Source organism: Leptidea sinapis, chromosome 13 (genome assembly GCF_905404315.1).
Source record: "Leptidea sinapis chromosome 13, ilLepSina1.1, whole genome shotgun sequence".
NCBI classification, from domain to species: Eukaryota; Metazoa; Arthropoda; class Insecta; order Lepidoptera; family Pieridae; genus Leptidea; species Leptidea sinapis.
In genome coordinates, this window is record NC_066277.1 from 6,723,526 (window position 1) to 6,867,704 (window position 144,179).

General features: G+C 34.4%; 1 protein-coding gene across 1 annotated transcript; it reads right to left on the reverse strand.

Moving 5' to 3' along the window:
* Positions 1-13,095: 13,095 nt before the first annotated feature.
* Positions 13,096-94,231, reverse strand: LOC126967522 (furin-like protease 2). The gene is made up of 12 exons (XM_050812026.1): positions 93,989-94,231; positions 46,880-46,984; positions 33,810-33,935; positions 25,948-26,082; positions 23,195-23,502; positions 21,363-23,126; positions 21,162-21,277; positions 20,713-20,830; positions 19,181-19,735; positions 18,272-18,369; positions 16,074-16,258; positions 13,096-15,020 (listed from the first exon to the last, which is right to left on the reverse strand). The coding sequence occupies exons 1-12, from the start codon at positions 94,127-94,129 to the stop codon at positions 14,862-14,864; spliced, it is 3,810 nt and encodes a 1,269-aa protein (XP_050667983.1). The 5' UTR covers positions 94,130-94,231; the 3' UTR covers positions 13,096-14,861.
* Between the last annotated feature and the right edge of the window lie 49,948 nt (positions 94,232-144,179).

A 144,179-nucleotide genomic window follows, 5' to 3' on the forward strand; every position in this document is an offset into this window, starting at 1 on the left:
GTACATCGTGTTACGTATTGTCAGCGAAAATGTAATCTGTTTTTATTGTCGCCTCGCTAATGGCGTCATTTTTAAGTGTCGGCTTGTATTATTATGTTCAGTAATGAATATTAAACAATAAATATAAGATCGTGTGGGAAGAGATATTGTAATTTCACAGAGCTTTTCATTTCTTGTGACAATTTTGTTTATAAATTATTTTCATGTTTAGCATCATTTTGTATTTACTTCTTACCTTATTTTACCAGCGGGAGGCTATTTTGCATAGTATACCACAAGGGCGCCGATTTCTGTCACCAAGTTTCATGTCTGAGGCATATTTATTCAAATGGGTTGATTGTATGATTATGTTATGAATGATGTCCTATTTTGAATCAAAATTATTTGAATTTGTAGCAAATTAGATTTAACATGTTATTCCTTTAGATGATATTTTGGTTTACAACATTCTCATCGGCGGGGCATGTCCAAGAACCGTTGATGCACCTAAAGAATTAGGACTTCTAATATGTACCGGTGTGCATACAATGTGCTGTTTTCTATGAAGAATAATTTCGTACGGTCCAATACATCAATCGCTGCCCAAAACATAACTGAGCTTACACCAAAAAGGGCTATTTCTGCAAAGCAAACTTCTGCGAAACGTTCAACTTGCCCTCGCAGTTATTGCCGACGTCGATCCTCACCATATATAGTTATATTCTGGCATTATCTAAGAATAATACTCTACCCCTGTGCCATACAATTTCGAAGCGAAGCTAAGTCTAGCCACTCTGAGCTCGCGGAGTAATTTAGAGCCACGGGCTGGACGGTGACTTCATATATTGGCAGCGAGAAGCCTCGTCCTAACAGTCCATAAGCTGGTTTGCACACCTCTCACTTCCTCTTGAATCTTCTTGAGGTTGTCGTAAGAAGATTTGCGATTATTTAATGCCTGATTCACCATGGAGCGGTCATCTCAAGCTTCTGTGCATGATTTTCTTCCTGACCCAGGCCTTCTATTGACAAAATCAGTCTCTTGATATCGTTGCTAAGTACTCTGGACAGTCGAACGACTCACATTTAGCCTCTTAGAGCACCGGAACCCCGGAGGTCGTGGGTTCGACTCCCGAATCGTTCAAAAAAATTTGTTTTTCAAATTTTATTTGTGTGTTATCGTTATATCAACCATTTAAGGGACCGCCAATAAACTGCAATTTTTGGTAAAGTCGTACTATAATTCAGAGCGGTCTGGATTCCAAGGAAAACGATCGGTTAACTATATCTCTGCACGGTTGGACCGCGGCGTTTATGTGTTTGGAAGGTCATTATTCTCCCTATGACAGGCTACTTGAAAAAGTCCAAAAAACTTTTCTCAGGTTTCTGTACCAACACAACTTTGGATACTAACCATTCATGTATCCTACAGCATTCCTCCTGGACAACCTCAGTTACAACTCGCTTAAAACAAGGAGAGCAAATTACCAATTAGTCGTGGTATTCAAAATAATCCGAGGCCTCATTGATGCTCCACATCTTCATGATGAGCTGGCCAGCCTCTATACCCCAGACAACTATTGTTAATCCTGGAGGCATAGTCTCCTTGCTGTTCCTTTCTGTCAGATGGTTACACGGGCCAGCTCCCCGTTCCGCGCAACCTCTCTGCCCTTATTGCGCTACTGGGAACCTTTCCTGACTTCGACTTGTTTGCGGATGGATGGAAAGAAGACTTGAATGTTTGCTTGAGGTTCATAGAGACACTTTGACTACATTTACAATGTTATGATTAGACTTTATTATAATTTTTCTGTTTTTAATTATTAATATTAAAAATCATTATTGTTTTAATTGCTAGAATTAATTAATAATCTACCAGAAAGAGAGACCTACCTAGATATATACTTACCTAGAAGTAAAGAGCATGTGGTTCATTTTCCCTCATTACTAGCTAGAATTACATTCTAAAAAAATATTAACTATGAATTGTTGATAATGGTTAACTGAGGTGTATATTTCATGATCTTATACTGGATGCACTGGAAAGGCCAGGTAATGAGGACCAAGACTAAGCAAGTTGCACGTCACTTACTTGAGTATCGAACTTCTTTCTTTTGTGAGGCGTACAGTGCGATGTTGTAAGGATAGACAATACTCGACATCTAGATCGGAGGCCGACTTGCAACCAGATTATTGTATAACAGTCCCTTGACGGAATTTCCAGGGCTATATGACATAGGTATTGGTATTGGTATATGTAATTATCTTAATATATTTAAATCCAGTGTGCTGATGTTTGTTTCCAGTGAACTCCAAAACTAATGAATGGATTTTAATAGGGATTACGTCATGGACACGGTTTAGTAAAAAAAGGAGGACTCCGCGCCGTGATATTAGAAAGTTACGAGGTATACCAGTTACACAATTTTTTAATAATCATATGTCCAAAAATACTTTTATATTATTGTTTTTACACCTTTTCCCAACGCAAGACGGCATTTTTAAATTATTTTATTGCGACGCAAACTAATCTGTCACAGACGATGGCAAATCTCATAATGGCGACCGATGGGCTTGAATTTGTGTAAGTGTATGCGTGGGGCTATTTATTTACACGTTTACCGGCTTGTTTTGGTGCCTCACTGTTATGTAAGGTGACACGATTCCTTATTTTATTTCTCGTCCGTGGTCATGGAGTGCAGTTTAGTCCAACTGTCCAGTAGTTAGTTTTATTTCCAATTTTCCAATAGAATTTTTCGACGCACGGTTTGTACAATTTCACTTTAACAACACAGAGCATATTGTACGAAATAATTCGTTATATCATGAAATATTATTGACAATTTCATAAAAAACCGTATTTTATTTATTATGTACTGAACAACGTCTGTCGGGTCTGCTAGTATAAATATATTATGGTTCTTATATAAAGTCAGTTTCTTGTTTCTAGACAACAGAGCAGCCGACGATTACTTCACATGAAGTCTCTTTAGTTTAGGCCATTGATATCTGTTTCTGTGTATCAAAAACTTTCTTTATATTTTTATATTTACTTAGTAGTTTTTTTTTATGGAATAGGAGGACAAACGAGCGTACGGGTCACCTAGTGTTAAGTGAGGTTTTTGAAGGTACCCATGTCGTATCGTCCCGGAAACACCGCACAAGGAAGCTCATTCCACAGCTTTGTAGTACGTGGAAAAAAGCTCCTTGAAAACGGCACTGTGGAGGACCGCCACACATCCAGATGGTGGGGATGATATCCTAACTTGTGGCGTGTCGTGCGAAGGTGGAATTCGGCGGCAGGAATCAGGTAAAACAGCTCTTCTGAACACTCCCCGTGATAAATGCGGTAACACAATGAAGCGACGTCTCTACGCAACGCCAAGTGATCCAGCCGTTCACAGAGCACTGCAATATAATAGCTACCGCTCAACAGTTCATCGGTGCAATCGTGTTTGTTAATTAAGTTTAGAAAGCCTGCGATACAAGTTGGTCTAGTGCGGAATCAATTGTAAATCTTTATATAGATTCTTTTCCTTTTTGTAAATAAAGATTTTTGTATTTGTAGTTGACTGCAGTAAAGTAGTTCTGTAAAGTATTAAGTTACTTACACATTTTACATTTTAATTAGACTTAATAGCATGTTTTGGCCCTTCATTATTCATTTAATACAACGAGCAACACCACAATATAAAACAGCAAATTAACACCACGGATTTATCGGAAGCAACGGTACTTTATTTGACATTCCCCAAATAAAGTATCGTTTATCATTCCGGCCATTTGTTCCTGTCCCATTCAGGGTTTACCTGTCAAATATTACGTCAAATGGACGATTTTTCATTGCGTTCCTTTAAGTTGTCAAGCGTTGCCACTTGTTGGATATCTATCTAGATTGATAGATATATAAATACAGATAATTTGACTTAAGTGTTTGACCAATTATTTCTTTAATGGAAGAGGAAGACAATTGAATTTTGGATAATCTCCTGCAACACCAAAGAAATCGCAGGAGCGTTGGCGTCCTATTTGGCAGGTGTACGCGCTCTTTTTGATGGTACCTATATCGCATCATAATGGGAACACCGCACATGGATGGGTTTACCAGTGGGAGGCTCCTTTGCACAGAATGTCGGCTAGATTATGAGAAATACAACAGCGTATTTCTGCCGTGAAGTAGTAATGTGTAAGCATTACTGTGTTTCGGTTTGAAGGGCGCCGTAGCTAGTGAAATTACTGGGCAAATGAGACATCTTATGTCTCAAGGTGATGCAGTTGTAGTGCCACTCAGGGTTTTTCAAGAATCCTAAGCGGCACTGCATTGTAATGGGCAGGGCGTATCAATTGTCATCAGCTGTGAGCGTCCTGCTCGTCTCGTCCCTTATTTTCAATAAAAAAATAGTTTTAAAAGTTACGTGACAGAAAGTCGACTGAACTGTGCAGGAATTCGACACATCCAGATAGTTTACCATTAGCTTTAGATGATTGTCATTAGTGAAAGTTTATTATGGCAGTCATTTTATAGAATAAGCAATAAACATAATAATATAGTTATTATAATGTTGCCCTACTTACATTACAATTTAGCTTAAACTGCTAGATGGATTAAACTAAGAATGTATTCATTAACACATTTCTTAATGTCTCGATTAAGGGGAAGTACCTTTTGTTCATGTGTCTCATATAATATCACTATTTTATATTGCATTACACTTATTCACTAATTCTAACTCAAATGGTTTTTTCGTTTTTTATGGCTCAACATTCACTTGATGATGAAGTCTATCAGCTTCAGCATATTTTTGGATAACTTTGTCAACGAACTCAATGTTAGGTGCCGATGGAGATCGCTGTTTCGAATGTGCCAACGTACGCAGGTAACTGCACGCACAATTTCCCTTAATACTTTATTCTGTAAGCGTTGTATGATTTTAATATTTGTTTGTTTGGTGCAACCCCACATGTGGATCCCACAAGTCCATACAGGCATTGGTACTTGCTTGTACAATAAAATTTTGTTTTTTGCTGACATCTTAAAGTATCTTCCTAGAAGCAAGTACATTATTATGAAATTAAGTTCTAATTGTTCTCTTATTTGTTTAATTCTCGTATGGTACTATTTTCTTATTAATAAAAACTGGCTTGTAGTCTGGTTTCTTATTACTAAATTTTACATAAATAGATTTACTTTCTAAACAATTTGTTATTTTATAAAGTGATAGCACTCACTTCTGGGATTAACATCAATTCCTGCCTTATCTACGGTAGCTGAAAAAATTATATAAATTATTAACATCTTATTTTGCAATTTGAAAAATTGAATAATTTTATCAAATTAATTTATTGCCATCGACCCTCGATAAATCAACGAAGTTTGAACGAAATCTGGCCGTTTAAAGTGAGTCAAAATCGCGCCCAACTGAGTCGGTTACAAACAAATATACATACAGGTGAAGCTAATAAAAAGCGTGAAAACAATCACTTTTCTTAGAAACTTGTTTTGGCTGGCTATATCACCGACCTGTATAATATTATATACTCTGACAAGCAATTTATCGCAGCGCATTAGAAAGTTACAGTTAAAGTATACCAGTTACACAATTTTTTAATAATCATATGTCAAAAAAAAACTTTTATATTATTGTTTTTACACCTTTTCCCAACGCACGACGGCATTTTTAAAATATTTTATTGCGACGCAAACTAGTCTGTCACAGACGATGGCAAATCTCATAATGGTGACCGATCGGCTTGTATTTGTGTAAGTGTATGCGTGGGGCTATTCATTTACACGTTTACCGGCTTGTTTTGGTGCCTCACTGTTATGTAAGGTGACACGATTCCTTATTTTATTACTCGTCCGTGGTCATGGAGTGCAGTTTAGACCAACTTGAGAGATAGGATATTTTTTAATTCGATTTGGGATAATTATTTTTATTTCCAATTTTCCAATAGAATTTTCGACGCACGGTTTGTACATTTTCACTATAACAACAGGGAGCATATTGTACGAAATAATTCGTTATGTCATGAAATATTATTGACAATTTCATAAAAAACCGTATTTTATGTATTATGTACTGAACAACGTCTCTCGGGTCAGCTAGTATAAATATATTATGGTTCTTATATATAGTCCTATCTTGTTTCTAGACAACAAAGCAGCCGACGATTACTTCACATGAGGTCTTTTTAGTTTAGGCCATTGATATCTGTTTCTGTGTATCAAAAACTTTCTTTATATTATACTTAGTAGTTTCATATTTTTTTTTTATGGAATAGGAGGACAAACGAGCGTACGGGTCACCTAGTGTTAAGTGAGGAATCACAAGAGCGTTGCCGGCCTTTAAAGAAGGTGTACGCGCTTTTTTTGAAGGTACCCATGTCGTATCGTCCCGGAAACACCGCACAAGGAAGCTCATTCCACAGCTTTGTAGTACGTGGAAAAAAGCTCCTTGAAAACCGCACTGTGGAGGACCGCCACACATCCAGATGGTGGGGATGATATCCTAACTTGTGGCGTGTCGTGCGAAGGTGGAATTCGGCGGCAGGAATCAGGTAAAACAGCTCTTCTGAACACTCCCCGTGATAAATGCGGTAACACAATGAAGCGACGTCTCTACGCAACGCCAAGTGATCCAGCCGTTCACAGAGCACTGCAATATAATAGCTACCGCTCAACAGTTCATCGGTGCAATCGTGTTTGTTAATTAAGTTTAGGAAGCCTGCGATACAAGTTGGTCTAGTGCGGAATCAATTGTAAATCTGTATATAGATTCTTTTCCTTTTTGTAAATAAAGATTTTTGTATTTGTATTTGTAGTTGACTGCAGTAAAGTAGTTATGTAAAGTATTAAGTTACTTACACATTTTACATTTTAATTAGACTTAATAGCATGTTTTGGTCCTTCATTATTCATTTAATACAACGAGCAACACCACAATATAAAACAGCAAATTAACACCACGGATTTATCGGAAGCAACGGTACTTTATTTGACATTCCCCAAATAAAGTATCGTTTATCATTCCGGCCATTTGTTCCTGTCCCATTCAGGGTTTACCTGTCAAATATTACGTCAAATGGACGATTTTTCATTGCGTTCCTTTAAGTTGTCAAGCGTTGCCACTTGTTGGATATCTATCTAGATTGATAGATAAATAAATACAGATAATTTGACTTAAGTGTTTGTCTAATTATTTCTTTAGTGGAAGAGGAAGACAATTGAATTTTGGATAATCTCCTGCAACACCAAAGAAATCGCAGTAGCGTTGGCGTCCTATTGGCAGGTGTACGCGCTCTTTTTGATGGTACCTATATCGCATCATAATGGGAACACCGCACATGGATGGGTTTACCAGTGGGAGGCTCCTTTGCACAGAATGTTGGCTAGATTATGAGAAATACAACGGCGTATTTCTGCCGTGAAGTAGTAATGTGTAAGCATTACTGTGTTTCGGTTTGAAGGGCGCCGTAGCTAGTGAAATTACTGGGCAAATGAGACTTAACATCTTATGTCTCAAGGTGATGCAGTTGTAGTGCCACTCAGGGTTTTTCAAGAATCCTAAGCGGCACTGCATTGTAATGGGCAGGGCGTATCAATTGTCATCAGCTGTGAGCGTCCTGCTCGTCTCGTCCCTTATTTTCAATAAAAAAATAGTTTTAAAAGTTACGTGACAGAAAGTCGACTGAACTGTGCAGGAATTCGACACATCCAGATAGTTTACCATTAGCTTTATAGATGATTGTCATTAGTGAAAGTTTATTATGGCAGTCATTTTATAGAATAAGCAATAAACATAATAATATAGTTATTATAATGTTGCCCTACTTACATTACAATTTAGCTTAAACTGCTAGATGGATTAAACTAAGAATGTATTCATTAACACATTTCTTAATGTCTCGATTAAGGGGAAGTACCTTTTGTTCATGTGTCTCATATAATATCACTATTTTATATTGCATTACACTTATTCACTAATTCTAACTCAAATGGTTTTTTCGTTTTTTATGGCTCAACATTCACTTGATGATGAAGTCTATCAGCTTCAGCATATTTTTGGATAACTTTGTCAACGAACTCAATGTTAGGTGCCGATGGAGATCGCTGTTTCGAATGTGCCAACGTACGCAGGTAACTGCACGCACAATTTCCCTTAATACTTTATTCTGTAAGCGTTGTATGATTTTAATATTTGTTTGTTTGGTGCAACCCCACATGTGGATCCCACAAGTCCATACAGGCATTGGTAATTGCTTGTACAATAAAATTTTGTTTTTTGCTGACATCTTAAAGTATCTTCCTAGAAGCAAGTACATTATTATGAAATTAAGTTCTAATTGTTCTCTTATTTGTTTAATTCTCGTATGGTACTATTTTCTTATTAATAAAAACTGGCTTGTAGTCTGGTTTCTTATTACTAAATTTTACATAAATAGATTTACTTTCTAAACAATTTGTTATTTTATAAAGTGATAGCACTCACTTCTGGGATTAAATACACAAATAAAATTTGAACCTGAGAGTTGACACATTAGATTAAATTAAATTTACTTTAAAATATAATTTAAATTCTAGTCTTTGAATAATATCATTTAAAAATAATAATTATAATTTAAATTGACCTAAGTGCTTAAATTATAGAGTTTATTAATGTTAAATCAATTATAATAATAACTAGAATTTTGTTAATAATAATGTTGCATGCTAGAAATGGCCGATAACACTGATACATTAAAACTATTTACAACCATTGTTACATATTTTCTAGCAAAATAAAGGATTTATTTATTTATTACTAGTTGACCCGACAGACGTTGTTCTGTATATAATAAATAAAATAATGTTTTTTTATGATTTTGTCAATAATATATCATAACATCAATAATTACTTCGTATAATATGCACCCTGCTGTCGTAATGAAATTGTTTCACAGCAGAACTGTCAAACCGTGCGTCAATAAATTCTCTCATAGAAATTATGTATGGACACATCAAAGGAAAAACAAATTTGTTGTTTTTATTTAATTCCGAGCATTTTCCTATTAATTCACCTTTTAAACCTTCTCTGGACTTCCACAAATAATTCAAGACCTAAATTTACCAAATCGGTCCAGCCGTTCTCGAGTTTTAGCGAGACTAACGAACAGCAATTCATTTTTATATATATAGATTTATTTATTGAACAAAACATACAAGATTTACCAACGAGAAATCACTGGAACTGTTGGCTTAGTGGAAAGATCGCTCGCACGGAACGCGAGAGGTCCGAGTACCGCATCGTTCATAAATTTTATTTTAAAATTTAATTTGTGTAATTAATCCCAGAAGTGAGAGTTATCACTTTAAAAATTAACAAATTGTTTAGATATGAAAGAGCAACACCTTAAGTAAATTTCCTAATATGCAAAATTAGGGTTGATCTGCATCATAAACTTTGTTTTCATATTTTATTAGCGAGGTTTACTTTCATTAAGTATTATTTATCATTTTTTAGTCCATTTAACTACTGTGTTTACCGCTATTTGAACTTTATCTGCTGCCTCTTTATGGTTAATACCCACGCCCTAAAAGAGGACAAATGTCACGAAAAAAAAACCTCGTTGAAAAGAAACTGATCATCGCCAACCATACTCTCTTGCTACAGGGATTTTTTATGAAGAGGAGGACAAACGAGCCTACCTGATATTAAGTGATCAGCGCCACCCACATCGCTTGCAACACCAAAGGGATCACAGGAGCGCTATCGGTCTTTGTTCCTTAAAGGTGGTAGAAGGTGTAACGGTTTTGAAGGGCGTTGCGGCTGTATGAGGTACCCATGTCGTATCATAATACATTGCGCAAGGAAATCCATTTCACATTTTTATTGTACTTAGGAAAAAATCACTAATCACTTCAGGTAATATTTATGTTTGTTGCGTTGCGAATTCGGTAGTATTAGTTAAGTCAAACAAGGACTGCAGAACGCTCACCTAACTCATTTTGGCCCTCAATCTAGTTTAACCCTTGACATACAAACATGAAAAATTTATGTGTGGGTTTTAGCAGGGCGTTGTGTGAAATACAATGAAAACAATTAAAAAACACGCTTTGGTCAAAAAGATAATGGTTGAAATTTAAAATGAACATCAATTCCTGCCTTATCTACGATAGCTGAAAAAATTATATAAATTATTAACATCTTATTTTGCAATTTGAAAAATTTAATAATTTTATCAAATTAATTTATTGCCATCGACCCTCGATAAATCAACGAAGTTTGAACGAAATCTGGCCGTTTAAAGTGAGTCAAAATCGCGCCCAACTGAGTCGGTTACAAACAAATATACATACAGGTGAAGCTAATAAAAAGCGTGAAAACAATCACTTTTCTTAGAAACTTGTTCTGGCTGGCTACGTCACCGACCTGTATAATATTATATACTCTGACAAGCAATTTATCGCAGCGCATACCCTCACTCCAAAGTGCCGTAGAGCACCACTTGACCATAAACCTGTGGATATCCATCAGATATCTTTCACAAAAATAATCCAAAGGAATTTAACACTATGGTAAAACCATCATGTAAAATTGAAATAGATTACATACATAGATATTCTCCAATATTTTGATTAACTTTCTCTTCTTCTTCTTCTCTTCTTCATAGGAAATAGAAGATTGTTACGTGACACCCGCATCGATGTTAAGGAAAATATGCAGATGGACTTATTTGCGGATGGATGGAAGGAAGTCTTGAATGTTTGCCCGGGGTTCAATGAGACATTTTGACTACATTTACAATGTTATTAATAGGAATTATTATACTCTTTATAATAATTTTATCTTATTATTACATTTATATATATTTTTTATAAAAAACAATATTACTAATATAAATATAAAAAATAGAGTCCCATCGGCGTTAGTTCACGATAATTCTGCCGGTGATTAGGGCGACAGACTGAGGAACTTCCGCACGATGCGTGCCGTTCCCAAAACAGCTGCTTTCTGTAACTGACCCTTTATCCAGTTATTAAGCGAGAGCCTCTTGAGATGATAGTCGGGGCTCTATGCTATAAGACCGTTTACGGAAATGACTATTGGGACAATTATTGTTGAACCAACATCCCACATGTCAGTAACCTCGTGTGCTAGGTATAGATACTTCGACAATTATTATTATCATTTTATTATTATTTTTCTGCTATTATTATTATTATTAAGAATTGTTTTATTTAACTTCTCCATTATGAAGTTTTTTAAGACGACGGTTGAGACGACTTTGATTTGTGTATTTTATCAACATTTGTTTAAATGTAAATTTTTCTTATTAGATTTGACATTGTTGAAATTTTATTGTTAATTGGATTTAATCTATATTATTTTCTGTGTGTTATAGGCCGTTCTTATTAACAATAAATAAATAAATGTGTAGGTGATAATTATAAATTCTTCTCAATTTAGTCTCTATATGTGTAAGTAACACATCAAGTTTTGAGTACTACGCTGCTCCTCTCGCTTGATATATGTCTTTTCATTGCCATTATCATGCACCAACTCGGGTCAAAGAGTGACTGACGATAATTATCAACAAAACAACAATTTTCTTAAGATTCAACTATTTCTAAAATACTTTTGTTTCGGATTATCTATTAGTGTTTTTTCCACAATGAATAAATATCCCAGTTTTTCCCCTTCTTATATAAAAAAAGCAGACTCATATGAGTCATCTTAATATCCTGTCCTGAGTGTAAGCAAACGAGGTCGGTGATCGACGCTATGATTGATAATAATTGCAACCAAAATATTTACAGACATAGAAAAACGTTTATAGGTGGCTTGCAAACACAAAGATGTGGAAGAACTATCCGAATGGTGCCTTTTTTATGGAAAAGGAAGACAAATGAGCGAACGAGTTACCTGGTGTTAAGTGATCACCGCCACCCACATTCACTTGCAACACCAGAGGAATCACAGGAGCATTGCCGGCCTTTAAGGAAGCTGTACGCGCTTTCTTTGAAGGTACCCATGTCGTATCGTCCCGGAAACACCGCACAAGGAAGCTCATACCACAGCTTTGTAGTATGTGGAAGAAAGCTCCCTGAAAACCGCACTGTGGAGGACTTGTGGGGTTGATATTTAATTTTTTATTTGTAAGCAGTTTTTAGGAAGGAACTTATGATAAGTTACAATAGATTTTTTGGATGATCATCATCACCCCCATCAAGTGTTTCATTATTTTACATAAATGGCCAACCAAGAAAACGAAACAAAACATTTTAACAGTTGAATTGAAAATATTGAACAGTGATTATTTTAATATTTAAATCGTTAACTTACGCCAATTTTTAATTTATTCTAAACTTAATAATTATATAGAAATAGAGTTCATTTGTAAATAAGTTGCTGCAAAATCGTTGTTAGTTTTACATTTAGTTACGATCAAGTTTCCACTAGCGTACAGTATATGAAAGTTCAGAAGTCGAAACGAATGCAAATAGACTATTTATTATATAAATTACACACTATGGTATTGGAAATAAAATTGATTTACAAATTGCTATTACGTTATTACTAATAAATTGAAAAGAATTCTTAAAATATCAGAATAATGAGTCGCGTCATTCGGGATACGCCCCAGTGCTCTTACTAGGGTTCGAATCACGCATCGTTCATAAATTTTGGAATAAATTTAATTTGAACATTAAATCCCCGAAGTAAGGCAGATCATTTAAAAATAACAAATTGTTTAATTTATCTTTATCTTTTTCGTCTGTTTAGATGACTCATAAATTTTACGAAAAATAAGAAAATTTGTATTTTTGTTAAGTTACGACATTTTCAGATATTGTAATTTCAGAAAATATTTACAATATATTTTCAAACTCAACTTTAATTTATTTTAATCTCCATTTATGATTATTATCATTAAAATATTTTAATTTATTTGTATTTTATATGAATATGAAAGTAACGAAGGTAAAATATCGGAGGGTATTCTGTCATTTATTATTTTATTATCCGAAAAGCAAAGTATCTATTTACGCCGTTAAAATAGATATAATAATGTATTTCTTTTACGCAAGGATTCGGGTATAATTAAACACACAAATTCGTAATAAAAACCATCCATTTATTAACATTATAACTATTTACATATATACATAACGATACTTACATAAAGTTTACATAATTGATTCAATTCTATATACAACGTGATACTAATACAATATGTTGATAGCGAAATAAACGGCAAGAGTTACATTCCAAAACTTATAATAATGTCTTAGTTTGTATTCTTGTTCAATGCAGAAATCGTAACAGTCAAAAGAGGCCTTATTAAATAAGATTACAATAACAAAAATAAAGACCGAAAGCAAAATCATGTTTTCGGATCAGGAAATTTGATTAGAGATCTCCGAAGTATGTTCAATATAAGAGATTCTTCTAGATTATAGTTATGCATTTTATAAGCCTACACTTTAATAGGTGATTTGCCTGTGGTGCCGTCGATTGAATTAATTTAAACTAAGTAAATAAACCGAGTCCAAAATGTAGTCGTAAACGAGCTTCTTAATATTTTGAATATTTTAAACTAGCACTAGATAACGCACATATTATTAAAAAAAAACAAATTGGTCACGAATACTTGGGCTAGTACAATCTAAGTCTATGGAAAATACCACGTGATTTTCACAAACAGATTCAGTACATTGGTGTTGATTTAATTAAAACCAGGAACGAGGCATACACAAGAATTTGATAATATCTTACGTATGAACGAATTAGCAAAATGCTTGCTATTAAACATTAACACGTATATGCTATCTTGCTGTAAAAATACAAAATAATAGATAATGTTAGTGCTATATATAAAAAAACAACTATTTTGTAGTTTATAATCGGAGTATTAATAATTCTTTTAACACACTATTCAAGATACACATAGATTTTACCTCCTCCATTTTGAAGTCGGTTAAAAATTAACGTAGGACTATGTCATTGGTCATGCTAACAGCTGTTATACTTACTTAAGTCAACTCGTTGCAAAAACGTAACCGTACATTTGTTTATGTAACCCCCCCAATGGGCAAGAGTTCCACGTGATCAGCCGCTCATGAACATCCACATTACCAAAGGTCAGAGATGCATTGCCGGCCTATAAGTTGGGAGTATTCTCTATCTTGAAGGTTCCTAAGCCGCATCAGTTCAGGAATTTGGCAGCCAGTAAGATAATTTATACGTCTAGATAGAGCCGATGAAGACAGACTAGGTTTATTAATTAAGTGTGCGTGGCAAGGTACGTTTTACACTCGCGATTTATAAGTCACTTTGTGTTAGTGTGCGTGAATTTTTACAAAATAGAGGTTAACTGTCAGCCAGCATTTCTTCAACGTTTTCACAGCTGTCACATCTAGCTGTCTATCTAATGATAAGACGTATAAATAATCTAAGGGTTGTGGTATGGTATCAACATGAATGTTGAATTCGGGTACTGATATCAAACTGAACATCTCTGAGCATCGCGGGGATATATTATCTCTACGCAACGCAAAAGAATTAAGCCGATCAAGGATGACTTGATAGTCGATGATTTGACCCTCTCTTCGTAGAATGTTGTTACAAATCTATAATTTCTTATAAAAAATGTATTAATATAAATGTCAAATTGGAGTAAATAAAAGTTTTATTTCATTTAGTACATTTTAAAACTCGCAACATCTTTATCTCAAATTATTGTTGAATTAGAAACTTAAATAATATATTTTCTAAAAACAAGTGCCTAACTACATTTTCAGATAATTTGTTTACCTTTTTGCAACAAGAATATTAACGTGAGTCTTCACTACAAATTGAACCTTCTATATATCAGTCTGTAGAGTAATATAAAACCTAATTGTGCTAAGTTGGTTCTTCAGCTTGACTATAATTGGTTTCGTTAACTTTTAATGTACTCGAATTAGCTAGATTGAGGGTAGTTGTAACATCTTCATCCATTGTCGTGAGTTGGGAGTACACTGTTTTCGGGTAAAGATGACTATTTCGCCTTTTAATTTTGAACTGAAAAGAATATTATATATTATACAATGAACATTATATTATATCTTACAAGTGGGCTCCTTTACACAAGATGCCGACTAGATTGATAGATAGAAGCAGTAATGTGTAAGCATTATTGTGTTTCGGTCTGAAGGTTGCCGTAGCTAGTGAAATTACTGGGCAAATGAGGCTTAACATCTTATTTCTCAAGGTGACGAACGCAAGAGTAGTGCGGCTTGAAATTTTGGATTTTTTCATAATCCTTAACGGCAGTGCATTGTAATGGGCAGGGCGTATCAATCACTATGCTATTATAGCTGAACGTCCTGCTCGTCCCTTACTGACATAAAATAAAAACATTTTATTTAGTTATTTTTATTGAAGAGGAGGACAAACGAGCGTAAGTGATAAGTGATCGCCACCACTCATATTCTTCTACAACACCAGAGGAATTATAGAAGTGTTTCGGGCCTTTAAGGAAGATGTGCGTGCTTTTTTAAAGGTATGTATACCCATATGTAGTGCCGACCTCGAAATATCGCATAACTTTGGCACCATTTATTCTCTCGGAGGCAGCACTACTACTATACCCATTCCATTCAACGATTTAGAAAAAAAAATCTATGAGTGTATTTGGCCTTTGTAATTAATTAAGAGAACTCATATTCTTACAATAAAGCAAACCTTCACCCTTATAATTATGTATTTAAAACTAAGTAGCACCTAACCTTTAATATTGTAGACGTAACATTTTACTTAAAGAAGAATTTATTTATCTGCAGGGATTTTTTTCTTGTGTAGCGGGTTCGATTCCCTGATCAATCAGACAATTATTTAAAAAATCTATGAACGCAGTTTAAATTGAAATAAAGTCTTCCTTCAGTAAAATGTTACGAATATAATATTTAAGGTACTTATTTAAGGAATTAGGAATGTTGATAAATTTGATGTAAGATTTGAACAAAGATACTACGATACGAAATAAAGATGTAACAAAAACCGTATCGCACCAACCGATAACTCACAAAAACCATAAAACAAAGCCCGTGAATTAGCGAAAAAATCTAAGCTTACCCTTATCACGAGGGCAAGAACGGCTACCGCGACCGTGGCTCCAACACTCCACATTATCAATAAATCACGATCCAAGATATTTGGCTGAGTTTTTGCGTCGTCTACAAAAAATGACACGGTCATGTGTGACCCAATGTTTTCCGCAATGCGACGCTTCCCCGCCGATGATCCGTTTAAACAGCCTCCTGGAAAAGATTACAGCTATATATTATGATGATAAGGTGTAACAGACACCTTACTACATATAGATCATAAGTTTTTTTTTATGACAGTAAGGGACGAGGCAAGCAGGACGTTCATCTGATGGTAATTGATACGCCATGTCCATTACAATGCAGTGCCGCCCAGGATTAATGACAAACCCAAAAATTCTGAGCGGCACTACAATTGCGCTCGTCATCTTGAGACAGAAGATGTATAGTCTCATTAGCCCAGTAATTTCACTAGCTACGGCGCCCTTCTGACTGAAACACAGTAATCTTACATCTTACTGCTTCACGGCAGAATAAGGCGCCGTTGTGGTACCCATAATCTAGCCGGCATCCCTGTGCAAAGGAGCCTCCCACTGGTAACCGTGTCAAGAGAGAGAATAATATAATGTAATGGATAATATGGTCTAATGAATGTTTTTTGTTACCATAGGGGATGAAAAAGTAGCACATTAATGAATTGTTTATGCAACCTTTGTGTTTCAAAAAAAATACTTTTAAAGGATTAAAACTTAGCCAATACCACCTCCGAGTCAATAAATAGTGCTAAACTTCATAATGACAACTAAGACAAAAATTATCTTGGACTCATTTCATCTGCAGTCCCCCTGAAAACGAGATCTGGGAAGGTCGTTGAAACGTCGAGTTAAGTAAAATAAAAATGTAACTTTTACGCAAAAATCTAATGCAAAAACAGAGATACAAACACGCGTTTTAATCCTCTAAAAGTGTTTTATTAAAATGTGTAACACTTGCGTTTATCATAGAAAATACAACATTTTGTGGTTATGAGCTGAAAATTTTCATCATTTCTATAGTGCTCATTGTAAATAGTGAACAAATGCATGAAGGTTTAAGAAATATTCGTGAAACTGTACTTATTATGTAGAGACAGAAATTAGGTTTCAAACAAGACATTAAGGACAAGGAAATTGATTAAAGTACATTGACAGCACAAAGTGTTAGGAATGTCGACCTAAGCGTATATTTTACGGCAAATTTGAAATGTCCTTAAAAGGCGACAGATCAAGTTTACCACTCATAGTAAAGCTTACATCATGCTGCGATTTTACACATAATATCACATGCCACGGAATTCCCGACAATTGTAGATAGGATATTTAACTTATTGGATACATTGCTTTGTTTGAAATGTTAAATAATTTTTTAGATTTTTGAAAAGTAGTTTGCCGCAAATACAGTTTTTTTGTAGTGAGTTTCTTTAGTACTAAATGGTAGTTAAATTAAAATTACGGAGCTTATTGAAAAGATAAATAACAGATAGGTTAAAATCTATATTTTTTGGAATAATATTACTAAAAAAACTCAACGCTGGCCTCATAATTCAATAGAATTATCTAGTTTACAAAATATCCCTATTGTATTCATTTAGTATTCAAATTGAGACAAACTAACAATTAAATATTGCAAAATCGTTGCTAAGGCGAATTATTGCGTTATGGTACACCATTTAATCACTACGTTACTATGGCAAGTTGAGAAAGATTTTTTCTCATATAAGTACACAGTTCAGTTTGTTTATTTTCCCTTTATGGCCTATTTTCAAAACAGTATCCAGTCCTGTGTATGCCAACGTAATAATTATACAAAATAATTAAGTAACATATTATAATAATCGCCTCAAATTCAAATATTTTATTCAAACTAGGATTTGAAATCACTTCTTCAAAAACTACCAGCCTTTCGAATAATCATGCCTCAGACCGCAGAAGAACGGGCGCAACAAACTCAGCGGCTTCCTTTTTTTCTTATAAAAAATATGTTTACAATGTCTAAATTAAGTTAAGTAACCCATACCACAAACGTTTTTTAACAATTCTTTTGAATTTCGTAATACATTTGCTTTGAACACTTCCTGGGATCTTGTTGTAAAATCATATACTTCGCCCCTCAAAAGACTTACTAACTCGTTGCAGTTTAATAAGATCTTATTCAAACATTTAAATATCGAAGTAAAATAATTCTCACCAATATCCCTACTGCAATGGCAACAGTCACTTGTTTGGTTGTCACTTAAGTAAATGGCGCTTGTCTCCGTACAACACGCCAAGCATTTGCGGTTAACTCTGCAGACAAAGGTAAATATTTCTTAATAAATCTTCACAAAACACAAAAGTTTAAATTTTATGTGACTGTTTAAGTTGGGAGCGGGACGTTAGTCGTTGGTAATGTTCGCAATTTGTTACTGTTTATAAAACTTGCTGAATTATGTCGTATGAATTGGCGTTATATAGGTAATATAGAATTTAAGTGTTTCTTTTATATTTAGGTCTTCATAAATAAAGCGATCGATAGATTCTTACGGCCGGCGGAAAACACTATCTACAGATAGAGATAAATTACTACCTACTACTGTCAGTAATTAGCTGTCAATAATATGAATCTGTCCCAATATAACCGATAAGACATTCTTATCGCCTTTTATTGGGACGCGTGAATTGCAATTTCCATACAAACTTCTATCGCTGGTAAGCTATTCGTCGTCCCATTGACAGACAGCATCTACGGATAAGGTGAGTTACCGTCGATAAGTTTATTGGGACAGAAAAGTCAACAACTGCTACGATTTTTATCTCAAGTAAGAGATAGATTGAATATTGGGAACGGCCGTTAATGTCTTATTATAGTACTATTAAAATAACTGTTAGTTTAAGTACTCTGAATTTTATTTTGTTGTCAGCTTGAATCCAAACTAGGATGCATTTATTAATTTTTACCAAACAATTTTAATAAAGCTTCTAAGTTATTAAATTTTTACCTCATATGAAATAATTTTTAACATTATTAATTGATTTGGGATATATCCAGTAGAAATTATATTCAAACAGCCTTAAGATAATTTCTACTTTAAACAGATTTAGGAAGTAAAAATCTTACCTATCTAAACGTAAAGGGTGCGCACAAGTGACACAACTGGTCAAACCAGATCCAGAACAAGATCTGCAGGAATCATGGCATGGACGGCACGTCCTCGTTCTGGGCTCGTAATACTGGGAACTAAGGCACTCAACACACAATCCACCTTCCAACGAGAAATGTGCCGGACAAGATGTACACCTCTGAGGACCAGCGCCATGGCAATCTTGACAGTAATGATGACAGCGGCGGCAGCTATCACCCCATGTGAAGAAGTTCTGAGGGCACTCAGGTCTGCATTCTCCAGCAGCTAATCTCCAATCTGGCGGACAAGATGCGCATTGATCTCTTCTCGGTCCTGTGCAAGTTTCACAGGATAAGTAGCATTTCGAGCACGTTCCTTCGTCTGGGTAATAACCAGGGGCACATGTGGTACGGCATGTTCCAGATTGTAACCTTAATGAACCTGCGCATGTTGTACAATTCAATCTGGATACACAGGTGGTGCATGTTTGCGGACACCGGGAGCAACTACCAGTTGTTTGGTAAAATCCTTGACCGCATTCTGCAACACATCTGGAACGAATGTTAGTTGTAGAACTCTTTAAATAAGAATGTATAATTACAATAAGAGAAAATATATAAGTGTATCTATGAAATAAAATCTAATTTGCTTCTCAAAAATCATCAATATTTTGCTCAAAATAGTGATTTTCATTGTGACCACAAATCGTAAGAGACACCGTTCAATTTTCTCCATTACAAGAGATTATAAACAGAACAGACCGCATAATAAAATAAGTTGGAGCCACGATGACACAGCTAATAGTTAAAAACCAAGAACATTTAGACAAATACAATAGAATAATGGTCATAATTCTATAAAAAGTTTAAGTGGATCTCCGGCTTAGATTAGAGACATTACTTTTACTTCAAAGTAAAATAAATAAGAATGATATTATAGGCTTAAATATCTGTTGTCAAAGCGGATAACGAATAATGTAATTAAATCAAGTTTATTATAATTGTAAGTCTTATATATTATACAAAAGTAAAATTTAAATTAATTTGGTAACTTGTGTATATTTCACAGTTTAATTCACTACCATTGCGAAAAAGAAGTTCAGTGGCGTTAGTGAAAGACATCATCTACATACATCAATAAAATTAGAATTGTTTGTAATATTGCAATTACCGTTTTTTACTACATGTATATAAATATATATACACCAAAATTACCTTTTTTTTACAATTTTTGTCTGTATGTCTGTTTGTTCCGGCTAATCTAATATTGGCTGGACCGATTTTTACGGGACTTTTTTTGGCAAGTAGCAGATGTAATAAAGAGTAACTTAGGCTACGTTTATTTCAGAAAAATTCTTTTATTTTAGGAAAATAAAGTAAGGTTGCAATGTAAGTTAAGGTAAATTATAGTCACGACAAATGTAATTATATATAGCAACGGAAATATTTTCGCAACAATTTATATAGGCATTTGATTTGCTTTATTGACATATTGTCTAATGTTTTGGGTAAGCCATTCGCACCCTTACCTTGATCCCTGCAATAACAACGGACTGGAACAAGATAAACAGTCCCACTCGTTTGGTCCGCTACATTTCTCGCAAGTAGAATGGCAATTTTTGCATCTCCCACCCTCGTAATATTCATCTGTGGAAAAAGCTCGTTGAATAAAATGTCGTAAAACCTTTTTATGGCCGTTAGGTTCACACTCGACTACCTATTTGAATATGTTACTGGATAGTTTGACCTGACCTTTTTTATTCACAATTTTGATATTTTTTTATAATTATATAAAATAAATAATTGTGGTCAGAAGTTAAAAAAGATATTTATTACCTAACAAAATATTAAATTATATAGATATGTAAAAACATCAATAGATAATCTATTTCCGAAATTATTTAAGTAAAGCATTTTATTATCTCGGCACTTTCCAATTAAAAAAAATAAACAAGTACAAGATATTGCAAATACTTACTCATATCACATTTATTATTCCCAAGTGGAATACATTTTCCAGTTTTAGTCAAAATCCAATCTGTTTTACAAATAGAGCAAACAGAATTAGAACAAACTGAACATCCGATTGGGCATCTAAAAGTAAAAACACATTACATATACTTTTAGCTCCTCATTAAAACGTACCAAATTTAATCACCATTAATAATGTTATACTTACGTTATACATTCCCGTCTCTGAGGATCAGCATAATATTCAGAAGGACATTTCGAAATACATAAACCATTGAATGCGTAATTGCCTATTGGGCACGAAACACATTGCGTTTCCCTTGGTCCACTACACGATTCACACGAATCGTGGCATTGCAAACAACCATAATCATCCTTCTGAAATGTGCCAGGTGGGCATGTAGCCAAACATGAACCGTTATACAAAACGTAGCTATGAGCGCATGATGAACACAAATTCGCTTTTTCTGAACACGTATCGCAGTGTTCGGCGCAAGGAAAGCACGCGTTCGCATCTGGGTCCTCGTAATACCCATCAGGGCATTGTTGCAAGCAAACGGCTAGATCAATCACTAAAAGATGAGCCGGTGCACACGTAAGGCAAGAATCTTGACCAGCCCCTGCGCAAGTTTCGCAGGATTCATGACAGGGCCAGCATACGCCACCTTGATTTACAAAACTTCTTGGAGGACATTTCGAAACACAAGAATTATCCAATCGATAATGCTTACAAGCTACACATTGCGTTGGCCCTTTTCCATAACAGCCCTGGGAATCACATTCAGGGTCACACATTCGCTGTACTTGTTTATCATTAGCATCTGCTAAAACATTTTTCCTTTGTGAAGAGGGTATGTTATTAGGATAACTGTGCTTATCTGATTTCCCGAGTTCAATTTCGTTAAGGAACTGCGAATATTCAGATGCGTCATATACATCGTTTATGTGATATGTTTTTTCTTTTATTTGATTCGGATGATTCGAATCGAAATAGCTTTTATTTCTCAATCTAACGGGATTCTTAGCAGTGCCATAGAAAATAAGCTGCCATTTCTTGAGTACTCCTGGTTGGGTTACATGATTATTGCCGGCGTTTATTATCTGTAGAATCCAACGCCCTTCAGCATTTTCTCCCCAAAAATGTACACTTAAAAAGGGCCAGTCGTCGAAGTTTGAGCTTGTCGCATCGTGTGTCCTTTCGAATAAAAGCGTTGATGTAGTGCCCATTGGTGACGTAAGCAAAATTCTTAAATTTCCTCGTGGGAAAAAGCTGAGTGACATTTTGCATTGAACGTGTTCCAAAAATCGGACCTCATTCATCGTACCGCTGCAGCCATTCACGTCCATATGCACAGATATAGTGTAACCGAAAGAAGTTTCAATTGATCTGTCCTCATTTATTTCCTGTGACTTACAAATGTGTTGCGGTGGCACATTAATCCATTGCTCCGCTAGAGAAACCATTTGACCTGCGTCCATTAAGCCGTAACCAAACTTATGACTCACTTTTCTTTTTACACCGTTGACTATCCACCCTTCCTCCTTCTCTAATGGTTGTGAGCGAGAGGTCATTATAATCAAATGTTGCACATCTCGCCATGTCAATAGAGTGTTAGCTTCGAGTGCTAAAGCACAAATTCCTGCAGCTAACGGAGCAGAAGCAGAGGTTCCTGTATGATCCACGGTACATATATGATCCAGTCGTAACTGAACGTCCATATCAACAGTGGCAACACTTTTATCTCTACCTGGAGTACCTGAACTATAAGTAGAAGCCAAAGTTGACGAGCACTCTTCCAAATACCAGGGCTTGTACCCTCCCTGAGTTGCGCTCGATATAGAAATTGTAAAAATACTATTAGCATAACCATCGCAATTGCACGAGTCGGTATGTCTTCCACCGTTGCCTGAAGCCCATATAAAAATAGAACCCTTACCGCCCCTACCATTTGTAACCCCGTTTATAAACGCTCTGGAACAAAAAAAGGTTTTTAATGAGCTCGCTTGAAGCAATCTATTTCAATGATAATTAGACAATACCTTCTCGCTAAGGGCCCTGGGCCGTCAACCGTTTTCCCGTCGTCTTCCGGTCCCCAGGAAGCGCTATAAATGTCAATGTGGTGAGTGTTGAAACTAAGAGCTTGAGCTTCCACTGCGTCATTAACTAGGCCGTCAAGCATTCGCACTCCTCCAATACTAGCATTGTATGCGATCCCCACGCCACAGTATCGATTATATGCCACGGCAGCCACTTCCCCAGCGCATCTTGTGCCATGTTTATTATCGCCATTGTCTTGCGGCGTGGGGTCCGTATCATTTCCATTTATGTCAGTTGAGGCGGCGGGATCCTAAAATATAGTTATTCTTAAAGTTTAGACTTTATAATACTTTTAATATAAAAGAAAATTGTAACTAATATTTTTATTGTAATTACAAAACAATTAAAGAAATATTAATCCTAAAATTGATGCACCTTAAGAAGGAGCTGAAATTTGTAGAAATTATTTGTTATTAAATGATTAAAAATACACTATTAATTTTTACAAAGAATAAATAAATTATGTTAATTATAAGCAATGGTTGTGAGGTCTAATTTAATACGAAATCCTGAAGCTATTAAAGTATTTTCTACTTTTTCTGGAGAAATTTCAAATAAAAATGCGCACAGAATTCTTCGTTAGAGTTCCAAGTCACCATATGCTGACTTTACACTTTATATGTAATATACATTTTGGAATGTAACGAAAATAGTGTCTGAATTTACATACGTTGTGGTACATACAATTTCAGGAGTCATATTCACTTTAAAAATTTCCCTGAATTTCAGGTCATTCGGTCAAATTCAAGACATGTAACCTCATCTGAAATTCTGGGACTTTTCCAGCACTCATTTTTGATATCTTTATATTATATTCTTTCTCTGAATATTATATGAGTTCAAGGTAAGACTTCTTTTTGTGCTTAGGTCCATTCGAAGAACAATGCTGACTTAAATAATTTATTTGCAAATTTATACAAGGTAAATCTTCTTTGCCTAAAAGAGATTATTATAATTTTGTCTCGATTTCACTTAAAAGGAATATTAATGTATTCCGAAACCCACGCTTTTTACACAATATTTGATTTATTTTATATTTGTACAAAATAAATATTTAAGATACTTATCTAAACATGAGTACGGTATTGAATTATTTATAAAATTAAACTGCTTTACAATACTCAAATAAATAAATGTATGATCCGTTTTATAAATTAATTTTACCCAAAAACTGATTGTTATGTGACTAAAAACAGGTGTCATTGTCATTTAAACCAACTTCAAAAAGGAGAAGGTTATCAATTCAATCTGTTTTTTATGTATGTACCGATTACTCTGAGATTTATGATCCGATTTATGTAATTCTTCTCTTGTTCGATGCGAAATAGATGTCATTTGGTCCCATAAAATTTTTACATACGGCCCAGTAGTTTTCACTTTATGAACATTTATATGAAAAATTTTGCCTACCTGGATGACATAATCGTTTTCTGTGTACGGCTTTTTTTTTTGGAGTTTTCATTCAGGTTGATTATATATTATTATTAACTGACACTAAAACGTAAAAAATAAAAAACTACGTTTAAAAAAACCGACTTCAAAAACTGAAAAGCATCAAATAACTAAAAATTTAATTTAATACACCTCTTATGCAAACCTTTACCTTTAATATTAATAAAATACTGTTATTTGTATGTTGTTATTATGTTTTGGAATAGTGTTCTTGAAGTCGGCTTTTTTCATAATTTTTTTTTAATAAATAACTTATTTTATATGAAAGTAACTTTACTTAGATTATATATCGTTACTTAGATTATATTATATCTTTATATATTTTAATTTTGTCAGACAAGTTTCTATAATTTACTAAGCGAAGACTATTTTCAATGTTTTACTCTCATATTATTGTTTTTCTCATAAAAGCTTTTTTGTCTCTATGTTAATGAATTTCCACAAAGCTGTGTCTAATTTTGTTGATTTTTTTTTCATCATTTTTGATAGTTTATTTGTAGTCATATAAGATGTTACAAATCAAAACAAAAGTTAGACATTCCTTGCCCGCATGCTGTGGCATACAAATAATTTGAATTTAATAGTAGCAAGTTGGCATAGAAAAATGAATGCACACAATGTAATATCATTAAATTAGTAAAAAAATAATTAAAATCGAATGAAACAATGTCTAGTAAATGATATTTTAGAATGTCAATTGAGTGAAGGATCTTCAAAGAAGTCTGTTTATTAAATCGTTTCTTTTTAAAACAAGTCAAATTAATTTCTGTGATATTGTTTGAAAGCTTGTTAAATAAACTCGGTGCCATTTCAAGAACACCATCTACATAGAAGCTGTGTTAATATATCCTTTTTATGTTAGTACTAGCTGACCCGGCAAACGTTGTTTTGCCATATAAAGTATAATTCACGCGATAGTTTTATAAGTAATAAAATATTGCCTATATTATAGCCTGTACATCATTTTGTTCTATTGTCAATAGTTTTTGCAGCGCACGCAAAAATAGGTTTTCGATTTTACATCTTGTGTTACAAAATAGCAATTTTATTACGGATCCCTAATTGTGAAAAACATATAGCCTTCCTCGATAAATGGACTACCCAACACTGAAAGAATCATTCAAATCGGACCAGTAGTACCAGAGATAAGCGCGTTCAAACAAACAAACAAACAAACACTGCAGCTTTATAATATTAGTATAGATAAAACAAGATGTTGCTATAAATAACGGATAATAGTTACATAATTCTGCGCCAAGTCTGGGTGATTGGGTTGTATCCCGTCATCCAATATTGTGATGACTACGCCCTTTCCGGTATATCCCTTGCGCCAGGCGTAGCCGACGTTCATGTCAAGACCATCTGCTGCCCCGCCGTTCTAGAACATTCCTTTATTATTATTACGGAGCTCGCTGTGGAGATATTAGATATTAGTATAGTTATATTATATTAGATTGTAGTATTAGGTAGGTGTAAACATGATTATGGATGTTTGTTTCCAAGTCATGGATGTTCATATTTATTTATTTCTTATTAACAAATAACATATTATAGGTAACACAATTATTGTGTACAATATTGTATATTTTTATTGAAAATAGCGCAAAAAAAAAGAATGCTGGGAGAGTTTCTTGCGCCGCTTCTTCTCTCTCAGAGCGCCATTTGTTTCCGAAGCGGTAGTAGTATCTAGTAGTATAAGAAATGACATCAAAAAGAATTCTAAAGGAATCAATTTTGAGAAAATAAATGCCTTTTTTTTTATTGTACATACATAAACTCATTTGAGTTTTACCGTGTACATTAAGGTCGTCGGAAGACAAAATATTATTTAAATTTAAAGTTTAATAATTAATTAACTACTTAAATTAAATTACTTATTTTTAAAGAAAAATGAAACAACTTAAAACTACATACAAATATTCATTATACAGAATAAAAACAAAACAAAACAAAGGCATAAACATTTAAGTGCTAAGCAATTTTATGAACAACATTACAAACTAAATAACTTACAAATACCCTCAATATTAACACTACAAGTATTGTTGCTTTATCTACAGAGTGATAATTTTATTTATAAACAATAGAGGACGAATATAAACAACGAGGAGAGTGATTTTTTTTTTATTTCTTTATTAGTTAAAACATTTGTTGAGTTTTGACAGAAAGTATTGATTTAATTTATATTTCAGGTTTTTTACTGTCAGGTCCTGCTTTACAACTTTGGGTAGTATGTATGTATTTATGTATGTTTAAGTAAGTCTATTGTATTAGAGATATTATTGTTTTGTGCCCACAGAGGTTATGCCTAATTTGGGGCAAATAATTTCTATAAAAGTGTGTCAATATTATTATTTATTGTGTTTTTCTCATATATACAAACAGTATTAAAATTATTACCGTAATGCAAATAGGATATATTTTACACTACATTTTTGCGCAAAAGTAATTTTTTTTTTAATAATTTATTTAATCCTAGGTTTCGTGATCCTTGTAGGACCATATTTTTAATCCCCTGTGTTAAAAAGATAATAATAAAAATTTAACACTCTACTTAACCAAATAAATACTAAATAAATAGTGACAAATAGGCCACGGTTATAAATTGTTTTCACAACGTTATCTTACTTAGTCGCTCCGTACGTATTATATTCATAGACAAGACAAAAAAATACATATCATTTATTATCATTTGTTTAAAATTCCTTGCTTCTGAATACAATTATTTGTATTATAAATTTATAAATACATATATTTAGAATTCAGCATACACTAATAAAGCTCTTAATTGATATATTTGTAGAATGTGTCTCGCTTACTAAATAGAGCTTGGACTGCGGTTAATATTTACATCTACGTGACTTCTAAACTGATTTTTTATTCCATTAAAATGGTATAAAAGTATAGTTTTAAACGTAGAACCAATAGTTATAAAAGCTAAAATTTATCTAAAGATTGTGTAAGAGGCAATCCGAAGTATTTTACAAAATCCTTTGATATAATTGTTTAAGTTCTACCATCATCCCAGAATAAAGTTTCTGTCGACAGAAGTCCACTCTTATTCAAAGCCAAATGTAGAGACGAAAAGAATTCATTTTATTTCAAAGATGTCCGCACTCCTAATGCCTTTCGTCTGCTTAGCCAAGGAATACTAAATATTACTAAGTTCGTTCACTTCTCCGTTGGATTAAAGCTGTTTGCAAACGAAGCTATTTTCATCCGCTCTTAAAAATAGTTTCATTTACTGTTAAAAGTTAAATTTTCTCTTAAGTGATTCCTTTTCAATTCACTTTAGTAATTTCTTCTATTGTGATTTTAAAATAGAGTTACTTACAGCTTTTAGTTCGGTCGGACCTTTTATATATCTCAGACAATTTTAGAAATTGATGAAGTCGTCAAAAAGTATTATAAATAAAAAAAATCTACGCACAAATATTGTAGGCTTTTCTTTATAATTTTTTTAACTATAATAATAATAATATTGACACACTTTTTACACAAATTATCTTGTCCCAAGTTAAGCATATATAGCCTGTGTTATGGGTTACAAGACAATGATATATTTAATACAATATACTAACTTAAACATACATAAATTCATATAAACATACATAAATACATTTAAACATCCATGACTCGGAAAAAAACATCCATATTCATCATATAAATGCTTGCACCTACCGGGATTCGAACCCGGGAGCTTTGTAGGTAGGATCGCTAACCACTCGGCTATACAGGTCGTCATATATTTAAGTTCCCTGAAAACTAAGTTTGCAATTAATTATAGAACATAGGACTGAAAATGTATCGATCTCAAAGTGTAAACTGCAAGGTTTATAACAAGCCTAAAATGTACAGTCGCATAGAACTGATTGTATCGTTTTATTACTGAGCTTCTTAGAGACTTTCTTTTCAACAATTCCCGGCTATGCTCACTTTGCTTTATGTTTGTTCTGAAATTATCGCAAATTTTAGTATTCAAGTCGACGTTTTGGTAACTTTTCACTTAGTACTTTTATTTTTATGCAATGGAGATAAAAAGTGAGAGTAATAGTTGAACTCTACTCAACTACAACACTTTATTAACACTTAATACGATATTTATTAAAAAGCTGCGTTTAATTCGAAGATTTTACACTAAGGTATTAGGATATTATGTTATACATGTATTATGTATTTTATATGGCTTGAAATTGTATTACATTTTAGTATCATCCTGCTTTTTAAAGTAAAAATTGTTTTTCTGAATTTTTACTAATTGAACTTTTAACAAATTGATAATTTGTAAACAATGTTAATGTTCACTAAGTTTGCATAATAGTATGTCAAATTATTACATAATGCATTAAATAAAATTTGAAAAACAAAATTTTATGAACGATGCGGGATTCGAACCCACGAACTCCGGCGTTCCGTGCCGGTGCTCTAAACCAACTGAGCTAACCGTTCGAGTACCGCCTCGTTATAAAATTCTGTTTACTTTGTTCAACTCTCAGGTTGTGGCTTCATCTGCAGGATCCACTTTACAGTTGATAACCTGCTCAACCCCAATATTTGCATATTAAGAAATTGATTCTATTCTATAGCTAAGTTGTCTATGGAAAAGTTTCTGGAAAACCACACTGTAGACAAACGCCCAACATCCAAATGGTGGGAATGATATCATTTATGGATGTCAAAAGTTATTTCATTTTATCATTAATTGACAAAAAAAAATCAATAAACTTATTGTCAATCTTTTAATGTCATCATCAATGCGATAGACATTGTCACGACTAAACCCATTAAAGTGAGTAGAAATAATGAAAAATTTATAATTATTTAAAAAGCCATGTTTTTATGTAAAAAGCTTACAATAATATTGTAAGTCTTTCAACAAGTTCAATGATGATAACTAAAAATAAGTTTATGTTTCAATGGAATCGCCGATAAATGATACTGAAATGAAACGGCTTTCCCGTTTACAAATTTACAGTTATTATTATTATTATTATTATTATTATTAACCGATATTGTTACAGAAATAGGTATTCAAATTCAAATATTTTTATTCAAAATAGGATTCAAAATCACTTATTGAATGTCAAAAACTACCACCCATTCAAAAAACACTGCTTCAGACCTGAGATAAAGGGGCTCAAGAAAGTCAGCGGGCTTTTTTTTATATGCAAAAAAATATGGATTTCAATGTGATATCGTACAATAAACATTTATTATTAAATAGCCTGATGGTATTCGCTTCATTTCCAGTCTGTGGTGTCATTTTATGCTATAGTAACCTTTCCCACACAAACGCTTATTAACAATTCTCTTAAATTTCGTAACACATTTGTTTTGTACATTTTCTGGGATCATATTGTAGAAGCATATACATCGCCCAATAACGGCCGTTTTCAATAACGTATCTCTAGCGACGGATACATTGCTGTCACCGTTTAATGACAAGATCTTATCTATCCATAGTTATATCCAATATAGTTTATAGTTCAATGCTTTATTTACGTAGCTCTAGTAAGTTAAACTAGGGATTGATAGGTTATTGAAAACGGCCGTAAAAGACTTACTAACTCGACTTTACTGAGTAGTAGCCATAACAAGTTTATCTAAAGTCAAAGTTAAAGTTTTTATTTGCATAAACATGATAGATTGATGTTTTTTTTTTATGGAATAGGAGGACAAACGAGCGTACGGGTCACCTGGTGTTAAGTGATCACCGCCGCCCACACTCTCCTGCAACACTAGAGGAATCACAAGAGCGTTGCCGGCCTTTAAGGAAGGTGTACGCGCTTTTCATGAAGGTACCCATGTCGTATCGTCCTGGAAACAGCGCACATTCTACACTAAGCTCATTCCACAGCTTCGTGGTACGAAGAAGAAAGCTCCTTGAAAACCGCACTGTGGAGGACCGCCACACATCCAGATGGTGGGAATGATATCGTAACTTGTGGCGAGTCGTGTGAAGGTGAAATTCGGCGGCAGGAATCAGGTTGAACAGCTCTTCGGAACACTCCCCGTGATAAATGCGGTAGAAGACACACAATGAAGCGACGTCTCTTCGCAACGCCAAGTGATCCAGCCGTTCACAGGGTACTGGGTCATATACCTATGATGTTACATAAATATTATAAAGTACATGTTTGCCACATTTATGACGTGCAAATTTTACTGAAATAATGTAGTTTTACAGCAAGGTGCTTGTAGTTTTGTTCCTCGTGTTCACATTATGAATGTCACAGTTATCATAAACTGTTTCACAAATTAATTCTAAATTTTAGCAAATTATAAAAATACATTACGTACCAAATATACATTACTTGAATACCAAGATTTACGCAGATACATTATGACGGAAAAGTCATTTTATTAATTTCTAATGCTTCATGAGAAGTATATGTTCCACACTGTATCATATGGGCAGTCAAAGTTACGATAGTTATAACTGTTTAAGCTATACATACCCTTTACTTAAAGATATAGTTTGACTAATAAAGACGTCTAGACATGTAATTATGTGGTTTGAAGATAATATTACTTTATGTTTTAGTTGGAGACAGTCGAGTTCAACACTCCAAACATCGCCAGAGTAAAAAATAAAGAATTAATTTAAGATCTGGTCAATGTTAAAAGTTAAATTAATAGTCATTGGTCCTTGAACATAGATTTTGCCAATTTGCGCTGTTTGGTGTCGAGACACTTGGCCCATGGGGCCAATGCATTGTGTCACTAGGACATGTTGAACTGCAACAGATTTTTACATTTACGTTGCAACACATTTTATATCACTTCTCACAATATTGTTTCTTTTATTGTCAATGATAGTTTAAAGTTAACTTATTGTTGAATAGTCATAAAACCAAATATATTAAATTCACCGCGCCTAAATGTAGATACGAATATTTTATTAAATGGAGAGGTGGTAAAACCAGTGGAATCTGCTGTATTTCTTGGCATTACTCTTGATTCCAAATTGCAGTGGGATATAGCCCCATATTGAAGGATTGGCGAATAGGCTTAGTTCTGCAGCATATGCGGTTAAGAAAATTAGACGGTTAACTGACATAGATACGGTGAGATTAGTATTCTTTAGTTATTTCCATAGTATTATGTCCTATGTTATATTGTTATGGGGCGGTGCGGCCGATATTAATACTATCTTTGTGCTGCAGAAGACGGCTATTCGCGCAATTTATAACCTAGGTCCTAAAGAATCATTAAGAGAGAAATGTAAAGAAATAAACATTTTGACTGTTGCTTCTCAATACATTTTTAATAATTTTCTGTATGTTCATAAGCACATTGAGGAGTTTTCAAGAAACTGTGACATTCATAATGTAAACACGAGGAACAAACATAAACTTGTTATGCCTACTACTCGGTTGGGTCGAGTTAGTAAATCTTTTGTTGGGCGATGTATATGCTTCTACAATATGATCCCAGAAAATGTACAAAACAAATGTATTACGAAATTTAAAAAATTGTTAAAAAACGTTTGTGTGGGAAAGGTTATTATAGCATAAACGATTTTCTTAATGACACCACGAACTGGGAATAAAGCGAACACCCACAGGCTCTTTAATTATAAATGTTTATTGTACGATATTACATTATAATCCATATTTTATATTTAAAAAAAGCCCGCTGAGTTTCTTGCGCCCATTCTTCTCAGGTCTGAGGCAGTCTCTTTTGAATGGGTGGTAGTTTTTAACGTTCAATAAGTGATTTTAAATCCTATTTTAAATAAAAATATTTGAATTTGAATTTGAAAGTCATCAGCAAATTCCAAGCACTTCGTAGGCCATGCCATGTTTAATAAGAGGAAATTTGATTTAGAAAACCTATATTAAAGCCTAATTTTAGTTTCACGCTATCATCTTAAAAAGTCACTTCGATCTAATGACAATTGTTGAAAAAAATATTACCAAAATAAATCTAGTTATCCTATTGACGAAATAACATTGTTCATAATAATGTTAATACTCAATAATAAAGCAATATAACTTAGGTATTCAAATGTCTTATTCACTTAAATATAATTGTTTTAAAACCTCATCAAAAATTACTTTTGTCCCCAACCTGCCCTTCGCAGTGTTAGCCCCGGTGGATACCGCGTCGATATACTAAAACGGAGGAAAGCGGTATAATCGGACACAAGATGCTACATGTTTTTAATTGTGCAATGTACTATCTGCGCGCCTCAATAGAGCTACTGGAAACCCATACGTTGGCAGCTATTTCAGTCAACGGTTTCTTGATACACTTTCTCGTAGTAATTTTTTAACTTCATATAATCATACTAATAATTATTGTAAATAATTGTTTTGTTTTGATGAAAAATAATATATTTTTTTTGTTAATTTATTTGATGCCGATGTTTACATAACTGCGTCCTGAGTATGTGTAAAATGGTAGACATTTTTTTGTAAAGGCTATGCTTTATGTATATATTATGTGAAACAATTTAAGGCGGGCGAGAACTTTATTTTGTGGGTACTGAATGAAACTGAGCGGTCACCATGGTCTTCACACTCGGCTCGACTTGACTCGACTAAGGGAGCACAGCTATAATTATCACTTATAATAATATATATTATAACAAAAATAAACAATTTCATTTTTGTTAAATTTATACATACGACATTAAATCTACGAATACGCCTTTAATTTATTAGTTTGAATGTTTATTACTCTTCGAGAATAAACTATTTGACTATGATATTTCGACGGTTGATGTCAATATTCGTTATGAGATCAATGATAGAATAGAATAGAAAAAACAACTGAATCATTTCAACTTCCCATACCCTCCAGTGCACAAGCGTACACGGCTAGCGTTTCTATGATAAACACATGCGTCTGACGTGGCAGCCGCCGGGTTTGGCGCCAAAACAGCGCAGCAGGTGCCTTCTGCGGGACTTGTTGGCATATCAGATGATTTGTTTACCTTGACTTAGTCATTGTCAAAGATGAAATTTGACAGCCAAATTTTATGGTTCGAATGACGTGGACACCATCTTGTAAAAACGATGTGTGTATCACACGATATAAAAATATAACTATGTGTTTTGTTCTATATTAAAAGAAATAAAATACAATTATGTAACTCACCAAATACCACTGTTCCTTGAACAGTGGGTCCGGGAAGGTGGGAAGATTGGACTGTCGCATGACGGGTCTGCTCGCATGATCCCTTTTCGTTCTTCGTAATTCCCGTTGCTGCATCACCCATCGCACCTGTAATATATATTCTGTCTACATTCTGGTTTAGGGTAATATTTTGCCGGAAAACACTAAGTTCCTAAGAATTAATAAATAAAACGCTTGTCTTGTAAAGATAATGACGATGTAAATGATAGGAGTCGAAGCGATCGCCTACAGCCTATTATATGAATAAAAGAGATTTTCCATTAACTATGGACAAAAGTACTGACTTTGACAACTTTTGTGTCCTGATGAAAACGCTTTTATTTAATAGCTATTCGAATAAATTACACATATTATCAACTTCAGTCAATGTTCACGTTAAGAGATATGGAACAGAATTAGTTTTTATTTTATGTGATTGAAGACTCATAGTAATATAGACTCTATGCAGGCGTATTCAAGACCTGTATTCACTTTTTGGACTGGAAAATAGCAGTTAAGCTTAGTTATAAATTATTAGAAAACAGAGCCATATAATATTGATTGAAGATAACATAAAACATAATTGCTAACGCCTGATACGTTATATATATATACGACATAATAGAACGTCATTGGTGAAACCGAATAACGTTTCCGAGTTGGAAGTCAGTTTAGTAAAGGGAAATGAAGTAAATTTTTTATTAATAACAACTTGGCCCTTATTTCCTTTAAAGAAAACTGAAAAACAGCAGATTATAATTATTTATAACTAACATAAAAACTTCTAATTATAATTTTTTGAATTCAAATTTGGAAAGCGCTTATTATGTGAGAAACTGTGATAATTTTCTGCCATTTTAAATATTTTTTGAGGTTAATTGAATCACAATTACAAAGTGTATGGAGCCGTCGGTTATTTTCAAGAAAATTCAAAAACTATGTATCAGTCATAAATGTTCCTGTTTTGTACTTGTACTATTTAATATTTTTTGAACGTACTATCGATGGATTTACTAACACATCCTGTGTCAAAGACCGTAAAGGTCGGAGAGGCTACGTGCTGTTAGGACTACCAATATTCGCCGAATTCGCCGCAATTCTATAAGTTAACAAAAAAAAATATTACGAGATAAAATATGAGACTCGCTAGAACTTTTTTGCATATCATTATGATAATTTTTGCAAAACAAAATTTTATGATCGATGCGGGACTCGCACCCACGACCTCCGGCGTTTCGTGCTGGTGTTCTAACGAACTGAGCTAACCGTTCGAGTGACGTATGGTCATAAAATTTTGTATGCTTTGTTCAACTCTAAGGTTGTGGCTTCATCCATGTGTATTACTCCTAGATGTGAGGGTTATCACTTTAAGAACATAACAATTTGATTATTATAATCGTCAGTGAAATCAAAATAAAAACAAGACGTGTCTGTCCTAAATCAATCACTACGAGTAAAATTAAAAAAGTGGATCGATCAAAATGCTCGCTGTCCCTTATAAAATATTTAAATTTGAAGAAAACAGTTGATCATTGGAATTTTATTACTTAAGCAATGGTGTTGGAGATACTTATCAAATCTGAATTGAATAAAATTGCCATTTAGACTTGTAGGAAGATTCTGACTATCATTAAGTGATTTAAATCATACAATGAAAAATAGTTGATCAATCTAATATTATTATTTACGGTTAACAAGGTGTTGGAGATACTTCTCAGGTCTAAATTGAAATAAAATATCCTTTTAGACTTGTAGGAAGATTCTGACTATCATAAAGTGATTTAAATCATACATTGAATAATAGTTGATCAATCTAATTTTATTATTTACGGTTAACAAGGTGTTGGAGATACTTCTCAAGTCTAAATTGAAATAAAATATCCTGTTAGACTTGTAGGAAAATTCTGCCTATCATTAAGTGATTTAAATCATACAATGAAAAATAGTTATTCAATCTAATATTATGATTTATGTTTAACAAGGTGTTGGAGATACTTCTCAAGTCTCAATTGGAATAAAATAGCCTTTTAGATTTGTAGGCAGATTCTGACGATCATTGATTTAAATCATACAATGAAAAATAGTTGATCAATCTAATATTATTATTTACTGTTAACAAGGTGTTGGAGATACTTCTCAATTCTAAATTGAAATAAAATAGCCTTTTAGACTTGTAGGCAGATTCTGACTATCATTGAGTGATTTAAATCATAGATTGAATAATAGTTGATCAATCTAATATTATTATTTCCGTTTAATAAGGTGTTGTTCTCAAGTCTAAATTGAAATAAAATATCCTCTTAGACTTGTAGGAAGATTCTGCCTATCATTAAGTGATTTAAAACACACATTGAATAAAAGTATTTGAATCTACTGTTATTATTCATCTTTAACAATACTGCTAGCGAATAATATTATTAGAAATGATATATTTATAATTTTGTTGGACATTCAAAATTATTACGTTAATACATTTTCAGTAGTATTTCTTTTGAATCTTTATCGTCAACGTATTTTTAACGGTATTAGCACAAAAACAACGTAATTAATGGTACTTACACTGTGTATTTTTCCACAGCAAAAATATTCATAAAAAGTAAATTAAGCTCGTTCTAACAAATAAGAAACAGATTTCAGTTGAGGTCGATCACATCAAAGAAAAAATCCTTAATTAGATTACTTTGGTTATTTTTTTCATAATTTTATTTAAAGAACTTTATATCAACTATTTTAATATTAACAATTTGTTATTTTTTAAAATGATAAGTGATCACTTCAGGGTTTAATTACACAAATAAAATTTGGAAAAAAAAATTAGTAGATCCTGTAGATGAAGTCATAACCTGAGAGTTAAACGAGTTTCGAGTTTTCGCGTCCGCATCGTTTATAAATTTTGTTTTCAAATTTAATTTGTGTAATTTTTAATATTAGTTAATTTGTTCACTATAAGATGTTCGTACACATTATGGTTATTATGAGATTCAGATTTTGAATTGTATAATTCCAAGTAATCAGTGCTGGTTATATAAGTCTGCCATTTAATATGTTCTCATTTGTATATTGATAAGGTATGAATTCTAGAAAAAAGCAAAAATGTACAAGGACTAACTCTTTCTGAGTTGTACATAGTCTGTGATATCGTGTTCTAATCACAACAATGGTGTGAATATTCATACTAACGGACATACAATTCCATGTTTCGTTTATCTTATATTATATTAAAATACCGAGATAGATTTACGCCCATTCTTACGAAGAAGTGGGGACAGCTTTTTATTCACAAATTAAAACAAATTTTCTTAAACTATAAGAATTAGTCACAGTAAAGGATTATTTAAAAATGTTCGAATATTCCATATAAATACAATTTTACAAAATACTAGCGGACCCAACAGACGTTGACCTGTACACACGTCTTAAATTTGAAAAATCTGTCCGGCCGTTTGCTGTAGTTCACTAATATACACATGAGCACGATAAATAAGTATATATTGACTGAATTGAGAATCTTTACCATTCTCAAATTCACTGGAATACACAAAAAATCATGAAAATCGGTCCAGCCGTTTAGGAGGAGATCACTGTCAACACAGGTACCTACAGAATAATTGTATATATATAAAGATTAAGATCAATGCTGTGTGCTTGATGGCTGGAGTTCGATTCCTAGACTTATATTATCATATTTGGTTGTCCTGCTAGAGATTATTACCAAATTTATCACGGGGTCCATACGACCACCGAATAATACGTCAAAATGCTTAATTCCACTCACATCATATGACGTCTGGCATTCTACAACCGCCTTTGCAAGATATTTCTTGCCTCGCACAGCCACTGTTTAGAATCAATTACCAGCTGTCATTTTCGCGAACCGATACGACTTATGGAACCTCAATAATAGAGCATTATTGAAGACTTGAAAGGCCCGCAACGCATCTCTTGATAACTGTTGCCCGTTTGCCCTCTCTTATTTAAAAAAAATAATACTTTTAGTCATTAAGTCAGTAATTAGTGCAACGGGTCAACAAAAGATGTCAAGTCATGATGGGAGGATATACCTATTATTTGTATATCGAGGCGAAATATTATTTTAATATAAACGTTAGCTATTTTAAGTATTAGAACAAAAACACTTTTGTACATGACTGTTTGTTGCCAGAATAAAATTAAATAAATAAAAATGATTAAAATTCATACACTTATTATGATATAATATGGTAAATGTTGTTCAAATGTGAATAATCTAGGAACCTTGTAGTATTTTAGCAAAAAATTCATGTTTCTGAATTCCATGCTGTAGATGTCAAGGACAGACAATTTGAAATTGTTTTACTCTCTAGAGACGTGCTTCTCTTTATTAATAATTTATGCTAGCTGCCTGCCCGGAAGGCATTAAGTATATTTCGTTGGCTATAAAATATATGTTACTTAATAAATTGAAATTCTTAGTAAGAACTTTACACAGTGTTTTTTGAAGTTATCATTTTCCTGAGAGTTAACTTCTTATTGTAAAATAATTGTAATAGTTCTGAATTTGAAATTTGTTTATATAGGTAATATAAATTGTAAATGAATATTGTATTTAACCACAAAAACGCTAGTGCTTTTATTCTGATAAATAAAGCAATTCGCGAGAAATTATTCCCTAACCATTGCAAAATATTCAAAAATGCACAACGTTAATGTTCAAGTTTTCACTTCTGCCGTCACTCCCGGAGAGCAAACCGTATTTTATTGGACAAGTGGTGGAAATATACACGATTTTATTATCATCAACAGTTAGTTTACTCTCTCTACAACTTCTTAAAACTTCAATTCAAATAAAACTAACGTTAAAGTTATATAAAATTCAAATGTAACTGCTGAGGTAGATAAAGTGCAAAGTGAAAAATTTATTTAAAAGCCACATTCACTCAAGTGTTTCGGCTTACCAATCGTATGGAATGCACATAAATATTCAATACCTAACGAATCAATAGGCATAAACTCGGATAGGATATAAAGATTGAGATCCACTATTACATATGCTAATATCGCTAGCAACCCACCCGCGTCTGTCATATTAACATAACATATTTTTACTTTTAGTTTGGAATATTTTTATTGAAAAGAGCGCAAAAAAAGAATGCTGGGAAAGTTTCTTGCGTCGCTTCTTCTCTCTCAGAGCGCCATTTGTTTCCGAAGCGGTAGTAGTATCTAGTAGTTATTAGAAATGACATCAAAAAGAATTCTAAAGGAATCAATTTTGAGAAAATAAATGGCAAAAAATGCCAGAATGTAGCGTTTTATTCACATAAATTTCTGAATATAATTTATGGGTTATAAATGAAAATACATCAATGTGTATTCTAGGTAAACACCACCTAACATATTTTCAATTCTATACTACAAATGAAATATTTTTCACTATGTTTAAGTAAAATTTCAATGTTTATTTATATTTCTAGTTTAATTTATGTTAAAAAATGCCTATTTTGCTCAAAATCATTGTGATTATGAAAATGGCTTCCGCCAGCATAAATTATCCTCCGTATTAAGTTTGCAATCAAAGTTATTAAATAGAGTTTATTTTCAATAAAAAGTTAACCAAACGTCGCACTCTGACAAAACATTAAAATTATACAAACAATTCAGTACAAAAGGTTAATAAATATACATAAAGCATAAAAATATATAATTTTGATATGTTTTACGTGCCCAAACACCAGCAAAAAAAAAGAAATCAAAAATATTTATCTACTTCAGTAATAAGAATTATTTACCACACAGACACACATACAACAAGTTTAGTTTTAAATAGCTATTTCTGTGTTAGGCTGAAGATCAACAATCTTGAAATCTGTAAAAGTAAACAGCTGAAATGAGAAAACAGTAATTTACCTATAACATCTAATATGTACAACGATCAAGAAATGTATATGCCACTTTCTCAAAATAATAGCCCCTCAGAAGACTACATATCTCCAGAATTGCATAATGAGCTAAGGAAATTGCTTTACTTACTGAAGATATTTTACATACTAAACTATAGAAATCCCACTAACAACTGAACAAACTAGAATAAATCGTTAACATTTTAACCGATGAAAACAAGAAATTAAAATCAAAGCTCGTCTCTTACAAAATTTAGCTTGAAAGGTTACGAGACGATAACAGCACAGTAACCCAGCAACATAAATGAATAGAACTTATCTGTACTAACATCGATGCGTCAAAGTGTACAGCAACAGCAGTGTGCGGTGGCAAAACATTGAATTATTAGCATCGTTTAAATTGACGGTGAGCAACTCAAAGCTGTAGTGAAGAAATTAGCTTTCAATGTAATTGAAGAAATAGACGACAAATTTGATCACGCAGAGTCACTACAGCAAAAGTCCCGTCTTCGTCCGCGGCCCGCCCTCGCTCCATCGTAGAGCGCTTTCGAGATCGGCAAACTAGAGATAAACTGACGGAAGCTGCCCGCCGTCAACGCAGTTTTAATACAACAGATATAGGGTTTGCAGGTGACTCTAAGCGTATTTACATTAATGAGCAACTTAATATTAATAACAAACAACTCCTAAAAGCAAAATAAATATAGCAGCTGCAACTAAATATATTATGTCTGGTTTAAAAACGGAAAGATGACAAGGCTCCGATAACATCATTCGAATTAGATTAAAAAACTAAAGATGTAATAATCTATTGATTCAACATACGTTTTTTGTCTTTGTTCAAGTTACTCATATAAGCTTATAATTATAACAGTATTGTTTGATATTATACCGTAATAGAAACCTAAAACTCATAAATAAACTTTTGGAATTGTCATACGCATATTATTATATGACTAACTCATTTAAATATTGTCATACCTCAATAATTATCAATACATTACATTAAAGTACACAAAAGCACTGAATTGTAGTATAATTTAAGTCACATTGTTTATTTATCACAGATATGTTGCAAGCACTACTCCCAATTGCTAGTAAATTACGAAATACTTCTATAGTCCTAACGGTAATAAACAATATCAATTAATATTAGTTTACTTCTGTTTTTACGGGTCTAGGTAAAGTAAATATAGGTATACTGCCAAAATGCTTGCGGCTTGCGTACAAAAAATACAAAGTTTTGTAACAACTTACTTTAAGTCTTACGATGCTATTCTCGTAACAGAAACCTGGCTTTGCGATGGAATACTTAACACGAAACTTTTGGTCACTTATACATATAACAGTTTTAGACGAGACTATCACTTAAACAGCTCTGCACTCGGCGGAATCTTAGCTTACCTTTACCTATGGCACTCATTTTTAATGATGGCTAATAAATTATGGATATTATTATAATTATCTTTATTAATACATTCTCTTAATTCTAGCCTTTTTTACACGCTTTTTATTAGCTTCACCTGTATGTATGTTTGTTTGTAACCGACTCATTTGGGCGCGATTTCGACCCACTTCAAACCGCCAGATTTCGTTCAAACTCTGTAGATTTATAAAGGACCGATGACAATACATAAAATTGATAAAACAATTCCATTTTTCAATTTGCAAAGAAAACAAAATAAGATTTTTGTTAATTTATATAATTTTCATCTATCGTTGGTAAGGCAGGAATTGGTGTTAATTTTAAATTGTAACCACCGATTTATCTAATATAAGGGAAATTTGGAAAGATAATTTTGTGCTTTTAGCGTATTATTAAGTTATTTTTAAACTTTTATAATATAATATTATTTACACAAATCCCCGATCTCATCATGTGCCTTACACCATGACTAGTCGGATAATCTCTTAGAGACCACAAATTTTCTCGTCAATGTATCATGATGGCTCGATGACTTTGTTACCAAATTTGAAAACACTACCATCTATATTCTTCCTACAAAATCATGATCGCTATTTTAATGGTATCGTTGCATTGTGAAAATATTTCCAACTTTCGTGTATTTTAATGCTTTTAGTGGAACAAAATCCTTACAGTTGTATTGACTTCAATTTACCAGTAAACGTTCAGTAGCGTACACTTTACTGCTGTAAGCTCCAAGGAAACTCTTACAACTTCTATAATTTTGTTACAGTTTTGAATCATTATATAGTGAAGTTTTTAACATACTGCTTAAAAAAATTGTTACAACTTAATTATTTTGTATTAAGCATTCAAATTTTTAACACTTTTTTTTATGAAAATAAGGAACGAGACGAGAAGGACGTTCAGCTGATGGTAATTCATACTCGGACCCATTACAATGCACTGCCATTCAGGATTCTTGAAAAACCCCAAAATTTTGAGGCACTACAATTGCGCTCGTCACCTTGTGACATAAAATGATGTTAAGTCCCATTTGCCCAATAATTTCACTAGATACGGCGCCCTTCAGATCGAAACAATAATGTTTACACATTACTGCTTCACGGCAGAAATAGGCCCCGTTGCGGTACCCATAATCAAGCCGCCATCTTGTGCAAAGCAGCCTCCCACTGGTAATTCTAGAAGCTTCATTTATTTTCCGCTGTCTTATATTTTTTCAAGATTGGAACTTAATTATAATCATATATATTTATTGGTTGGTTAGGATATGTTTTTAGGAAGTATTTTATTAGAAATTATTTTGAAGAACGTAAAATAATATTTATTTTTAGTACTAAAATTTCCTACAAATTTCATTTATTGCCTGGGCATATTTTACATGAAACATAAAGATTAACAACCAAATCTATATATATATAATACCAACCAAATATGATCCTATAAATTATAAAGAATTTCAACATTTATTTTTTATTAATATCATTGTCACCATTATAATCATTTATTTCATTAATCATTGTCATTAATTATCTTACTATAACCAAATCTTTATTTTGAATATAACTTAAACAAGACATTTAATTTGTAAAGAAACAATATTCAACAAATTATTCAATAACAATAATAGCATAATAACCATTTAATTCGGATTCATTCATGAGATTACATCCATATTTGTTAGTACAATTTGCAAACTTACAAAATAGTGTTAGTAATAACTTATTAAATCACATATTTAGAAAATAAATAAAATAAAATAACAGGCTGGTCCGGGTGGACGGGATGATGACAGTAAATTATTATACGACTGCGTGCAGCCGTATCCAACGATCTAGCATCGGGGAGTCCCACCGGTCCGACAGCGCACGCAGTATGCTGTTGGGACTGTCGCGCATGCGGCGGATGGTAGAAGCGCACCGCTTGCGCATGATGGCCGCAAAGCCATCTATGTGAGCTGCCGTGAACATAGCGAAGGTGCTGCAGTGGCGCGGCAGTCCCATCAGCACCCGGAACGCGTTATTATATTAAACACGCAGATCGCTGTATGTCCGCAGTGTGTAGTTAACCCATAGGCTGCAGGTGTAAAATGACTGACAGTACGTTTCAATATAGATCATTTAAATTATAAATTGAATGGGAGATCACTTATGAAAAATGCTGTTCAAAATCTATCGTAACAATGAATTTTAATAGCATCTCAAAACTGGTATGGTCATTAAGTTAAAATATAATTGAATCGAACCCTATCCTGAATACAAAAGGGTTAAAATTACATTGATCCAATTAAAATTAGAAGAGTTTTCCTAAGCCTGACTTAGTATGAAGAGGTATAGTCAATTCTTATGATATTATCGTATTAATTAAAGTCCTTTTTGAAGTTTATAATTATCTTTGAAGGCTCGTTTCCAATCAATATACCTTACGATTGAAATGTAATTGTCGATAGCTTCGTACTAACAATTTATATTTTATAATTCACAAAATATATGGGTTATCATAATAATATTATACAATATATTATATTATGTTATATTAAATTAGTCTTTATTTTCAAATCAAGTCCAATCAAAATGACTTTATTATGTAGGTCACGGAAATGACAATTATGAATTTAAAAAAATATATTTTCTTGTTGAATCTACTGCTATATCGTAAAGGATTTAGCTAATGAGAAGAAGTAGCAAGAAGCTCATTGCTATTCTTTTATATCATGATTTACATTTTCTTGGATTAACAAATCATGACGGTTATTGCTCAAATACCAAGCCCGTGAACGCTGGAGTGCCCCAAGGCTGTGTGCTATCTCCCGCGCTGTTTCTTCTGCATATAAATGATATGTTGGACACCTCCAACATACATTGCTATGCAGACGACTGCACTGGTGATATCGTATACACGGGCCATGCAGGTATCTCCCGGGAAATCGTCGACCAGTGCCGGGAGAAACTTGTGTCTTCTATCGAGTCCTCCCTCGAGAAGGTCGCGGAATGGGGTAAATTGAACCTTGTCCAATTTAACCCCCAGAAGACTCAAGTTTGCACGTTTACCACTAAAAAAAACCCTATTTGCCGTATCACCGTTCTTCGACAACACTTCCCTTAAAACCTCGCCGAGTATCGGAATACTGGGTCTCGAAATCTCGAGCGATTGCCAATTCCGTGGCCAACTGGAGGGCAAAGCCAAATTGGATTCGAAGAAGCTGGGGGTCATTAATAGAGCACGGCAATACTTCAAGCCGGCCCACATTCTAGCGCTCTGCAAAGCGCAGGTCCGGCCACACATGTAGTATATTGCTATCATCTCTGGTCTGGCGAACCCCAGTATCAGTTCGATCCATTTGACCGCGTGCAACGCAGAGCAGCTCGAATTGTCGGGAACCCAGCGCTCTGTGAACGGCTGTATCACTTGGCGTTGCGTAGAGACGTCCCTTCATTGTGTGTCTTCTACCGCATTTATCACGGGGAGTGTTCCGAAGAGCTGTTTAATCTGATTCCTGCCGCCGAATTCCACCTTTGCACGACACGTCACAAGTTAGAATATCATCCCCACCATCTGGAGGTGTGGCGGTTTTCCACAGTGCGTTTTTCAAGGAGCTTTCTTCCTCGAACTACAAAGCTGTGGAATGAGCTTCTTGTGCGGTGTTTCCGGGACGAAACGACATGGGTACTTTAAAAAAAAGCGAGTACACCTTCCTTAAAGGCCGGTAACGCTCTTGTGATTCCTCTAGTGTTGTGAGAATGTGGGCGGCGGTGATCACTTAACACCAGGTGAAAATACATAAGTTATTGAGTAGTAGCTGCATCATCCACACATAAGCGATTATGAATATATATATATATTTATCGATTAAGTTATTTTAAATACCACTACAGTAGTACGGTAGTAACCGTAATGTTTTTCATTACATATAAAACAATGAGCTCAATTCAAATCAGCCGATAGATTTGGATAGAAGGTTGTGGAAAGTTTTTAAATCAGATTTCTTAAATGTAATTTTTATGATACTATCTATAAGTGACTAGACGAGCGGAAGTTCACATGTAGTGCCGTTCAAGTGATAACACAAAATTGTGAGCAGCAATAATTGTGCACGTCACCTTGTATTGCAAATAACGTAATGTAAACACATATCTCTTATATACGATCGAAGAGTTTTGCTTCATGGCAAGAAAAGTGTCCAGCCGTTGCATGATTTCGTGTGCAAGTTAGCCTCGCACTTTTTATTTAAGAGAAATCAACTCTAAAAATATATAAATATAATAAACGTAAATCTACAAAAGAGTGTTTAAAATAACCGCGCTGTAATGGCGACGCTTGCAACAGATTTTAAAACCTGCTCTTGCAGCGATTATATAAAAACCACTTCTTTTTTTTATGGAATACGAGGACAAACGAGCGTACGGGTCACCTGGTGTTAAGTGATCACCGCCGCCCACATTCTCTTGCAACACCAGAGGAATCACAAGAGTGTTGCCGGCCTTTAAGGAAGGTGTACGCGCTATTTTTGAAGGAACCCATGTCGTATCGTCCCGGAAACACCGCATAAGGAAGCTCATTCCACAGATTAGTAGTACGAGGATGAAAGCTCCTTGAAAACCGCACTGTGGAGGACCGCCACACATCCAGATGGTGGGGATGATATCCTAATTTGTGGCGTGTCGTGCGAAGGTATGCGAAGTGGAAGTGTGAACTTCTTTGGTCTGATCAATAAATTGCCAGCAAATTCACAAGCTACGGAGACTTTCAAATCGAAACACAATAATGCTTGCACATTACCTACTGCTTGATGGTAGAAAACGGAGCCGCTATATTTCTTACCTAGCCGGCCTCTTGTGGAACAAAGCTTTTTTTATTTATTTATCTATTTATTTAAGATGTACCAACAATAACTCAACTTAAAATTAACAATTGATTTGCACTTACATACTAATTCTAGTTTGGTTATTCTAATTAGTGTACCTAATTCAACATTTTAATTATGAAATAATTAAGTAACTTAGTAATAAATCTCAATTCTAGAAACTATACAGGGTAAATAATTATAAAGTGGTAAGTGTGAAATTACAAAAGATAAAAATAAGAATTAATAAGTCATTAACAATCTAATACAAACTATTATCTACCGTGGTCGTTATTTTTTCTAAAACTTTATTTCTAAATGACTTAAACGTGTCGTGAAAAATGTCAACCTTTTGATCGTAGCTTTCTACTGGTCCACGCATCGTATCACAAATCCTTGAATCACGTTAAACTTATTTCGACGCCATTTATAAATAACTCGACCGACACGCCAATGTATTATAGAGCGAAAAGTACCAAGCGAAACATAATACAATCTAACAACATCTTTTGATTACATTTCGAGGCATTGGGAGTACAGATGTTTTTTCAAATTAGGATATTATCCCAAACATCTGGATGTGTGGCGGTCCTCCACAGTGCGGTTTTCAAGGAGCTTTCTTCCACGCACTACAAAGCTGTGGAATGAGCTTCCTTGTGCGGTGTTTCGGGGACGATACGACATAAAAAAAGCGCGTACACGTGCTTCGGTTGATACTTAATTACTACTATTTACAATACTCATTATACAGTCATAATAAGATAAGAATGAAAATATAAAGACAGTTGTATTCAAAAGAAAGAGTTTAACCTTCACTTTGGTACTTCCCCTTGATCATGTTAATAAATAGCTTGCAATTTAAAAGGTCTTCAATAATGAAGAAGAACAAGGTAACAATAAAACTCACCTGTGGATCGTTCTTCAATTGGTTAACATAACTTAAACTTGTATTGACAGATCTCTTGCTAACGTGAGGATGTGAAAACAAGTAGAAATGTTTCAAGTTCCCAATCTGTAACAAAAAAAAAAAAACTTTAATTACTTCAATAGTAAAGTCTTAGGGTTACTAGAATACTAGAAAAAAATCTTATCTAGCCACACCAGTGTAGCACCAAAACAAGCTGATTAACTTGTAAATACATAGCACGCACACACTTACACTACTACAGGCCGATATGCGGCCATTATGAGAATTGTCATCGTCTGTGACAGATCAGTTTGCGTCTCAATATAATATGTTAAAAATGTCGTCGTGCGTTGTGAAAAAGTGTAAAAATTATACTATATAAGTATTTGTGGCCATATATGATTATTAAAGGGAGAAAAAATTGTGTTACTATACCCCGTAACCGCACACACCGTACCACAAACCGTAGCATAACGGTGCTTCACTTCGCTAATATCGCGGCGCGGAGTCCTTCTTTTTTTACTCGTCCGCGTCTAGCTACTATAGTCCAGAGATGATGAAATAGTACGTAATAAGAGCCGGGACTGCTTAAGTAAAAATTGAATTTTAGTTAAGTATGAAACGTGCAGTAATATTTGACATAAGTTTGAAATAGGAATTACAATAAGGCGGCGAAGTAAAATCCAGTTAGGTTTGAAAGCGAACAGTTGCTTAAAACGTAGTGAATTTCGGCTATCTTCATTTTTGACAAGATTATATTCGTCATCGTGAAATCAAGTCCAAAAATTAAAAGACTTTTTCATGGTAGTTGGATTACAACGTTTGGCGGGTCAGTTAGTTAATATATATTCTGATAAAGACAAAACGTTAAACTATCTAATTATAAAAAAAATATGTGCTCTAAAAATTCAGTTCAGGCCATTGGATTCTTTATTTTGCCTCTTTTTTAATGGAAGAGGTCAAGCGTACGGGTCATCTGATTTTAAGTGATCACCGCCGCCCACATTCTCTTGCAATACCAGAGGAATCACTGGAGCGTTGTGAGCCTTAAACCTCTAACCACAGAATGAAGAATACTAGTCCTTTGCTAAGAAATACATAGTAAAAAATGCAATATACTTTTCGGTAACATTAAGTGCAAACATTATGTACTTAAGCAGGATCCATACAGGCTTTCTGATCGCCTAGTATGATTTTATTACATCATCCCATTCATATACTTGTTTGCTCACCCTAAATAACAAGCTTAAGGTTTTTTATTCATGATAATAAGGGACGAGACGAGCAGGACGTTCAGCTGATGGTAATTGATACGCCTTGCTCATTACAATACAGTGTCGCTCAGGATTCTTGAAAAACCCCAAAAAATATCTGAGCAGCACTACAACTGCGCTTATCAACTTCAGACATAAGATGTTAAGTCTCGTTTTACCAGTAATGTCGGCGCCCTTCAGACCGAAACACAGTAATGCATAGTCACCGTTGTGGTACCATAATCGAGCTGGCATCCTGTACAAAGGAGCTAGATACTGGTTGAACTTTAAACGCGTTGAATAAAAAAGTGACAAAAAATGCTCTAAATAAAAGACTGACAATATTTTTCACATTTAGAAGTCATTTCACCTTTAAACCATCCATCGTTTTGTTTCAGACATTTTAATTCAAGTTTCACTGTAAATAGACGGTTTTGGCACCGCTCGCGAGTATTTGGAATGAGTATTTATTAAAGTTAGCACACAAACTGCGACTTGAATTGTAAAAACTGTTAAAACAACTTATTGTTCGACAATTAACAGTGCACTTTATATTAGTGTTTTGTTTGGATTTGCTTTTATGTTGTTATCATTTTGTGATTTATATAACTAATTTTTGTTTGTCTTTGTACTTGTTTTTTTTTATAAGATCAGACAAACCAAACAGTTCGCAAAAATGTTCACGACATTTGGCGAACGACCTTCTCCAAGCTGATCATCGGATAATGTAACGGGATGGAAAATATCAATACTTGTAATTCCTGGACGGTTTATAGAAGCATAGGACCACAACCAAAGGTTGTTACCTTTGGTTGTGGTCCTATGCTTTGTAGTCTAAGCTTAACTTTGACGACCCCTATTGCCCAGTGGAAAGTCACTTACCTACTGAGCTAGAGGTCCCGGGTTCGAATCTCGGTAGGTGCAATCATTTATATGATGAATATGAATGTTTGTTTCCGAGACATGGATGTTTATTCGTATTTATGTATTTTTTTAATGGAATAGGAGGACAAACAAGCGTTCGGGTCATCTGTTGTTAAGTGATCACCGTCGCAATCTCTTGCATTACCAGAGGAATCACAGGAGTGTTGCCGGCCTTTAAAGAAGTTGTACGCGCATTTTTTGAAGGTCATCATGTCGTATCGTCCCGGAAACACCGCACAAGGAAGTTCATTCCACAGTTTAGTAGTACGTGGAAGAAAGCTCCTTGCAAACCGCACTGTGGAGGACCGCCACACATCCAGATGGTGGGGATGATATCCTAACTTGTGGCGTGTCGTGTGAAGGTGGAATTCGGCGGCAGGGATCAGGTTAAACAGCTCTTCGGAACACTCCCCGTGATAAATGCGGTAGAAGACACACAATGAAGCAACGTCTCTACGCAACGCCAAGTGATCCAGCCGTTCACAGAGCAACTGGGTCCCCGACAATTCGAGCTGCTCTGCGTTGCACGCGGTCTAATGGATCGAGCTGATACTGGGGTGCGCCAGACCAGAGATGACAGCAATACACCATGTGTGGCCCGACCTGCGCTTTGTAGAGCGCTAGTATGTGGGCCGGCTTTAAGGTATTGCCGTGCTCTGTTAATGACGCCCAGTTGCTTTGAAGCCAATTTGGCTTTGCCTTCCAGATGACCACGAAATTGGCAATCGCACGAGATTTCGAGACCCAGTATTCCGATACTAGGCGAGGCTTTGAGGGAAGTGTTGTCGAAGAGCAGTGATACGACAAATGGGGTTTTTCAGTGGTAAACGCGCAAATTTGAGTCTTCTGGGGGTTAAATTGAACAAGGTTCAATTTTCCCCATTCCGCGACCTTCTCAAGAGAGGACTCGATAGAAGACACAAGTCTCTCCCGGCACTGGTCGACGATTTCCCGAGAGAGACCTGCATGGCCCGTGTATATGGCATCACCAGTGCTGTTGTCTGCATAGCAATGAATGTTGGAGGTGTCCAACATATCATTGATATGCAGAAGAAACAGCGTGAGAGACAGCACACAGCCTTGGGGCACTCCAGAATTCACGAGCTTCGGGTTCGAGCAATATCCGTCGACAACGACCTGTATGCTACGCCCAGTGAAGAAGCTGGAGGTCCACTTGCACAAGCTCTCGGGAAGCCCAAATGATGGAAGTTTGGAGAGGAGCGTATTGTGCCATACACGATCAAAGGCCTTCGCTATATTCAGGCTAACTGCCAGGCCTTCCCCCTTGCTTTCAATAGCCGCAGCCCATCTATGTGTCAGGTATACCAGAAGATCACCTGCCGACCGACCATGGCGAAACCCGTATTGTCGGTCGTTGATTAACTGGTGACCCTCTAGGTATACCAAGAGCTGACGGCTAATAATGCTCTCCATGATTTTGGAGAGCAGGGAGGTAATAGCAATAGGCCTGTAGTTTGCCGGATCCGAATTGTCTCCTTTTTTTTTGGATCGGATGGACAAGGGCAGACTTTCATGAGTCAGCGACTACGCCTTTAGAATAAGAGTGCCGGAATAAACGCGTTAGCACCGGCGTCAACTCAGGGGCACACGTTCTAAGCACGATTGGAGAAATGCCATCCGGCCTGCTCGACTTCCTGACGTCCAACGAAAACAGAGGTCGCCTAACAGTTTTCTGTCTGAACTGTACTTCAGGCATAGAGCTCTGACACCGCGGGATGGTTGGCGGTGTTTTTCCGTTGTCGTCAAGAGTCGAGTTGGAGGCAAAAAGAGTGCACAAGAGAACGGCTTTCTCTTTTGCCGTATGGGACAGGGTGTCATTCCTCGTGTGCAACAGCGGCATGGACGGCTGGCTGAAGTTACCAAGAGCAGCTTTCGACAACGACCAGAACTTGCGTGTTCCGGTCGGGTAACTGGAAAGCTGCTCGCCGATTTTGACGACGTGTTTTGACTTTACACGGGCGATTTGCCGCTTAAAAAATCTGGAGGCACGGTTGTATTTCCTCTTAAGAACTGTGCAGTTCTTTGTGCCCAGCGCCGCAATCCAAGTTCGATAAGCCTGTTTTTTGCAGTCAGATGCTGCTTTAACTGACATATCGAACCAGGGCTGTGATCTGTCACCGATCGGTACTGTAGAGCTTGGTATAAAAATATCCATGCCCTGTAGTATCACATCGGCTACTGCAACGGCGCAGGTACTAGGATCATCCGAAGGGAAACAAACCTTGCCCCAAGGGTAGGATGCAAAAAAGGAACGCATCCTATCCCAATCTGCTGACTTGTAGTGCCAAACGCGGCGGGTCGCTGGTGGTCTGCGACGTTGGCGTCGGATAGGCACTACACTCCTGACCAGGCAATGGTCGGATGTTCCGAGAGGGGCGTTGACAGAGACCTGGTAACTATCGGGATGTGCAGTCAGTTGAAGATCTAATAAGGACGGCATGTGGCTATCCACATCCGGGAGTCACGTAGGCGAATCAACCAGTTGGGACAGACCATACGCCAATGCAAAATTATGCACAGATCGTCCTGCGTAGTCTGTAGTGCGTCATCCAAGCCATTCGGCATTGTGCCATTTGAAATCACCCAAGACTACGATTTCAGCGGAGGGGATCGGTGCAAGCACGTCGTCAATTGCCGCTTGAACGCAGCCCATGAGATGATCGGTTTCTGCGTTACTACTGTGGGACCTGTAGACACACGCATAGATACGGACGCGGTCCTCTAAATCTACGCGGAGCCAGAGAATGGACAGGTCCCTACCCTCAAAATTGCCGAGACGGCGACAGCAGATATCATCCCTAACGCACACACATACCCCGGCATGAAGCAAAAAATTGTGCTCAATTTTGTACCCGGGGTACGTTAAATATGACGAATCGCTAGGTCGAGATATCTGCGTCCCCGTAAGGAAACACAAGGCCGGCTGCGCCGTCTCAAAGTGGTGGTGGATGGCGTTTATATTGGAGTGAATTCCCCTGATATTGCAAAAGTCCACGTGGAGTGTGGAGCGGGGTGCCGTGGTGTTTCTGCCTCGTTTGTCCTTGGTCATGCGCGGTTCTGTGCCCTCCCCAGAATACGAAGGGCAGCCCGAGCTAGAGTGCCCGGGGAGGGATTCTCCGACTCTGGTAGAGCCGGTACCCTCCTGGGGTAAAATCTTTTTTTGATCCGCTGTCATATTCGGGTGGAGGGGGAGGGGGGAATGGCCACCGGTCCTCGACACTAACCTATGCGAAACATAGCGGCACTAGGCCGCTACTTCACGCCGGTATTTTGTGCGAGTGTGGTAATTAACCCGGACGAGTCTGGCCCGATCGTGCTGACGTCAAAAGACGGGAGCGTGACTCTCCCACTTCTAAAAAGCCCTTAGTCGCCTCTTACGACAACCATTGGCCTGGGACTGCCCTATTCTTTTTTCGCCCCGGGGAAAGTACAGGGCAATATATGTTTAAGTAAGTATATTGTATAAAATATATCGTTGCTATGCCCATAGTATAGGATATGGCTGGTTTGGGGCAAGATAATTTGTGTAAGAGTGTTTCAATATTATTATTATAACTAACGAAACGATGATACATTAGCCCGAAATGACTGAATTTTAAACAAACATAAATAAAAAAAGAGCAGAATTTTCTTTTTTAAGACTTTTTACCAAAAAGGGTTGTAAACCTCAAAAATAAAACGAAAATCATTGATCCGAATGTACAATATTTATACAAAACTCAACAATACACGCGAACACTATACATCATTGCACAAATTCGTGGCCGCCATTTCGCTCGCTTCAATGACTCGCTTCCGGAAGCTACGAAATATTTATAGAAAATTTTATTCAAAAATTCAATAACACCCGGACTATGGAGATATTTCATAATCCCTTGAATTGCACTAAATCTGTGAAGCTATTTTCCACATAGAAATATTTTTAAATGATATGTTGGCCTTGCAAGATACTCTCACTTCTTGGAATTTAATAAACGTATAGATTTGAGTTTCTTTTAGCTTCTTCTCAGTTGAGTCTCGATAGTGAAGCCATAGTTAAAAAAGCATTAAAGTTTGACGTTTCAAAGTTTACATTATTACAATGATACTATTGGAAAAATATTTTTTTGTTCTATTTTACTTAATAATATTTATATCGTATTAAATCCCGGTGAAAAAAATCAAGTCTAAAAATAAACTCTCAAGAATAAAAAGAATAATTTAATGCGGCTATTAACATTTTTCTTCGATAGTCTTATAAGTACAGCTTCAGGTTGCATTGAAGATATCTTTATCAATAGAATAGAATACAATAGAATAGGAACACTTTATTAGCAATAAAAACACACACCTTCAATTTACAGTATAAATCTTAAAATAATAAATTAAATGAAAGAAGTAACAAAATTTATAAAAAAAAATAACTGCGCGACGCGTGATTCCTTGCTAAAAGGAGCTGACTCAGTATATTGTTGTGTCAGTGCAGAAGACACCAACACAACACTGGTTTTCAGCAGCCCCTCGTAACATTTGGAGTAGACAGTTTTTGTAGTCTTCCCATTGTAATTTTTTTTTGTTAATGTTAATTAATCAACATGTTGTATATTTATCTGTATAATATATATAAGAGATTTCCACGTATATAGTCACTCATCACATCTCTGGAACCATAAGCCGTAGAGCCTTGAAATTTGGTAGGAATATTCCTTTCGCCGAGTAGAGGTCAGCTAAGATTTTTCGAAATTCCACCCGATTTTTTTTATTATGAACAGAACAACGTCTGTCGGGTCGGCTAGTATTGTTATAAAATATAATTACAAATAAATAATTATAATTAATATTAAATCATAAAAGGTGGCATAAGGTACTTTAGAATAAAAATGAGATATAAATAATATATCGGATATTATTATACGAATATTCATCTTATATCATATGTAGGTATGTATGTATGAAGTGTATAATATATTAGTATTCTATACATCCTTCCGAGCCTCGTAAAATAGTGTCTGAAACTTGTGAACTTGGGTAAAGGTTTATGAGACCCGTTTGTTATTCGTGTTGTTAAATTCTTATACAATGATTTTTGGACAAATCATTACATAAAATATTTTATTTTTATTATTAAGGAAGACACAACAGTCTTATATTAAAACTAAATATTAATAAATTAGAATTTAAAAGACCAATTACAGGTCATCGCTTGTAGAATTAAATTAAAGGAAGACAACTCATATTTATTGAAAACTAGCTGACCCGGCAAACGTTGTTTTGCCATATAAATTGTATTGATCTTTTCCTTGCTAGTCGATAAGAGATGGCGCTAGTTGTATTCTTAAGTAACAATCACACTTCTTTTATATTTTGTATAATGCACACTATAGTTTTATAAATTATAGCCTATGTGTTATTCTGGTGTGTAATCTATATTATTGTAAAGTTTTATGAAAATCTATTCAGTAGATTTTGCGTTAAAGAAGTTCAAACATACATCCAGACATACAAACTTTCACATTTATAATATTAGTAGGATGGTTAAGCTAGCGACTTGAGTACTAAAAATAAATAAACGAGTAAATTGCAAAATGCATAAAAAATATTTTTCGAACAATTTTAATTCTAGTACATATCTTACTTGCTCATGGCTAGTATAAAATATATCTATTAGAAAAATTAAGTTGCTCTGTAATATTTTTTGAAAAATTTCAAATGTATTTAATTAAGAAATAATAACTTCTTATGTAATAATTAAATTTGTTAAAAAGTTTTCAAAAAATTCTGACATTTACGACAGTCTCGAATAAACAATAACAACGTTATATTGACATGTGCTAATCTAACCTTCAATTTCTTATTATTAAGTTCTACTTCATTTACGCGTAAAGATAACATGCACACACTTTGTTATTAAATAAGATTAGTCCTGCTCGTCTCGTCCCTTATTTTCATTAAAAAATAGTACCTAGTCTTATCCATATCTGGATTGTAAAACTTAAACAGCTTTCCTGTTCCAGATCTTAATATATTAGATATTAATAGAGTTTCTTGCGCCGCTTCTTCTCTCTGAAAGTGCCATTTGTTTCCGAAGCGGCCTATCTAGTGTATTAGAAATGATATCAAAAAGAATTTTAAAGGAATCAATTTTGAGATTATTTAATATTATGTTTCTTTCTAGGATTAAACATACTGAATATCTCGAAAAAGCAAAAAACATTAGTAGGTTATAGATAAATCATGTTGGTACACCCCTCAAAAATCTCCAAGTTTTTGTGGATGTTGGTTTTCAATGTATCCAGTTTTTCATACCAAGTAATTATGCAAATCGTAATTACAAATTAAAACAAGGAATACATTGACACCAACTTATTCTAACTATTCCTATAGTTTGGAGCCATCATCTTTCCCCGAGGCAAACTATCTCTCCACAAAATTTCATTAAGATAGGGTCAGTATTTACCCGGGCATTAATTAAATTTCCGGTTAAACACCCAAAAACCCGTAAGTTTATTCAATTTCCTATAGCAATATGTAGAGTATCTTTGTACTAAATATACGAGGAAATTTGATTTCCTTGCTGGTTAGTTAAATGGAAAAATTAACTGAGAACTGGATTACTGGTATTACCAGTATTATCAGTTCCTTTAAATACGTGCTCCTGCAAAAGTGATGAAATTTTGGGTTAAATAAATAAATTTTAAAAAATATGACTTTCACGCGCCTTAAGTAAAAAATAAAGTTAAATTCGTGTTCCGTTTTTTTATTTATATGAAAATACTAAATGCACACATACATCGGCGTATACGTGGACAATGCGGCAAAGTGAAAAATAATATTATGGGATTTTATAACAAATACAGTATTATTTAGCTTAAATTAATTCGAATATTTGGATTCTAACAAAATGAAAATTGCCATTTTTTTCACCTTCATTCAGTGCCCTTTTTGGATTAAAAAAATAACACTCAGATAAAATTGAAAGAGAGAAAAGCATTGCAAAAGCAATTGTGGATTTCGCCGACTTAGCAAATCTACACATACAGAAGTGAGAACGTATTGAAACCACACAGCAGCATGGCAAACCGCAACCCGCCAAATGTTGGAATTAATTCCTTGCATTCAATTGTCAAAGATAGTTTTCGTCTTTGCTTGAATTTACATTTATATTCTATTGGATTTGTTGTTCAAATTATTGCTATCAATTGTGTCAATCTGTTTTTAAAGATAGAGTGTTGTTTTTGTTTTTTGAACGAAGTTCTTTTGAATAGCTTATAGTAGAAAAATGGGCATTGAACATCACGTAACAAAAAAGCATTATGCTCTCGAATTCAAGACATTCGGTTCCGTTGGTGTTGAACCGAATTTATAGATTTACATGCGTATGTTTCACATTTTTACTAATGTGTAAGCTGAATCGGTCTAGCAATGACTAGAAAGTGCAAGTTTTTTTTTGATCGAATCTGTGGGGAAATGGTTATAATTTCATTTACTTAATCTAATATATAAGAGAGATGTGGGTTCTCTTTTCATCTTCTACCACATTTATTACGGGGAGTGCTCAGAGGAGCTGTTTGGGTTGATTCCAGCGGCCGAATTACACCACTGGACATTACGTGCAAAGTACTACCCGCATCACGTAGACGTATGTCATTCCACAATCGCGCGTTTTGTTAGAAATTTCATGCCTCGCACAGCCACTTTGTGGAATCAATTACAACAATAACTATTCTGTATATAATTTAGGGTGTGTTGTGTGTGTGATTTATGATTTGATAAAAAATACAAAATTGATTACAATTTGTATATTATAGTTGTCATTTTATATTTAACTTTTCTGTAGTTATTATAATTTAAGTAAAATGGGGTTATTCGTTACTCAAGAAAAGAACAAAGTAATGAGATGGGTTTTCTACTTTTTCTAGCGGAACAAATTATTAGAAGCACTCGGTAGGAAAGTAACAATTTGCTTTATATTTCTTGGTAGTAACAGAATGATGTCATATTTAAAACACGATTCATTTAATAAGATAAAATTTGATTACACTATTTCACGCCCGCGAGTTTGTCCATTTAAAAGTAACTTCATTGTTTGTGAACCGATTGAACTGAAAATGCACAAACAGACAAACTTTATTTTATTTATTTTTATTTAATATTTTTAAGAAAGCCAACAGCTGGTTTTACATACATTAAAATAATTAACAAACATAATTCGTTCGAGCTAATAATAGGCTTCCACATGTACATAGGAACAAGTATAATATTATTAAATGTAACATATTAATTACAAACAAACAACACAAGTATAATTAAAAATTATTAAATAAAACTTCATAAAATTATTAAATAAAATCTTCTCGCACTCCTATCGCCAGTTGAGAGCATGATCAAAAAAGAGTAATTTCATTCCTAATGTTAATTTGTTAATCACTGCTAAATTGTCTTACCAAATGGGCTCTAATTGAATTAATACTGGAGTTAAAGAGATCAATATTATCCGTGTCACAAAAATGATTGAATGACTGCATAGCTCTTAAAATAAATGTGTTCCTTCTATAATTTGTGCGACAGAATGGTACAGCAAAGATATGCTGTTGTCTTAATATTCTACTAGGGGCTGCCAGACAGACTTTGGTCAGTAATATAGAACAGTCAATCATACTTCTTAGTATTTTGATTAAGGTGATTATATCAGAAATATCTCTACGAGCTTTAAGTGGTAGAAGGTGGAAGCGCTTGCAGCGTTCTTCATAGCTTACATTAGGTATTTTAAACTTAAAGCCTAGATATCGTGTAAACTTCCGCTGAACCCTTTCAATTCGATTAATGTGTTCAGCATACATTGGGTTCCAAATTTGTGAACCATATTCAAGATGGCTGCGAACGAAAGAACAGTAGAGAATTTTTAATGTTTTCATACTTTTGAAAGGTTTGGCTGTACGTATTATGAAACCTAGTGCTTTAGACGCTTTAATGATAGCCTGATCAATATGTGGTACGAAAGTTATTTTGCTATCATGGAAAACACCTAGATCATTTGTTTCGTTTACCACAGATAGAGGTTCCTGTTTTAAAATATACGTATGAGGGAAAGGGGTAGGCTTAGTAGTGTAATGCATGTAGAAACATTTGGATACATTTAGGTCTAATTTGTACACGGTACAATAGTCATCCAGTCTATACAAATCTTCTTGAATGCGTAATGCATCTGTATTATTATTTGCTATACCAAAAATTTTCATATCATCTGCAAACAAAAGGTAATTCGAATTTTTAATGAATCGTCCGATGTCATTTATGAAAATTATAAAAAGCAGAGGTCCTAGTAATGATCCTTGAGGGACCCCAGAGGGTATATTTTTCCAAGAACAGCAGTAGCCATTGAGAACAACAGCCTGTTTTCTATCAGAGAGATAAGATTTAAACCAATTGTATAAATCGTCACGGATACCAAGTGCTGTAAGCTTTTTGAGAAGAATACAATGGTCAATTCGGTCGAATGCTTTCGTATAGTCCATGTATATAACATCAACTTGATTACCCTGTACCATTTGTTCAGATATGTAGTCATTTAGCACTGCTAAGTTTGTGACGGTAGAGCGTGCTTTTAAAAATCCATGTTGACATTGATCAAAAGCCGAACTAAATGTTTTGTAAACTTGCGTGAACACAAGTCTCTCAAGAACTTTTGCAAATAAGCTAAGTTTGGATATTGGCCTGTAATTTTCTACATTTTCCCTTGAACCTTTTTTATGTATTGGAGAGACATAAGCAGTTTTCCATTTGAGGGGAACCAAACCTTCGTTGAAGGATCGCTTAAACAATAATGATATTGGTAATGACAGCTCAAAGGCACATGCCACGATAAATTCAGCTGGTAAATGGTCAGGTCCTGAAGATTTTTTCAGATCTAATGACTTAAGGAGTTCATATACTTGTTTGCAACTGACTTCTAGGTTCCCCAATTCAAAGGCCGGATTTGATGATGGTGGAGGCATTTGAGAGCTAGGCGATGAGCTGGATAAAAAAGTAGTATAAAAATAGTCTGAGAACAGCTCACTAATATCATCTCCTTTAGTACAACTTTTGTCTTCAAATGTCATTATGGATGGAATGGTACCACGCTTACGCCTATCTAGGACGTATGAAAACATTTTTTTGGGATTAGTACATATGGATTGCTCAATGTTGTTCATATAATTATCATAACATTCCCTTTCAGTTGCATCAACACGTCCACTGAGAACTCTGAAAGAGGCTTCGTCTGATTTGTTTCCATAGACTTTGAACTTTCTAAAGAATTTGAATTTTTCTTTAATCATTCTGATTAGAGATGAAGTATACCACGGGGGATATTTAACATTGCGCGACTTACATTTAGGGACAAACTCATCTCGCAATTTATATATTATTTTGTAAAAAGAGTCAAGTGCTTCATTAATGTCGCCTGAACAGACAATTTCCTCCCAGTCGACCTCTGACAATATTTTACGAATTTTGTCGTAGTTGGCACGCTTGAAACAGTAAAATTCTGTTTTTTGAGGTGATAAGGGCTTAAAATCCAGGGAAGGCACTACACATATAGCTTTGTGAGGCGAGTCCTCAGGTACAAGCGGAGTAGCACACTGGAATACTGATACAGAGTCATTTGAAAGTACGAGATCAAGTATACGGCCGATATTGTTTGTTACGTGATTATATTGTTTCAAACTACACATATTAATATTGTCAGCAAAATCGAAGTAAATCTGTTTGGTTAGATTATGCGGAATAAGTCCATCCTCAGAAGATGAAGAAACCCACTGAATTTCACTTAGATTGAAGTCACCTAGTACTAGAAATTTGTCATCTTTGTAGGTGTTAATAAGTGTGAGTAGCTGGTTTTGAAAGTTTGCTAACTGAACATTAAAGGAATTACCTTCCGCCTGATTACAGAGGTAGACTGAACATAAGTGAATGTGGGTGGCTGTGGTTGTTCGAGTACGAGGTATAAATAACGTAACCCACAGATCTTCAGCTGATGAACTCCAGCTCGGGTTGCCCCGGGCATGTATTGTGTTCTTAACAGCAATGAGTACACCTCCACCTTTTGTTTGACGAGTGAGATCGTAGTTACGGTCGTTTCGCCACACATTATACGTTTCATTAAAAAGTTCACTGTCACAAAACATATCGTTGAGCCAAGATTCAGTTAAGACGATAATATCATAATCGCTCATACAGACGTTGCGATAAAAAACATCCGTCTTTGTCCGCAGTCCTCGAACATTTTGGTAATATATTTTTAAGTTACCCATTTTAATAGTAAATTATAATAGCTGTATGACACAAACTCAAATAAGGTGTTAATATAACAGACTAATGCAATAAAAGGAAATACAAATAATTTACTATAATAATAACAAAACTGGTCACTGACAACTAGGTAAATAGCACGATCGTTAGTCTTGAATGGTAAGTTGTTAACAAAATAAAAAGTCATCGTTAAGTGTAATTTAAGTTCACTATCTGATTTATAATCTGACCGAGTGTTTACGACACACGAAAACTCACTCAATGAATATAATAGATATAAAAGTAAATTCAGATTTAAATTATATTTACGGATAAACATCACATACACAAAGAAGCACCCAGAAAATAAATTAAGAATTGTTTGTATTATTACGAAGTGATTAACAAATAAAGTGTCTATCGTTAGTGATTGAATAAAACTTCGATAGGAATGCGAGTAGTCATGAAGAAAAGAGTTACAATGTTGGTTATTGGTTACTATACACAGAATTAAATATACTAATTGATTTTTGATAAGTCTTTCTCTGATCTTATATGTAAAGGGGGAGAACTGTCGGTGAAACGCACCAGTATTTTGCCATGCTGTACCCAAATATACTTGTAGTTTTTTTCCTTTGCTAGTGCCTTGGTCTGTGAAAGGAGCTGTTTATTCCGAGCTGTAAGATGGTCGTTAGTAAAGATGTGCTCCTTTCCTTCGAATCCTACGTCCGATATATTAAGACCCTTATAGGCACGCCCGGCTGCAACGAAGTCTTCTTTAGCATATCGGTTTATGAAAGAAATAATAATTGGTTTGTTTTTGGTGTTGTTTCCCTTGCGTACTGGTACTCTGGTTATAAAGTTAACTTTTTCTTTGGACACTGGATACAATATTTTAGTGCCAATTTTTCCTAATAAATCATAAAGATTTTCGTTCGGCTTTTGTGGGACTCCTTTAATTTCCACATTATTGGTTCTTAGCCATTGCTCTTTGGAATTGAGATCTGTTTCCAATTGGAGAACCTTCTCCTTGAGGTCTTTGATCTCTGAATATCGGAGATAGATTTCTCAACGGTCATGATCCTGCACTCAAGCCTATTTACTTTCTCAGTGTTATCATGGACAGTTTTTTTAAAAACTTACATAAACTATATCTAGTTTTCGGTCTCTGTAATAAAAACGTGTTTAAATTGTATTTTTTACTTGCTGTGAAATCTTTGTCTATCTGTATATATGTATGAGCGAGAAAAAAGCAAAAACTACTAAAAACGTTTAAGTCAAAGTTTGCTTAAATATTAACAGGAGGTCTCTACAATCGGCCTTACAAATAAAATTGGCATAAAGTTATAACTAAGCATAAACCAAGAATATGTAAAATGTTTACAAATATACATTTTGCTTACGAATGGTTTGTTCGGACGTATAACGTTTTCCGCGTTTATTTGTAAGGCTGCATATTGTCGAGCCAAATACAGGCATACTGTTATTGCTGCTTTAGAGATTCCACGCGGACAACGTCCAGGAGAACAGCTTGTATTTTATGTACAGAAACAGCATGCATAAATATACATAAATAAATATATCAAAGTGTTGGCTTAAAATTTCAAAGTAACAGTTATAAACTAAATGCATATATAATATATAAGATGAAAATTTAGACGGTTAAACAAATTTTCGAGAGAACTGTAAAAATAAATATCCCATATCTCTATCGTTTATCGGACCGATATGAAAAGTTTTGTAGTATGGGAGAGGAAGATAAGCATACGGGTCACCAGATGTTAAGTCCATCGTCAAAAACCTCTTGTAACAGTAGAGGAATCACAGGTGCGTTGCCGAACCATTAGGAAGGCGTACGTACCTGTTAGCACGTAGTTAGCCGCTTTTGATGATGAAGATATCGATTAGATTAGTTCTGTTAAGAGCAGCGTAAGGTAGTGGACTATTGGTGATATGTTGCCCATATCCCTCCACAACAACATGGCAACAGTCTTAAAAGAAATATAACCTTAGCTAGACCATCTGCCATTCCGAGCACTTCTCGGGCCGCCATCGTATTCTAGAAGGTATTAAATAGTTGTTAAATATTTACTTATGTAATATTATGGTTCAATCATAAACTTACTATACTAGCATAATAGACGAACCCTATTTGAAAGTTACATAACTATCCTTACATAATAACCTAGGTGGGAGAAAGAGACAAAATAGATGAAGAACCTGAAACCGTTTTGAAACAATTTAGTGTCCATTAGTCTCCTGTCAAATTGCACCGCGATATAATTTTAGTGCCTTAATTAATTATATATTTATTTAACGTTATTGTTCTCTGTTTTAACGGGTTAAAAAAATTATGTGTTAGAAAATAAAATATTGTATACGTGAATATACGTGAAAATACTACACACTACACTAACTCACTAACACACCTGTAAAACTAGCACACATGAACATTTTAAATTTATTCTCGCCGTAATGAGGAGAGTATTTGTCTATTACGCGAGTATATTAAGTTTATGGTATCAATATACTTTTAGGAGCTCAAAAATGGTGTCTACATTTCTTTCACTCTCACAGAAGTCAAAACTTAATAATGGCGAGGTTTATAAAACATTTTTATTCATCTTCAATCTAAAAGTTTACAAATTAATATTTACAATACAAAATAGTATATAAATTATTCTGGTGAATGTTTCTCTGAGATTCGCATTCAGTCGACTTGAGCCTACTTTACTGAACGACCGTTAAATAGCCGATAATGACAGCTTAGTAACATTTAATACATACAAAATAACATCCACAGCGTGCTTCAAGAAGTTTTTACCATGAAAATAAATTTGTACGAATGAATTTTGCTAAGATTAAGCTTGAGGACAGTCAAGATAAATTTGAGTTTAAATGCATATTATATAATAGAGGAAGCAATGCACTCTCAAAGATAGTGCGTTGGTTTGAGACGAATAATCTGCACTTAAACAGTAAAAAAACAAAGTGTTTACGGTTCATTACACCAAACACAGCGGAGGTAAAAACCAACGTACTTATAAATGACCAGAGATTGGAACTTGTGGACACTACGGTCTTCTTGGGTATCACGTTAGATAAAAAGCTTCAGTGGGGTCCACATATTACCCATCTAGCAGATAGACTCAGCTCTGCGGCATATGCAGTTAGAAAGATTAGAGAGTACACGAATGTTGCGACCGCTAGTACTTTAGTTATTTTCACAGCATCATGACGTACGGTATATTACTATGGGGTCATGCTGCTGACATTGATATAGTGTTTGCACTGCAAAAGAGAGCTGTTCGTGCTATATATCAGCTTGGTTATAGACAGTCTCTCAAAGAAAAATTTAAAGAAATAAATATTATGACTGTTTATTGTCAGTACATTTATGAAAATTTAATTTAATTTTTGCTCTTAATAGTGATTTTCATTATTATAACACTAGAAATAAGGGATTGCTTGTAACTAATTCTAGTAGGCTTCATAAGATACATAATAGCTTTAAGGGTAAATGTATACACTTCTACAATAAAGTCCCAGCCACTGTTCAGGCATTATCTATAAATAAATTTAAATGTTTTATAAAAAAAATGGCTCGTAAATTCTAAAGGAATCAATTTTGAGAAAATAAATGCCTTTTTATGCCTTTTATACATAAAAAAGTCAAAGAATAACAAAAATGAACCGAGCTTTTGCCTGATTTGCTTTATCCAACACAAAAAATTATAAAAAGGCTTTCGTTAAAGTAATCTCTACAATAATTCCATCCCTTACTGCGATAAATGTTTGATATCCATTGTTTTCTTTTCCTCCTTCCGTAGCAACTGTGAATGTTGAAATAACAATGGATATTTTTATTGGACTGAAACCAATTCGGATTTAACGCTCGATAAATACGTATCTTATGATTGCCGTCTCCTAGAGACTTGTAGTTAATGAAGAATTCATTTGGCATTATGTTGAAGATGTAGAACACATCTTTTCTGTTACTTTGTATACGGTATGAATCAGCTTCGGTCTGTGGACTCTGAAAGTTGATAAGCATTTATGAGGGCTATGCAACTGAACATGGGCTGATTTATAATGTTAAAAAGTGCATGGTCTTTTAGGGAGGGCCTAGAAAAGTAAGAAAAGCTAAATGGAATACTGTTAGAAACGGTTGATCTGTTTAAATATCTTAGCCATTTAGTAACACCATCCTGAGGGATGACGCAGATGTTAAGCGGGAACGAAAGGCGATCCCGGTAAGAGCTAATATTGTGATCCGTAGTTTTCCAAGGTGCTCCTCAGATGTTAAGATTACTCTTTTTAGGGCCTACTGCACCTCATTCTACACCTGCAGCCTGTGGACTGACTATACGCAAAGATCGTACAGCGCCCTTTGGGTCCAGTAGAAACACTAGAAATAAGGGATTGCTTGTAACTTACTCTAGTATGCTTCATAAGATACATAATAGCTTTAAGGGTAAATGTATATATTTTATAATAAAGTCCCAGCCACTGTTAATAAAAAATGGCTCTGTCGTAAATCCTACTACTCCACAGCTCAATATCTAAGTGATCGGACAGCCTGTGACTAGATTATGATTATTTTATAGCAATAGCAATGACAGCACAATATTGTATATTTTAATTAAAAAGAGCGCAAAAAAAGAATGCTGGTAGAGTTTTTTGCGCCGCTTCTTCTCTCTCAGAGCGCCATTTGTTTCCGAAGCGGTAGTAGTATCTAGAATTATATAGCGGTAGTAGTATTAGAAATGACATCAAAAAGAATTCTAAAGGAATCAATTTTGAGAAAATAGAAGGCTTTTATGCCTCTCGCCGGGTTAACTAAAATAATAATAAAAATGTAAACATTTACGCAAAAATCTAATGTAAAAACACAGATACAATTACACGCGTTTTGATCTTTTAAAAGTGTTTTATTTAAATTAATGTCTTAATAAATTTGACTTTAAGATTTATTCTGAAAGCTTATTCAAGACTGAGAAACCTATAACTGATATTATCCTCCTTTTAATGATTCTTTCTTTATCTCTAAATTTGACCATACTACATTTTAACAATGAACTACTTAACGTCTCCAAGATATTTAGGTCAATAACAGAGAAATAAAATGACAAAAGCATACTTTTAAAAAGATGGAAAGAACGTCGTTATTTAAATATAAAATAATAAAATTCAATTTAATATAATAAGCATGGAAAGAAATCCAGTAATTTGATAAAGCAAAGTTTCAGTTCAGTTATACTCAACTCAATTTCGGTACCGTTACTCATTCTGGGGAAAATCGTCATGAATAATGTAAAAGGGAAGCCTTAAGAACGTTAAGTCTCAGAAAAACATTACAATTAAATTTCTATGAGTAGGTATCAAAGCTGTTTTCTGATACTGTTTGAAGAATGCCCAACAATGAATTAATTAAATTATGGTATCCGAATAGACTTTGTATTGTTAATATTTGATATTTACATTGCACCTTTGACGTTGTTCTATTTAATATATTTTTATTATGTACGTGGGTAACACTGAAAATGTTTAGAACTGGCCAGTTACAAACATTGCTAATGAAAACTTTTTTGAATTTCAATTTTAGAACTCTTTGGAAACCTAATGTAGTATATTGCATTCATTTGTCATTTGTTTCTGTGAATTGGCGGCAAATCTAAAACTCTTGTTACACGTGAAAATGAACCTAACGCGAGAAAATTTTCAGTTAATCATTTGTTATGACTTTCGTTGTGGGCTTACTCATCAACAAAGCTATAATAGGCTGCGATCAGCATTTCTGAATGAAGCCCTATCTCGTGCCACTATTTACAATTGGTGTAACGAGTTTAAGCGTGGACGTAGCAATCTCAATGATGATCCGCGTGAGGGACGTCCTTTTACAGCGACTACTGAAGATAACATCAGTGCTGTGCGATGCATGATAGCTTTACGAGCCCTGAAGATGTGGTGAAAGCGTACGAAAATGCCATAGAAGAGACCCTGAGGAAGATTGGGCCCACTGCTTTTCTCAGTGGTTCCATCGAATGCGACGATGTGTAGAGAGGAACGGAGATTACTTCGAAAAACAATAAAAGTATTGGCAACTTTCTGCATTAAGCCGTTTTTCATTTTCTTAACATTTTAGTGTTACCTAGGTATATTAATATTCAACAATATATTTATATCTCATTTGTAGTACCTAATGCCACCTTTATTCTATGTATTATATACAGTTACGTACAGATTTTACTAGAATTCAATATATTATATTATTATACAATTATTTATTTATATTTTATTACACTATAAATAAAAAATAATAATAAAATCAAGAAAATATATTATTCAGTCATTCCCTTTGATACTACACAAATTAATTACAATGGGAAGACTAAAGCAACTGTCCAACTTCAAATGTCTCGAGGGGCTGCTGAACTAACTAGTGTTGTGTTGATGTCTTCTGCACTGACCAACAATATACAGAGTCAGCTCCTTTTAGCAGGGAATCACACTTATCTTTATTTATTTATTTTTATTTATTTTTATTTGTAACGTTATTTAATTTTGTATTTTAATTAATATTGTAAATTGTTGTGTTTTTGTGTGAGAGGTTTTTTATTGCTAATAAAGTGTTTCTATTATATTTCTATTCTTATAATTATAATAAATCACTTATTGCAGGTAAACTAACATTAAATTTAAAGAATTCCGTACTTTCCATTGAAAAATGGAACGTTTTTAAGATTACTCGTATGTCAGTCTGTAACTACCAATGCAACGTTTTAGTTAAAATTGGATACTATTTTTAATTTTTTTGACCTTTGCACGATCATTGAATAAAAAAATCTCATATTACATGGAAGAAAAAAAGTATTGATATATTTAATAGAATGTATTTAATTAAATTGAAACATCTATAACAACACCTCAAAAGTTTTCGTGCATCTATCGCATGTTGCATTTCAGCCGGCCGCGCAGTAGGGCAGAAGTTGAATCATCAATTTCAACTAATGCCTGACTAAGGTTTTATAATAATAAGTTAAGCATAATATAATATATCAATTTGTGAGTTTTCTTTCGATTTTTATGCTGATATCAATATATATAATGTTAAATTTGAAAACAAAATGTAAATGATGCGACACTCGAACCTGCTACCTCTCGCGTTTCGTTCTAGCACTCTTCCACTGAGCCAACCGTTTGAGTGACGTACCGTTATAAATCTTGCACGTCGTGTTCAAGTCTCAGGTTGAGAGTTGTAAGGTTAAGGTGAGAAGTGAAGGTTCTCACATAAAAAAAAAACAAATATTATGATATCATTTTGTGAAAAAAATTTCCATTTGCATCTGGTTTCATAAAACGACACAATTGGGTTTTTGAAAAAAATTTTTTTTTGTGATAAATGGAAAGATTATATATTAGTTTTATAACAAAACTATTTTTTTTTCGAAAAAGTTCAAAAGTTATTTCAAAATAAAAAAAAATTTTTGAATCCAGTACCGAAGACACGCCGACAACTCCCCAACAAACCCGAGCGCGTGTGACGTCATAATGTTAGTTTTCACTCATTGCAGTTGATAGAAAAATAATAAATACAGTGTTTTGATCTATTTAATTTTGTTGTCATTATTAAATATTTAAATTTATATTAAAAATGTCGAACCTCAAAAGTTATCGTTCTTGTTTTGTACCATTATGTAAGAATACTACAAAGGCAACTCCTGATAAAATGTTTTTAAATGTTCCCCAAGATGACAAACGTCGAAATAAATGGTTTCAAGCAGTGCACCGTCATAATCCCCAAACAAAATCGAATTTTTAATAGTTAAAGTAACTGAATAAGCTTTACTCCGAACTCGGTGTTCTGGACATACCCGTCCTTTCACAATACAAATATTATTTTTACGACTTAGTTGAACATAACCTATAGCTTTGTCGCCGTAACTCTCACGCGATGCTCTGCAATTTATGAAATAAATAATTATATTTAATGTAATGGACAATAAATAATTAAATATTTTCATTTATTATATTATTTTTTAACAAACTTACCTTGATGCCTTGGCACCTCGAACTTCAGCAGAATTAAACCGAACGTCATTTTTTAAAAAATCGGTGATCATAAATATATCAACATCAGGAATATTATCAGACTTTGCCTTAATAAATCCTTTATCACACATAGCTAATCGAAACCAACTAACAACTCGTATGTTAGCAATAAATTTTTAATATTATTGTCTAGACACGTGTAATAGCCGTAAACGCTGTACTGTTATTAAATAGCTATAACATTATGACGTCACAACTATGGTGACCAATCATGGCGCATTTATAGTCACGTGATTTTTATTTAAATTTCATCAATTTTTAATTGTTTATAATTAATTGAAAAAAATTTTTTTTGAAGTTTTTTGCATTAAATATCAATATTATTAATAATAAAGTTTTAAAATACATAAAAAAAATCAATAATTTTTTTTTTTCAAAAACCCAATTGATTAATGCGTTTATATTATTGTGGTATTATTATAATATAATGCAGGTATTTTTTTATCTACTTCGTACTAGAGTACGTAGTAAAGTGGTGAGATGCAAACGTTACTTTTGATTGTATCTCGTTTGGTTGTTTGTAGCACGAGTTGGTGATCAACTCACTAAGGCTAGGTTGCAGCATATTAGCTCGCTGTATAGTTAAGGTTTAAGCATAAACTTAGTATATTTACCGTTATAGATTAACCCTGTGTGAAAATGAGATAACTATCCTTACATAAAAACCTAGGTGTGAAATAGAGACGGAATAGATGAAGACCAGGAAACCGTTTTGAAACTATGTAGTGGCCAATTAGTTACCTGTCAAATAGGACCGCGTTCTAATGTTAGTGTTTTTATCGTTATTGTTCTGTGTTTTAACGGTTTAATTAAAAAATACATTGGTGTCGTGTTCTGTATTAGATTGTGTTGGTACATAAAGGAATAATCCAACTAAAGAAACATTTAACAGGTAAATGCTGATTCTGCAGTACTACTTTCGTGATGTTTATTATCATAGAACATGTGCACTGAAATACTTAATATTGCATTTTATATACGCAGTAAAATTTATTTTCTTAAAAATATAATCGTTTTTGAAAATATGTGTTAGAAAATATAATATTTCGACTGAATATGAAGCCGTTTATCAATATTTGTCATAGGGATAGACCAAAAACAACTACACGCTTCACTAACACAACTGTAAAACTAGTACACATGAACATTTTAAATTTATTCTCGCCGTAATGAGGAGAGTGTTTGTCTATTACGCTAGTATAATAAGTTTATGGGCTTAAGTCAAATTTAACGTTATCATTAACGCTGACTTTAACACAATCGGAGTCTATTGCACCATCGTATTCCTTGGCACAGTTAAAGCTCTATCCCTACTCTGTGGTTAAAGTTAAAAGTGAAATATCACGTCTAAAATTTATTTGAAACCTTTGACAGGTGGCTGTTAAATATAACAATAACATTAAAGATTGGACAGTTACGGTTAATAGTTAAAGTTATGACGTCATCTAAAAAAAATTCAAACTGTCAAATGGTGCATTACATTTTTTGCCTAACCGGCACTTTAATATATTTGTTATTGCTAAAGTTAGTTGGTCCAACCCAGCCTAAGTCTATGCTAAGCGTTTGTAGCTTGCTAGCACACTGCAGCTGCTTGGCGACTTGGGCTAAGATCTGTAAACTTTGCTCAGACTTTACATACGTAAAACTTAGCAGAGTGTAGGCTTAGCATAATCTTTTATTTTCTTTTGATAGTCATCTGACAACTGAAATTATGCTGAGCTTATGTTAAGACAGCACAATGCAAAAGTACATATCAAAATTTATGATCGTTACGTCACTCGAACGGTTGGCTCAGTGGAAGAGCGCTCGCAAATTCAATCTATGTACATTTTCAGTGCTGCGGCGAACTTTAGCTTAAACTTTTAGTAAACGGGTTTCGGCATTGCTTTGGATAGCAGTTAAAAGAGATTTTTGCGTGATATTTTGCTTTTCCTTAAGAATTACATAATACTTGAACTGACATTACGAGACTGAACTGACATCTTAATTCAATTAACTGTTGATTAAAATAAAAAAATATTAATCTGTACAAATAATCACATGATAAGTAATTCTTTTTTGGTTTGCGTTTTAGTCTGCCTGGTAGAAGTAATAATATAACAATATTATGTGCTGTTTGAAATATTTATAGGAAAATTACGGGCAGTATTACGAAGAGGAGGATATGAACTACAGACTTCAAGTGACAGTCGCTGTCCCTGTCTTTGAAAGCACAACACTTGAGGTAAATACCTTTTCGGTTGATAATATGATGTAATGGAAGTACTTAATGAATTATTTCCATCAATTCCAAAAATATTTGAAACAAGGAATGCCCCGCGGTTTCACTCGCTTAAATACCGTGGTAGTGGAAAGTCTACTAAGTCGAACTCGTTTTATATGACTTAGTTATTATTTTATTATTGCATTATTTTCTTAAGATTGACATTTTTCAATTCGTTATATCTTTAAATGGAATGCCCGACTTTAATAATTAAAAAAGTATTTTACAGGTGATGCAAAATATCATTTAATAGGGATTACAACATAGGTATGAATAATATGGTTTGATTATTGTCGGCACTAATATAAGTTCATATGAACTTTTAAATTTTAAAAAAGTAGTTTTTGTGTTTCACACAAACAACACAACATTACAAACATACATACAAAAACACAAATTTTTCCGAAAATAAAAACCGAACACCTATTCAACTTCCTTAAAACGATTTTGTAGAAAATGAAATTAAAATGGATTTTCTTTACTTGTTTCAGAATATTACAATAAAATTGGATGAGGTAAATAACATTCTGACATTTGTACATGTTTAAATTTACATTATTAATATACATATCGCTCCGTTAAAACATTCATAACGATTGGGGCATATAATTAAAGGTACATAATATATTTAATAATATTAGAAATAACTAAGTATAATATGGAATTGATACAAAAACAATTGTTTCGCTAAATTAATACTGATTTGCAATAAGTAATTGGGCGAAAGTAATCTTCAAGGCTTATTGTCAAGAAGACAAGTGAGACAGTGCTATCAGAGGACATCAGGCACTTACTTTGTTTTCTTGTTCATTTCTTATTTTATTATATTAACCAACACTCACCACTGTCATTTAATACTTGCTCTCTTACTCTTACTCTCTTAGATTAAGGATTGGCCTCCGCTGCGCTTGAACTAGATACCGCAGGCGTAGTTGCAAAGTGCGGTAACTAATACTACGCCCAAGTGTGCGAACTCGAGGCAATCTCGAACAATGTGTGACGTTGACGTGCCACATATTCTGTTAAACTTTGCTAATGATTAAAACTAAAATGTCGGGTTGCGTAATAAAACTATGTAAAAATAATACTACAAGAAATAAGAAAGACACTGTGATCACATATCATCAGTAAGTATTTTGTATTTTATTAATTTCAATGTAAAATAACACGAAACGTATGTTACAAAGTTTGAACGATGCCAAGATGCCACGCAAACAAGCATCTAATAGTTGCCATAATAGAAAATTCACTATCCGTTCTTAGGTAGTGCGGAATCTAGTTGGAGCGCAGCGGAGACCAATCCTTAATCAAAGATTGACCTATTAGAAATATTAATGATTTTTAATGGTATCCAAAACAAATACCATAGCAATTATTATTTGATTTGGTCATTTAGTGAAAAATAATGTTAATGATTTTCATTATACACAGTGCCATTTACTCTAATATTATTTCTATTATTCTACATCTACTCGTATATGTCTAGATAATAGTATTATAATGCATAAATTAGTTTTGTTAAAACATCAGTTAGTGTTAGTTTTTTTTTAGGTAAACCACGATGACACACAGATAAATATACTACAATGGCGGATTAATATTACAGGAAAACCAAAGGAATTCTACAAGAACGGTAAGACTTTGTTTTTGTTAATATAGAGTAAAAGTTACCCGTGGGAGGCTCCTTTGCACAGGAAGCCGGCTAGATTATGGGTACCACAACAGCGCCTATTTCTACCGTGAAGCAGTAATGTGTAAACATTATTGTGTTTCGGTCTGAAGGGCGCCGTACCTAGTGAAATTACTGGTCAAATGAGACTTAACATCTTATGTCTCAAGGTGACGAGCGCAATTGTATTGTCGCTCAGAATTTTTGGGGTTTTTCAATAATCCTCATCGGCACTGCATTGTAATGGGCAGGGCGTATCAATTACTATCAGCTGAACGTCCTGCTCGTCTCGTCCCTTATTTTCATTTAAAAAAAAGTTGGTTCTTATGTTTGATAATTTTTATACAATTAATTCTTGCTAATTATTATCTCAGGATGGCTTCCTGTATGTAGTGGTGCTATTCAGGGGTGATCACTTGGTCCTCTGTTGTTCGCAACAATTATATAATGTCGATACTTACGTACAATATAGAATATATTCTACTTTGACTACGACATCACTAGATTATGCAATAGCACTACAAGAACACGTACACCAATTGAAAAATTACTATGACGATCATTAGATTGAGCTTAGACGTAAACCCATCGAGAAATAGTGAAATAACTTTATTATTTTAATGGAAGAGGTTAGGTCTGCCCATGTATCATGTAGGACGTTAAATGAAGAGTAAGAATATTAGTTATGATTTTATTTTCCAATATTAATATATTGTTTTAACAATAGGTTTATTTCTTTTGTTGCAGTATCCCGTTAACCGACTTCTGGGCGTGGCAGGAGTCGACATACCGTTAGATCATTTGAAACTTATTTTACCATATTATCTGGTAGGTGTGTTGGTTACTAACATATACAGCTCTTTATTCACGGGGTATACCCCTGTTCCATATGCCGTGAATACAGAAACCGTGAATATGAAATGGTAATTTATATGGGATTATTGGGGATATGTTCCTAGGTGACAAAATAATGAACAAATGTTTAGAGACTTTAAATAAAACAACTGCTTGACTGTGAGGAATATGTGGAAGATCTCATTTATTTGAAAGTTACATGATATATATACAAAATCCTTACTTAATTACAATTGTTCCTTAAAAAATTTTACAAGTTCAAACTGGTGTGTATTACTAGTACTAAAGCTTACATTTTAACCAATAGTAAAACGTTTCATTCAATAAGAATTGAGAATAATATTATGTGTTCTATCTCGCTCTAAAACTAATGCGCGGTTTGTGTAAACTCGCGTCGAACCTCGATCATACGATGCCAATGAGCATTCAGCACCTACTCTGTCGCTCATTGATTAAAATTGCATGAATAGCGATCGACCGTTTAAAACCTGCATATTTATTAAATGAAACTGAAGAAAACAATACATTACATTCATTACCTTTACTAGACTCTTTTCAGAACCAATCTTTCGGCATACGCTTATTACAGTTATTATGCACGATTAATATTTCTACGATCTATAATGCTACGAAGGTATTACGTTACAAGTTAGATATTAGACATTTGTATTAATTGATATTATTGGTTGTAAGTACAACTACAAATGTAATATAAAAATTCATTTTTTTGGAGATTTTTATCATATTGATTCATTATTATCTTCAGGCTAAGGTAATGGTCTAGAATTTTGAATTTTTTTTTTTCTTGCAATTGGTTGAAATAAGGTTTGTTTTACTTTTTTATTGGTCCAAGATAAGTTGAAATAGATAGTGTTAAATTTTTTCAATATGGATGTAGGTACAGGTTAGATCCGCGAATATAGAAATCTTTAGCCGCGAGTATAGGAATTGGATCTCATTTTTTTAATCCGCGTATGAAGGAAGCGCAAAGAAAGAACTTTTACTGTAATCAAATTACAAAGATAAAGAGCAGTACTGTAATAATACTCTCGTGAGCAGCACTGACTCATTGTCACGCTATCATAATTATATTTACAGCACAATGCTAGCTTGCCTATTTCCCAAAGACGTAGATCCCATGACAGGACAAGGGTAGGTAGGTAAAAGCAATTCTCAGTGATAGAAATGAGAAAAATATCTCTTGGAGTGAGTTTACAAACCAGTAGTGTACGCTTCGTAATTTTGACATACTTTTTATAAATCGTAGTGTTATGTTATTAGTAGTATCTCTAAATTTGAAACGTTAAATTATAAATGCTTTAATAAATGGCCTAGTTTCAAAGCCATTTATTTTCGAAACCTACACCTAATGGCTCTTACATGTTTTGTTATACCATTATGTAAGAATACTACAAAGGCAACTCCTGATAAAATGTTTTTAAATGTTCCCCAAGATGACAAACGTCGAAATAAATGGTTTCAAGCAGTGCACCGTCATAATCCCCAAACAAAATCGAATTTTTTTTGTTGTGAAGATCATTTCGATGTAAGTATTTCTTAATACCATTTTTATTAATTATTATTTATCTAAGTATATAAATCAAATAATTATTATATATTTAAGTAAAGTTCAGTAAATAAATTTTTTGGACATACCCGTCCTTTCACAATACAAATATTATTTTTACGACTTAGTTGAACATAACCTATAGCTTTGTCGCCGTAACTCTCACGCGATGCTCTGCAATTTATTAAATAAATAATTATATTTAATGTAATGGACAATAAATAATTAAATATTTTCATTTATTATATTATTTTTTAACAAACTTACCTTGATGCCTTGGCACCTCGAACTTCAGCAGAATTAAACCGAACGTCATTTTTTAAAAAATCGGTGATCATAAATATATCAACATCAGGAATATTATCAGACTTTGCCTTAATAAATCCTTTATCACACATAGCTAATCGAAACCAACTAACAACTCGTATTTTAGCAATAAATTTTTAATATTATTGTCTAGACACGTGTAATAGCCGTAAACGCTGTACTGTTATTAAATAGCTATAACATTATGACGTCACAACTATGGTGACCAATCATGGCGCGTTTATAGTCACGTGATTTTTATTTAAATTTCATCAATTTTTAATTGTTTATAATTAATTGAAAAAATTTTTTTTTGAAGTTTTTTGCATTAAATATCAATATTATTAATAACAAAGTTTTAAAATACATAAAAAAAATCAATAATTTTTTTTTTTCAAAAACCCAATTGCTTTTTTATGACTACTCTTTATATTTTCATAAATTGAAGACGAAAAGAATTACTATTATTACGTTGGTCACACTAAAAGTTTTACGTAACTTAAAAAACAACATGATATAATCAAAATATTATATTTATTGCTTAGTTTATTAGCTAGAAGTGCAAAACTTTTATGTATGTGTGCACAGTTACTGTACGACATAGCAGAACCCACTACTTAACATATTTCCCAATAATTGTCCTTCGCACCTCCAAAGGGATAACAATGGAACCAACAGTACATGATAATTAATTAAGAACTGAGATGAAATTCGAATTCGAACACAAATATGACAACGGGAAGGGAACAAAAGGTGCGCGTAATTAAATTCACGTTTCGGCGAATATGTTTCTTAAAAGCCATTGAGGCGTGGGTACTTACGATATGAATAGAGAATTATTGCTTGATTTCAGGCTGTGGTTAATTATACCTACTTATGATTTGATTTCACCAGTATGTGTTGCCAGTGATTATTTACGGTACGCAGACGTTGTCGCTAACTATGGGCCTTATGAGAAAGCTCATGGTCGCTCAGAGGGCAATGGAGAGGGTTATGCTCGGAGTTTTCCTTGCGAGATCGAATCAGAAATGAGAAGATCCGTACGAGAGGCAAGGCACATAGTTCGAAGGACAGATGGCCGTTGGGGCAGTAAAGTCCTCGAATGGCGACCACGTACCGGAAGACGCAGTGTTGGTAGGTCCCCACAAGATGGACCGACGATCTGGTCAAGATCGCCGGAATACGTTAGACGAGGGTAGCGCAGGACTGGTCGTCGTGGAGATCTTTTGCCATATAAAGTATAATTCACGCGATAGTTTTATAAGTTATAAAATATTGCCTATATTATAGCCTGTACATCATTTTATTCTATTGTCAATAGTTTTTGCAGCGCACGCAAAAATAGGTTTTCGATTTTACACCTTGTGTTACAAAATAGAAATTTTACTATGGATCCCTAATTTTGAAAAAAAAAACATAGCCTATAGCCTTCCTCGATAAATGGACTACCCAACACTGAAAGAATCATTCAAATCGGACCAGTAGATTAGCGCGTTCAAACAAACAAACAAACAAACACTGCAGCTTTATAATAGATTAGATTATAGTATAGATTAGTCTTGCCATAAATATTGTTACTTAAAAACTTTTTTTTATTCAGTTTTGAACGCGTTTATTTATGTGAATACACCCATATCCATTGAGTTATAGTCACGTCATTGTACACGTCTTAGAAAGGGTTCTAAATATTTCTACATAAGGAAGAAAACGCCCCTCTTGATCCGTTGGGGGCTTCTTTTTTTTAATTTATTTAATCATAAATATATACACAGTTGGTACTTAAATTTTACATCTCGCTAAACTGTTGCAACAGTTTGTTGGCAAGTTTACGCTCTTAGACTATATTATACTATTGTGCATCTATAATAAATTATACCTAATTTGTTCATTATATACACTGTAATAGTGTATATAATACACATATAACATTACACACATATCAATACTTAGTTATCAATTCATAATATTCCTAAAAATATATTAAAATCTTACCTGAATACATAATACTAAACTATACTACTTTAAATATTAAGGCTTATGTGGAGACATTAAGAAAGTGGCTCTTTTAATTTTTTCTTACGGCCATTTATATATTTAATTCTGTATCAATGAGATAAGCATTTTCTATAAATTATTTTGAAATTAAGCTACTTGGAATGTTGATTCAAAATCTTTTGACGGCTGACGGTGACTCTTTAGCCTTGAAGACCACATCCTAAGTTTTTTTCTATGACATTGAAGGAGACGAGCAGGACGTTCAGCTGATAGTAATTGATACGCCCTGCCCATTACAATGCAGTCCCACTCAGGATAATAAAACACAAAAATTCTGAGCGGCACAACAATTACGCTCGTCACCTTAAGACATACGATGTTAATTCCTTTTTTACCTAATTTCACTAGCTACGGTGCCATTCAGACTGAAACACAATAATGCTTAGACATTACTGCTTCATTTGGAATACTTTTATAGACAAAATCATATTATGATACTTCTGATTTTGCAAGAAGGGTAATCACCTAACATAAAGTGTTTGAAAGCAATCTGTCCTTATCAACATCATGATCATAGTCAGCATGTATTACTCCTCAGCAGTGGAGTGACACAGACCTCTACTAAGGCACACTAAGGGGACATTGAGTATTTAAGTTCTATAGAAATATTAAAAAAAATAACAAAAGAAGAATAAGCCTTGGTAAATTTTGAAAATATTCCATCATCAAACGAATAATACCGGCCTATTACCATGATTAGCGACCCAAATAACTTAGAAACCTCGTGCAAATCGCACCATTATGTCGCAAAAGCGCCAAGATTCCGGGTTAAATAAATCGAAATTAATAAATAAAATTGCGTGTGCATATTACAAGCATTACCCTCATGGTCGTCACAGAAAGCATTTACAATAATTATTCCCACGTATTTCAGCGGATATAGAAGTATATTCGTGACTTGGCTTAATATACCCTCATAGGACTTGTAAATAACGGTCTAAGCAATTGTAAGCAATTAGGGTGTTCCAATTTCTTTCGCAAATCCGCTTATATTGACGTGGTAATATTGTTTTGGAGGTTATTTTCTTTAAGACCCGAGTAAATCTACTACACACAGCCCTGGGATTACATTACGACCTTAACCTTGGCTTAGAAGGGTTGGATAATTAATAGCAATGTCTCGCGTACGCATAATACTCAACTTAACACAAGTCACTGAGACACAGAATTATGTAAATCTTTTGTAGCCTATAGAATATAAAATAATAAATCGCTTATTTCAATTGTGATTTATGATTATTTATACATATAAGTGATTTAGACCTTGCAACCAACACTTTAAATTTTTATCTCTTGAGGAACGCCGTTACGTATCGGATCAATCGGATAAACAGCAGGATGCTGTTTAAAATTCCAAGAGGCTTCATGGATTGCCCTTGCTTGCTTGCACAGATATCCTTGGTTATCCCCAGATCTAATTATAGCAATTATAAGCCCTTAGTAATGAATACCAGGACCAATTTGGGACAAAACGGCTTGTAGTCCAGGATGTGTCGCGGACACAACAACTGTTACTAGAATAGATATTTTTTCTGATTCTTTAACTAAATTTGAAAAGTAATTTGTATTCAAAATTTTCGTAATAATTAATAATTAGTCTACCATATTTTTATTAATATTTAATCCGTATCTATATCGAGCGATATTGTTTTAACGCAAGCTGTGTTTGGCTCTGCATCTCTATATCCACTAAGATTTTTCAAAACGCACACTCACACATACTCTGTCAGATCACTACTCAAATCATAAATAAATATTTTGTACGTGCTTAAACACATAGATAATGGTTATTTATAACATATTATATTAATTTTAGAAAGGAGTACTTTACTTCTATTAAATATTTTCAGAACTCATTTAAAAATTTAAATTGAAGCTCACTCATGAACCGGTTTTGTTACTTAATTGTATTTGTGTGTTCACTTGTTTTCCTGGATACAGGCATGCCTAGTGCGGAAAGCGCTGCTAATTTTGTATTTTTATGTATCCATTTTTGTCAATAAACATATTTTCTTTTTCTTTCTTTCTTCTTTTCTATTTATAATATGAATGTTAATTCTGGTCGTAACTATGATGTAAACCTGTTGGCGAACTAAAAACAAAATAACGACAGTGTTTTGGAGCTACACACAAAAATATTTCAAATACTTAATGATTTGTTCTGTCGTATAGCAGAACAGTATGGATGACTAAGTGAAATCCTTTATTGCACTAAAACAATTATGTTACAATTAGTACAGAGATATAATAGCACAATTAGGTGATCTCTTCCAGCTAACGTTAAGGTGTAGGAGATTTTATTTACATAAATAATAACTTAACCAGGCAAGGCAAAAGCAGGTGCGAATCGACAGCATCGGTAAATATTTGAACGTCGCCCGGGGGTGCAAATGCAAGGCTCATTGCCCGTTATTTGGCAGGCGTGGTTTGATACCTACCACGTACCAATGTGTTATTGATTTTTCAATACATTAATTAAAACAAAGTTTATCTCGTCACATTGTTAAAATTTAAGAACTGCCAATTGGTATTGACGACCTGTATAGCCGAGTGGTTAGCGATCCTACCTACTAAGCTAGAGGTCCCGGGTTCGAATCCCGGTAGGTGCAAGCATTTATATGATGAATATTGATGTTTGTTTCCGAGTCATGGATGTTTAAATGTATTTATGTATGTTTATATGAATATATGTATGTTTAAGTAAGTATATTGTATTAAATATATCATTGTCTTGTAACCCATAACACAGGCTATATATGCTTAACTTGGGGCAAGATAATTTGTGTAAAAAGTGTGTCAATATTATATTATATTATTATTATAATTGGTGAGTGGCCCTGACAACTAAGCTAGAGGTCCCGGGATCGAATCCCGGTAAGTGCAATTATTTATATGATGAATATGGATGTTTGTTTCCGAGTCATGGATGTTTTTATGTATGTTTAAGTAAGTATATTGTATTAAATATATCGTTGTCTTGTACCCAGAGTACAGGCTATGCCTAGTTTGGGGTAAAATAATTTGTGTAAAAAGTGTCTCAATATTATATTATAAAATTAATTTCCTACTAAGTAATAAAGATTCTAAGCACATAACATCGTAGAACAATTTAAGTTATAACCTAAAATTTAATTGCGACCGTCTGCGAAGTAAAGTCCATTCATAAAAGTTGAAAGGGTCACTGTTTTCATTTTTATTTCTTAAGGTTGTTTAAATGCTTCGGGCATTCTAACATCTCTACATCGGATACAAATATACAAGCATTTATTTAATTCCTATACAACTTTTAGAGAATATATATTTTTTTAAATATTTTAGTAACCTTTATTGAATTAGGCGTTAGTTTGCGGAAATCCATAATTATACAAATGATTTAAGTTTTCTTTAGTGTTAATTCCGCCAATATTTGTTTTTAAAACAATTCGACACGTGTTTCGCCGGGTACGAGACTCGACTCAAAGTCTAAAAACAAATATTGGCGGAATTAACACTAAAGAAAACTTAAATCATTTGTATATTTTAGTAACCCGTTAGTGCTTTTTTCTGTTTAAATATATTTGAAGTTTATAAAAAGAAATATGAATTTAGACTTCTTAGTACCGAATGCATTTTATCTCTTGTCAATTCTAATAACCCGATATATTGCTAGAATACTGGGTCTCATTAAGTTAGTTAATATTTGCTACCTGTCTTCAACCTTAGATCATTTCGATAATACTATTATTAATTTTATAAATGCCGTGCGGCATTTCTTTATAATAAAATAAACAAACAGTTACATATATATAATAGAAACGCCCATGAATGTAAAATTGTATTGATCGGCTGGATTAGTATTTAGATAGATTAGTGGTAGTCCACTAAAGTATGATAAAACTGAGTTGCTCTTACGACACATACGCTAAAACACACACACACAATAACACACACGTTTTATCATATTAGTACATAAAGTTCTCAATGTATGTTATCTTAAGGCTAAGAAAGAGCGGAGCCTCCTGGCACAAGCAAACTTTATATGCTTAAAAGGTGGTTCTTACCAAAATTTGCTATGAAGTATCTGTTAAAACCAATGTTTTTTTTTTATTATTTCTACATTTTTAATTTGTTCGTTAACTTAACCACTTAACCATCTTCTCAACACCCGTGAAATAATACCATGCTTTATATTACTGTTATAAAATTAACATTTAAAAAGTAAATGCATTACAAAGACATTACGCCCATAAACAATGGCTGTTAATTCCATCTGCCACAGTACAGACTTACTTGTCTGGTTTTTTCATCCATCCATCCAAGTATGGAAGGTTTGATGCTAGTAGAAGCTGGAAGTAGTAGCAAGAGCTACCTTTGTTAAGAAAAGGACTTTGTCAAGTGTACCAAGAACACATTTCTTTTAAACTTGACAAAGTCCTTTTATGACTACAATATTACACGCTTTTTATGAGCTTCACCTGTATGTATGTTTGTTTGTAACCGACTCATTTGTTTTTGACCCACTTTAAATGGCCAGATTTCTTTCAAACTTCGCAGATTTATAAAGGATCGATGACGGTACATTAATTTGATAAAATTATTCCATTTTACAATTTGCAAAATAAGATTTTTGTTAATTTATATAATTTTTTCTACTGTCGCCGATAAGACAAGAATTGATGTTCATTTTAAATTTCAACTTTCCTTTCAACTGAAGCCTTTTTTTTACTTTCACTATTTTTATTATTCATTACTTTGTCGGATTAGCAGTTGTAATTAATATAGCACCGATTCTTGTCTTGCCCAACACACAACAACGCGTTAAGACACATTGATTAAGAATTCTTAAATCTGATTAAAGGCCTGTGTTAATATTCTCCTCTTAAACTTATATGATTTTTTTTCATCAAGGGATGCCTGGCAAATTTAAATAAAATTTTAAAACAAAATTTTATGAACTGTGCGGGACTCGAACTCACGACCTGAGAGTTAAACAAAGCATACAAGATTTTATGACCATCCATCACTCGAACGTGTGGCTCAGTTGGAAGAGCACACGCATGGAACTTGAGAGGTCGTGGGTTCGAGTCCCGCATCGTTCATGAAATTTTGTTTTCAAATTTTATATATTAATCCTAGAAGTGAGGGTTATCACTTTAAAAACATAACAAATTGCTTAAACAAATATATGCATTAAATTATATTATTAAAGACTAATATATAAAATTCTCATGTCGCGGTGTTTGTGGTTAAACTCCTTCGAAACGGCTTGACCGATTCTCATGAAATTTTGAGTGCATATTGGGTAGGTCTGAGAATCTGACAACATCTATTTTTCATCCCCCTAAATGTTAAGGGTGGTTCACGCCAATTTTTTTTTAATTCTATTGATTTTTTTTTAATTTTTTTGGTTATGAGTCAGCATTAAAAAATACATTCAACTTCAAATTTTTACCTATCTACGATCAACAGTTACTTTTTTATCGCGGTTTTAATATCGGCAATACAACGTTTGCTGGGTCAGCTAGTGATATCCTATTAATCCTATTAATATTATAACTGTGAAAGTTTGTATGTCTGGATGTATGTTTGAACTTCTGTAACGCAAAAACAACAGATTGGATTTTGATGAAACTTTACAATAATATAGCTTACACACCAGAATAACATATAGGCATAATTTATGTGTGAATTATACAAAATATAAAAGAAGTGGTATTGTTACTAATGAATACAACTAGCGCCATCTCTTATCAACTAGCAAGCACAAGATTTATACAATTTATATGGCAAAGCAACGTTTGCCGGGTCAGCTAGTATAAAATAAAATTAAAAATTGCAAGCTAATTTCATCGTGAATTACTCGCAACATTATCATAGGCCCACAGCTGCACTCTAATGCATTAGCATCATACTTAAAAATAACCAGCAAAGTGAAAACTTTTCAAGTCTGTAATATATTAGCTCTCTGAAGGCTGGTAAGCTTGCCAAATGGCCTTTTAGGTCGAAAATACCGCGTTAAACGAAATAAGTGACGTATGTTTTTATTTAGTTTTGATTTATGTTAGGCTACTGCCAATTTTAGCCAGGGCTTGATAAATCATAATAAAATATACTTACTTCTTCGGCTTCATTCGCCTTAAATTTGAAACGAGCTTTCACGAGATTGTTTCAAATTTTCAGGATATATTAAGGTCCTGTTGTCCATTTATAAACCCTTTTATAAAATGTAGTTGAGATGTGAAAGCATTACAAACAGACACACAAACACATTTACTAAATTATAGTCAGATTTCGATATATAAAGTTCTCTTTTGCAATGTTTCTTTTTCTTTTTACGAGGCTCCTATCAAATATTAATAAATTGACGAATGTTATACTTAAGGATTATTCTAGTTCACAATCTATTATTTAGTACTTTGCAATCAAAATAGCTATCATCACCACTGAATGAATCAAATCAAATCAATTAGGTTAGTTATGAATGTAAAAAGTTTTTTCTTTTCACCATCTGCCACAACTTTCGAAAAGGTTGTACTTTAATGAGAAGAAGTAACAAGGATCTTACTGCCCACTGCCATTCTTTTAAAAGAACATTAATATCTCCGTCGTTTTATAAATTATTTGAAACACAATGTAAAGTGATTCAATAAGATATATACTCAATGTCTTACACAAAAATGTATAAAGATGAATGTTAATTAATATATATGTCGCAGGGATATGATATAAACAGTGATTTGGTCAAATCTCGGAGGGTGTTAAAATAACAACACGGTTTTATCATTTCTCGAAACAAATCTAGTGATTTGACCAAATGCCAGAGTTGGTTCCGTGAAATGACAAAAAGTATTTTCTTTGGTTTTTAAAGGGTTTATTTGGTAAGACTTAGACATAATTTGGTAAGAATTTAGTCTCGTGTCACAAGTGGAGGGGTTGAGAAGGGAAGGGGGAGGGAGGGAGATGTCCTCTGTCACTTTCTCCCCCCACTCCCATGAAAAGGTAACGCACCATTCTATTGAAAATCAAATTAATGTAACCTAACCTCAAAGCAGATAAAAATTTCTCTAAAGGCCAAGTAGTAGCCCATATTTAAAAAAAAAAACACCTTCGACCTAACCTGTCCGGGTCGGGGTATGACTCAAGTCTGAAGCTCACTTTGCTTGCTTTTACGTCCTAAGTTCTTCTAGTCACGTCACTTATTGTCATTTCACGGAACCAACCCTGGCATTTGATCAAATCATTAGATTTGTTTAGAGATATGATAAAATCGTGTTGTTCTATAAACATACTCCGTGATTTGATCAAATCACTTATGGAATTGACCAAATCTCTGTTATTTTCATTTCCCTGCGACATATATATACAAAAGAGCTATTGAGTACAGTAGATGTATTAATTCACACATCCTGTCAATTGATAAAGGAGATAATACCAACAAATCCTAAAACCAAAAGTATCAAGAGCTTTAATATTCAATATATCTATTGGCTTGAAAGAAAACTAGAAACTAAAGCTTAGATACGAATTATTAACGATTGAATATATTGATACGAATAGCGTGGGTTCGAATTTGAAGCATTTCGATTTAGGAATGCCTTGAAGCAATATTCTTTGTAAGGTTCGGTAAGTATTACGCTAATGTCCACTATGATCGAAAACTGAGACTGATTATTTAGTCTATCATTTTTCTTAACTATATTATTATATTTGCTGTGCCCGTGACATCAGCTCCATCTGTGTCCCTCACAAAAGCGTCACGCAAATGCACAAGTGCACCTCAACACACGAGCCTTGTCTTGCGACACGGTGCTCGACGATAATTACAAAATTGATGATGACAAAATTAAAAAAATAACTTAAATTTCGTCCCAATGAGTGGGTTTTAAGTGATGCGCTTACAAATTTAGTAAATTTGTAAGCGCATCACTTACACTAATTTGTAAAGCCAACCCACAAAATGAATAAAATTTCAAAAACTTAAATATTTCTTAAATCTGTTACTTCTTTCAATTTGCAAAAATCCATAATATGGAGATTCGTGAATTCTGCTATTTTTATTAAAGGCATATAAACTAGCTGTGCAAAACAGTAACCAAGTAAAATTGGGAATTCTATGCTGTAGTTATAAAATATAAACCTAAGCAGAACTGTCGAATAGCACTACCGATTTCCACTGTTTTATTTTTGTAATTTTCATGTTGTAAGCAGATAGTTCTGCTGTCATCCTGTCAAAAATGTGTCTATCTTCACGTCATTGTCTGGTCTGCTAGTGATGTTACCTGACCTTCTCTTTACATTGTCTTTCATAGTCTATAGATGCTTCAGTCATGCACCTGTTCGTCCATTCTTCTGTTCCTCGAGTTGTTAGCAACAGCCGTATACTGACTGAGCGGTCAGCTGCGCGAGAAAGCCGCGTGAGGCTTCGGTCGGTCAAGACGTGCCTCGCCCGAGGCAAACGCACGCGCTAATCCACCCGAGCGTGCCACGGCCCTAGCCGAACGTGGTCGGCTTTGGTCCATGCTCAAAAGCGCCTCAGTAAGCGCGCACTCAAGAGTCAAGACGTTGCGTTTTGACTCGCTTGTTCCACGAACTTTTGTTCCGTTCTAATAATAAGACTTCCCTCAATATTCTGCCCACAGAACGTAAAATGCCAAAGGCGGTCTCCACAACTCTTCTTGCTTGGACAGCCTGCAGTTTGTTTTCGTTTTCTTCGAAGTAGTTCTACGAAAAAGTACTACGCAGCGGTGGCTATAGCTTTCCGAAAGTACGGTCCCATGCAAAATTGACTATTATTAAAACCGAGTTAGGCACGTTTAGTCTCTGTTCGACTTCATGTTAAGCTGAGAGCTCGATGCTGGCTCAATCTTGCCGCGCGCGGCAGCCTCATGCAAAATATCTATAGACCAAGGCGGCCTCTTGCGGCAAACGATGCGCGGCAAACGGCTTGCTCGCGATGCTGTTTGCTCAGTCAGTACCCAGTTAACTAAGTTCCAATATTAAGTAAATTCCAACCGTTGTTTCCGCTTTAACAAAATAACAAAGTTCTTTGAGTATTATACTATCAGCTAAATCTTCTAAGTCAAAACCCGAATCATAAACTTAGACGTCTCCATTGAAGACATCTTGAAGGCTTTATGCGGATCAAAGCATTAGATTGATATTATAGATAATTAATTATTCTGTTTATGTATTCGATTTGAATATTAAATTAAACTCTCTCTCTCAGTTATGCGAATGTAAATTTATTCATCAAATTGCTTGATATTTTTGAGCGATTTAACGCCAGCGAATGATAAAGCGATGGATTAAGAGAAATAAAAAACGCTCAACTGCGTATTGGATTTATTTAAGAAGACAAGATGAATTAACCAAGACGACCCATATAGCCCAGTGGTTAGTGACCCTGCCTACTGAGCTAGACGTCCCGGGTTCAAATCCCGGTAGGTGCAAACATTTATATGATGAATATGGATGTTTGTTTCAGAGACATGGATGTTTATATGTATTTATGTGTGTTTATGTAAGTATATCCTATTAAATATGTTGTTGTCTTGTACCCAGTACCCATAGTACAGGCTATGCATAGTTTGGGGCAAGATAATTTGTGTAAAACTGTGTCAATATATTATTATTATCATATTAAAATAAAACTTGTGTTATATTTTTTTTTCTAAAGCGACAATAGAAAATATTACACTTGGACGAAATCTCAGTATTTTTAGTATTGCGGTTTATGAGAGCAGCCCTCTGGAGGAGCAGTAACTGAGTCTTAGTAACAGGTTATCCATTTTACTCTTACTCTTACACAAAAAATGGCCTTTCACAAGCCTATCTAAGGCATTATTTTTCACGAAAATCATAATAATAAATAATACTAACAGTTTGTTACTTTTAAGTGATATCCGCCACTTCTAATTTATATACAAATTTAATATGTACCAAAATTTATGCTACAACCCGGGAGTTGCACAAGACATACCAATATTTACGATCGATGTGTCACTCGGACGGTTGGCTCAATTGGTAAGAGCGCTCGGAAGAAACCCGAAAGACGCGGGTTCGAGTCCATAAATTTGGCATCGTCTATATATTTTGGTATTTTTTATGATGTACCTTCATCAAAGCGTTAGTTCTGTCAAAAGATTTGGATTTCGATTTTTGCTTGTCGTAATGTAGTTTGTAAAGGCTATACCTACACAAGTAGCCATGCTTGAGAATAAAAGTGAAACTTATAATTGATATAATTAGGATATAAATAAAAATACGATACCTTATTACGATAAAGGATTTAAATAACAACTAACTCTGATGTATTATTTGTAAAAGATAAGAGTCGACTAATCAATATTTTCATTAAATCAAAGGTGCTGAGCACTTGTCTCAGACAAAGTGGTGACAGAGAAAACCATTAAATTCTTCATTCGTCATTTCTAATATTCACTACTACCGCTTCGGAAACAAATGGCGCTCTGAGACAAGAAGCAGAGAGAACAAGCGAGCGGCGCAAGAAACTTTTCCAGCATTCTTTTTTTTGTGGTCTTTTTAATAAAATATACAATATTGTACTGTCATTTCTATTGCTATAAATACTCATAATCTTGTCCCGGGCTGTTGGATCTCTTAGATATTCAGCTGTGGAGTAATAGAATTTACGACAGAGCCATTTTTTAATTTTTTTTTTATAGATAATGCCTGAAAAGTGCCTGGGACTTAAAGCTATTATGTATCTTATGAAGCCTACTAGAATTAGTAAACAAGCAATCCCTTATTTTTAGTATTGTTTACGTTTATTTTATTTCGTGTTATTTTACAGCAACAACAGTATTTACACTTGAGGAGGGAATAAGTCGAAGTCTTCGTATTGGCTTGATAAAATTCACCACCATCTATATGGTTTATTTTAAAATAGTAACGATAAGTTTTCCTTTCTTTCTCTTCGATTCTCACTATCTGTCTACTCCTCAACTATTTAGTTATTAATTTTAACTTACTGCCGTTAAATTAAAAAAATTAATATGTATTTTATACGTACGTATATGTACAGGACACGATTTTTAAAAACGCTGTCAAAACAAAGAGGTTAATAGATTAAGTTTATATTTGAGAAAAAATTTTAAGTTGATATCACCTATTAAATGATATTTTGGTTAATCTTATGAATGGTGATGATATTATGAATATGTTCAATCGGAAAAACATTGTACATGGATACGATTTTTTTTATTTTATTAACACAATGTTCACATTCACTTTTTATGCAGTTGATGCATCTACCTATGAACCTTTTTGAATTACTTTTCCGTTTCAACTTACACAATAATAAAATAGGAATCATGTTCTTATCCGTTTGTTATTTTTTTTTAATTAGGGAAATCCATACCCAATATATTGATATTATAACAACGCAGAATCCAATATATCTGTTAGAATTAACGAGATTCTGTAAAATAAATCCAAATTGAAATTTAAAATTTTCGAAGTATAGTTATTGTTTTTTTTTTTTTGGTTTATTAGAGCGTTACTCATTTGATGTAACAGTTAGAGAAATAAATTCACGATACTAATAATAAAAGATATCGCTAGCATTAGGCTAGATGCTATAATGCTAGATATGTCTGTCGGCATGCAAATGTTTTCCAGCACTATTTGCTTTTCAGTGTGAAAAGCGCCAATGAGAGTAAAGGGCTAAGGGCAAATCCTGAGCAACTCTGCTTTGTAATGGGCATGGCATATCAATAACCATCTGCTCCTCATGTCTTCAATTTCCTCCATAAAAAATGCATGTTTCTTACTTATGTAAGTTTTTAAATTTGTTATAAGCTACAGTTAATTTATTTTATATATATTAGACTATTTATATATTATATATATAATAGATCTATTTATTTATCTATATATATAAAAATCAATTGCTGTTCGTTAGTCTCGCTAAAACTCGAGAACGACTAGACTGATTTTGCGAATTTTGGTCTTAAATTATTTGTGGAAGTCAAGAGAAGGTTTAAAAGGCGAATAAATATGAAAATGCTCGGAATTAAATAAAAATAACGATTTTGATTTTACTTTGATGTATGTTCCGTCGTTCAGAAATCAAATTATAATAATGGTTTAAAATGAAATTAAAACTTTCTCAGGAGGTAAAAAGTAAACTTAATTTTAGGTAGGTGACTATAGTAGGTAGATGAACTACAGTTGTTATATATCTATCAGATTATTTTTATGTAGATTGATAAAATATCATAAATCAATCAAATTGAAACCTTATAAATAGCAAGTATTTCAGAAAAACTCTGTTTTGTAAGTCAGCAACATAAAGTGTAATAATTAGAAAATAATAACAAAATTTCATTCATACTGAGCATTTTTTTTTTGTTTAAATAAAAAAAAATATTTTGTTTGTTTCAAGTTAATTTTATACAAAAGTTTAGGTCTTTTATTGAGGCCGTACGAAGTCTGCCGGGTCAACTAGTCTATATACATATATAAAAATAAGTTGCTGTTCGTTAGTCTCGCTAAAACTTGAGAACGGCTGGACTGATTTGGCGAATTTTAGTCTTTAATTAATTGTGGAAGACTAGAAGAAGGTATAAAAGGTGAATAAATATGAAAATGCTCGGAATTAAATAAAAACAACGATTTTGATTTTCGTTTCATGTGTCCCCCGTCGTTCAGAAATCAAATTAAAATAATAGTTTAAAATGAATAACTAATTAGAATTTTTGTAACTTTCTAACTTTCTCAGGAGGTAAAAAATAAACTTAATTTTAAGTAACTATAGTAGGCAGATTAACTTCAGCTGTTACCTACCTATCAGATTATTTTTATGTAGATTGATAAATCTTGAGTTATGTCAAAAAATAAAATTTCTGAACCTAACCTCACCACATAACAACAAAAAATATAGTTTATCAAAAAGCTCAGTATTTCAGGAAATCACCCGGAAATCGCCCGTGCAAAGTCAAAACACGTCGTCAAAATCGGCGAGCAGCTTTCCAGTTACCCGACCGGAGCACGCAAGTTCTGGTCGTTGTCGAAAGCTGCTCTTGGTAACTTCAGCCAGCCGTCCATGCCGCCGTTGCACATGAGGAATGACACCCTGGCCCATACGGCAATAGAGAAAGCCGATCTCTTGTGCACTCTTTTCGCCTCCAACTCGACTCTTGACGACAACGGAAAAACACCGCCGACCATCCCGTGGTATCAGAGCTCTATGCCTGAAGTACAGTTCAGACAGAAAACTGTTAGGCGAGCTCTGTTTTCGTTGGACGTCAGAAAGTCGAGCGGGCCGGATGGCATTTCTCCAATCGTGCTTAGAACGTGTGCCCCTGAGTTGACGCCGGTGCTAACGCATTTATTCCGGCACTCTTATTCTAAAGGCGTAGTCCCTGACTCATGGAAGTCAGCCCTTGTCCACCCGATCCAAAAAAAAAGGAGACAGTTCGGATCCGGCAAACTACAGGCCTATTGCTCCATTACCTCCCTGCTCTCCAAAATCATGGAGAGCATAATTAGCCGTCAGCTCTTGGTATATCTAGAGGGTCACCAGTTGATCAACGACCGACAATACGGGTTTCGCCATGGTCGGTCGGCAGGTGATCTTCTGGTATACCTAACACATAGATGGGAAGCGGCTATTGAAAGCAAGGGGGAAGGCCTGGCAGTTAGCCTGGATATAGCGAAGGCCTTTGATCGTGTATGGCACAAGGCGCTCCTCTCCAAACTTCCATCATTTGGGCTTCCCGAGAGCTTGTGCAAGTGGACCTCCAGCTTCCTCACTGGGCGCAGCATACAGGTCGTTGTCGACGGATATTGCTCGAACCCGAAGCCCGTGAATGCTGGAGTGCCCCAAGGCTGTGTGCTGTCTACCACGCTGTTTTTTCTGCATATCAATGATATGTTGGACACCTCCAACATTCATTGCTATGCAGACGATAGCACTGGTGATGCCGTATACACTGGCCATGCAGGTCTCTCTCGGGAAATCGTCGACCAGTGCCGGGAGAAACTTGTGTCTTCTATCGAGTCCTCTCTTGAGAAGGTTGCGGAATGGGGAAAATTTAACCTTGTCCAATTTAACCCTCAGAAGACTCAAGTTTGCGCGTTTACCACTAAAAAAACCCCATTTGTCGTATCACCGCTCTTCGAGAACACTTCTCTTAAAGCAGCGCCTAGTATCGGAATACTGGGTCTCGAAATCTCGAGCGATTGCAAATTTCGTGGTCATCTGGAAGGCAAAGCCAAATTGGCTTCAAAGAAACTGGGCGTCATTAATAGCAATACTTCAAGCCGGCCCACATTCTAGCGCTCTACAAAGCGCAGGTCCGGCCACACATGGAGTATTGCTGTCATCTCTGGTCTGGCGCACCCCAGTATCAGCTCGATCCATTTGACCGCGTGCAACGCAGAGCAGCTCGAATTGTCGGGGACCCAGTGCTCTGTGAACGGCTGGATCACTTGGCGTTGCGTAGAGACGTCGCTTCATTGTGTGTCTTCTACCGCATTTATCACGGGGAGTGTTCCGAAGAGCTGTTTAACCTGATTCCTGCCCCCGAATTCCACCTTCGCACGACACGCCACAAGTTAGGATATCATCCTCACCATCTGGATGTGTGGCGGTCCTCCACAGTGCGGTTTTCAAGGAGCTTTCTTCCACGTACTACAAAGCTGTGGAATGAGCTTGCTTGTGCGGTGTTTCAGGGACGATACGACATGGGTACCTTCAAAAAAAGCGCGTACACCTTCCTTAAAGGCCGGCAACGCTCCTGTGATTCCTCCGGTGTTGCAAGAGATTGTGGGCGGCGGTGATCACTTAACAACAGGTGACCCATACGCTCGTTTGTCCTCCTATTCCATAAAAAAAAAAAAGGAAATCTCTATTTTGTAAATAAGCAGCATTATATTTAATTAATAGAAAATAATAATAAAATTTCATTCATACCGAGCATTTTCTTATTTATTCTAATATAAAATAATTCCTTTTCTTTGCTGTTATTTATTTTATACAAAAGTTTAGGTCTTTTTTATCGATTGAGGTCTGAAGTCTGCTGGGTCAGCTAGTCAAAAATAATTATCTAATGTAAGAAGACTGCATGAAATTATGGTGATCAGTAATCGAGTGATCCCTACAAAAACAATATTGATCCATCCATCCATCTTGTATCTAAATCTTACAAATAAAATAAAATAAAACACAACCAAACCAGTTATAACCAACTCTATATCTAACAGCAGTCAACCCATTTTATGGCAATTATATGGAGCTCGCCCTAATTCTGGCCCAAACGATATTTATAATGAAATGAAATGTTCATATCGCATTTCTTATATTGTACGAACTAATATCAACATTAATAGTGTTTGGTGAAATAAAAAGAATAGTTATTTACTTCTTTTTATTATAATAACGTATTAGATACAGATAGGTAGTATACGTTCACACGATGATACGAGTAATAGAGATATGAATTGCTGCTAAAAAAAGTTCTAAAATCTTAAAGTTCTGAGTGGCATCGTGATTGCACTTTTGGGATATCGTAGCCCAGTAATTTTGCTAGCCACAGCGATATCCAAACTGCAACGCAAAAAGGCAGCCAATTACTGGTTGGTGGATTTGTTTTTATATGAAAATTAGGGACGAGACGAGCAGGACGTTCAGCTGATGGTAATTGATACACCCTGCCCATTACAATGAAATGCCGCTCTGAATTCTTGAAAACCCAAAAATTCTGAGTGGTACTACAATCGCGCTCGTCATATTGAGACGTAAGAAATACAGTAATGTTTACACATTACTGCTTCACGACAGAAATAGGCGCCGTTGTGGTACCCATACTCTGACCGGCATCCTGTTCAAAGTAGCCTCCCACTGGTAAAAAAAGGAAAACGGTTGTACCATATACATGTAAATTAACATTGTGAATATACTATCAGTATTTTATTTGGACATTTATCAGTAATAATCATAGCTTGAAAATTTTTACATGAAAAACTAAGAAATACAATATAGTTTTGAATTATTGCTTTTTTTCAGTCATTCATGTGCAACTTCACCTAGAGATTGATCTATTGTTACAACCCTTTAAATTTTACTTTTAATACCAATTTTTTGGGGAAAGTTCCAGATTCTTTGTGCAGTAATAAGTTTTATTTTTCAGACTGCAGGATAATCAGCCTTAAGCATAATGATTATTTCGAATGCTACTAACCTCGACGAGAAATTTCATGAAAACGTGAATTTTGTTTTCAGGATAAAACTATTAATAGATAGCGCCAATGATATTGAAGAAGTTTTCGGCGTTTTTTTCATTTTTTTTTTCGTTTAACTCTAGATAGGTCTAAGTCACAAACTGTATTCAAATAAAAAGCTGGGTATTATCCAATATTATTTGTTTTGGTGCACTTATAAGACAAGAAACTGAAGTTTCATAAAGACGATTTAAATTCTCTTTCTAAGAATTTTTATTGTTCCTGTTAACTAGAAGAGCAGAACGTTCAGCTAATGGTAACTAATATGCCCTGTCCATTACAATGCAGAGCCGCCCAGGAATAAGTCTGGAATTTTGAAAAACTCAATAACTCTGAGCTGAACTACAATTGCGCTCGTCACCTTGAGAGATAAGATGTTAACTCTCATTTGCTCAGTAATTTCAGTAGCTACGGCGCCCTTCAGACCTAAACACAATAATGTTTACACATTACTGCTTCACGGCAGAAATAGGTGCCGTTGTCATACCCATAATCTAGCCGGCGTTCTGTGCCTACCACTGGTATTCTGTGGTAATTTGAAGAAAATTAGCTTCTTTATTATTTTCTCTTTTCGACCAGTCTAAGTTATTTTGAAAAGTTTAATTCTTACCTGTCCATGATTAATGAAACCATGTTTGTGTGCCAGTTCGTCCGCATTTCCACTTGGTAAATGTAACGCGAACTGGTGGTGGTACAGCGGTTCACACAAGTTGAGAACCGACAACAGTACATATATAAACATAGGAAGCATTACGCACGACGCGCATTGCAGGCTACCGTTTCCGAACTCTCATTATTACCTTACGTAATTATAAACACTCGCGAATTACTCGCGCACATCCGCTCCGGTGAACGTTCAATCGCGGACTGACGGTTTGTGACTGATGCTCTCAGATCTACCCTCATATTTGCGCATGCGTCAACCTTCGCGCTCTTTTGTACTTATCAAAATTTATTTGTGTGATATCAATTGGCTGGAATTCTTAATTGCGTTATTACAAAAGCTTCTAAGTTAAAAGGTATTAAATTGGCTAAGTTTGTCAACTCTAAGTCATTTTGTCTCTCACCAAAACTTTATTTAAGTAATTTGGAAGATAATATTATACATATTTTTTTAATAAACATTCCTTTATGAAATAATTTTATCGAAGGATTTTCAATCACCTTTTTAACACGCTTTAGGTTGGTATGTACCGATGTAAAGGAATCCTTAAATGTGTCTTTCAAACCCTTCAAATCTAATTAATTTGAATCTATCCACACTTATCAAGGATGGGTGAAAATTTATGTAGTTTGTTATATGTATGTATTTATGTAGTTTTCTAACCAGGTCTTTGTGAAAAAGACCAAGGTGCGTGTTAATAAATGCTCATACTAATAAGTCGATTATTTGTTACAATTTTTTTTTATATTTAACAGGGGGCAAATAGTCAAGAATGGTACGGGGAGCGGTGAAGAAACCACCCTTGGACAACCGCAACAACAGCTGGTATCAAGAGATGCGTTGAGGGCCTTATTTTGGTTAATTAAAATTTTAAATTCATTATTTAATTTAATAATTATACATTTTCATATAATAAAAGGAGGGAGTTTGCTCTTTTCTTGAAGGTCCCTAAGTTGTATCAATTCGGGAAACCAGCAGCTGGTAATTGATTCCACAATGTGGCTTTGCGAGGCAAGAAATTTCTTGCAAAACGCGTGGTTGTTGAATGCCAGACGTACATGTGATGCGAGTAGTATTTAGAATTTTGAAGTAATGTCCGGTGGTGGAATTTGGACGCTGGAATCAATCCAAACAGCTCCTCTGAGTTCTCCCCGTGGTAAAGTCGGTAGAAGATGCAGAAAGAATGTCTCTACGCAACGCCAAAAAAACATCGGTCGGAGATGGCTTAAGGCGACACTAAATGCCAGCGACCTTGAGCGACATGAGTTCACGGCTCCTAGGTAACAAAGCCAATATTTTCAAAATTCTTGCGTCGAAAATGTAACGTTTTAACAGACTCAAACAGTTTAATTGCTTATAATCCTCATTATTGATTACTAATGTGAATAATTATACCAACACAAAAAAAGTAAAAGCTATAAGAAAAACTTTTATCAAAGTAGTATACTAAACAAATGCATCATGCCAAGAAAAAACTTGTTTAACTGCAAATAAAACTGGTACTTCATAATAGCTCTGAAGTATTAACTTTAAGCAAGCATTAGCAACCTACAAGTAAGATATAAGGGTATGTGTAACAGGATAAAGTAGTGTTCATAGTTCCAAATGCTATATTTTCACCACAAAACTTGTCTAAAACTCTCTCTCACCTTGTTTGTGTGTTTTGTGTTTACCCTTCGCCTTAATCGTCGGTGATTCGAGCTGCTCTTCGTTGTATGCGGTCAAATGGAAGAAGCTGGTAGTGGGGAGCGCCCGCCCAGAGGTGAGAACAGTACTCCATTAGACACCGAATTTGCGTCTTTTTAGTTCCCTAATATAATTATCACGTTATTACTTATTATCACTAAACGTTTTAATATAAGAAAAGCAATAATTCAAAATAAGACATGCTTTATTACAATTAGATACTTATTTTTTTTTTGTTATTCACACTATTCCTAATTTAAACTAGTTGATGATTATTTTTATTTTTTTGTTTGTTTTCTATTATAGCGGGCTTATTGCTTTTAACTATTACTAATGTTATTCTTACCTATTAATAGAATCTATTGTTGGCAAGTTTTCGAGTTTAATGACATGTATTGTGAATTATTTGTTTTGCTGTCGTATTAATATAAGGATTATTACCAATAAGCGATAAGATTTAATTCTATTTCTAAATCTTATTCAACTTTCTTCTTACAGCAAATTGGTAATTTAGAAACATTACTTATTTCATATTTATTTTTAATATCTTGCGAAGTAAATGGGAAACAAAACATGCATTTCTTTAAATTTACACAACAATTTATCACATTCTTTAATTTCAATATTTTGCATATCTCCTTCATATTAAATATTGAATTAGTACATTCTTATTTATGTTTCTATTGCAAACGAACATACTCGTAGTTGAGGTAGTTTGTGGATATCGAATTAAAATACAAAATACGATCAGCTGCGGATCGAAGATAACGAGATCGTAAGTTATCTATCTAAACCATCAAGTGATCCCCATTACCATCGATGTACCTTTCTACCGGCACAGTTAACATAAATTATATTATTATTACTGAATTATCTGTATGCTTAACTTAAAATTCCACATTAACTATTTCAATGAAATAATATTTTTTATCGGCGTTTTCTTTATTTTACTATTAGTTTTATGGCAAATGCTTTATGCAGTATTCTATACAATTATCTTTATCTTAATGAAAATAAGGGACGAGACGAGCAGGACGTTTAGCTGATGGTAATTGATATGCCCTGCTCATTAAAATGCAGTGACGCTTAGGATTCTTGAAAAACCTAAAGATTCTGAGTGGCACTACAATTGCGCTTGTCACCTTGAGCCATAAGATGTTAAGTCTCATTTACCCAGTAATTTCACTAGCTACGACGCCCTTCACACCGAAACACAGTAATACTTAATTACTACTTCACGGCAGAAATAAGCGCCGTTGTGGTACTCACAATCTAGCCGGCATCCTGTGCAACGGAGCCTCCCACTGGTAAAACTTTGTGGATATCGTTTTATTACCAAAAATAATATTCATATAATATTATAAAATAAGATGTGGAAGTCTGCTTACACACTTAATATTTAGTATTACTTTCATTCGAATCGGTTTCCAAACAAAAAAGGTAAATGAAGTAGAATACTAAATGACTACCTGAGCAAACCGAGGGCCACCGCTAGTAATGCATAGTAAATATTAGTATTATAAAATCAAAAAACTGTTCGGCTACATGTGATTATATAAATTGTTTTTCCAGTAACGTAATAAATTATGAATTAAAATAGAAGCCTAGAGAATGTTAAAAATAAAACAATAATAATAATTCAATGAACCACTAAATTGTTCACGTAAATATTAATCAGATAACTCCGGCTTCGCGAAGACTGGTGGAAATTCTGAGCACGTCGCGCCATCTGTTGCTATATTTTGTAACTAATAATTTTCTAGGCTACATAATAATATAGAGTTGATTCGATTATTCGATGTGGTTGAATTTAGCCACGTTGGTTAAAATGTAATTGAACAATAAAATGATACTAATAACTTCATAACATAAATCAAAGTCGCTTTTTGCTCTCTGTCTTAATATCCGCTATCTTCTCGTCAACCACGAAACAGATTTTGATGCAGTTTTCACTATCAAATAGATAAGTTTTTATTATCATAAGGGATGAGACGTGCAGAACATTCAGCTGATTCTTGAAAAACCTAATAATTCTGAGCGGCACTCAAATTGCGAGCTTGAGACAGAAGATATCAAGTCTTATTTTCCCAGTCATTTCACTAGCTACGGCGCCCTTCAGACCGAAACACAATGCTTACACATTACTGTGAAGCAGTAATGTGTTAGCATTATTGTATTGTAGCTCCTTTGGACCAGCTGCCGGCTAGATTATGGGTACCATAACGGCGCCTATTTCTGCCGTGAAGCAGCAATGTGTAAACATTACTGTGTTTCGGTCTGAAGAGCGCCGTAGCTAGTATAATTACTAGGGAAATGAGACATAATATCTTACGTCTCAAAGTGACGAGCGCAATTGTAGTTCCGTTCAGAGTTTTCGGGTTTTCCAAGAATCCTGAGTGGCACTGCATTGTAATGGGCAGGGCATATCAATTACCAATAGCTAAACGTCCTGCTCGTCTAATCCCTAATTTTTATAAAAAAAAGTTTGCTCCAAACATACATCTTTGAACTGGTGGAACTAGCGTAATAATTTGGTTCCGGGGATACCTACTAGGAACATGAAATTTAGTTTTTGAGGGCAGTCAATCTTGTTATTTAATAGTTTTAATACAAATATAAGATCGATTAGTGACAAATATAATTACATAGTTACTATATATATAGCTACTGGCAGAAACATGTTGAAAAAAACAGCTAACAAAATGAACAACATCATCCCCACCATCTGGATATTTAGCATTCATCCTACAAACAGTTTTCAACGAACTTTCTCTCACGTACAACCAAAGTTTGCAGCAGATTCTCTTACGAGGTGTTTCGACACCACCTTCAAATGTACAATTATTGGATTTTTATCGAACTTGTTAACTCTTCTTGTTAGAATTCCGTACCTAAAGTACAACCAATCGGGACCCTTTATATAAGATGGACTATTGTCGCACTTGTCTTTTAAGAAAAAGACACAATAAAGCGTCGTTTCTTCGCAACTCCAAGTGATAATTAACTTATATAAATAATCTTCCAAATTAGAATAAAATTCGATTATCCTACTGAGGGTTGATGAGTGACAGTACAAAGCCAGAGGATTCACCTTCGAATTATCATCAGATGAATGAATCAATTAATTAACAATCTGATCAAACAAATATAGAACTATTAGTTCTCTTGTCACCAGTTATACCTGATTTAATACAAATTGAAGGCACGTAGTTACTGAATTTACAAGTTAATAAAGCGCCGGTTATAAGCATTAGTCTACACTGGATATTCAGTAAGGAACGCTCTTTAAATCAATAATTAAAAATCTGTGTAAGATCTGAAAGACAAAAATACACAATGAATGGTAAAAAAATATTATTTATGGGTGAAATCGCGGGGTCAGCTAGTATGCTGATGTTTTTTATCTTAGGGAATTAAGTACTAAAAATATTCGCCTTTCTTGAAAGTTTCTACTGTGCGGCGTACCATTTGACGCCTCTATTGTTGAAAAAAAATAACCTCCGTGCTGTGCTGTTCTAAAATTCTTCTGAAAAGACTATAAATAATAGGTAGATATAAGTTTTATAAGACTGCCTTTTATATTTAACAAAATTGTTTCTTAGAGACCACTCACTCTACCTGATGAGTAATGCGTGCGGGAAATGAGATGCGCGGATGCATATCTGAGTTTTAGCTGAGATGGGGCTCTTTAATAATATTGAAATCCAGCGGACGAGCGATTGGTTGCATGTAATATTATCTTCACTAGGAATATAATATCATACTTTTCCAATTCTGGGTGTATGTGTTCTTATTCGATAAAATTCTGTTTTTTTTTTGTATGTGTGTTGAGCAACGAGCAAATGTTTACCTACTGAAGGTGATATCCTACTAATATTATAAATGTGAAAGTTTGTATGTCTGGATGTATGTTTAAACTTCTTTAACGCAAAATCTACTGAATAGAATTTGATGAAACTTTACAATAATATAGCTTACGCACCAGAATAACAAATAGGCTATAATTTATTAAACTATAGTGTGAATTATACAAAATATAAAAGAAGTGTGATTGTTACTAATGAATACAACTAACGCCATCTCTTATCATCTAGCAAGGAAAAGGTCAATACAATTTATATGGTAAATCAACGTTTGCCGGGTCAGCTAGTTATTATAATATAGTCAATGATCACCCGTGGTAATTGATTTAAAAATGATATATACAAAAAACGCGTCAAAATGATCCATTGTGTACCCCATACCTAACAATCGCTAGGAATAAATTAAATTAATCACTGACGCGTCAGATAATAGAAGCAAAATCCAAGTGTATACATTAGTTTATATCCTGACACGATTTATAATTAATGACGAGCTTTGAATCCTGAATAATTTGTCTTCTGTTACAATATATTTGTATAATTAATTATGTTTATGAATATTGATATTGCACAATGCAATACTGATTACCTAAAGCGAGTACATGGTAGGCGATTTTTTACTTTTATATCTATCTATTATATTATAGAATTTATATTTATCTATAAACTATAAAACAACTGTTGACAGTGACAGGTGGAAAGGGGGAAGAAGGTCTCTCTAGCGTCGACACATCTCAGCGGATAGGTACTCCATAGGGAGTGCCGCTTGCGCCTTTCTCTCCCCAAGAGAAGATCGCCTTCGATGAAGGCTTAGAGGGCACCTGCCCAAAGCCAACCTTAGCTGGTGTTTAGTGGGTAGGCACCTAGGTATTACGTGAGTCTCACATAACTAACGCAGACTTAGGCTGCGTTGGTATCCATGATAATTCACCACCTCCCTCCCGTCGTTATTCTGGAGGGTAGTCCTTTGTTTGGGTGCAAAATAAAAGCATCGACACACTTCCGCTGCAAGTGTGTGTTAGGTCCTTACTCTGCCTGATTTCTGTTTGAACATTAGTCATTGTGTTATTTGAAATTTATTTTTAAAAGCTTAACAAATTGATCTATTTCATTTAAAAGTTAATTATTTAGATGTCAGCTTGTTTGTGAACTTTTAGTTGGTGGTATTAGAATTTGTCAATCTTTATAAAAAACCCCTTTGGATCTTGTTTGCTAGACAACATAGTGTGTTTCACAACAATTCATCACTTACATCTGCTTAGTTAGTTATGTTATGTCATTAATTATTAAGTCAATTGTATTTATTTTTTAATTATTGTTAAATGTATTTTCTTAGGTTTCAAGATTTAATTAATATCCTTTATTTATGTATACTTCATTGATACTTAGCCTGGTGTTATGCATGTTTTGGAGGCTGGAGCTCCCAGGACGATCGACAGGGGTACCTACTTGGGCAATTTCCCGTTAGCTAACTAGGTAGGAAGTAAAAACCGTCACCTATGGACATCTGCGATACTAGAGGACAAGAGAAGCTATACCTTTGGACTTTGAAAGTAGCTTTAGGATCGTATTGTTATCCTAAATATACGTTGGAAACCCCTTTGCATTTATAAGACATTTAAATAAAAATATATCGTCTAACTAGCTGACCCAGCAAACATGTTGTCCGATTCTCAGACCTACCCAATATGCACTCAAATTTTCATGAGAATCGGTCAAGCCGTTTCGGAGGAGATCAAAGTTTATCACCATGACACGAGAATTTTATATATTAGATATACACTGGCCTTCAAAAGTAAGTATCACACTATTAAAATTGGGATAACGTTTTAAGTTCACAAGATATACTTTCGAAATAAAAAGGACTCCAAAGAGAATTTAATTTTGTACATAAAAACTTTATAGTCGGTAACCTTCTTTTAAGAATTGGCTGAAAAAAAACTTCAAAAACAAAACCATTCCTTTTTCAAAGTGGACGTTTGCGAATTACAATTTTACCATTCACATTTTTCTTTCTGTTTTAAATTTTTTTCAAGATCGATGGGTCTTGTTTTAAAAATTTATGCTAAAAAGCACATAACATTTATTTATCATGCCTCTTTCAGTTGAAGAATGTGCTAGGATCATGGCTTTTCTGGAACTAGGCACTGCACTGCAAGAAAGGTGGGTGTGACGGTCCGAACGGTCCAGAAGGTAAAGCGAAGGTACGAAGAGACTGGACACCATCTGAGGAGACCTTGTAATGGCAGACCCAGGTGTACCAGTGCCGGAGAAGATCGTTATATTATTTCCACTGTGTTAAGAAATCGCAAATTGCAGTTGAAGTCCAGCAACAGCTACTTCAGACCCGGAGGGACTTGACAGTACAGTGAGAAGAAGACTTGCTGAAGCAAATTTGAAACCCCGAAGACCAGCGAGTGGCCCAAAACTCGAGAGACAGCATCGAGTAGCGAGACTGCGATACGCCCGTGAACACGTGCAGTGGGATGAAGAAGAACGGTCAAGAATTTTGGGCTGGCATATCTTCAGAAGGTCGCACAGAGCTAGTAGCCATAGAAAATGGCACCCTCACTGGGCAAAGATATGCTCAAGAGATTCTCAATGAGTATGCAGGGCCGTATTTAGCAAATATGGGTGATGGATCGATGCTGATGCATGATAATGCCCGGCCACACACGGCTCATATCGTACAAGAGTATATTCAGGAGGTCGGTATCAGCGTGATGGCTTGGCCATCAAGAAGTCCTGATCTCAACCCGATTGAACACGCCTGGGATGAGCTTGGGAGGCTAGTCAGAAATCGCAGACCACCACCTACTACCCTCAGGGCACTAAAGCAGGCCCTGTTAGAAGAATGGAAGAATATTCCCCAACATCGGCTCCGAAACCTAGTGTTCAGTATGCCAAACCGGCTCGAAGCTGTAATCAGAGCTCGAGGAGGCAATATCAGTTATTACAAATTAAATAACATGTAATACATTTTTGTTGAATTTTTATACACTAAACTAAAAATGTCTATTTTCATTGTTTTATCTTTTTTAAGTCAAAAATGTTACTAATGTATAATTTTAGTTTCTAAGAATTAAAGCCTATAGAATTTGCAACAAAACGTTTTTAATCTTAAATCTCTACCTTCTATAGTTAAGAAAAAAAAATAATTTGAAAAGTGTGATACTTACTTTTGCAGGCCAGTGTATTATATTAGATATATAAAATTCTCGTGTCACAGTGTTTGATAGATAACTCCTCCGAAACAGCTGATTTGTGTGAAATTTTGTGTGTATATCGGGTAGGTCTGAGTATCGCCTAACATAATTTTTTTATAATTCATTTTTTTTTATTCTTTTCTATGAATAATGTAAGTATGATAATACTACGTTTGCTGGGTTAGCTAGTTATAGATGTAAGAAAATTTATTGAATTAGGCGTTACTTTGCGGAAATCCATAATTATACAAATGATTTAAGTCTTCTTTAGTGTTAATTCCGCCAATCTTTGTTTTTAAAACAATTCGACACTTGTTTCGCCTCTACACGAGGCATCCTCAGGCCGTGTTGTCTCGCCAAAATCTGGCACGAGACTAGTAGTCTTGTGCCCGAGTCTAGTCTGTTCGATAGAAGGAGAGATAAACACGTGTCGAATTGTTTTAAAAACAAAGATTGGCGGAATTAACACTAAAGAAAACTTAAATCATTTGTATAGTTATAGATGTGTAAACTGTAGCGAAATAGATTTCAAAGATAATTTTACCAGTTTAGTAAAAATTAAGTAAACAGCATTGAGTAAAATGATTGTATTGTTACTGTACTTACTTACACTACATTATTTGAATAAAAGATAAAACTAAGAAAAAAAATTACATGCAAATATTGTATTAATAAATATATCACAAATACTAAAATATTCCAATTCCATACTCATTAACAATAATCAAAAATCGCAATATAATTTTGTCTAATATTATATTTTTAAATATCAGTTACTTCTAAAAATTTAGTTTCATGACTGATGCACTTTTTAACCGCAAACTTTAGTTTTCAAGTCGAAAACTGGCAAGGATTCTAGCTATTCAATTCAAACTGGGCTGGATATTCAAATCTTGTATTTGTATAAGCGAGAACTTTACAACTTAAAGCATGGATGAGACTAAAGTTCCCTCAGATGAACTCCAGTGCTCAAAATGTCTGGAAATAGGGTCCGCACTCTATCCAGTTGAGGCCCCATATAACTAATTGATAAATAACGTTTTCTTTAAATTTATCCAATATTGAAATAAATTTGACAAAATATAATATCCTCGAATAATTACTGGGTATAGTTATTTTTGCTTAGCACAATGCCGCAGTATTTTGGGCTTTTAAGAATCCTGAACGACACTTTGTAGTGGGCTTACGACTTGGTCATCTTTTTTATGAAAATAAGGGTAGCACGTTCAGCTGATGGTAATTGATACGCCCTGCCCATTACAATGCAGGCCGCTCAACATTATTGAAAAACCCAAAAATTGTGAGCGGCACTACAACTGCGCTCGTCACCTTGAGACATAAGATGTCACGTCTCATTTGCCCAGTAATTTCGGCCTGTCGGACCGAAACACAGTAACTCTTATACATTACTGCTTCACGCAGCAATAGGTGCTGTTGTGATACCCATAATCCAGCCGGCATCCGATGCAAAGGAGCCTCTCACTGGTAATATAACATGAATATCATCAGCAAATGTCACCTTGTTTGACCTCCTATTATCAGAATAGTATAATATAATAGTTAGAATTGTATAAAAACGTTTGTGTTGTGGTATTTATGGAATATTTGATATAAAACTTTCAACATGGTACATATATATTAAATTAAATAAAAGTTTATTACTATAACGTAAATTACTCATTGATTAAAAATATTTGCCTTAAAATATTCGCCGTTGGGTTTATTCTATAGTCTTCTCACGAACTCTACTTTTTTCGAAACATAGATACCTATATCTAGATTCAGTATATTAAATAATTAATTATTAAAATGACGACAATTTATATCGCTCATCTCATAGTAATAAAGACAGAACATATTACATTATTATCTTATAAAATGTATTCATATGTCACAGATATGACAACCTGTATAGCCGAGTGGTTAGCGATCCTACCTACAAAGCTAGAGGTCTCGGGTTTGAATCCCTGTAGGTGCAAGCATTTATATGATGAATATAGAGATGTTTGTTTCCGAGTCATGGATGTTTAAATGTATTTATGTATGTTTATATGAATATATGTATGTTTAAGTAAGTATATTGTATTAAATATATCATTGTCTTGTAACCCATAACACAGGCTATATAATTATGCTTAACTTGGGGCAAGATAATTTGTGTAAAAAGTGTGTCAATATTACTATTAATATTATTTTCATACGGTTATTTATTACATTTTAAGTCTTGTGTTACTTCAAGAACTGGGCTTGTGTAAATAGCAAAGATAAATTTACTAACACAAAAGAGCACGAACCTAGGGCCGTATAAAAAGTAATTAAAAAATATTATAATAGTAGGAATCACAAGCTTTTTTTGCGTAATCTTATGCTATATATAGTAAATATAAAATATGGTGGCCCATCTTGGAACATCTCCTTTTAAATATTTGAATAAAATCTATTTGACTTTGACTTAAAATTAAATCACTTTCTTTATAATACCACAGATAAGTAATGAAGTGATCACCCTAAGGCCAATCCATATTTATTAATAAATTTTATTGTACAATATTGTGGAAAAATTTTGTTTAAAAAAAGAGCCCCAATGAGTTACTTACGCTCGTTTTTCTAAGGATCTGAGGCATACTTTTAGCGGTTGTTGTAATCTATAATTATTATAAATTGAAATTATTTATATATAATAAAATAAAGAACATGAACCACATTACAACCTTTTAAATCCATAAAAATATTTCAATCAACCATCACATTTTATATTTTACCTCTCTTGCCCATAATTAATTAAAATGAATCCACCATGCTTCATTCTAAATATAACATGAATATCTACGTAGAAAAAAAAACTTATGGCCAAAATTATGACAGTAAGTAACCTCCACGCGGACGCACAGTATCATGATTTCCCGACACTATGAAATTTATTGATAAATAAAATAAATCCCTCTTTCAAATCTAAACAATTTATTATTTTTTAAAGTGACGATTATGAAGCCACAACCTGAAAGTTGAACAATACATATCAAGATTCTTGTACCTTACGTCACTCGAACGGTTGGCTCAGTGGAAGAGCGCTTGCACGGAATGCGAGAAGTCGCGAGTTCGAGTCCCGCATCGTACATAACTGAGGGTTATCACTTTAAAAAATATCAAATTGTTAACAATAGGTAACTATGGTTACCAATGGATCAAAGTACATACTATATGGCTTTGTATTTTAAATTGTTTTGATTTGGTGCGGCCGTATAGACGCGATAATGCCAAGATTGGGGTTGGAGCGAAACGAACCATCAATTAATCATAATGTCGATTATGTATAAAAGTTTTATAGTTATTTATTTTGGCTCAAGTATTTCTTCTTACGTGCGTGTATAAGTAAACAAATAACTTTAACTTTAGTTAGAGGCCCGGTCGTTTCAGGGCCTCAAATATTTCCCTTCACAAGTTGAACTTGTAAAACCAGTCCGGCCCGTGAAGTGACATTATAACATGACGTTTTCTTATCGTCTACAAGTTTCAAACTACAATTTCTGTCCTGTTTCATTTAATATTACTGATTTTAGTTTATAGCTACTTATTTACCACGATTGCAATAATAATATTATGCTAATATTAAAGATCATTTTTAAGTATTATAATCTTTACGTATGTTCATTTCGGTTATTGTTTACTTCATTTTCTCTCGCCTTAATACTCTTTTTCGTTCGTTCTATACCTTTCTTTAGCCTTGTTTGCTATATAGTATTTAGTGTAACAAGAATAAAATAAATACAGTAAAGTGTAATGTGTGTAATAGTGTAATCAATGAGCTACTCTCGTTTGTTAAAAAAAAATCAGTGATTGATGAAGACACGTTAAAAATAATATGTGTGACATCGTTCACGAGCATTGAAATTAGTAAATCGAAAACACTATTGTTCGAATCTTTGCCGTTAGAGTAGCGGAGAATTTCGAGAAAAGGAAATAGAAAGGAAGAGAGATATTAATAATTTATGTATTAATTATATCTGACTGTATTATTATGACATTTAAGTGGGCTATGGTAGCCAAATAAATAATTTCAAATATATGTATATATAGGATTTCAAATATATACCCAATTTCAAATTCGTTTCGCTTTCTGTCGAGAACTCAGAAATCTATCTATATATATAAAAGAGAATGTATGTTTGTATGTTCCCTGATAACTCTTAAACCGATTCGACCGATCTCAATGAAATCTTTTGTAATAGATTCGTTGAAGCTCGAGGAAAGTACATATATAATTTATATGGCAAAACAACGTTTGCCAGGTCAGCTAGTTATTATTAAAATGTACTCTTATCTGTCCTTTTCTGTAGTCCTGCAAACGAGTGTGCAATCTTACATGTTAATGAGTTGAATAGGTCGGCGGTGAAAGTGTAAACAAAATCATATTCGCGTTTTTTTATAAATGTGATATTAATCAGGATTAATTATGCCCTGGGGGCATAGAATCGTATTATTTCCGTGAATAAATTCTTCACGTACAACCAAACAATGAAATGCAGATTCTATGAATCACTCTAGAGTCGAAAAATTTATTGAATATAAAATACATAGAAATGTCTAACAGCTTTCGTTAAAAAATTCGATATTTCACTGACTTTCCAAGGATTACTGACGGCTTTTTGAATATGTTGATCAAATATATTTGTTGAGATATTTATATAACTAAGCGCACATTTTGACATCAAAATATTTAATTAATTATATAAAAAATTAAGGATTTTTAAAAATGGCAGTATGAATTCTGCTTGCAGCTATTATTTTAAGTTATAATTTTTTATTATTGAAGTAAAAGTTGAAATTAAAATTTAGTTTGTTGACTTGTACTGTATGTATAGTACCAAAACGTTACAAAAATGGATTTTCACAGTATTGATTTACGCATTCACAAATTCTAAAATGTTTATCGGTGCTTAAATAGACTGTTTTCTCCATATTTTTACGTAATTGTAATACCTTTTATGGGCGTTTTTCTAAAGGTGTATCCCCACTACAACGTGATATCCGATTACACGGACTATTAGGACGACTAGAAGATATCTATCACCAGCGAATAACATAAAAATTTATGATGCTCCGTACATAATGCGTGCCATACTATTTATTTATATTTATTAGGCATTTCCGTCTAACTGACGTAATGTAAACTAAACTTTCAATACAATTGATAATTTTTTCCTAATATGTTCCAAACACAGTTATGGTACGATAAGTTGTAGTGGGCAAGCGCCTTTAGTGTTTTCGTTTTATGTTTTTAAACTTTGCGTGGCTCGACCAACTCTGACTGAGATAAATAGAAATTAAAAATATTTTTTGAGACAAGACCAATCCACTGATATCATATAACTTAATTTATTTTTTATTGTCACTATCTTACTTCAGTACTAGGGCTTATCTTCTACTCAGAAGAGGCAAGTCTTTCGTAACGGACTTTAGCTCAGCTAATACTGAAAAAGACTGACACGGTATGATTTTTAATTAATTTGCCTGTACTTTGTATTAAAGAAACAGCTCATTGTAGAAATGTGAATAGGGTTGGTCTTTATTACTGTTAGTTTCTGAACAATACGAGCATAAAACAGATGACTTTATTTCGAGAACACTTAGGGCGAGTGTTTTAATTATATTGTAGGTGTCTATTTAGATAATGAAAATAATGTAGTATTATAAAATTTTATCTATACTGTGGTCGATTTCATTTTATTACTTTTCTAAGTCATAGATGGATATAGAGTCACGCGAGAGTTTCTACTAAGTAAATACTTTACTTATGCAGTTTGTAGAGATTTGATTGTTGCCATTAAATAGAGTATTTTTTTTTGTTCTGGTTCTTTGCGCTGTTAGATAAATAAATATATACTATGTATAATCAATACTATTAAATGAAGAGCCGGTTTTTCGGTTGTACTGCGAAAAGTACTGCATAAAACTTTGAAGATGGTTTTGGTGTATAATCCTGGTGAGATTTGTGGTTGCTTTTTTATATTTTTTTCGACTTATTAATACCTTTATATTCGCAATATAAATAATTCAGTCAATGACATTTAATATTTTTTATAACAATAAGGGACGCGTTGAGCAGGACATTCAGCTGATGGTAATTGATACGCACTGTCCATTACAATGCAAAGCTCAAGATTCTGGAAAAACCCAAAAATTCTGCGCTCGTCACCTTAAGACAAAGATGTTAAGTCTTGAAACACAGTAATGCTTACACATTGCTGCTTCATGGCAGAAATAGGCGCCGCTGTGGTACCGATAATCTAGTCGGCATCCTATGCAAAGGAGCCCTCCACTGGTAATATAGTCTAAATATGTACATCCTCCTATCTAATGTCGATCTAAAAATAAAAGGGCGAAGTAATACTCGTAACAATAGATACACAATATGAAATTTATTTTCTTTCGTAAGTGCGAACTCACATCACTAACCCTGATAAGGACCTCAGACTGGTCCAAAACTAGTCACTACCAACACCGATGAATCGTTTTGTAAAGCCGATTTAAATATGAATAAAATTAATAATGTGTCACGAATGTTTCAAAAACTTATATCATTTATACGGAGGAAAGCTATATCTGGGGCTTCAAGTGTAAGAGGAATGCTATAATCATTACTTCGTCTTAATCGGTCACTCTTGTTAGTGGTCGTGGTTGCTAAGATGGTGCAACATTAATCGTCGTTGGTCTCTTTAGTTTTGAGTCGCACTGCCTCCCGATATGCTCTTCCACTTTTAACGGTTTGTAGTATTGCACTGCACCACAGCTGGTGTCTGGGTCACTGCTTTGATAAGAACCGTCCATCGCATGGGTGAGCGTCTCTCGCTCTTATCCCCTCCACCTGGCCCTGTACTATAAACCGCTCAAACGATCCTTCATTTCTGGAGATGTGACCAAATAACTTCAGAATTCGTAGATGCACAGTCGACTTTAGCTTTTCTGTTATCTTCAGTTCTTTTAAGATGGAATTGAAACTCTAAGTCATCAATTGTGCGAAGGTCTTGCAGTCTAGGGGACCAGGTTTCAGCCCCGTAGAGGAAGATTGGAAACGAAAAGATAATCATGACTAGGTAAGTATAAATAATTGATAAAAATAATCCTGTAATAAATTGAGTAACTAAACATAATCCTAATAAAGATCCAATATTTCATAAGGAAGAATTAATATTAGATGGTCTTGGTATATCAATCAGTGCTCCATTTTAATTTTTAATTAAAATTATTTATCATAAGTTAAATGATCGTAAAGTGATTTAATCATATTAATTTGTTGATACACCCAAATAATATATTTGGGTGTATCAACAAATTACTGTATAATACCTCGTACTTCAATTATTGTTTTCGTAGCATTAACTTCAGCCGGCCAAAATAGCACTTAATTGAATGAACAGTTCGACGATGAAATGGAATATTAAGCATTTATCTGTGGAATCAGCTCAGTTATAATGCTGTTTCTCATTATTATTTGTTTTATAAATATGCACTTACATTTTATTATTAACTCGTGCCACTGATGTATTCTCAGAATATTATGAAAATTTAATGCATTATGTTTACAAAAAACCAATTCGTTTTTGCTGATAATACCAATAACGCACTATTCGCAGTCTGATAGAGGAACGGCAAAAGTGTGATCAAAGACAATGTAAGCACACTTTTCCTTAGCCGTGTGTCAGCTGTCATTGTCCGAATCGGGTTCTAAATTGAACAAACGTAAAAAAACTAAATGAATATTTTACATTGCTGCTTTTTGACCAAGAATGTTTTAAACAAATGGAGTAATGCGGCAATGTACAGCACTCGAAGCTTATTATGATGTTATTTGTGGCATGTTCCATTTATCGGCTTTGTTTTTATGCGACGTGATCTGTCTATATGTATATAGAAAGTCATTTGATAATACTGATTGCTATGAAAGGTATTACGCGAGAAAGAAAGAATTTCTTGTTACAAAGTTACTAATTACGCAACATATGGTCACCAAGCAAACGTAAGGATTACACGCTGATCGCGGGATGTGAAAGTGGGATCTGGATGGCAATCAGACAGATCTATCGGAATTTCCGCTTAACCAACGAATTAATCGTGCAGTGCGATGATGTATTCATGCTTACTACCCGGTTACATTATTTCTAGACCTGACGTCGATGACGTCATTTCGCATCTTTGATATTATTATTAACTAGCTGACCCAGCAAACGTTGTTTTGCCATATAAAGTATAATTCACGCGATAGTTTTATAAGTAATAAAATATTGCCTTTATTATAGCCTCCACATCATTTTGTTCTATTGTAAATAGTTTTTGCAGCGCACGCAAAAATAGGTTTTCGATTTTACACCTTGTGTTACAAAATAGCAATTTTATTACGAATCCCTAATTTTGAAAAAAAAAAATATAGCCTATAGCCTTCCTCGATAAATGGACTACCCAACACTGAAAGAATCATTCAAATCGGACCAGTAGTACCAGAGATTAGCGCGTTCAAACAAACAAACAAACACTGCAGCTTTATAATATTATAGTATAGATAACTAAACTACGATTTTTTGCTGATTATTTTTTTATATATTAAAAAATCAATGAAATAATTTTGATTACTAAAAAAAAGTATCTATATTTCTGGCAGTACTATTACTATACGAAGAACAACAGAAACTACAGAACTGTAATTAACAACAAAAGTCAGTACATAGCAATAAAAACGTCAAAAACAAAGCAGAGATTGCACGAAAATATCACTACATTTACCTAACGGTAATGAAACTGCAAACCAAACTGAGGTAACAGGACGAGCGCGAAGGGGTAAAAGGGGAACGGGAGGAGACTACACGTTCCAGCGAGGTCCAAAGATAATGTGGCTGTGTAAGTACTTTATTTATTCGGAAAAAATTAAGCATCTAATTTTATTACATATATAGAATAAAGTATAGACGTAGATCTATATAGTATATAGAGTACAGATGTATATCTTATACCATACGATTATAAGTAGTTAGATAGAATGCACATAGATGGCGCTAATAGACGATATAAGCTGAACAAACGAAGCACGTGCTAAACTTGCCCGAAGTATAGCAATAAAACAAGCTTGTCTCGAATATTGCACCATAATGGCGGCCATCTTAATTTATGCCGCTGCTAAGTCATAAGGTACGACATGTCTGAGAAATATTGTAACTAAAACTGGATGTGGAATATTATGATAATATCGGATTAATATTTATGATAAATATGGTGTTGGAGACAGAGTCGTATAGAACAGTGATAAGAAATATTTTTGTAAATATATAATTGAATCTAGGTCACGGACTAGTAAAAAAATAAGGACTCCGTGGCACCTTACATAACAGTATAGCACCAAAACAAGCCGATTAATGTGTAAAAACATAGCCCAGCCCATACAAGCCGATAGGCAGCCATTATGAGAATTGTCATCGTCTGTGATAGATCAGTTTGCGTCTCAATAAAATATTTTAAAAATGTCGTCGTGCGTTGTGAAAAAGTGTAAAAACGATACTATATAAGTATTTGTGGCCATATATGATTATTTAAAATTGTGTAACTAGTATCCCCCGTAACCACACACACACTAGCATAACGGTGCTTCACTTGCTAATATCACGTCGCGGAGTCAATCATTTTTTACTCGTCGGTGGCCACAGCATGATATGAAGACGAAGATATTTGTAGTTTGGTTCTAGATTGCCTGCTGGACAGCTTAAAACTAGTCTTATCTGCTCTTTTCCAAGGACAGGCTACTTTTGATATTATAGAGCTGCGCTATTTATTCCAAATCATCCATCCCTGTCATCCGGCCTTGACCATACAAAAGACGGTGGGTCGATGACATAAAAGCGATACCGAGAAAGGAATGGATGAAAATAGGACAGGATAGAGTATGATGTAATAATATGGAGGAGGCTTTTACCCGAAAGGGGTCCGTATTAAACCTATAATCAGTATAAATTGTACTTAGTTTACTTTCCAATTAACTATTTTAATTAAAGTTTATACTCTTATTTACACAAAAGCAAAATGTAAAAATAAAGTTTTATTATTATATTAAGAGAGAGTAACTTAAGGGAATCAGTTTAAGGGGGTTCATCGATGAGGTTCTAGTCATTGGGGCCCATTGTCATTACAAGCCAGTACACACATCTTCCCGACTCAGATACCTACTAGTAATATCCCGTCGTATTACGTACGTTCACTTGTGGGTGTAAAATTTATAATTGTGCAATTAACATTCTTAGTGCTTTCTTACACCACTTGGTCAGCATAGAGACAGCTAATCTTGAGCTTTATATTATATAGATTTACATTTCAGATTCAGTTACCTACATTATCATTATATTTTATTTTATTTATGTACTATAAAGATTAAAAAATAAAAATAAGAAGAAACTAACAGAGAATATAGATAATTAATACTTATCTTTATAAGATTGTAAATCTCACAACCTCGTCTAAAAAATGTCGTAAACGTCGTAAAAAAGCTAGTCTCAAAACTAGTTTTATACATTTATTTATATTATGAGATATAGAATTACAGTTTATTAACATACAACAGGCCAAAAAACCACAGAGGTTTGTCCGGCATGTAAGTGAAATACTATTATCGTCTAAAATTGATATTAATTTATAAATACACAATTTAATATTATAAATACTATAAAAAAGCGGCCAAGTGCAAGTCGGTTTCGCCCATGAAGGGTTCCGTAGCAGCAAGTAACGTAACATAAAAGTTACATAGAAAGGAAAATGATATTAAATTATTTAAATTGAAAAGGCAAAAAGTATTTGTTCAAAATCATACAGTGCAAATGAGCTCTCAACATTTATACGTATTAAAAAACACTACTAACTAGATCTCGTTCAAACCATTTTTTTAGTTTTATCATTCTCTTATTTTAGAAGCTACAGGGGATGGGACACACATTTTACCACTTTGGAAGTGTCTCTCGCGAAAACTATTCTGTTTAGAAAAAAATATATTAGAAACCTCAATAATATTTATTATTTGAATACCTATCCACACGTATGGGTTTGCTGAAAAAGAATTTTTAAGTTTCAGTTTGAACTGAGTAAATATGGGGAACCCCCAAAATTTATTGTTTTTTTTTTCTATTTTTGTGTGAAAATGTTAATGCGGTTCACAGAATACATCAACTTACCAAGTTTCAACAGTATAGTACTTATAGTTTTGGAAAAAAGTGGCTGTGACATACACGGACAGACAGACAGACATGACGAATCTATAAGGGTTTCGTTTTTTGCCATTTGGCTACGAAACCGTAAAAATGATAAAGTTATGTACAACAGGTAGATAATAACAGTACTTACTGTAGCACAATATCATTTAATTGCCTAATGAATCGCTTTTGAATAGATTCTATGCTCTCTCTTTGTAAGCTGTGTAAAAGGGTGCCGAGACTGAAGAACTGTAGGTGCTCAATTTGAGCTCTTACTAGAGAGGTGTAAAGTATTTTCAGTGACTCTTTATATCAGAATGGTTTTAATATATATTTTCTAGACATATAATGGATACAGTCATTTACAAAAATAAGAATATGTATCGCACATTAAAATAATATCTCCTGAAATATATTATGTTTACTTTCTAAAAAAAAATATTTTTTTTAATTTAAGTTACAGAAATGACACTTAAGAATATCAAAAGTTGCACGTTTTACCACAGCTTCGTATAAAATGGTGAAGAAGTGGCAAGAAACTTAACGTCACTGTTATGAATAAATATTTACAGCTTCATCATTTTACGTTTTATTCTGAAACACAATATATGTTATGCAACAATAAACACTCAAATGACATAATCAACACGAGCAAGTTAAAAAATAAATGAAAATTATTAAGGAACAATAAGAGATATTCAGTACAGTACATATAGTATGAATCCATATGCACTGTAAATACAATAGGTATTACACGAGCATTATGTTACCCTTCCCACGACGTCGTCACAAACAATGACATTAAAGCGAGCATAACCAAGCCTTACCATAAGAACTCAACCAAATAACAAGAAATTAAGTGTATCTAGTTTCTTATTTTTGGAGAGCTGTTTTCATTATGGCCTGTTTAAAGCATTTTGTAGAGACAACAGAATATTAATAAAATAATTTATAATTTATGACCGATAAACATACAAGCTTGTGCGAATTTCTTTTTACGTCAATATGTCGTACAAAGAAGTTAGGTTTAATTAGTGACTCAGATATTTTACAAATATAATTAGTATTTAAATAAACTCCCTCTTCATAATATTAATTCTTAACATTTAAATATGAAACATAGAGATCATGCGAACCGAGCTGAGCCATAAAATGTCTATGAACTACGATCATTTCCAGTAACTCTATATCATAGATAACAGAGTGGCAACGAGTGAGAAACTTGGAGATTTATTATCATACTTCTACAAGTTTTATCTTAAACGTAACTGTCTGTAAGCTGACTCTTCTACAAAACTGATGGTTTTAATAAAGGGATTATACGGAAGCGTTATTAAATTTTCGGGATGGTAAGTTAGTATTGTCATTCTAATTTATTTATAGACGCTAGGGCCTTTACTTACTAATAACTTATCGTTATTCGTATGAGTTGTATCTGCATTTTCTACCTCTTTTATCACAGGGTGTGCTCAAAAGAACTGTTCGGGTTAATACCAGTAGCCGAAGTCAAGATACAAAATTCCACCCGCATTATGTTGACGTCTGGCATTCTAGAACCATACCCACAGTAGACATATGTATCAGTATGGAAACTAAGCCTTGTTGATAAAATACTTGAAGCAAAGGATTGTCATGTTATTTTTCTAACCGACTTTAAAAAAGAAGTTTTGGAACGAAGTTCCTTAAGGGGCGTTGCAAAGCTAAAAAAATTAAAACACGTAAGATTTTTATGTATAATGTATGTATGATATTATATAGTCTACATGATGACTGTTATGTAATATTCTTAAACAACATTTTATTGAATGTTTTTCTTGGAAATATTTCTTTTTTTAATTTTCGATGAAATATTTTATTTGAAATATTGACAGGAAACTTTGAAATATGTGTTTTTAAACTTTGTCCGTTGAAGTTTCACTTCTGCCACAGTCTTAAGTAACTCATGTCTGCAGTCATGCAAACATGTTTAGACGGGGCAATTATTGTTTTCATGAGTGTCAATAACGAATATGACATCTATTTTATGATCCGAGATGGCGGATGTGACTTTTACAAAAAAATCAATACGGGTATCATTGTTGAAATTTCCGGGAGTGTCGGTGACACAAGCTGGCATTTTTAAAAAGATCGCGTAAACAAATAACAACGTGACACTCGACTCGTATTGACCGCGAAAACCGCTTAAGGTCCTCGTCGCATGTTTGTGTGAGTGTGCCATTCGAACGTTTGTAGGTAGTTTCCGTACTGGTACATATATGCATACTGTGCCATAACTGCCTAAAACAAGTTTACGCCTGACACAAAATAACAAATTTTTTCGAAGGCCGTTTCAATTATTATATCTAGAGGTCACAGAACGATAAGACCGTATAAATAAATATTTAAAGCGTTTTCCATATTTGTTGCTATATTAACATATGTCTACCTACTAATTTACTACCTTAATATTTTTTACGTGACATAACCAAAGTAAACTTAACTTATAAACTTTTTTGTATTTTCTTACTGCGTCCAAAACTCGTATCTGAAGAGTAACCACAATGTTTTGATAGATTTTAACTCACGAGAAGTAAAATATTTTATACCTACTGAAGCGACTGGTTCGCACATCAGAGCATTGCATACTTTAATAGAAATCATCAGCACCAAAGAAATCTTGTTTTCTTATCAATAGCCAAAGGCAAGAAAAAATATCCAGTTATAAAAATGGCAAAGGTATATCATCATTACAGCCAATAAAAGTCTAAGTCTAAATAAAAGTCTAAGAGTCTAGTCTAATAAATAATATCAAAAGTACAGTAATAATAATATTACATTAGGTACCTTCGACCTTTTTAAACTATACCTCAATCTATCATATTGATTTGTACATTTTTTTTAAATTATTTAGGTGAATAATATAGTTATGCCAGAAATTTCTTGCCTCGCACAGCCACTTTGTGACATTAATTATCGGCTGTAGTTCTCCCGAACCGATACGACTTAGGAACCTTCAAGATTACAGCATACTTCCAATTTAAAAGCCGGAAACGCATTTATTGACCCCTGGTATTGTGAATGTTCATGGGCGGTTGCCTGACCACTTTCCAGCATGTCTCTTGCCCGTTTGCCCCCTCTTACATATCATTACTAAGTTTCTAAGTCTTTTGTGGGGCGTTGCACATTCCAGAGAATGTTCAAAACAAATATATTAAGAAATTTAAAAGAATTGTTTAAAAACGTTTGTGTTGTAAAGGTTAATATAACATTGATAACTTTTTTAATGATTGGGATTAAACCGACCGCCATCAGTCAATTAAATATTTTTATATAAAAAAGCCCGCTGAGTTTCCATCGGCCGTTTTCTCAAGTCTGAGGCATACCTTTTTGAATGGGTGATAGTGATAGTGGGATAGTTTTTGAATTTAAATAAGTAATATCATATTTTATTTAGAATATAAATAGTTGAATTTAAATTGTAATTCACAAATTGAGAAAATTATTACGAACAGTCGCTAAGGAGGCGCAGGAAGATGAATGGTATCCACTATTATGAGAAGTTTTCTTTGTACAACCTATTTATAGAACCATTTGCTGCCTGTAGTATTTCAGAACCGATGTAAGTCAGGGATCAGCTAGCATAGTGCATATTTTCACTTCAATAGCCCTCAAAGCATCGGAAGATTGCAGCGACTATGTCCATGTTAGGCGCTTTACAGTTCCCATCAGGTACTCGTTTGGCCAAATAGTAAAAGAAGAACGTTTTCATCATCAGCTGGAAGACGTCCACTGCTAGACAAAGGCCTCCCCCAAAGATTTCCACGATGATCGGTCCTGCACTGCCCTCATCCAACATATTCCGGCGATCTTGAACCGATCGTCTTTCCATTTTGTGGGAGGCATACCAACACTGCTACGTCTTCTGGTACGTGGTCGCCATTCGAGGAATTTACTGCCCCAAAGGCCATCTGTTCGTCGAACTATGTGCTCTGCCCACTGCCACTTCAGTTTCGCAATCATATGTGCTATGTCGGTGACTTTGAATCTCCTGCGGATCTCCTCATTTCTGATTCGATCACGCAGGGAAACTCCGAGGAAAACCATCTCCATTGCCTCTGAGCCACCATGAGCATTCTCATCAGTCCCAAAGTTTGTGACCACGTCTGTGTACCGTAAGTCATCACTGGCGACACACACTGGTTGAAAACCTACGTCTTCAGACACTGTGGTATTTCCTACGAGAAGATATTACGGAGAGAAGATTTTACGGAATGTTTTAATAAAAGTATATTCACTATCCCATTATAAGTTACATCCGTCTTCAATAGTAGCACATATGGATATTATTACTGTGTCGTCAAAGGATGAATGAAGTGGCAGGTGTGAGCAATTTAGGATGCAAAATCGTTTCATTCAATTTGTTGCAACGGGAATGCAATGGCACACTAAAGTATGCTGCTTTTCGACAGACGAAAATATAACAGTAAGATATAAAATCCATTTAATTTGCTTTACCATATAGTGATTTTTTTATTAAGGCTTAGATGGGAAATATTCTTTTAAAAGGAGGTATCGTGAAACACCAGGCAAGAAAGGTCATATTAGAGATTCGTTGCAAGCGGAAAAGAGTTTATTAGGAAAAACACTGTGAATGAACGCAGCCCATCGATTTTGTACACAAGTTTATAGTGATTCGAGCGATTTGCGTTTAATATATAAACAAATTCCTACAAGTTCACCTCTCTAAAAATAAAAAATAAAAGATTTAAAAAAATGGACAGTCTGTTTGGTTTCCGATTCAGAAATGCTTAAATAGTTAAAACATTCATTGCCGATAAATATGAAAAGTATTTGTAGTAAATGAATACCGGATATCGTTTCGATTGCTCAATCAGTGATTTATATTCATCATACATTTTGAATTACATTCGGAAATTTTTTTTTGCAATTACTGAGCATGACAAAATTATTTTAAGCAAGTATATTATTAACAATGATGCCAGATTTACATGCAAATAATTATTTGGTGTAAACATCGGAATGGCTCATACTATGGATGCCATTACATCCAATACTCTAAAATACAGCAAAAAACAAAATGTTTAGGTTCAAACGGATAACACCGATGAGCCGACGAAATGCCAATGGATGTTCAAGACGTCCAACATTAATATCTTCTACATATCAATGATAATTCATTAAAGAAGTAGTGTGGGAGATAGCACAAAGCCTTGGGAATCTTCAGCATTCCCGGTCTTCGGGTTCGAGCAATAACCGTCGACAACGTTGCGCACATTGAGAAGCCTGGTGGTCTACTTGCATAAACTCTCGAAAAGCCATTGTGGCTTTCGGAAGTTTCGAGAGAAACGTCTTGTGCTATACACGATCGAAGACCTTCGCTATAGCCTATGGCCGCCGTTTATCTGTGTTCGCTTACTAGAAGATCGCCCACCGACCATGGATACACACTCTCTTCTTTTTTTGATTGGATGGACAGGGGCTTACTTCCATGAGTCTGGGTCTACGCCTTGTGAGTTTGAGTGCCAGAATAAATAAGTTAGCACCAGCGTGAACTCAGGGACACACGTTTGTAACCACGATGCGGTCAATATCATCCGGCCAGCTTGACTTTTTTACTTCTAAGAACACAAAGCTCGTCGAATAGTTTTGACGAAGGTGGGATGTTCGGTAGTGTCTTTCCATCATCGTTAACAGCCAACTTCCACTTTATCACTTTTATATCATACTAGCTGACCCGACAGGCGTTTTTCTGTACATAATAAATCAATAATTATTTCTTTAAATATGCTCTTGTTATAGTGAAATTGTTTCTCAACAGAACTGTCAAACGGTGCGTCATTAAATTCTTCGTAGAAAATATATTCATAGAAAACAAAATATTGGAAATAAAAATAATTATGGGTCCCTAATCGAAATAAAAACTATACTGTCTCTCAAGTTGGACTAAGCTGCACTGGTAAGTGAAGTAATCCCCACCAAAATCCGTTCATTAGTTTAGGGGCTTCAAAGAAACTGGGCGTCATAAATAGAGCACGGCAATACTTCAAGCCGGCCCACATTCTAGCGCTCTACAAAGCGCAGGTCCGGCCTCACATGGAGTATTGCTGTCATCTCTGGTCTGGCGCACCCCAGTATCAGCTCGATCCATTTGACCGCGTGCAACGCAGAGCAGCTCGAATTGTCGGTGACCCAGTACTCTGTGAACGGCTGGATCACTTGGCGTTGCGTAGAGACGTCGCTTCATTGTGTGTCTTCTACCGCATTTATCACGGGGAGTGTTCCGAAGAGCTGTTCAACCTGATTCCTGCCGCCGAATTTCACCTTCGCACGACACGCCACAAGTTACGATATCATCCCCACCATCTGGATGTGTGGCGGTCCTCCACAGTGCGGTTTTCAAGGAGCTTTCTTCCTCGTACCACGAAGCTGTGGAATGAGCTTCCTTGTGCGGTGTTTCCGGGACGATACGACATGGGTACCTTCAAGAAAAGCGCGTACACCTTCCTTAAAGGCCGGCAACGCTCTTGTGATTCCTCTGGTGTTGCAGGAGAGTGTGGGCGGCGGTGATCACTTAACACCAGGTGACCCGTAAGCTCGTTTGTCCTCCTATTCCATAAAAAAAAAAAAAAAACCTAAAACTGATTTGCAATGCATCGCAAAATGGTCTGAAACACAGTATAACAATAATATGACCTTATCGCCTTTGAACCGTTGCAGTTGGTTTTTGGCACTGTTTTTATAACTGTGTGTAAAAGAGATAGCAAAAAGAAACTATTATGTATTTAAGGTGGTGAGTGGAATTACAGCAGTGCTGCTAAATTTTTTTCAATAATTCTAACACCAGAGGAAAATCACATGAGCGTTGCCAGCCGTTTAGAAAGATGTACGGAAAGATTTTTTGGAAGGTACCTTTGTCGTATCGTCCTGGTAACACCGCACAAGGAAGCTCATTACATCACCACAGATAGGTTTTAAAAGTTCCTTGAAAAACCGCACTGTAGAGAACATACACATCTTGATATAGTAATTTTTCGACGACCAGTTTACTATTGTCGAACTCAGCACATTGAGATACTGTTTTTGTATTGATTTTACCAGTGGGAGGCTCCTTGGCACAGGAAGCCGGCTAGATTATGGGTACCACAACTGCGCCTATTTCTGCCGTGAAGCAGTAATATGTAAACATTACTGTGTTTCGGTGTAAAGGGCGTCGTAGCTAGTGAAATTACTGGGCAAATGAGACTTGACAACTTATGTCTCAAGGTGACGAGCCCAATTGTAGTGCCGCTCAGAATTTTTGGATTCTTCAAGAAACCTGAGCGGTTCTGTATTGTAATGGGTAGGGCGTATCAATTACCATCAGCGGAACGTGCTGCTCGTCTCGTCCCTTACTTTCACAAAAGAAAATGTTATAGGTATTTGTAAATGAACAGCGAATAAAATTGAAATCCTTTGAAGTATTTTAGGTGTTTTAATTTCCTACATTGAAATCTATACAAATATATTATTTCAAATACATGTAAAAGTTTTCTTAAGAGCTTTTTATTTAGCAATTTGGGCAGGTACAGATAAAATTGATTAAAACTAACCAAGATATTGTTATGGTTATATATACATTAAAAGTTTAAAGTTAAATTTTAATATCCACTTCTAATCAATTAAAAAACGTACTAAGTTTGACAATTATTTTACTATTACAGAATTACATCATAAATAAGATACTGGCTTTATGAACTCGGTGAGAGTGTATTTCACACTAACTGGGCAATACATCTTCAGGGGTAAAGTTTAACTCCTATTTAACTACCGCTGGTTACTTTTATTACAGCACAACTGACCTGGATGTTAAGACGATGAATGACTCTTTTATGGTCCCATATCCGGAGGGTAATCAATAGAAATCCTAACACAACGGTTGCCCTGTCTGTACATCTGTCCGCTTTCTGTCAACGGGCTATATCTCATAAACAGCAGCTAGTTGGAGTATCCAACGAGTTTTAGTTAGGAAAATTGGTGCCCAAGAACCTAACCTATAATTTAATTTAATTTTAATTGTTATTAAGTCAAAAAATTATACTAATTTTAATTTTTAATAATTATTGATTATTAATTAGTGAATCCATAGTAAATATAGCAATCTGACGTTTCAAAGTTATTACGTTAACCCTATTAAATAAATTATTAGTAATGATGACCGCGAATTCCTGGAGACGTGTTATCTTTTATTATTGTTTTATTTAAACTCTAAAAACCAGTCAGTTGAGTGCATAGCTTCCATCCATATATCCACCAGCTGTTTTCTTTCATCCAGTAATATGATTGTGAGATACTTGATAGATGACTTCGTATTTACTATAACTACATAAAATGTGTTAGCAATTAGGGTCACTTGCTCATAAAGTGAGTCATATTACATCGTTATTAAGGCCATATAGCGAACTATAACACACGCGTGCATAATAATATTACACATTAGTGCGTTATAGAATTTCCCCTACAAAGTTAAGTTAGTACCTTAATGCCGATTATATGAGAGTTAACAGAGCATTTTCAATTTAACCAGGTAATACCGTTTTTTGTAACAACAAAGACCTTTCATGCCGCTGGATATCTATTTACATTTTTGGATTAAAAACGTGTGTCCTAATAAGGACTATAGATAATTAAGACGAAAAATCTTTTAAACATTTTATTATCAAATTATTAATGATTCACAATAATTTGTTATAAAATATATTCATTATATCTTTAATAATTTCGTATGAAACTCGTGAGCAACTTGCACACTAGACACTCGGCTTTTTTTATGCCCTCGCCTACGGCTCGGGCTGCAACCCACAGCCTCTTGTATAATGAGCAACTTAGCTCACTTGTATCATAATATACTATTATAGTTATAATATGTAGGTACACCTATAACAGAAACGCACAGACTATGCAATAATAATGTCAAGAAAAGAAATTGAGAGAAACTGGTCGAAATTTATCAATAGCAAGGGCGTGGTCTTTCATCATCATAGTGTAGACCACCCATTACTTTACCATGAGGAAAAAATTCGAAGTTCACTATTTATTTATTTATTCGGAAACCCAACAATCGCACAGTAATACTTAAATTACGTACAGAAAATAAAATATAAGTGTACAGATAACTTACAGGGCTACACATCATTCATTAGCCTTAACTTCTAACTAACTAACTAACCTTCCTTACCATATTATACAACTTTGATTACAATAGTTAAATAATATGTTAGTAAAATTACAGTTTATCTAAATATTATGTTAAAATTAAGTCCAATACAAAACAATAGTATTTACTTCGAATGAATTTTAGTACATTTATTTATAAATGTTGTAAGCCCATCTGCACCAATGTCCAAGTCTGGTATATTATTTAGGTACTCATAATATACTCTTGACATTCGCTCGATTAAAAAAAATTTGCCCAGGTTTGTATTAACTTTCACTAGTGCAATAAATGGACGTTGGCTTTGAGGGGCCCTTCAAGGTACATTAATACACATTTTCGTCAGCACATCTGGGCTACAAACACAGCTATGAGATATTAATGCATTTCCGATACAGCCCTAACCTTGCACCTTAAGATTTCATACATACATACATACACACTCACGCCTTGTTCCCGTCGGGGTAGGCAGAGACAATAGAATGCCATTTGCTTCTATCCTTACAAACCTCACAACCTCCTCTACATTCATTACTCTTTTCATACATGCTCGCCGGTTGCGAGTGCTTCGGACCTCTCCTTTTCACAAAACGTCCCCAATTTGATCGACGAATGTTCTACGAGGTCTCCCACGACCGACTTGCCCACACACACTTGCCTTATATATTTGATGCGTCATTCTTTCTTCAATCATTCGCTCCACGGGTCCAAACCATTTCAGCATTCCTTTTTCAGTCCTTGTTACAACATCCCCTTTCAAACCACAGCGCGCTCGTATTACCGCATTCGGAATTCTATCAGTCAGTCTTACCCCACACATACTACGCAGTGATCGCATCTCAACTGCGTTAATTCTGCTTTTATGCTTCTTCTGCCATACCCAAAATTAACGTGGCGACAAGCACTCCATTATGTACAGCCATTCGCGCTTCTATTGGCACAGTCTATAAAGGCATGCAGCGCTCCATTCACACATTTTCCCGCAGTCACTCTCCTTTCAATATCACCTTCATATCTTCCGTCTCTTGTAAACATACTAGCCAAATACATGAATTCTGTAACTTGTTCTACCCTTTCATCTTCAATCGTGATATTACACTCAGTCAACCTTTCATCCTTCTCAAATACCATCACTTTCGTCTTTCTTACATTTACTTTCAAACCTCTCTCTTTAAAGCTCCCGTTCAAGCGGTCCATCATTTGTTGCATCTCATTTACCGATGATGAAAAAATGACTTGATCATCGGCGTACAAGAAGCACTTAACACACAGCCCTTCCATATTGATTCCACATTGCATTTCTCTCACATCATTCATGCATCTCTCCATAAATAGGTTGAACAACCAAGGCGAGGCTACACAATTTTGTCTGACACCTATGGAGATATCAAACCAGCCCGAATAGGCACCATTAATACGAACGCAGGCTTGAGAAGCCCTGTTCAGAGATTTCAGAGCCCTTATCAGAGAATTGTCCACTCCCCATATAGGTAAGACCTTCCATAATTACTTTCTATTCACCCTATCATATGCCTTTTCCAAGTCTATGAACGTGGAATATACTTTTTGATTTTTGCCAGACATTTTTCAGTGATGCAGCGTAAGGAAAAGACTTGATCCGTACATCCCATTTCCTTCCAAAATCCCGCTTGCACATACCATGCCTTATCATTAGTCCAATTCATTACTTTTTCAATCAATATTCTGCCATACACTTTTCCAACAACACTAAGAAGGCTGATCCCGCGATAATTTTGACATTCCTGCTGCGAACCTTTGCCTTTATAAATTGGGACTCGATCTCGAACTTGGCCCTGTTTCCAACATGAATTAAATAGGTGATGCAGCAGGCTCACTATTAGTCCATCGCCAGCCTTCAACATTTCAGTCGTCACTCGATCATACCCAGCAAACTTTCTTGACCTCATACCTCTTAACGCTTTCATAATTTCATCCAAACCAATTTCATCACTCGGGTCCACAAACATATCTATTATCTCTTCTTGCTCTTTTACACTTACATCTTTCTCGAATGAGCTCTCAAAATAATTCTTCCAGCACTCTAGGTGTCACACTTTCTTCATTCATGACCTCACCTCGTTCATTCCTAATCAGTTTCATAGATGAATTTATATTTTTTCCCCGCGCTTCTTTCACGAGTTTACAAAACAGTTTTATATTATCTTGGAAACTTGCACCGAATTGTTCCTTATATTTCACCTTTTTCTCATTCCTTTTCTTCTCTATACATTCTTTAACTTTCACTTTCACGCATCTATATTTGTCCTTGATTTCTTTAACATTATTTTCATTCATACCGCCAATCACTCTATTCGTTGCTTCTATTGCCAAGACATCCAGCCATGCTTTTTTCTTTTCCTCAACCATTCTTCTAGTTTCATCATCCCAACAGTCGGCATTCTGGCATTTCTTGCGCCTTCTTTTACTCACACCGCATACATCTTCAGCACATTTTATAATGTTGGTTTTAAATACCGACCATACATCATTCACACTTTCCTCATTAACATCTCTCCAGCTTTTTTCTAGCCGTTTACTCAATTGCTTTTTATACATCTCTTTTACTCGCTGATCTTTCCATCTTTCCACATTTATAAGTTCTAATTCAGTAGTTGACCCTTTTGATCTGTGCCGCCAGCGTTTAAACAAACCACTTATTCTGCTAATTACCAAATAGTGATCTGTGCCGACATATGGTCCACGATAGGCTCTAGTATCCACTACTTTCATTTTCATTCTTTCATCGACTATCACAAGATCTATCATACTCGTTAACACAACATTACCTTCGTTCTTTTGCCACGTGTATCATGTTATGTTGAAACGACGAATTCATCACAGACAGACCCATCTCCACACATACATGAGTAAATAAATAAAAAAAAAAAAAAAAAACAAGTATACGCCGTTGTCATTCACACTCTTATCCCCAAACGTCCCAAGCACATTTTCATACCCATCACGCTTTACTCCAACCCTTGCATTGAAATCTCCAAGCATGACAATCGGGACATCGGGAACTCCCGACCATATTTCTGTGATCGGGCCGCGCGTCAGTATCTCTGTCCCCTTACGTTTTGTCTCATTTACACACAGCACATCTAATTTTCTTTCATTCATTAACTCGTAAACTTCTCCCAGTTTCTCACTCATTCCTCCTCTAACATTCAACGTCGCAAAACGGCATTCCGATGCCAATTTCCGCCCCGGCGAGAACAATTTAGACTTAGGTTTTGGCGTGACGTATGGCGAATATCGTCGCCGCCTACAGCGGTTAGGTTGCTCCCCTAGAATACGAAGAGGAGCCTCGTCCTGTAGATGCAGGAGGAGGAGGGGATTCTCCTGCTCTGCCGGTACCCCCTGGGGTACAGTTACAGTATTTTTCCCTACAGCCATGTTCCCGACGGTATTTGTTTGTTAGGCTGTATGATGTCTTTGGGGTTTGACAGCCAGCCCCTAACCGGCGGGACAGAATACCGGGTTTATTTCAAGTTTTCCTTCTCTAAGATTGGAGACCTCAAAAGCTTGATGATATTACGGACGTCAAAAAGATGTTGATGGATTTCTGACTTTGGTACATACCAAGGCACACATAGACAAGGCATGTAGTATCATATTTTGCATTCTATGAATTATGGCGATATTGGATTTACTGGCACTTCAATGGCACCAATAATTGTATGCCATAACCCCAGACAGGTAAACAAAAAGTTGAGAGGTGTCAAGGAACACCCGGATGGAACGAAGTTCTATTCGATTAATTAGTGAAGGAATTGTAATAAAATTTTATATATATTAATTTTAAATTTTATTTTTTAATTTAATTATTAATAAATTAAATTAAATTTTAATTTTAAATTTTTAAATTATAATTATTTATATTATATATAAATTATTTATATTAATTATTATAAGAATATTATTAATATTATATTATATAATATTTAAAATATTATTTTATAACATTTCTTATAATAATTAATATATATATTAATAATTAAATTATTAATTTAATATTAAATAAATTAATAATATTATTATTATTTAATATCCATTTATAACAGACAGACAGAGAAACATGCGCACGCCGCACAGCTTACAATAGCAAAATGTGTCGTGACAACTTTTCGTAAGAATTTTTTCCGTCTAGCCCCCTTTCACAACGCGCGATAAGGAACTTCGTTCCAAAATACTTGTCGCGTTTTTTATCAAAAGTCCAGTGGGAGGATTCTTTCCATAGGATGCCGGCCAGATTATGGGTACCACAACGGCGCCTATTTCTGCCGTGACGCAGTAACGTGTAAGCATTACTGTGTTTCGGTTTGAAGGGCGCCGTAGCTAGTGTAATTCCTGGGCAAATGAGACTTGACATCTTATGTCTCAAGGTGACGAGCGCAGTTGTAGTGCCGCTCAGAATTTTTGGGGTTTTTCAAGAATCCTGAGCGGCACTGTATTGCAATTGGCAGGGCGTATCAATTACCATCAGCTGAACGTCCTGCTCGTCTCGTCCCTTATTTTCATAAAATAAGGCATTAAATTTCTTGAGCAACTATGTCACTACAAGATCTCAAAAAGCTATCTTACAAAATGGCACATATACCTTGTTAATAAACTTGAAATATATTTATTTATTGTCTTGAGTTTTCATATAAAACGCGAACAAACTTTTCCCCAACCTTTTATTATCCATAACAGTTGCACTAAGATTCCATCTTAAATATGAATTTAGGATTGCAGTGGAATATAAATATTTACATTTTGTAATTCAATTTTCGTAAGTATCACGTTGGCTTGTAGCAAACTTAAAACTATAGGAATATCATTTTGAGAAGAGTTTGCAGACTCGAGCATGCTTTGCAATCACATTAAAGCTGACTTAGATATTATTTTACTACCCCTTGTGTGGACTAAAGATAATACACGAACAAATAACCACATGTTCTCCCGCCATTTTATAATAAATTTGCATCCGAGCAGCTGCGACGCTACGTACTAATTATGAATGTACAGTTCATTCACAGTTATTTTGCCTATTACATTTTCAAATTTACGTCCCGTGAGATTGGCATTACTATCTTAAAATTTCTTACAGCTCCGATTCACAATTCTCTTATTTCTGTTATTATTTGATCGTAAATCATTCCAAAAAGGATAATAATATAAGCCAAAAAATTACAATAGGGCCCCAATATTGAAGGACAGGCTAATGGACTTAGTTCTGCAGCATACGCGCTTAAAAAGATTAGACAACTAACCGACGCAGAAACGGCGCGACTAGTTTACTTTAGTTATTTTCATAGTATTATGTCCAATGGTATATTGCTATGGGGCAATGCTACCGATATCAGTACCATTCTAGTGCTGCAGAAGAGGGCTATTTACCATATTTATAACCTGACCTAAAGAATCATTGAGAGTAAAATTTAAAAAAATAAATATCTTGACTGTTGCCTCTCAATATTTTCTTGATAATGTTATGTACACAGGCATATAAGTAAACTAGCTGACCCGGCAAACGTTGTTTTGCCATATAAAGTATAATTCACGCGATAGTTTTATAAGTAATAAAATATGCCTGTACATCATTTTGTTCTATTGTCAATAGTTTTTGCAGCGCACGCAATAATAGGTTTTCGATTTTACACCTTGTGTTACAAAATAGCAATTTTATTACGGAATCCTAATTTTGAAAAAAAAAACGTAGCCTATAGCCTTCCTCGATAAATGGACTACCAAACATTGAAAGAATCATTCAAATCGGACCAGTAGTACCAGAGATTAGCGCGTTCAAACAAACAAACAAACACTGCAGCTTTATATATTAGTAAAGATTTGCTAGAAACTGTCATATCCATAATGCTAACACCAGGAACAAACACAAATCTATAACGCCTGCTATTCGGCTAAGTCGAGTTAGTAAGTCTTTTGGGGCGTTGTATATTTGCTTTCAAGATCCCAGAAAATGTTCAAAACAAACTTATTACGAAATTCAAAAGTATTGTTAAAAAAAACTTTATGTGCTAAGTGTTATGTACGTAAATGACTTTATTAAATATACCACAGATTGTGAATCGAGCGACCGCCCTCAGGATATTAAATAATAAATTTGATTGTACGATTTTACATTGTACCCATATTTGTATAAAAGAAGAAACCCGCTGAGTTTCCTGCGCCGGTCCTTCTCAGGTCTGAGGCATACCTTTGTCGAATGGCTGGTAGTTTTTAACTTTAATAATATTATATTCTATTTGAATAAATATATTTAAATTTGAATTTGAGAGTCGCGGCAGAAAAATGAAAGGGAAATGGCTAATATTGGTAGATATAAATATTCATAAATGTGAAGCTAGCAGGTACGTTAAAAAGGATTACCCATAATTGACTTTTTCCCCGTATAGTTAGTACAGGTACTCTGTAATTGATCCTTGACACTTTTGTACAAAAGGAAGTATAAGTAAATTATTTTTTTTAAATTCCGTTACATATCGTAGACTGACATATATTGGTCCAATATCAGATAAAATAGCTAAATATTTAAGAAAAACAATATTATTTTGTCATTCCGAACAAATCACAATATCAATCGAATATGTTATGGTAAAACATCGATTAAATAATTGCGAAAAATAGAACATTTATAGATTAAGTTGTGTGTGTCACATTTTAACTGGGTCTATATAGATCAAACGGGACGAAATTACGAAATTAGAATATACGAACATATTGCTGCATTTAGAAATAATCATCTCAACAAATCACACTTCGCGAAACATTTAATTGACACTAACTCGGAAACAATAATATCTTTAATATTTTACTTTGTCACATGTATGTAACATGGTAAAAAGGATTCCACTTAATTGTATTGAAACAATTCCAAAAAATCAAACACAAAAATGTAATTTTTATTGTCTAGATTGTTGAATAAACAAACAAATTTGGTCTCTTCACCGTTGTTACGTATCTCTTTCGGGGGTAATACGTCACAACAGTAGATTACCGCGAACACATGCGACGAGGGTATAAAACAGCGGTTACCGGCTCATTCAATTCTCTCTCCTTCCCAGAAGCACACAGCCGAGGTATGTCCTACGAGTATGTCGCTGTAAAAGCCATCTAGGCTGACAGGATAGATGAGGTTTTTTAGTCGGTTGGTTGGTAGTCCGACATATTGACTCCATTTCGGGGTCTTTAATACGTTAGTGTATCTCCCTCCTCTCCGAAAAATATTCATAATTCAGTCTGAATTGAATGATTTTTTACGTGTCAGAGTTTGGCGAGTCAGCATTCCCTGAGGATGCCTCGTGTAGGTGTGAAAAACGTGTCGATTTGCTTGAAGACAAATATTGGCGGAATTAACATTCAAGAAAACTCACAACATTTGGATAGTTATTGAATTGATAAGCTTTTCTGACTATAAAATGTTTTTGTAAAATATAATACAAAATAAAAATTCAAGCAATATCATCTCTTAAACCCGATACACTAGTAAACCATGAATATTAAAACCACACATGAATATATATTTGATTATTGGAAACTATTGAAATTCAGAAATCGTTTCAATTTGAGAGCACCTCAACTGCATTGGACATAAATTTAAATTTTTACACTTTAAAATTCAAATGCTCATCAGGTTAGGAATCTTAAAAATTTTGCTTGTGGGTTTTTGTGCACACGGACTGAAAACTTCTCTTTTCATCAAATTATAACTTACAGCAAATTATAAGCGTTTTAGCGAAGAATTGTTATACCTACTGTGTAATTTCTTAATAGATACCACAGTCGGAATGAAGCAAATACCCTCAGGTTTTTTGATTATAATTTTTACTGTACGATAAAACATCTTATATAAAAAAGTAAGTGAGTTTAGTTTTCAGTTTATTGCGGCCGTTCTTCTCAGTTCTCACGCAAACTATTTCGAATGGGTGGTATATGTCGAATTTTTGACGATCAATAATTGATTTTAAATCGTATTTTAAATTAAATATTTGAATTCGAATAAGGTATAGATGGGTTACTAGCGTCGATAGAAAACTAATTAAAGAAAAGTGTGTCTGAGCACCCAATCTATTGGGCACCTGTCCAGGAATAAGTTTTTCCATTTATAGAGGTGACCTTGCCGGCTTAATGAATACTTTTGCTACATACTGACACCCTGTTTAATTATTAATTATAAGTGGCTAATTAGTAAATAGTTTATTCAATTTCCCTTTCTGTTTTTATCTCTTTCATAATGTTATTTTTTGGAACTTGATAGGTTTATAATTCAAAGTTATTTTGTATATCACTTTTATATTCAGTTTACGTAGAATTTCATTCTTTCCCAGCTTCAACAGACTGTAGACTTGTGTGGGTATATTGTTTTAATGTCAATACTAAATCTCCGCACGTTCCTAAAAAACGGGTCTTGATGGTTCCGTGCTTTCCTCATGAGGTAGGGAACCCTAAAAATCTATAGGTAGAACTTCTAGGCGATACACAGGCACAGGATACAAGTGAGAACAGGTGGTGCGGTGGGGTGAAGCGGCGCTGTGGGCAGAGGACGCTCTCCGAGGACAAACTACTTGAGTGCCGGCATAATATGAACACTAGAAATAACTACAAGCTTATAGTGCCCCCTACTAGGCTCTGTAAAATAAACAATTCTTTTGAATGCGATAGTATTAAATTTTACAATTAATTACCAGAGAGTGTATCTGAATTATCAATTAATAAATTTAAATCTATTATTAAATGCAGACTTATGTCGAAGGCTTATTACAGGATTGAAGATTACGTAAATGATATTATAATATGAAATTAAATAGTATTATAGTTGTTTTTTATGGCTTATATGGTCCAGCCTTGTGTTGTTTCACTGGTTTGCATTGTTTTGAAAATATGTTTAAAGTTTTATGTAATTAATATGTATGTATCTGAATTGTATTTTGTGTGATTGACGTTGACGAGCAGTCTTTTGATTTTATGTCAATAAAATATTTTGACTTTGACTTTGAATTAACTGGGCAAGTACCGCTGAGTTGTAATCACAATTAATAAGAATACATTATTTAGGTAGGTGCTTTATAAAATATATTAGGTTCCTGACTTTTTAATAAAAGGATATTAATTAAAGCGACAGAAGTTTAAGTGCATCTTGTAGATTTGATATAAGCGAAGCTACAATAAAGATCGGTCGAAGATTTGTCGTAGATGCGATATTGACATTGCACGCAAAGTAGCGTGAATAAACGATAGAAGGGAAGATGTCCTTAATTCAAAGCCTGAAAGTACGCAGCATGAAATACATTGGTAGAAAATAGGTATAATAGAAAAATATACCCATTTTAAATATTTGATATTAGTTTCTCTCCGTAAAAAAATATTTTCTTACTATTATTATAAAAACAGCGGTAGCATTAAAGATTACTGGAACCACTGACTATCACCACGGAGCACCTGGTTCTATCCCTCGTCACGTACTAATGTGTTTTCGGTTTTCGAATTCATATGTATATAAGGTCACCAACACACATGATTTCTCTAGTGGAGCAAGAAATGTTCGTTAATCCTTTTCTTATGAAAATCAGGGACGAGACGAGAAGGACGTTCAGTTGATGGTAATTGATACGCCCTTCCCATTACAATGCAGTGCCGCTCAGGATTCTTGAAAAACCCCAAACATTCTGAGCGGCACTAGAACTGCGCTCTTCACCTTTAGACATAAGATTTTAAGTCTCATTTACCCAGTAATTTTAAAAGCTACGGTGCCCTTCAGACCGAAAAACAGTAATGCTTATACATTACTGCTTCACGGAAAAAATAGGCGCCGTTGTGGAACCCATAATCTAGCCGGCATCCTGTGCAAAAGAGCCTCCCACACTTCTTTGTATGACTATGAGCCTCCTCTACCATAAAAAAATATTTTGACGAAATAAATAAAAAGCCTGTGGTCTGTGTAAAAAGAAAACTAGGGTGCGAATTCTAAATAAAAAATACAATCCCTGACCAGTTATTCGATGTACAAAATCTTTATTGACATTTACTCATGGGCGCCGTTACATTTGATTGGCTTTTACAAGAATTGGAAAATAACGAGCTTTCCGATAGGTTATGATCAAAATAGCAATACGAATTCTTTATCACGACTAGTTTCTGATTTGTGACAAGAAATAAAATTTATGGCACGGCTGAAACTTTTGATTTAATACATGTGGGTGCCTGTGACTTTGCCTGTGTGATCTTCATTTACGTGGATATGTCATACAATAGAGAGGAATACTATAAATATTTCACTTATTTGCACCTTTTCAAGAAATACTTACTTAACAACTAATAAGCCACGACAAAACCACTAATAAGATTCATTTTAAATCGTATTTTGTCCATAGCTGCGTTGGATTCGTAACACATTGATAAATTAGTTAACACTACGGTCTACTCGTACTTAATTATAATTATGCACAAAAATAAAACAGCATACGGTATTTGCCCGCTACTTAGCTATTTAATTGTGGCTGTAAGAGCAAGGACCACTATAACGCTCACAGAACAAAGAATTACCTACTTGCCCTAATTACGTGTACCATTCCATTGGTATATAAGAAGGGAGATCGCTAAACGTAATCATAGAAACGGGTCTGGGTCCCCGACAATTCGAGCTTCTGCGTCGCACGAGCTGATAAAGGGGTGCGACAGACCAGAGTGACAGCAATACTCCGTTTGTACTGAGTTTATAAAGCGCTAGAGTGTAGGCCAGCTTGAAGTGTTGCCATGCTCTATTTATGACGCCCAGTTTCTTTGAAGCCAATTTGGATTTTCCCTCAAGATGGCCGCGGAATTGGCAATTGCTCGAGATTTCGAAAGGAAGCTGGAGGTCCACTTGCATAAGCTCTCGGGAAGCCTAAATGATGGAAGGTTTGAGAGAAGCGCCTTGTGCCATACACGACAAAAACCCTTTGCTATGTCCAGGCTAACTGCCAGGCCTTCCTCCTTGCTTTCGATAGCCGCCACCCATCTATGTGTTAGGTATACCAGAAATTCACCTTCCGATCGACCACGGAGAAAGCCGTATTGTCGGTCGTTGATCAACTGGTGACCCTCTAGGTAAACCCAGAGGTGGCGGTTAATTATGCTCTCTATATTTTGGATAATGGTAATATCTATTGGCCTGTAGTTTGCTGGATCCGAACTGACTCCTTTTTTTTGGACAGGATGGAGAAGGGCCGACCCCCATGAGTCAGGGACTACGCCTTTTGTATATTACTGCTGGAATAAACGCGTTATCACCGGCGTCAACTCAGTGGCACACGTTCTAAGCACCATTGGGGTAATGCCATCCGGCCCGCTCGACTTCCTGACGTTCAACGAAACCAGAGCTCGCTGAACAGTTTTCTGTCTAAACTGTACTTCAGGCATATAGCTCTGACGCCGCGGGATGGTGAGCGGTGTTTTTCCGTTGTCATCAAGAGTCGAGTTGGAGGCAAAATGAGCGCACAGAAGATCGGCTTTCTCTTTTACCGTATGGGACAGAGTGTAATTCTGACTGCTGGTTGAAGTTACCAAGAGCAGCTTTCGACAACGATCAGAACTTGCGTGTTCCAGTCGGGTAACTGGAGAGCTGCTGCTCGCCGGTTTTGACTACGTGCTTCGATTTCACATGAGCGATCTGCAGCTTAATGAATCTGGAGGCATGGTTTCGATTTCCGCTTTAGAACTTGGGATCCGAATCCTTTGAGCCCAGCGCCGTAACCCAAGTTCGAAACGACTGTTTTTTGTTTTTTTTTTGTCATTAGTCACAAAGCGGAAGTTCCGTCGAATTAACTGGACGCTTAGTTATTTATGTGTACAGAATATGTTTTTATTGGCTTACTTTACTTTCAAAATGTGCAACACTCAAAAAACCGTAACCTATCCTAGAAATATTTGTAAATCCACCCCACATCCATCTCAAGGTTCAACACAAATGTCATTATCTCGTTTGCTCGAATGAGCCAATAAAAAATACTGTAATTGAATTTGCATTGGGTCTTCCCTCCGACCTGCCGTCACTTGATTGGCTGATATTCAAATTTGCAAGTAATAAGATTGGGAAAGGTGTGCTCGCGTGATTCTGTTACGCTGTGGCTAATATTTTTGCGTGCCCCCAGGCTAAAGAGTGGGTAATGGTTTATGAAATTGACATATTATTGGAAATGGGTGTGGCTGAGATGCTTTTGCAAATTCATAATTATTTGTTTGCATTTTAAGGATGTCATACTGTTCGTAATTTTTATTTAAAGATTTACCTGTGGTGTATTTTTTTAACTTCTGCGAATCTTACTGCAACAAAAAACCAGCGGGATTCAAATTTCAAAATTTATTTTGCTCAGAAGGATCAATAGAAGACTTTCAATCATCAGGCTAAAATGGTAAGTTTACTATAGCTTCACTATCGCGAATCAGCTGAGATGAAGTCACTAGAAAGTCAATTTTTTTTTTTTAAATGTATAAAATAGCTATATAATTGATTAAGGTCAATCTGTATCACTGCCAATCATCAAATCATTAATGAAGTCTTTTAAACTATAATCAATTAACTTTTAGCGTAATGTGTAAGTCTATTAATTGACAAAATATTAATATCACCATCTATATAACCTTCAAATGAATTACTTATTTTATGAAACCTAGTTTTCGGCCCTACAAATTTTTCATTTTTTCGACTCACGTGGGCCCATTCATTTATGGCACGGATAGCCCTTTACTGCAGCAGAAAGATGCAGTTAAAATATGCAGCATTACTCTACTATAGCAGGCCATTAAAGAGCGCAAAAAATTTTAAAAAATGCTGGGAGAGTTTCATGCGCCACTTCTTCTCTCTCAGAGCGCAATTTGTTACCGAAGAGTGTATGTAGTATCTAGTGTATTAGAAATGACATCAAAAAGAATTCTAAAGGATCAATTTAGAGAAAATAAATGCCTTTTCATATGACATGATGATGTAAATGTAAGTAAAGAAATCGAGATGTGCGGCTTATTCTGTCTGTTAAATTAAATTTTATCACAGCAGATGCTGCAGGCCTTACTTTTCTGTGCTGTTCTGTTCAACAACTTAAGAATGTTCGACAACTTACTTATTCCCATTGAACTTTATAATTTAATGTTATACCCAAAAAGACAATATTATCTCTGGCCACCTCTATAGTCTCATCTTTAATTTTTACTAATATTTTGCCACTTTCACATTAGGCATAAAAAATCTTACACAATTAGTTTTTGTTTGCTGTTTGGTACTAAACTAGGGTACAGCTTTAGAAACATTACGGATTACATTGTCAACAAGTACTTGTCTACGTTGCACTTCAAAGATCAAAGAAGTGTTATCTGCAAACAGAACTTTTTCATGATTATTTCACACATCATACATTATTATGTTTTGGTCTGAAGGGCCGTAGATAGTGAAATTACTGGGCAAATGAGACTTAACATCTTATGTTTCAAGGTGACGAGCGCAATTGCAATGGCACTCAGAATTTTTGGGGTTTTTCAATAATCCTGAGCGGCACTGCATTATATTAGGCAGGGCGTATTAAGTACCATCAGCTGAACGTCCTACTCGTCTCGTCTCTTCTTTTCATAAAAAAAAATCGTTAACATAGATAAGAAACAAAATTGGCCATTATATTAATCTTTGGATTGAGGGTCTTTTGGGTGGAATATGCCATTTTTGTGCGGCTTTATTGACAGTTAAAATAATCTCCTGCACTACGCTATTTTTAAGAATGAAAAACAGATAAATGAAAGCTAGACTCTAGCACAGCGCATTCACTTATATAATATTATGCGAATGTCTTATCTAGTGTTCTCTTCCCACGATTGTTTGTCCTGAACAATTTAAATCTATGAAAAAATCAAACTAAATAGAGGACAAACACCCTTGAATATCAAATAGATATCAGATGATGACTGGTCAGGATACAAGAGCAAAGTATTGGTTTGTTACCAATCAATAAAACCTCCACAAATTTTTCATGTAAAAAAAAGTGCTGAAAGGCACTTCAAAATAAATACTAGTTAGAAAAACTAATCTAAACACGCTTTATATAGAAAACCGAACTAAAAAAATTAAAATTAAGATCAATTCCTGCCGTATGTGACGATTGTTGAAAATTATATAAATTAACAAAAATATTATTTTGCAAACTGACAAATGGCATAATTTTATCAAATTAATGTATTGTCATTGTTCCTCGATAAATCTACGAAATTTTAACTAAATATGGCCCTTTAAAGTGAAAAGCAAATGAGTCGGTTACAAACAAATACGAAATATGTCTATATGTGGCCGGACGCCAGCACCTTGTCCGCAACAACTCTATGCACAAAAGTCTACGAATATCTTCAAAAAAACAGTAAGAACAAACCTAATGATCTGTTGATCATACAGCCTAGTTTCTTATTTAAACTTCATTTATTGCAATTAAAATGGAATATCTTTAATGTCTATCAACATTCGTATCTTGATTAGTATCATATCATTATACGCGAGAAGGGTGAAGCTTATAAAAAGCGTGTAAAAGAACGCGTCATTTGTTAAAATAAAAAAAGTTTTTAAAGTTTATTTATCATTATACTCTTAGTCTATCGTTATTAGAAAAGTTTAAAGTGACAACAAACTTCTCTTTGATATCAAAACCAATCATTGAGTCGGTACTGAATAGAAATAGAATGTTTTGTTGAAAGCATTGTCAGTTGTAAAGTTGAACTTAAGTAGAGATAGACAGACTGCAAGAATATTGAAATGTGATATTGTGTAGAAAGTTTTTTAGTTAGTAGTTTTTGTTATAATACCTAGGTAACACTGAAAATGTTTAGAAAATGAAAAACGGCTTAATGTAGAAAGTTGCCAATACTTTTATTGTTTTTCGAAGTAGTCTCCGTTCCTCTCTACTCATAGTTGCATTCGATGGAACCACTGAGAAAAGCAGTGGGCCCATTCTTCCTTTGGGGCATCTTCTATGGCATTTTCGTACGATTTCACCGCGTCTTCAGAGCTCGTAAAGCGAATACCTCGAATTTTATCTTTAGTTCTTGGGAATAAATAAAAGTCACAGGGCGCCAGCTCAGGACTGTATAGCGGATGACTCATTGTCTCGACACCTGCCATAGTAAATATTCAACAGTCCGTTTTTCGGAGTGCGCTGGAGCATTGTCGTGGTGAACGAGGATCCTACTTCGAGGACACTTCTGTCGAATTTTTTCCAAGACAACAGGCAAACAGCGATTGACATACCGGTCTGCAGTAACTGTCCTTCCATCTTCTAGCACAACTGTCGCGAAATGACCTTTCCGACCAAAGAATGAGGCAATTACCTTTTTTCCTTGACTTCTTCCTTTCTTTACCTTAAATGGCCGATCTTCGAAAGGAAACACCCACTGAGCTGATTGTCTTTTGGTTTCGGATTCGCAGCAATATATCTAGCTTTCATCACCTGTGACGATGTCAAATACAGCATTTGAGTCACCGCCGTTGAACTCTTCTAACATTTGGCGACACCAGTCCATGCGAAGGTGTTTCTGGTCGTCGGTTAAAGTATGAGAATCCATGTGGTACAAAGCTTCCTGACGCCTAAATGTTCGTGTAATATTTTTTGAACTTGACACATACCAATGCCTAGGCTTGCCCGTATCCGCTGATATGTCACTCTCTTATCTCCTTCTATCATGCGTTGCACGGAATTGATGTTATCTTCAGTAGTCGCTGTTAAAGGACGTCCCTCACGAGGATCATCATTGAGATTGCTACATCCACGCTTAAACTTTTTAAACCAATTGTAAATAGTGGCACGAGATGGGGCTTCATTAAGTTATGCTAATCGCAGACTATCATAGCCTTGTTGTTGTTGAGTAAGCCCACAAGTTTTAAAATTGAAATTCAAAAAGAGTTTTCATTGGCAATGTTTCTAACTGGCCAGTTCTAGACATTATCAGTGTTACCCACGTATATATTCCAAGAATTATACTGTCTAAGGGATTTCATGATATTTTAAGAATTATTGGCTTTCGGAGGCCTTAACATTCTCTCTTTACTTCAAACATGCCGATTTGGAAACTTATAGGATGAGATAAACTGGAGAATAGGAAAAAATATATTTTTTTTGTGTTAATATTCAGTTAATAGTCAGTGAATGAGAATAACATAAGACTTGGTAAATATGATGGAGCTACATCAGATCGCAAAAGGTGCTTTGATATTAAGGAGTTGAACTGATATGAATCTCAGAGCCCATCATTTTTACCAATAAAGTCCTGAAATGGCGACCACGTTCTGCAAGACACGGAGATGGTAGGCCCCCCTCGACCAATCAGTCTAGATTGGAAATCCCAATTTATCAAGACGTTTCAGAGAGAATATTGAAAACATTCTGCCACAAACCCCTACAGGAGGTGCCTTTAGAAGCTGATAAGGAATCTTAAGTTAAAATTCGGTGCCTATGCACATCTAAAAGGATTAAATTGTCGATGATGTGTATGTACCAAAAAGACTTTGCGTAGTGAACAAAGAATAGATGTTTGCAACAGCTGTACATAACTTTTTTAAGTATTTTTTTGTTTTTTAGACTGAACATTTCATAACTCACCAGTATGATGAAAAACTATAAATGTTATATATTAAGCAAATTTTTTTCTTATGATGAAAATAAATGTATTTGTGTTTTATTTTCTTAATAATATTGATAATATATATTCATAATGTAGCATTCCACATAGCTATGAGAAAATTAAATGATTGTTAAAATTTGTATTTAAAAAAATATATTGAAAATTGATTGCTTCTAAGGCGCATCATTATCTTTTCAGTAGCAAAAAATAAACATCTTTCTATGGTTAGGTATATATGGGAAAAGTAGGAACAACTATTAAATATTATAAAAATATAAATGTAAAAATTTGCTTTCCTTAAATACCAATGCACGTAAATATTAAAATTCTAATACACAATTACTATAGATCCGGCAATGTATAATGTGAAAGTTACTTTAGTCTGTACCTAAAGATTAGATCCGTCTATCTTCATCTTTAAGTCGAAGCCTATAAAATTCACATCTTACATCTCGTGAAATTACTCTTGATTAAATTGGATTAGATTAGAATCGGAGATAGGCCGTACTAAAACAGTTCTCGTGTTTTAGTATAAAACGTATTGGAGTTATCTTTCAAATATCTAAATTTTTCGACGGAAAAGTTAACGTTAATGGAATTGAAATTGATTATATTTTCCATTTAATTCATAAATTATCTAAGATCCTTGTGTGAATGAACATGTTTTATTACTAGATATTTTTTTTACCAGATCAGCTACCAGTTGGAGACTTGGTACCATAACGGTGATTTTTCTGCCATCAAGCAGTCATATAAATGTTTTGTTTTGTAGGGCATCAAAGCTAGTTAGAATTGACAAATAAAAAGTAGAGTGTATACCTTACCTATGGAGGGTAGCAGTAACGAGTATCATCTGTGTATATGAAGAAGTGTCCATCAAAATGCACGCCAAATTAGCATTAGGGTAAATCTTAAAAGAACCGCCAAATAAATAATTACTCTAGGTGCACGTTTCCCTTCATTATTTCGTACAACGTATGTTGTTGAAATTTTCAATAATTAAATACTTTAGTTGACAATACTAAAATCTTAATTAAAATTTTAAATCACCATACATTCTACAATTGCTAGAGTCATACCGTACCCTGTGCCTACACCAGCGCCATTGTGGAAGGTTTTTGAACTGTTATTTACTGCATACTTAAATAGCTTCAGTCTACCCTCCATTCTCTTTTTAAGTGATATTTCTAACTTCTGGGATTAATTATATTTTTAACGCTTACATAATTTGTACATCTAGATAGAGTCTCTTGCTGTTAGACAACCGAGAACACCAGGCCAGGAATAATAGTTTAATGTGCGTGACAAGCTACGTCTTACACTCGCGATTTGTATGACACTTTGTGTTAGTGTGCCTGCATTTCTCAAGATAGAGGTTCGTTCTAAACTCAATTTTTTTCGACATTTTCACAGCTGTCATAATCTATCTCGACGTATAAATGGCAGTCTCTTTTGAATGAGTGGTAGTTTTTGACGTTCATTAGGGGTTTTTTAATCCTATTTGAGTAAAAATATTTGAATTTAAATATTTGAAAATGATCTATGGTTAGACGCATAGTGAGGAGACGACATCTTGGAAAGGATGGAGGCAGTAGATGGTCCCTGTTTCGGGGTCTTCAATACGTAAATGTATTTTCCTCCTCTTAAAAAAAATCATTTGAGACGAATTTCATGTACTGATGTACTGTGACCCTAAGGGGAACTGCTGCCCGTTTGGAAAGTCATTACTCAACCCGTTATTGTAATTTCGATTGGTATCTCTTTAAATTTAATTAGGTAGTAACTCTTTTATTTATTTTAAATTCCTATTTAAAAGTAAAAATGAGCGTCTGTATTCGTTGATTGTGTTTTTCTATTTCAATTTCACCACAAGTGCACTTGACCACAATTGAGAGCATTTTAGTTTCAATTAAGGCGACACTAAATGCCGGCGACCTTGAGCGATATGAGTTCACAGCTCCTATATAACAAAGCCAATATTTTCGAAATTCTTGGGTTGAAAATGTAACATTTTAACAGGCGCAAACTGCTTAATTGCTTACAATCATCATTATTGCTTACTAATCTAAATAAATGTAACTACATAAAAAAGTAAAATCTATAAGAACAACTTTTATTATAGTAGTATACTAAACAAATGCATGATGCCGAGAAAAAACTTGTTTAACTGCAAAGAAAACGAGTAGTTCATAATAGCTCTGAAGTATTAACTTTAACCAACAATAAGCATTAGCAACCTACAAGTAAGACTTAAGGGTATGTGTAACAGGATAAAGTAGTGTTCATAGCTCCAAATCCTATATTTTCACCTCAAAACTTGCTTGTTTGCATGTTTTCTGTTTACCCTTCGCCTTAAAAGCAAAGTTTAAAATACATGTGGCACGTCAACGTCACACATTGTTTGAGACTGGCTCGAGTTCGCCCACTTGGGCGTAGTATTAGTTTCAACACTTTGCGACTATGCCTGCGGAATCTAGGTGAAGCGTAGTGGAAACCAATCCTTAAGCTTAGTAAATATGATAGTGAGTAAATAAGATAGTATATAAAATAGTGGAGTGACCGCCCTCAGGATATTAAATAATAAGTTTAATTGTACAATATTACTTTGTAAACATATTTATTAGTTTGTTGCGCCCATTCTTCTCAGGTCTGAGGCATTCATTTTGGAATGGGTGGTAGTTTTTTGACTTTCAATAAGTGATGTCACATCCTATTTTGAATAAAAATATTTGAATTTGAATTTGATACAATCAATGAAAAGATAAGATAAGATAAGAACATGACATCAATCATTCTAGAAAGTCAAAAATAACTGCGCTTTCATTACTTGTTTTATATACACTTTTATGACGTAATAAAGTTGACATTGAATCGAGAGGCTCGTTAATCTGGAGTGAGATTGAAGGTCAACCCTCATTGTGTATACAGATACGTCCTCACTAAAGTAAAAAAAAAATTAGAAAACGTGTTCATCTCGGAACGCCCGACAAAACTGATAACTTAAACTAAGCTAAGTTGAACTGTTTCATATCGAAATTGCTTAACTTGAGTTAAGCTTATGTTATTACTTATATATTTTCTATATTAATATGATAATGTAAGGTAGTGCTGTTAATAAAACACTTTTAAAGGATTAAAACGCGTGTAATTGTAACGGTTTTACATTCGATGTTTGCGTAAAAGTTACATTTTTATTTTTATTTTAGACCATCTTCTCTAGGAAATTTCAATAGAGAAGATGGTCTAAAATTATCTAACACCTGGGATCCAATAATCTCTAAATTAAAACCCATAACTACACATACCAAAAAAGAAGAGGCCACTGTCAGTAAATTTTCCCAAAAACCATCTGTGTACAGCAAATACCTCCGAGGAAATAAATGGCGCTAAACTTCATAATGACAACTATGACAAATACTATCACTGACTCACTTCATCTGCAGTCCCCCTGAAATACAGATCTGGAAAGGTCCTGAAACGTCTGGTTAACTAAAATAAAAATGTAACTTTTATTAACAAACATCTAATGTAAAACCGTTACAATTACACGCGTTTTAATCCTTTAAAAGTCTTTTATTGATGATAAAATATATCTTATTCTTAGTTACAATTCTTGCTTATTAAGTATATTTTAATTTTGTGTATGTGCATTATTAGTATCATTATTGCGATGGAGGGGTAAGTACCCCATGATTGAGGTATTTTTGCTGTGTTACAAAATATTTTTATCTGAAAAAAATCTTCAAGAATTGAGAAAGCTGCGACGTAAATAATTGAATTGGGTACATGTTATTAGTATGATATAGTTATAGATTTTTTTAAATTTAGTCAGCCTAAACATGTCAAAAAAAGCTCTAATATGATATATCAAAACGTAAAGATCGTATCCAGTTGGAAAAAGCTTCTCAACACCAAACTAGTGATACTCATAAAACACCATATGGCAGAGTGAAGTGGTTGCGGTCTTTGAAGATTGGGGAGAGTTGGATAATATCGCGGGCCTGATAATTCCGTGCATCAGCATATTATAGTTATTTATGCAACTGTTGTGTAATAAGGGGTATTAAAACACGAATGTGGATTTATCTCACGAGGCGAAGCCGAGTGTGATAATAGTATCACATGTGTGTTTTAATACCTAATTATCAACAGTTGCATACAAGACTTTAACTACACCCAAAATATGAATCCTCTAAATGATTCTGGAACAGTTAGCTTACTGCTAACATTAAAACACCAGTCCTAGTAGTAACTTAATATCATTCATAACTGATTATTTACAAATAAAATAAGAATTAATGGAACAATTATTTATTTTAGTAG

Excerpts from the sequence above, each read along its gene's own strand:
- LOC126967522 (XM_050812026.1), bottom strand. The coding sequence starts at position 94,129 with ATGCTTCCTATGTTTATATATGTACTGTTGTCGGTTCTCAACTTGTGT. Across the intron at positions 33,936-46,879 it reads AATTGAAGAACGATCCACAG|GTGCGATGGGTGATGCAGCA; the intron begins GTGAGTTTTATT and ends TATATATTACAG. Across the intron at positions 16,259-18,271 it reads CCATTGCAGTAGGGATATTG|GAGGCTGTTTAAACGGATCA; the intron begins GTGAGAATTATT and ends AATCTTTTCCAG.